This window comes from Mustelus asterias, unplaced genomic scaffold (assembly GCF_964213995.1).
Source record: "Mustelus asterias unplaced genomic scaffold, sMusAst1.hap1.1 HAP1_SCAFFOLD_948, whole genome shotgun sequence".
NCBI lineage: Eukaryota > Metazoa > Chordata > Chondrichthyes > Carcharhiniformes > Triakidae > Mustelus > Mustelus asterias.
Window position 1 is genome coordinate 9 of NW_027590894.1, and position 144179 is coordinate 144187.

General features: G+C 44.3%; 1 protein-coding gene across 2 annotated transcripts; it reads right to left on the reverse strand.

The window, feature by feature from the left end:
• Positions 1 to 4433: 4433 nt before the first annotated feature.
• LOC144487644 (uncharacterized) lies at positions 4434 to 69319 on the reverse strand. 2 transcript variants are annotated; one of them, XM_078205721.1, is made up of 7 exons: positions 69033 to 69209; positions 48349 to 48430; positions 42544 to 42693; positions 34688 to 35092; positions 20767 to 21208; positions 4670 to 4733; positions 4434 to 4557 (listed from the first exon to the last, which is right to left on the reverse strand). In XM_078205721.1, the coding sequence occupies exons 1-4, from the start codon at positions 69192 to 69194 to the stop codon at positions 35082 to 35084; spliced, it is 405 nt and encodes a 134-aa protein (XP_078061847.1). In that variant the 5' UTR covers positions 69195 to 69209; the 3' UTR covers positions 4434 to 4557; positions 4670 to 4733; positions 20767 to 21208; positions 34688 to 35081. The 2 variants fall into 2 exon arrangements, with proteins under 2 accessions (XP_078061847.1, XP_078061849.1); XM_078205723.1 differs by lacking the exons at positions 4434 to 4557; positions 4670 to 4733; positions 20767 to 21208 and adding an exon at positions 28595 to 28744 and having other exon boundaries at positions 34688 to 35158; positions 69033 to 69319.
• Positions 69320 to 144179: the final 74860 nt, after the last annotated feature.

The window sequence follows — 144179 nt, forward strand, 5'->3', positions numbered from 1 at the left end:
GCACGGATCGTACTACCTGCCTCACGCCCGACTTTACCAAGTTTTCACGCCCGGAAACGGGCGCAATGTGACGGTAAAATCGGGCTCCAACTCTCATTCTTCTAAACTCTAGAGTACAGGCCCAGTTTCCTCAATCTTTCCTCAAAACAATCCCACCATCTCAGGAATTTGCCTGGTCAGCCTTTGTTGCGCTCTCTCTATGTTAGGTATATCCTTCCTTGATAAGGAGACCAAAGCTATACATAATACTCCAGGTTTCGTCCCACCAAGGCTGTGGAGGAATTCAGGACTTTGTGGGAGGCTAGGGAGGAAATTGCGGGTCCCCGAGCAGAGATATTTGAATCATTGACAGCCACAGGTGAGGTGCCTGAAGATTGCAGGGTGGTAAATGTCGTGCCTTTGTTTAAAAAACGCTGCAGGGAAATGCCTGGGAACTACAGGCTGGTGAGCCTCACTTCTGTAGTGAGTAAGTTGTTAGAAGGTATTCTGAGAGACAGGATCTATAGGCATTGAGAGACTGGGACAGTCAGCATGGCTTTGTGAGTGGAAAATCATGTCTCACAAATTTGATTGAGTTTTTTGAAGAGGTAACCAAGGTGGATGAGGGGAGGGGAGGGGAGGGCAGTGCAGTTGATGTTGTCTACATGAACTTTAGCAAGGCCTTTGACAAGGTACCGCACGGTAGGTTGTTGCATAAGGTTAAACCTCATGGGATCCAGGGTGAGGTAGCTGTGATGACTTCAGCCAGGGTAATGAGGTTGGCTTGCTCGAGTATGAACTACCTGATGAGTCCTCGCCCCTTCGCTTTGGGAGAGGAGTACGGCAGGGCTGCCCCCTGTCCGGCCAACTTTATTCTGTGTGCGTGGAGCCATTCCTGCGCCTCTTGCGGAGGAGGTTGTCGGGTTTGACTCTGCGCGGCCCAGACATAGGGGTGGTCCTGTCGGCCTACGCCGATGACGTGCTCCTCATGTTCACGGACCCGGCTGACCTGCGGAGGATGCGAGAATGCCAGGTGGTGTACTCCGCCGCGTCCTCCGCCAGGATCAACTGGGCCAAGTGCTCCGGACTCCTGGTTGGTCCGTGGGAGACGGACCCCCTTCCGGAGGAGCTCAGGCCTTTCACCTGGAGCAGGACCAGCCTCCTCTACCTGGGGGTCCATCTCAGCCCAGCCGAGGAATCCTGGCCGGCGAACTGGCGGGAGCTGGAGGCCAAAGTCTCCGCCCGCCTGGGTCGCTGGACAGGACTGCTCCGAGTGCTGTCCTACAGGGCACGAGTTCTCGTCATAAACCAGCTGGTCGCCTCCATGCTGTGGTACTGGCTGGTCACTTTGACCCCGCCCCCTGGCTTTGTCACCGATATGCAGATAGCCCTCGTGCAGTTCTTCTGGGACAACCGACTGCACTGGGTCTCTGCCGAGCTTCTGCATCTCCCGCTTGAGGAGGGCAGACAAGGTCTGGTGTGCCTCCGCACATAGGTAGCGACCTTCCCCCTCCAGACCCTGCAGAGATACCTTTACGACGAGCCTCCTCCACGATGGTGTGCGATGGCGACGTATTTTTTCCGCCAGTTGCATGGCCTCAACTACGACGTGCAGCTCCTGCATATCAACCTGGGGCGGATTCCGACCTCCTTGCGGGAGTTGCCCGTCTTTTACCAGGACCTCCTTACGGTCTGGAACGCAGTCGCCTCGCGACGCAGCTCTCCCCCGTCAGGAGTAGCGGCTCTTGTGCGAGAGCCGTTGCTCAGGAATCCGCACCTCCAGCCTTACAACTTCAGGTGGCTGGCGGAGAGGAGGGCCGTGGACGGCGGGGTGACCAGGATCGGGGACGTGCTGGATGGCGGAGGAGCGGACTGGATGAGCCCCCACATGCTGGCTGAGCGCGCGGGGGTGGCCGTCTGGCGTGCGGCCAAAGCCATCCAAGACCTTAGGACGGTCGTGCTCGGCCCCGAGTGCGCACGCGGTCTGGAGGCGGCGCAGGCGTGCGGTGGGATCCCGTCCGAGCGTTCCCCTGCTCGGACGGAATTTCACATTGGCCCAAAGCCTAGACCCCCCCCCCGCCCCCGGGTCAGATGCCCCACTGCATGTGCTGCCTCGCGGAAATTTCCTCCGTGCCCTTTTCCACCGCGTGGAGGCGTTTCCTGTACGGGCTGCTGCTGCACACCTTTCATTACCGCGTCCTCGCCTGTCGCCCGGATACATCTTGGTGGGCCTTGTTGCCGCCGGGCGGCGGAGGTCCCCAGTGGAGGTCCCTCTACGGAGGGATCTCCCCCAATTATCTTGGGGACCTGGGGTGGAGGGTGCTGCACGCAGCAGTGCCGTACAACCGTAGGTTTTTCCGGTTCACGGGCTCCCAAGACTGCCCTTTCTGTGGCCTTGTGGAGACCGTGGACCATGTCTATGTTCTGTGTTTTAGGCTGCACACCCTTTTTGGTTTCCTCAAACACCTTTTACTGATGTTTTGTTTGCACTTCAGTCCCACGCTCCTGATCTACGGGCACCTGGTGCGGAGAGGGGCGGATCGGGATGCCGACCTCCTCGTGAACCTGCTCCTGGGCCTGGCGAGACGCGCCATCAATAGGTCCACGCAGCGAGCGATCAACGGGGCCGTCCATCCTGACTGCCTGCCCCTCGACCGCGGCTACATTCGCAGCCAGGTGTCTCTGGAGAGGGAGCATGCGGTGTCCACCGGCGCAGTTGACGCCTTCCGCGACCGCTGGGCACCGCAGGGGCTGGGGTGTATTATTGACCCTGATAATCACCTTTTGGTTTGATGTTTTAAGTTTCCTTGCGACTTTCTTTTTGGTTCGGGCTGTTCCCCCTTCCTTTTGGGGAGCTGCCCCTTTTAATTTGTCCCTAAGTTAGTTTGAGTTTGTTTATTTGGTTGGTATCGAAAGAAATACCTGATGAGTCCTCGCCCCTTCGCTTTGGGAGAGGAGTACGGCAGGGCTGCCCCTTGTCCGGCCAACTGTATTCGATTTGCGCCGAGCCATTCCTGCGCCTCTTGCGGAGGAGGTTGTCGGGTCTGACTCTGCGCGGCCCGGACGTAGGGGTGGTCCTGTCGGCTTACGCCGATGACGTGCTCCTCATGTTCACGCACCCGGCTGACCTGCGGAGGATGCGAGAATGCCAGGTGGTGTACTCCGCCGCATCCTCCGCCAGGATCAACTGGGCCAAGTGCTCCGGACTCCTGGTCGGTCCATGGGAGACGGACCCCCTTCCGGAGCTCAGGCCTTTCACCTGGAGCAGGACCCCGAGCGTTCCCCTAGTCTAAGTAATGGTGACCATGAAACGATAATTGATTGTTATAGAAATCCATCTGGTTCACTAACATCCTTTAGGGAAGGAAAGCTGCCTATAGGTGACTCCAGACCCACAGCATTGTTTTGGTCGCCGCACTACCAGAAGGACGTGGAGGCGTTAGAGAGAGTGCAGAGAAGGTTTACCAGGATGTTGCCTGGTATGGAGGGTCTTACCTACGAGGAGAGATTGGGTAAACTGGGGTTGTTCTCCCTGGAAAGATGGAGAATGAGGGGAGATCGAATAGAGGTGTACAAGATTATGAAGGGGATAGATAGGGTGAATGGTGGGAAGCTTTTTCCCAGATCAGAAGTGACGATCGCGAGGGGTCACGGGCTCAAGGTGAGAGGGGCGAAGTATAACTCCGATATTAGAGGGATGTTTTTTACACATAGGGTGGTGGGGGCCTGGAATGCGCTGCCAAGTAGGGTGGTGGAGGCAGACATGCTGACATAGTTTAAGACTTACCTGGATAGTCACATGAGCAGCCTGGGAATGGTGGGATACAAACGATTGGTCTAGTTGGACAAGGAGCGGCACAGGCTTGGAGGGCCGAAGGGCCTGTTTCCTGTGCTGTACTGTTCTTTGGAGGGATATGTCGCCATGTCACCTGCGCATTAGCCTGGGCCTCCGGATTACTACTATATCACCATCTTTGAGTAAGGTTTCCATTATCTTTCTTTAATGGCCAATTAAATGTGCCTTTAACAAACCATGCTAATTCCTGAACTAATAATACGTTCTAAATCCTCATTAATTTTCCCTTGAAGTAAGGAATCGAAAGGGAGAAAAGTTTGATAAATTTGTATCTTGTTTGCATATTGCTAATTTGGACAAAAACCTGGCTCCTGCCAGCAACAGAAACATTACACACAACGTGCACTTTATAATCATTTTTTCAACACTATTCCTTGAGGAAGGTATAATATATTTTTGATGCTCAACATATTGCTTTCCTGACAGCTACATATGCTTCATAGTGCTCTATGAAAGTTATTCATCATTGCTCTGCTACCATTATTACATGGACATCTGAGAGTGATTGTCCTTTGTCTGAAGTCACCAAAATAACTACTATAGTTTCATTGAGATGTCTGATTTTAGCAAATGAATAGGAAAAATGGCATGTACTTGTTGATGCTTTTCTGGAACATCTTTTGAAATTTAAAACTTACTTTTTCATGCGATGTAAACCTCGTTTATATTTACGTAAGGGCACGCATTTGTCAATTTCCAGCCTTGCTCTATTTCAGTTGACTCTAAGTCAAAGAGTAGAGAAATGTCAGAATTATCAATAACTACACAATTAATATGTTTTAATCTCCAAAATTGGTTGCAAACTTTACAAATTTTCATTAATTCCAACATTACCATTAATTGGATTTTTCCGCGTTTCAGCCTTCATTAATCTCTTCCGCTTTTTACGAAAATAACACTAAAAATAAACAAACATTTCATTTTTATTCTGACAGAATCGTAAACTAAATTCGTAATTCAGTAGTATTAATTGCCAAAGAGTGCAATTTTCATTTTGGAAAACATATTTATGAAAATATGATGATGTAGTATAAGTACACAATTTACATCTGCTGTAAAAATGCCACAATGTACCTGCAGCTGTCGATTACACATGGAAGAGCATGAGGGCTGTTATGTTAAAATGCCATGTAGAATTAGCTGATGTGGCTCTTATATGTTGCCTCGGTTAATAACTTATCGTTGCTATACCCAATGTTACGACGTGGATACAGATCAGCATTATTCCAATGACATAACAATGACATATATATGAAGAAGATCTTGAAACCTTTGATGATATAACAAGGCAATTTATTATACCAAATAATTTTGCATGGATATTTTTTTTAAAAATCAGCTTCTTGCGTCCCATCAGATCTGAGTGCGTGTATCTGAATTTGAAGAGCTCATTTGCCAAAAGATCATTCGGTGCAGCCTTTCTGGTCACTGAAGAGTAGCTCTCATTCTGCCATATGCTGTTCCTGGGCAGAATTTTCCCATTTCTTTTCCAGGTGTTGTCTCAGGCAGGAAAAACGGAGGATAGCCCACCAGCTGCCTCGCCAGGTTTTCCCACTGTATTTTCTAACAAATTAGGGGTTTTAAGAAAGTTAAGAGGCAGGATGTCATGCAAGGAGAGGTGAACCAGCAATCTCAGGTGCCGAGATCAGGGGGCCCTACACTGATCAAAAATTGGACGGTTCTCTAGCTTTCCCTTCCATCCCCTCCCTTGAAACCTTTGCCCCAGGCTTCCCTTCATATCCCTCTCTTCAGGCTTGCATTGAAGCACCGGCACCACAAAGCCGCCAAGAAGGCTGCCTGTGCCCCCACCACCCCAAAACGAAGATGTAGAGCCGATTCACAGGTGCCAGCTTGAATTCACTCAACTCCAAGTTGGCCTCGGAGGTCTGGTCTGCTTGTGTCTCTTGAAACCATTCTGAGTTTAATTTGACGTGGGGGCATGATTCCAACTTATGGGTCCGATAATGATATGCAAATATATTACATTGAGATTCCGATGTTGAACACAGGAAATGTGACCAGCCACCAATGGGAGGAGGGGCAATCGCGCCCTAAATCTATGTCATTTATCACACCTAAAGACTTCTCGCAACTCTCACCACCAAACCTGCCCAATGCAAAAGGGAGCAGAAAATCTCAGCCATCATCTTTAGTACAAGCCCCAAAGGTTTCTTGTTTATTCCTCTGTCCAGTGGTGCAACTATTGTTAGGAGGCCTATAAACTACTCCCACCAGTATTTACTCACCCTTGCTATTCCTAATTTCCACCCATACTGATTCTTCTTGATCTTCCGAGCCAAGATCCTTCCTCACAACTGTCCTTATATCATCCTTTACTGTCCAGGTTACTCCTCTTTATCCGTTCTGTCTGTCTTTTCGAAGGGTTCTGTTCTACTGGAATATTTATTTTCTCACTTAGCTCATCTTGACTCTGGGGTGAATTTTCCCGTTCCACCCGCCACGGGAATCGCGAGGGGCGGACCATGGAAAGATCTGTTGACCTCGGGCAGGATTTTCCAGTTTTGCGGAGTGTGTGGCCAGAAAATCTCACCCTCTGTCTCTGTAACGGTGATTAGATCAAAATCATTTATCTCTGTTATGCCACAACTTCACCTATAGCAACTAGGCTTCACAGAACTTGAGCACTGCTGAAAGAAGAAATTTTGTCCAAGTTTTTTGTCTTGCCAGAGTCCACTTGCTCACCAATCCGCACTCTCTTCTCAAAGTATAACTTTTGTTTCCCCTGACATTGGTATTCTTGTGATTATCGCCAAGCATTGTTTGTTTGAAAACTTAAACCAGGCAGCTTAACTTTGATTGATAATGGCATTGCTCCAAGGAATGAACCAGCAAACTTATTCTGTTTAGCTGCAACAAGCACAAATGTGTGCATATGTTTTTTCTCTCTGCAATGAACAGGGCCCCGTGTATTTCTATGTGTAACTTCCAGTGCATGCAAAGGTGCTACACTGCGAGCTTGACTGACACCATCAGTTTTACTTTTAGCATAATGAGGATTATTTAGCAAATGTTGTCAAATCGCAGAATCACATCAAATGCTGGACGCTGTTCTGAGGTTTTGCAAGCACCAGCTGGTTAAGTACAATCTATACCTTGCCTGTCACGAACAGCAGAAGCGACATGCTGTTTGATGCATTCTGCCAGTCCTTGGAACTATGGACTACTTCATTTATCTCACTGCAGATGTTTTGCACGTTCAGATAGAGCCTTTAATTTTTTTACTACCATTCTCTGCATAGATCTTACTACCCGATGCACTATTATAGTTAAACTCTGCAAACCTTCTTGTTCCACTCCATCTTTACTTATAATCTTTACACTGTTTTAAGTGAGCAAGCATGAAAACAGCAGCTGATCACTGATTGCAGCTCGTCACAGGGTGAGAACTTGGGAATTTGGTGAATGAGGGAATTGGGAGGAGGTGCTTTTTATGCAAGTAGCTACCTTAACTGAGCTTGAAAAAGCACGGAGAGTGGTAGACCAGTTTAAAATATCTAATGCTCGATGGATCAGTCACATTCCGAGAAAACAGGCAAGAGACTGGTTGTAGCATTTTGCTCACAACTTTCAAAACTCGGATACCTTAGCAGTCGTTGTGAGGTTTTATTAGTAGTATTAGGAACAGTACAGTTTAGGGTTTCTAATCTCCAAGTTTATAATCGGTAATCTGTAACGGTAAGGCAGACAGGATAATTTGGCGACATGGAATGTTCATCATTTAACATGTGGAAAGTTGTGGTTGCTTCCTGTGGCCTACATGCCTACAAGTTAAGGAAGTGTCACCAGAAACTTGAGCTCTGGATTTCAGAGCTTGTGAGACAACTGAAGTTAATATGACGCAGCTATGAGACCGAGAACTCATGGATCGCACATTTAAGGTGGTGATCGATCACACTACAGGTTAAAAGAGTACAGAGACGCAATAGTCAATCTAGAAGCATCAGGCAGATAGCCTAATGCAGGGTCCCCCGAGTCCATCCCATAAACAATTGAGTTCTCTGTTCTGGACATTGGTGAGGGTGATGGTTCCTCAAGAGGCTTGCAGCTAGAGTCAAGGCCAAGATCCTGGTTGAGGCCGTTCTCATGTGTGCGGAACTTGGCTATCAGTTTTTGCTCGGCAATTCTGCATTGTCGTGTGTCGTGAAGGCCACCTTGGAGAACGCTTACCCGAAGATCAGAGGCTGAATGCCCGTGACTGCTGAAGTGTTCCCCGACAGGAAGAGAACACTCCTGCCTGGTGATTGTCGAGCAGTCTTCATTCATCCATTGAGGATGGCCTCAACCGGGATCTTGGGTTCATATCACACTACCTGTAACCCCACAACTTGCCTGGGCTTGCAAAATATCACTGACTGTCCTGGCTGAGACAATTCGCACCTCTTTAATCTGTGCTTAACCCTCTCTCCACTCACATTGTCTGAACCTGTAAAGACTTGGTTACCTGTAAAGACTCGCATTCCAACCATTATCTTGTAAATTGAATCTGTGTCTATGCATGCCCTGTTTGTGAACACAACTCTTCACTCACCTGAAGAAGGAGCGACACTCCGAAAGCTTGTGCTACCAAATAAATCTGTTGGACTTTAACCTGATGTTGTAAGTGGGCCAATCCATGGCTTATAAAGGAAATTAGAGAGCATATCTGCTCTAAGGAAGAGGCATACAGATTGGCCAAGAAAAATAATAGGTCTGAGGATTGGGAGCAGTTTAGATTTCAGCAAAGAAGGACCAAGGGATTGATTAAGATGGGGAAAATACAGTACGGAAGTAAGTTTGCAGGGAACATAAAGACTGACACTAAGAGTTTCTATAGATATGTAAAGAGAAAGAGGTTGGTGAAGACAAATGTAGGTCCTCTGCAGACAAAAACGGGGAAATGTATAAGAGGGGACAAAGAAATGGCCGAGCAACTGAATATATACTTTGGTTCTGTCTTTACAAAAGAGGACACAAATCAGATACCAGAAATGTTGGCGTTTGCAAGATTTAGTGAGAGGGAAGAACTGAAGGAGATCAACATTAGTAGAGCAGTGGTACTGGGAAAGCTGATGAGATTGAAGGCAGATAAATCCCCAGGGCCTGATAATCTACATCCCAGAGTACGGAAGGAAGTGGCTCTAGAAATAGTAGATGCATTGGTGATCATCTTCCAGGATTCCATAGACTCTGGAACAGTCCCTGCAGATTGCAGTGTAGCGAATGTCACTCCAATATTCAAAAAGGGAGGTAGAGAGAAAACAGGGAATTATAGACCAGTAAGCTTAACACCGGTAGTGGGGAAAAGTCCCGATTCCACGATCAAGGATTTTATAGCAGAGCATTTAGAAAGCAGTGGCAGGATCAGACAGAGCCAGCGTGGATTTGACAAATCTGTTGGAATTCTTTGAAGATGGAACTAGCAGAGTTGACAAGGGGGAACTAGTAGATGTGGTATATTTGGACTTTCAGAAAGTGTTTGACAAAGTTCCACGCAAGAGATTATTGTGCAAGATTAAAGTGCATGGGATTGGAGGAAGTGTAGTGAGATGGATAGAAAACTGATCGGCAGAGAGGAAACAACGAATAGGAATTAATGGACGCTTTTCAAATTGGCAGGCAGTAACTAGTAGGGTGTCACAGGGATCAGTGCTGGGACCCCAGTTATTCACAATATATCTTCATGATTTGGATGAGGGAACAAAATGTAACATCTCAAAGTTTGCAGATGATACCAAGTTGGGTGGGAGGGTGAACTGCGACCAGGATGCAGAGATCCTTCAGAATGATCTGGACAGGTTGGGTGAGACAGCTAATCAATGGCAGATGCAGTATAATTAGGATAAGTGTGAGGTTATTCACTTTGGAAGCAAAAACAAGGCGGAGATTATTCCCTGAATGGCTGTAAATTGGGAGAGGGGAGTGTGCAGCGGGACCTGGGTGTCCTTGTGCACCAGTCACTTCAGGTAAGCATGCAGGTGTAGCAGGCGGTAAAGGCGGCAAATGGCATGATGGCCTTCATCGTGAGAGTTTTTGAGTACAGCAGCAGGGATGTGTTGTAGCAACTATACAGGGCCTCGGTGAGGCCACACCTAAAGTATTGTGTGCAGTTTTGGTCTCCTTTTCTGAGGACGGACGTTCTTGCTCTCGAGGGAGTGCAGCGAAGGTTAACCCGGCGGATTCCAGGGATGGCGGGATTGATGTATGAGGAGAGATTGACTCGGTTAGGATTGTTTTCGCTGGAGTTCAGATGAATGAGGGGGGATTTCATAGAGACTTATAAAATTCTAACAGGCCTAGACAGGATAGATGCAGGGTGGATGTTCCCGACGGTGGGGGAGTCCAGAACCAGGGATCACAGTCTGAGGATTCAAGATAGACCATTTAGGATGGAGATGAGGAGACATTTCTTCACCCAAAGAGTGGTAAACCTGTGAAATTCATTACCACAGGAAGTAGTTGATGCCAAAACATTGAATGCATTCAAGAGGCGGCTGGATATAGCACTTGGGGCTGAAGGAGGAAATTTTCCAGAAAACCATATTTGCATCATCAAACATATTTTTATTGGACTAATTGGCACCACTCATAACGGGCCAACAATGCAGAGGGGCACCCCCGGATGGATATTCGATCGGGTCTCCCCCTGCACAGCTGAGAGACTCACGAATTTCAGAAACTACGGAAGATCCCTAATCTGCCTAGCAACAGCGCATAGCTGCATTTTAAACTGGCCAAGGAAGATCAAGATCCCTATGAAACGAGACAGAGAGTGGGTTATCAAAACCAAGCTATCACTGAAATATTACCAATTCGGCCAAGGCAGACATAAAAATCTGATAAACTAAGAGATAAGGATAAAAGGTTAAGAATGAAATACCCCAGACACCCAACAGGACAGGATGACATTAACACTCAATCTCACAAGCAGGAAACACAGACACGGAACAATAGGACCAATTTAAATAAGAGGACACATAGAGATAGTAATGGGAAACGCATTTAGACACCGGGGCAGGACCAAGTAATCCCATTAACACGAACACACACCATACAAATGCTAATCCATGAAACTTCCTAGGGACTTTTGAAACTGACAGACCACTTTATACATTGTGTAAAAAAAGGCATAATCAAATGTTCCCGCGCGAATTTTGGATCCCTATAAAGATCCAGAGCTGATGTGATTTAATTGAGATCAACGTGGCCAAGCCACTGTTTCTGAGCTGGCTACGGGGGTCTCCCTGGGATCCCAGTAATTGTACAATAAAGACACGCTTTGAACCTTGATTTGCGACTCAACTTCTATTCTGCACTGGTAAGGGATATTTCCCTACAACAAAATGGCGTAGTCACGGCAGGATTTGATATCTGACTTCTGACTGATGGCCACAGTTTGAAAGTCGGGATCAAATTTAAACGAATCTGATACAAATCCAGAGCAGTCAAAGGCGAGTGCAGGTCTCCGTTCAAAGTGAGGTACCTTTAAGGGTTAGGGTTTGTCTGTTTTAAGTATTGTTGTCTTGTAGAACTGTATAATCTTGCCTAAGTTTTTAAATTGAAACAGAAGTCCGCACTAAAGAGGTACAGGTCAGAACGACCGCGTGGAAGAAGGTAAGTAACTTTTAACTTTAATAGGAGTAAAGGACCAGAGGTAAAGATAACAGGTTTTGGGCTATTTGATAACAGGAATTAAGACTAATATAAAGATAAGTACCGCATGCAGAACTAATTGGTGTAACTAACCCAGGATTGTAAATGAAACCGCTGTCTGTGCCAAGGCAATAGGACAAGGGAGTGCTTGACTCAAGGTGCCCTACCCTAAACTGGACGTTAAGAGGAGAAATCTCCCACGCTAAGGTTGGGTTTTGAAGCGGGCGCTAAGAGGCACAGGCACTCAGGGTGCAAGGCACGGACAGTGTAAATCGGGTAACAACACTGACTCTGAAGGGACGAACAACCTCAGAGTCGATACAGTTACTAACTATAACAGGGGCTTTGATAACAGAATACATGTGTGTAAGTGTTGAGGAAAAGGGGACCCGATCCATCCTGACCAAGAGACACGACGACGGAGGATCCATTAGGGACCCGGGCGGAGTTTGATAACCTTGTTCGTCTGTAGGGAACACCACAGCCCATAGCAGGATACCCGGTTTTGGGGTAACGGATCAACCCTGCTAGTGGGGGTGGTGGCCGAGCGGGAGGCGTTGTACTTAGAGGGGCTGGGAACAGGGGCGGACAAACCCACTAAACAACCAGCACACATCCCAATAAGACAACACAAAATAGTCCAAGCGTGAGGTGTCAGGAATAGTTGGGGGAGCCCAGGGGAAAGAGACCCACTGGAACCTCACTACGAGAACCTACAGCAATACAGACGGTGCTGGGGCAGTATCAGTGACAGGAGATAAGGGAGAGAGTTGAGGCACTTTTACTGTAGCAGCCAGCATACGGGGGTTGCAGGACTGCTAGACAGAAAAATGGCAGACCACGTTGTTAAGGGAGAAACTGCAGTAGCTCTCATTTTGAAGTATCTGTTAGCCAGAGAAGCGATTGTTGCAAAGATGAAACGGAACGGGTGGAACGCATCACAAACTTTAGAAGATCAAAGAAAGTGGGTAGACGGAGTTAAACGGGACAAAACAAAAGTAATGGGAGTAATATTAGTGACCCAGTTAGCTGGACTAATTGAGGAAGTAAATGCCTCAATGGAGGAGAGACACAAAGAGACAGAACAAATTAAAGTATTACAGGAGAGAGTGAGGGAATTAGAATACAGAAACCACACTGCGGAGATAACGCAGAGATCAGAGGAAACGGACCCTCGGCGCCCATACGAGTCAGTGCAGAAACATACAGCCACTCCAGCATCAAAAGAAAACATAGACAATTATAATCTAGCGCCAGTCACGAGAGGAGGGACGTTAGCACAACCAAAGGCAACCTATAAGCCTTTTACGCCAGGGGAAAGGCAGCAGATGGATAGGAGAGATCTTAGTTTTTGTATTTCAGTGTGTTTGTGAGATCTGGTAGCTTGTCGAATGTAGGTGGTTGTTGTTGTAATTAGATTGAGAGCAGGGAGCTCTTTGTTCCTGTGGAATGTTTGCTACAGGCAGTGGGTGCAGTGTATTGCACCTTGGTTTAGCCTCAGGGGGCTGGGAGAGTGTTAAAACTGTTAAAGATTAAAGTGATAGGATTTCTTGAATTTACTTCTGCTTTGAGTTAATTACAGTTTGGAAGAAAGAAGAATAAAAGCGATTGTCTTAATCAATGTTCTGTATTCTCTTTGAATGTTTTACACTCATCCCAGTCTGAAATGATAAGTTTGAATGAAAAAGGATGTACTGTGGAATGACTTTTGGAAGCTTCCATGTGTGTGTGTGTGTGTTTAAACAAAGTGGTTGCGTGGATGCTTTGTTGTTGTTTGTTTTAATGTTAAGAAAGGATTTAAACCTTGGAAGGAAGCATGTGCTCTTTCCTTTGTCTTGAAGTAGAAATTATAAGAGTTAGTTGAGGAGTTAAGAGAAGAAAATAAGTTATTTTGTGGAAAGGTAGAAAAGCAGGAACAAAAGACTGAGGTCTATGAATTAGTTTAAAGTGTATCAAGTCAGTGAAATACAGTATTAATCGCAGAATATCGCGATTTGCGAACGTCAGATAGTTTAGTATTCTGAACTAGTTAAAATTATGTACTGCCGTCAGAATTTCATGAGCCATCAAGGTTCAAGGTTTGCCAAATATAAAAGCACTGCAAAGCTTAAAACCTAGCCAGTTAAGAAACCAAAATGTTCCTAATCAAATAACTGGTATGTATTGTACCTGCTTTGATTTTGATTCGGCGCCTGTTACTTTTCCTAGAGTGCGGGGGTTTCGATCTGGAGCTCAGTTTAAAAATAGAAACGGCTTGAATTAAAAGGGTTTGGATATCACGGGTACGATGTGTAAAGTGGTATGATACAACTGCCGCTTGATTATTTTTATTATACAGTATAGCACTGCCATATAGACACAAGAATAACATCAAATCCTGAAAAGCCTTAACCAACTTTGTATGATATATTCATATACTATATTGGGCATTGATAAAGACATAATTATTTTGTGAAGTACTGTGGTGTAGCGCTTGCACGCAAACAAATGATCAAATTAGAGATAGTGTAAGAGTACTCATATAAAGATCGGAACTGTATGGCATGTGATTTTAATGGGGAAAGCGATGTCTTTTGATAAGACTACATACAAATGAATGGATGTATCCGACAATACATCCGAGACCTTAGCACCCAATTGAAGGGGATGCGCCGGTCCGTAATTTCTAATCAGGCACAGGTCGACGCAGAGGGGGACTCAGAAATATTACCAGAAGTCCCAAAAGCCGGGAGCCGGGTATTAACAAAAGTGCTTCCTGCAAAACCAGGATTTGCCCCAAGATGGCACGGACCTTACGAGGTCATTATTAGCGGAGATACCTGTGCCTGTATAGATATAAGGGGACAGGGGGTCTGGAAACACTGGACCCAATTAAAACTATATGAGGACAAATGAACTAAAAAAATACCGTTTTGCTCATTCAACTTCCACAGGAACCAGGACCAGATCTACTATCAAGACGTCGGAACCAACTACTTTTAATTTAATTGCCTGTTTATTTTCTGTATATACTGTAATTGTAAAATACTGTTGAAAAAAAAAGAGCGATATGGGAACAGGGACATATCTGATAATAACCCTGACCATTGTAAATACACTCCAACATATGGGGGTTAGGGGAGCAGAACCACCAATCATGGAAGGAAACCTATTCCTGAAAACACACATCCAGATCTATGGGAATAGGACCGCTTGTTACCCCTCAGCGCGATCAGTAAACTCCCTATTCATCGCAACACCAGGGTGGCTCCCACAAGAGTTATTCACTATTGACACATCGGGGGCACCCTGCAAAGAACATATTGGGTACTTTAAGCAAGGGATACAAGGAAGGTGTGTAGAGCTCACTGAGCCGGGAATTCTAAGGGGGACGGGACCCCAACCGGAGGAGACACTTGGGAACTACCCACAATGTTTTAAGGGAGAGGGATGGGGGTGCGTGCATGCCTTTGTCCCTAAAAATGATTCGTGCGCTGAGGCACATTGTGCTCTCCAGGAGTGCCGGGTCCGGGAAGGACACTTCACTTGTGACTGCAAGCAACAAAAATGCATTGCAGTCACCGCGGGTAGGCAGCTTATGTGTGGCAAGTGCAACAGCACCCACGTAAGCTCAGCCTCAGGGACATATCCATTTGATTCTCACCAAGAGGTACAATCAAGTGGACAGTCCAGGGGGAGGGAAGGTTCCACAAGATGGGGCCATGCGGTCAAACGACACCGGGGTAATGCATGTTATCGGGTTAAAGACGGGTACGTGTTTTTATTTAAAAATGTATATATGACGGCCACAGACAGGCCTCCAAGGTTCTTTTCTGTAGGGACAATCAGACCTCTCACGGTTCCATGCCCAAGTGAAGGGCATGTCCAGAAACGCATAGTGACCAGGGCCATCAGCGCAGAATTTTGCTCCGACTGGCAGGCCCCTGTCACACTAGGGTCTTCTTTAGGATATGGATTTCTGGGGACACTATCCCTGGGAGGCGCCGCAGGGGTGATCAGTGCCAGTAATAGGAACTTCTTCATATGTGGACTGACCATTTTAGGAAACAACACCCTACAAGCATTAGGCGCAATTGACCAAGAACTCGCAGAACTCAGACTATACACACAACAAACGAGATATGCGGTGGACTATCAGCTAGCCAGACAAGGGGGGGTATGCACCATCATCAAGGAAAAATGCATCACATACGTACACGACGAGACACTAAACATAACAGCAGCCATGTCCGGGATACAAAAGCAATTGGATAACTTTAAACAGGGGTTAACAGGGACTGATGGGTGGTTAGGATGGCTGTTTAACACAGTTTGGGGAGCATATATTATGAAGGGATTAATCCTAGTAGTAGCCATCCTGTTCACACTCTGCCTTGGCCTAACCTGTATTAAAGTGATATGTGCAAATATTACATCAAGAATGCTACCCACTGCCAGTATCCAGATGCAAGAACTTAACAACGACCCAGAAGAGGAGGAACAACGGCAAGGACAACAGCTGTACAAATCACTGTTCCTCTGAAGGTCGTCCATGGGGGGTCAGCCATGAATGGCACCCCCTGGACGAGAGGAGGGACTGAAGGAGGAAATTTTCCAGAAAACCATATTTGCATCATCAAACATATTTTTATTGGACTAATTGGCACCACTCATAACGGGCCAACAATGCAGAGGGGCACCCCCGGATGGATATTCGATCGGGTCTCCCCCTGCACAGCTGAGAGACTCACGAATTTCAGAAACTACGGAAGATCCCTAATCTGCCTAGCAACAGCGCATAGCTGCATTTTAAACTGGCCAAGGAAGATCAAGATCCCTATGAAACGAGACAGAGAGTGGGTTATCAAAACCAAGCTATCACTGAAATATTACCAATTCGGCCAAGGCAGACATAAAAATCTGATAAACTAAGAGATAAGGATAAAAGGTTAAGAATGAAATACCCCAGACACCCAACAGGACAGGATGACATTAACACTCAATCTCACAAGCAGGAAACACAGACACGGAACAATAGGACCAATTTAAATAAGAGGACACATAGAGATAGTAATGGGAAACGCATTTAGACACCGGGGCAGGACCAAGTAATCCCATTAACACGAACACACACCATACAAATGCTAATCCATGAAACTTCCTAGGGACTTTTGAAACTGACAGACCACTTTATACATTGTGTAAAAAAAGGCATAATCAAATGTTCCCGCGCGAATTTTGGATCCCTATAAAGATCCAGAGCTGATGTGATTTAATTGAGATCAACGTGGCCAAGCCACTGTTTCTGAGCTGGCTACGGGGGTCTCCCTGGGATCCCAGTAATTGTACAATAAAGACACGCTTTGAACCTTGATTTGCGACTCAACTTCTATTCTGCACTGGTAAGGGATATTTCCCTACAACAGGGCAAATAGGATCAAAGGCTATGGGGAAAAAGCAGGATTAAGCTATTGAGTTGGATGACCAGCCATGATCTTAGTGAATGGCGGAGCAGGCTCGAAGAGCCAAATGGCCTCCTCTTGCTCCAATCTTCTATGTTTCTATGTGGGCAGCATGGTGGCACAGTGGTTAGCACTGCTGCCTCACAGCACCAGGGACCTGGGTTTAATTCCAGCCTTGGGTAACTGTCTTTGTGGAGTTTGCGCATTCTTCCTGTGTCTGTGCAATTTCCTCCCACGGTCCAAAGATGTGCAGGTTACATGCACAATTGTCCCTTGAATGTCAAGGAATTTGGCAATGGGGCTGACAGGAATAGGGCCTGGGTGGGATGTTGCCAGTGCAAGCTCAATGGGCTGAATTACCTCTTTCTGCACTGTATGGATTCTATGATTCCATGAACCATGGGTATGCAACCATGTGTACTGGCTATAGTCTGGAATCTGCAGAATCTGTGCAGGAACTCAGGCTAAAATATATTGATTTTTAAAAAGAATACAAGAACTCAGAGCAGGAGTAGGCCATTTGGCCCTTCAACCCTGCTCCGCCATTCAATTAGATCATGGCTGATCTTTTCATGGACTCAGCTCCACTTACCCACCCGCTCACCACAGCCCTTAATTCCTTTACTGTTCAAAAATCCATCTATCTTTGCCTTAAAAACTCTCAATCAGGTAGTCCCAACTGCTTCACTGGACAGGGAATTCCACAAAGTCACAACCCTTTGGGTGAAGAAGTTCCTCCTCAACTCAATCCTGAATCTGCTCCCCCTTATTTTCAGGTTTCACCCCCCAGTGGAAACAACCTCCCTACTTCTATCTTATCTATTCCCTTCATAATTTTATATGTTTCCATAACACCCCCCTTCATTCTTCTAAATTCCAAAGAGTATAATCTCAGTCTACTCAGTCTCTTCTCATAAGCCAACCTTCTCAACTCGGACTCAACCGAGTGAATCTCCTCTGCACCTCCACCAGCGCCAGGACATCCTTTCTCAAGTAAGGAGACCAACACTGTACACAGTATTCCAGGTGTGGCCTCCCTAGCACCTTATATAGCTGCAACATAACCTCCCTGTTTTGAAACTCCATCCCACTAGCTTTCGAGGACAAAATTCCATTTGCCTTCTTAATTACCTGCTGCACCTGCAAACCAACTTTTTGTGATTCATGTACAAGGACACCCAGGTCCCTCTGCAAGCTGCAATTTTTTACCATTTAAATAATTGTCCACTTTGCTGTTATTCCTATCAAAATGGATGGCCTCACATTTACCAACATTGTATTCTATCTGCCAGACCCTTGCCTACTCACTTAAACTCTCTATATCTCTTTGCAGACTTTTATAGTGTCCTCTGCACACTTTGCTCTACCACTTATCTTAGTGTCATCTGCAAACTTTGACACACTACACTTTGTCCCCAATCATCTATGTAAATTGTAAACAATTGCGGTCCCAACACTGATCCCCGAGGCATACCACTAGTCACTGATCGCCAACCAGGAAAACACACACTTATTCCCACTCTTCGCTTTCTGTTAGTTAACCAATCCTCTATCCATGCTAATACATTACCCGTAATGCCGTGCATCTTTATCTGATGCAACAGCCTTTTGTGCGGCACTTCGTCAAATGCCTTCTGTGCGGCACCTCGTCAAATGCCTTCTGGAAATCCAGATACACCACATCTACCAGTTCCCCATTGTCCACTATGCTCGTAATGTCCTCAAAGAATTTCATTCAATTAGTTAAGTGTGACCTGCCTTTCATGAACCCATCGTGTGTTTTCCCAATGGGACAATTTCTATTCAGATGTCTCACTATTTCTTCCTTGATGATAGCTTCAAGCATTTTCCCCACTACAGAAGTTAAGCTAACTGGCCTATAGTTACCCACCATTTTTCTATCTCCTCTTTTAAACAGTGGCGTCACATTTGCTGCTTTCCAATCTGCTGGAACCGCCCCAGAGTCCAGCGAATTTTGATAAATTACCACGAGTGCATTTGCTATTTCCACCACCGTCACTTTTAGTATCCTGGGATGCATTCCTTCAAGGCCAGGAGACTTGTCTACTGTGATGCTAGTGTACCTTTAAGAAAGTTTTTTTTTAAAACATGACTTCTGCAGCTTTCACAGCTTCAGTGGTTTCTTAGCTCGCAGCTTCAGTGACGTCACTGTTGCCGGCTTGACTGGAAATGTCCTTTTATTGCTCAAGTGTCTTCATTGGGGTTGTTTGTGGTGTTTGCTTTGGAATTAGCTTTGCAATCCTGCATTGTTATGAGGATGGTCATGTGTTTTTGGACGGTTTTTTACTTTTCAGTTCAGAGCTGCAGGTTTGAGTTTTAGTTTTAGAAGAGACAGCAAGATAAAAGGAATTGTTTTCTCTCTCTCTCGGTTTTGTTTTCTTTGGAAATTCTCCTGTTTTCCTGAAGGGTGAATATCTGCTGTTGTTGGGGCTGGACCAGAGTCTCTCTGGTGCTTTGGGAAGCTGCCTTGTCTTCAAAGTGTGCAGAATAAATCCAGAGAGCTGCAGACTTCAACCAAAGGACTCAATCTCCCTTATCACGTGAGCAGTAGACTTTGCTGAACATGTTTAAAGGGTTTTCTCTATGGCAAGGGTTTTGGTTTGATTGGAACACATTAGATATCTTTGTTAAGGGTTTTATACATTATAGCGGTTGTTTTGTTTCTTGTTTGCAATTGAAAAAATTCTAGCTAATTTTCTTACTATACACGTTAACTATGTTCTAAAATAAACTTTGTTCCACAAAAGCTTCCTTGGATTTTTTGAATCACACCTGAAGTGGAATATATCATGTTTATCCTAGCCAAATTCAAGATACAACATTTATGATTCAGATGGGCTTCATAAAATACATTAGAGTTTCTAACCTCAACCATAACACTACCTTTAGCCCCATTAACTTACCTAACACTGCTTCTTGAGTGATAATGATCGTTTCTAGATTCTCACCTGTCATTGCCTTCTCATCATCAATTTGGGGCATGTTATTTGTGTTTTCCACTGTGAAGTCCGACACAAAATACCTGTTCAATGCCTCGGCCACTTCCTCATTTCCCATTATTAAATCCCCCTGCTTAGCCTCTATGTTTACCTTCGCCGCTCTTTTTCTTTTTATATATCTGTAGAAACTTTTGCTATCTGTTTTTGTATTCTGAACTAGTTTACTCTCATAGTCTATCACACTTTTCTTTATAGTTTTTTTGCAGATCTCTGTTGGCCTTTAAAGATTTCCCAACCCTCTCGTTTTCCACTAATCTTTGCAATTTTGTATGCAAGGCCAGAATTTATTACCCATGACAATTAAAGAATGGTGATATAGTGCGAAGGCGTGATTTTGCTTGACGAAGTTGAACTTGTAGATTGTGGTGTTCCCCTGCATCTTCTGCCCTTGTTATTCTCGGAGCTGGAGGTTGAGAATTTGGAAGGTGCTGACGAAGAAACCTTGATGAGTTCTGCAGTGCATTTTGTAGATGGTACACATTGTGCATGTAGTGGTGCGAATAAAGTTTAATGTGCTGAATGGGATATAGAAATTTACCAGGAGGATACAATCTGGTAGACTGAAAAATGTTCCAAATAATTACGTTGTTTGCCGCCTCCCTAAATCAAGAAAATTACGACCTGTTAAAAGGTAGAGGTAAATTTGGACAAATTGTACGTTGCAGTGATTAAGCACATGAACAAAATATTTTCCAACAGCAGATGATGGTGATAATGGGAGGTGGACAATACAAGACTCCCAAACACCCAATTAACTCCCTGTCACACACAAACACGGGGTATTCCAATACTCAGTAACAGGATAACACCGGGCACGTACCTTGCAGCGCGGATAGTGTGCAGTCGTCGATTTTACCGACTTCAGTAAGCTATTCTTCCTTCTTCTCCTTCTCCCGTTGGATGAACTTGCCCACGAATTTCATGATCAAGACCACGAGGCCCCAGACTATTAGCAAAATCGCGATCACCAAGATGACGATGCCCAGGTTCGTGGTCCACAGGAACGACAGCAAGTTGTACATGAAATCGTAGAGGAGTTTGTAGCCGCACCATATCGCCAAAGTTTCAATCACCGTTTTCAGCCCCGACCTCTCGTACAGAGTCTGCAACATGGCGGCTCGGCAGGTCGGCCAACGCGCCTGCGCGCGCCCGCACACACGCGAAGCTCCCAATTCAACCTCGATGTCACCGGGAAACTGGAGCCGAGAAACGGAGAGTCAGGATGAGGAACACGAACCGATTCCTCGAAACTGTTTTTCTTTCTTTTAAAAAAATACAGTGCAAAATATTGTTAAGCCACAACGTGTCAGGTCAGCGCCGACACTGAACTGGATGGTCCCGGCTCCCCGTCACCGCCTGCCCAGCGCCATTGCTCGGTCACAATGGCTCAGCCCATTACCCACACTTGGGGGGGGGGGGGGCGGTGTGGGAGGGAGACCAGAAAATATAACAGTATTCACACACAGGAGGAAATAAGTAAACATTTCAAATACAATTACTGTGACTTATTTTGTACTTCAGACGTGCTGGTGTTTCTGCTCCTACTTTTGCCCTTATTTTTAAAGAATGAAGTAAAATCTCCCCCCCCCGCTATCTATTGGATAGGCGACGCTATTGTGTGACGCTCGTTGCCAGGTGACACTTGCCGCGGGAAAGAGGCACGTGCCGGTAGGCTGGCTCCTGGGGACCAGCTGCTGCCTGTGAGCAGAGTGCACACACATTACCGTCAAACCTGGGCATTGCAGTGGTGTTTGCAATGGATAGCGGGTTTGCAGCTGAGGAAGATCGACCAAATGTTTGCTGGCAATTTATTTTTCCTTGTGGGTAACAAAAACTACAGACTTTGGCACAGAATTAGTGTCAGAACTTTAGAGCAGTGGTATCAAACAGAATTCACATTTTGATTTATTATTGGGATAGAGTGAAAAGCATTGTTTCCCGTGCGCAAAACAAACAATGGAGAATTGGAGGTGAGCAAGTATACATACATGACTAACAAGAGGCAAGTTGCACAAGCCTAAAGCAAATGCCTCACTGGAACCTTGCACTGACACCCTTTCTGAATCGTTCATGGAGTACATAGAGTAGAAGGAAAGGAGAGGCTGCAGAATATGGTGTTGCAGATTCCAGACAGGGTGAAGAGAAAGATCAGCAAAGAGAACACTATTGGACAATTTAAAGGTGTTAGAGTTAAGTTTTAAGAGCACAGAACGAGAGTAAAAGATTGAATTAGAGAGTATGCTGGGGACAGCTTGCACAAAGTCACCTCACTCAGCTGCCATCATTTTTTCACATTGTGGGCTTGGTGCAACATTCTGGTACTCGGCATGACCCACTTACAGTAAAAATATTCGCGAGAAGAGAAATTGGTCTGTGTCTTCCTCATTTTTGCACATAAAAGTATCATAATTTATCCCAATTTCTGGGTGCAGGCTATTACACCTAAACCGTGTCAACAGCATAGCCACCTTGTTAGTCCTTGCTGTTGGCCTTTTTCTGGCCACCAGAAATCAGCACTGGATCACTTTTAATGTGCCAAGGAAGACTCTGTGCCTGTTTAAAGACCCTTGCACAAAATGGGTACACAGGTTTAGCCTGTTCCGTGCAAGCCCTCACTCGATTCTTCAATCCTGCAGCAGAACCTCGAGGGATAGTGGATGCCACTGAAGAAGACATGTAGAATGCCAACATGACAGCATTACAGTAGGTCCTTTCCAGCTTTCCTCAACTCTCTTGTGTCTGTGATACTTCCTCAGCACATTTGGAAACCTCAGTCTCCATCCCCTTTTTTCCGATTGTTCACCAGTGGGACTCTGGGGATCTGTTTATGTATTTGAAGAAAATAGTTCTTACATTTTTGTTAGTGTGCAGTTAATAATCCCTTTGCATACCAGGATTCATGGAATTCTGGAATTCTCCCTTGCAAAAGACTGCAGGGGCAAGGTCAACTGAAAATGTCAGAACTGCAATTAGTACATTTTGTTGGGTCATGGAGGTGGATTTTTCTGTTCCGCCCATCACAGAAATCGTAGTGGGCAAGAGGCAGACCATGGAAAGATCCGTTGACCTCATGCAGGATTTTCCAGTTTCAGGGTGAGCGTGGCCAGAAAACCCTGTCCCAAGTATCAAAAAATATGGAGAAAAGGCAAGCAAATGGAGTTCAGGTTTGAGGTGCTGAATATCCTCTTCCTATCGCTATGTTCTGATGCATTTTAATTAACAAGACAACTGAGCAACCAGTCAGAAAGAATGGTGCTGAATTAGACATTAACTTGAAAAGCCTGCAAGCATTATTAATGAAACTCAGTTTATCAATGCACCTATGGTTCTAATTCTGAAGGGAGTAAGGGAACTTTTCTGTGCAATGTCCAACCTCACACTGTCAAAATCAGGAAAGTTGAGGCAGATCTGTAGGGTATGATATAATAGCAGCGTTGTTAAGTTTCTGGCAGGACATGCCACAGTTAATCAGAAAGAGGAAACCCAGGAGTTAATCTTAATTTAAGTGCCTGTAACTTTCAGACAGGACGTCAGTGCAAGATTCCAGGTGAGGCACATGCCTCAGGCTCCTCGCATCTTGTTAGTAATGTATGTATACTTGCCCAGCTCCAATTCTCCATTGTTCGTCACCTTTCTAAATACGTTTTAAAATCCCTCTTTATCTCCCTCCCTGGAGATGTACTCCTGCTCCTATTTCTTGTGTTCAAAAGTTCTCCACTATTCAATACACTCATGTTTTATTTTGGGCTTTAATTCAATTTTCCTGCTCGCTCCTCACTCTTGAAAACAAGAAAATTAATTTTGAAATAAAGGCATTACCAGACTGGGAGCTGATGCAGGTCAGTGTTCAAACGAGAAATAGATGTGACACTTAACATGCATTAGTAAACGGGCAGTAAAATTTTGGATGAATTCAAGTTCACAGAATTCAAATCGGCCATGGAGACAGCAGAGGCAGCAGTGCCACAGTGGTTAGCACTGCTGCCTCACAGCGCCATGGACCCGGGTTCGATTCCCACCTTGGGTGACCATGTGGAGTCTGCACATTCTCCTCGTGTCTCTGTGGGTTTCCTCCAGTTGCTCCAGTTTCCTCCCACAGTCCGAAAGACATGCTGGTTAGGTACATTGGCCATGCTAAATTCTCCCTCAGCGTACCTGAGTGTGGGTACGAGGGAATTTTCATAGTAACTTCATTGCAGTGTTAATGTAAGCCCACCTATGACACTAATAAATAAACTTTAACCTTTAGCATTTTAAGCAATAATCTCAAAAGATCTAAAAAGATCTGTGTGAAATGTATGCACTGCATGTTTCAAGCAAGCACTGAAGTTTATGATACACATGCCCAATCCTCAGGACTCTCCAACAGTGGTCTCCAACCTATTGAAGCACAAGATCACTTTCAGAATCTAAATGCAGCACAAGATCTGCTCTTAAAAATTCGACTTTACGAAAACCCCCTAAAATGTATGCCGTGCATAACACTCATCTTTTCTGACTTTCTGGGAGTGCTGTGATGTTTGTGTTGTAGATTGAAATGGCCAGTCTCATACAGCCTATCAGATGGCATCAGTGACATTTTCATCTGGGAAAAAGCCATCTCACAGGTGAACCAAAGTATGCCTTCACCTTGAGTGCACAGAATGTCAGAAAAGGGTACTTGTCTCTGTTTACAAATCCCCAAAAGTCTTTGCCCCTTGACCTAATTTTCAGTTCTATGTCATCTTGCATGGTGATGATTTCTACGTCAAGGCCACTGCTCTGTTCAAACACCTGCCAAAATTTTGCTGTCGGTTCTCCAATGTCCACTTGAAGAAAATGATGTGAGACAAGCATAGTGATTTGTTTAATCTTGTCTAACTCCTGACATTGTCTGTTGAATTTGTTTTCCAATTTGTTCAGGGGGACAAAGATGTTTGGATGGAACCTTGTCTCCAGATTTGGGAAGTGCTCAGTAATTCCCTCGTCACCACACTCCAGTGGCTGTGTCTTTATTTGGGAGGACCACAGGCCCAGTTTCAACTTGAACACATTCTCTGTACTGATCATGTGTGACAAGTCTCTGTCTCTCCTAACAGTCCGTGATTCAGTTCATTCAGTTTTGCACTTATATCCATAAGAAATATCAAGTCTAGCAACCCATGCATTATCTGACAGGTCGCTGTACACCTCAAATTTAAGAAAGGTGACAATTTCAGGGAGCAGATCCAAAACTCTCTGGAGGACCTTTCCTCAAATTAACCACTTTACCTCTGCATGAAGGATGAGCTCACCATTGGTGGCATGAAGCTCGAGTAACAATTTGAACAAACAAATTTGCAGATGTTTGGCATGAATTGAGTTGACAATCTTGACAACGACTGTCATTACATGAGAAAAGTCAATAACCCAGCTCGCTCCCACTTGTTGATAGATAACACAGTTCTAATTGACAAAGGAGAACTCAGGATCATATGTGCAAAGTGCCACAAAGCCTGCATTGCTACCTCGCTTTCACGGTGTGAAAGAAACCAATTTCTTGATCGAAATGTTTTTCTCAGTCATATGAGTTTTGAATTTGTTGTAAATATCCTCGCTTCTTGTCCTCCCTTTGAGTGGAGTGGCAAAAGAGTGAGAAAGTCCACTTTTGTTGTTGAGTCTTTGTTTTTGGTCACATTGTATTCAATCAGCTGGACCATATCTGTCATAACTCCTGATTCATCAAACTGCAGTGAGAAACATTCACAGCATGATAAGTCGACATTAATTTGCTGAGATGTCCTCAGACAACAATTCCACCCTTCGCTCTTGATAGCTGTCATAATTTCATCTTTATTTTTAAAGTCTTTGGCCAAGGTGTCAGCAGCAACTGTCGAAGCGTCCTTGATAACTTCACCATCGATGAATGGTTTATTATGTTTCACCATCTGCTGGCAAATGTGTAAAGTGTATTTTTGCCAGCCTTGTCTTCAGCCACAGGAGAAGTCATCAATGACTGCAATAAACAGTTGGAGAGATGGGCGGAACACTACCTTGAGTTGGTACTCTCAGGAGAACGTTGTTATACAGGAAGTTGCAGAATCTATAGAAAGCCTACCTGTCATGGGCAGAGCTGGATATTGAGCTATTGACTCGCTTGCCACGGATTAGGCTCCAAGTGCTGATGGCATACTCATCAAGCATGGGAAACCAGTACTCTGCAGCATCTGTATGAGATTCTGTGTCAGCTGAAGGGAGACTGCAGTGCCCCAGGGTATGTGTGATGCAAAGATTGTGACTCTGTACAAGAACAAGGGCAACCACAGCGAATTCATCAACTATTGAGACATTGTGGGAAAAGTATTTTCTCATTTTGTCCGTGTCAGCCTGCAGATCCTGGCTGAACACTATCCTAAATCCCAGTGTGGTTTCAGAACTAGAATGTCGACAATTGACATGACTTTCTCAGTGTGGCAGCTGCAGGACAATTGCCATGAACAAAGGAGACCACTATACCTTACCTTCATCAATCTCAGAAAGGCACTCGGCTATGTGAACAGAAGCAGTCTAATTTAAGCTGCTGGAGAAAATTGGCTGTTGAGTGAAGCTGCTCAAAGTGATCTCCTCTTTCCATGATCACATGTTCGGCAAGGTCAGCTCTGATGTTGAAACATCAGAACCTTTTGAGAGCCACAGTGGATTCAAACAAAGTTGCGTTCTGGAACCAATACTCTGGCATATTCTTCTCTTTGTTGCTGACATTTGTCTTCATGTCCTCTGCAGATAGTGTCTCCCCATATACCAGAACCGATGGAAAGCTGTTCAGCCTTATTCACCTGAGGTCCAGGTCAAAGGTGCATCAAGGTCTCATCAGAGAGTTGCTCCATGCTGATGATGCCGCAATAATATTCCGTACCAAGGAACATGTCAGCAGCAAATGAACAGACTCTCTGACATCTGAAAGGGATTTGGTTTGACCATTGGCATCAGGAAGACAAATGTCAGAGTCCAGGATGTTGCCATCCAAAGATCCTCCACTGTCGATTCAGTATGTAGCTCCACGACAAGTAGGCTTTCTATGGAATCTGCAACTTCCTATATAACAGCGTTCTCCCTAGAGGCAGTGTTCCACCCATCTCTCCAACTGTTTACTGTAGTCACCGATGACTTCTCCTGCCTTTTCAATTGAGCTGTTTTCTTTATTGATCCCTTCATACATGCTACCACTATGATCTGTGTCAAAAGATATCTGGTTATTGATTGCTTCATATTTCTAGACTCCACAACCACCTGGAGCATACCAATTCCATTAACATCTGCACATTGGTAAACTTGCAACAATTGCACTGGCTGTTTTATCAGATGGATGACAGTTGTATAGCCAAGGACCATTTGTACCATGAATTGGCCACTGGGTCACGGCCTGTTAGGTGTCCATACCTCCAGTACAAGGACACTCGCAAGGAAGATATGATGATGGTGGATATTGTCGCCGATAACTGGGAGACACTCGCTAACCTCCATGACCTCTGGAAGCTGATTGTTTGGAAGGGCATTGAAAAAGGTGAACAGAACCAAAAAGCTCAGCTGGATAAGAGGAGGATCCAGAGAAAACAGAGGCCAGTGAATCGTACAACTTCTCAACCTTCTCGGTCTTCCACTACAGCAATTGCAGCAGAGATTACCATGTCAAATGGGGTTTCTAAGCCACACCAGGAAATACTTAACACAGAGTTGACCACCACGGCTCAAACAATCATCTTACGAGACAGAAAGCTCCTGTAGAGACATTGTCAAAATATTTGAAGTCTCCACTTCGTTCTCTGTAATTCCCCATCGACCAAACCTGAAACCGACTCAACAAACTCTGTGAAGTTTGTCAAGCACAATCATTCCTTTTGAAATCAATCTTGGCCCATTCTATTTTCCCTTTATCTGCATTGCTAGTAATTTAATTCTTAATTAGACACTCTAAAAATGTCCCTCTCACAGATGTGATGCTAGCTGGGCTGTAATTACCTGAATTAGTTCTGTTTCCCCTTTAAAAATGAGCTCTGCATTGGCCAATCTTCAGTCCTGCAAGTACTTGAGGATTTCAGTTCCCTTTTTTTTCTCTCCTTGTCTCAATTAATAAGTGGGTAATGAAGACCTCCCAGAACAATAATTGTTTTTCCTCTTCATCTCTCTAATCTGACTTCTGATTTTCTCTTCCATTTCCCTCCCACAATTTGGTTGCCAGTGTTCTATCCTACTAATTTAACACGTTTTAAAAAATCTTTGAGCTCCAGCCACTCCAAGAACTGTCTGTGCCCCTTCTTTGTCCACATCACCCATCTCTAAACTCTCTTTTATAAATATTGCCAGTTCCATTCTTATAGGGTTGGATATTACCGGCTGGGTTGCAAAACTGATGTTGGAATAATTCCTGGGTCCCAACTTCACTCAAGGTTGTTGCATGGCATGGCATTCAGCAAAACTTTGCATGAGGCAACCAATTAGTGACTTGTCCTTGTTGATTGCCATCCAATTAGGGGGGGCAGGTATATTCGGGAGGTGGTAGCGAGACATGGCAAGGCTAATTTAAAGGGCATTTGTTAGCCATTAATGTGACTGTAGGCAGACTATCATTACCGAGTATGTAAGAGTAAAGAGCAGCAATACGGAATTCTGTTACGGAAGCGTGGACTCACAATTCATCAAAGCCTTGCTGGATCTTCTGGGGTGCGGTAAGAGTTTGCAGAAATAATTTGATTTCTTCGGAGTGGCAGGTGGCGTCCTGTCTGTCAGACTAAGTGGGACCAGAGTACAATTCAGGAAGGTCTTCAGTGATCTTCTGGGGCCTGGCAAGTTGAAACGGTTAAAATTATTCAATGCAACAAAGGCTGGGAGACTGCTAGAGCTGCAAGGTACAGCTGCAAAAACAATGAACAAAGGGCTCTGAGGGACAACAAAAAAGGCTGTAACTGCATATATCACTGCCTTCTTATAACAGCCCAGGACTGCAGTGTGTTTTCATATGAGTCATAAGTCACTACCCAGGGTGCCAGCCTGGTGCGGAGGGGGGCGGGTCGGGAGGATGACTTCCTCGTGAACCTGCTCCTGGGCCTGGCAAGGCGAGCTATCAATAGGTCCAGGCAGCGGGCAATTGATGGGGTCGTCCATCCCGACTCTCTGCCCCTCTAACGCGGCTATATTCATGGCCAGGTGTCCCTGGAGAGGGAACATGCAGTGTCTGCGGGTGCAGTTGACGCCTTCCGTGCCCGCTGGGCACCGCAGGGGCTGGGGTGTATAATAGACTCCGGCAATCACATTTTAAGTTGATGTTTTAAGTTTTCTTTCGACTTTGTTTTTTGTTCGAGCTGCTCCCCCTTCTTTTAGGGAGCTGCTCCTTTTAATTTTGTCCCTGAGTTACTTTGAGTTTGTTTATTTGGTTGGTACCAGAAAGAAGTACCCAGGTGCCAGACAGTCCAGGACCATAAGCATGTATTTATTGATAATATAGCTCTGTGTATGTGCCATGTTAATGATTGGATATTGTAATTAGGCAAGTGTAGAGTAGTTGTAATTGGTTAAACACACTGTGGGAAATGAAAGAAGTGATCAGAACTATTAGTTAGGATTGGATATTGATTACTTTTGAATGAGTGTGCAATCTTGATTTATGTATGTTAATTACTTGCAGCTGAGCCTAAAGATATAATTACCATTGTATTCCTTTGTTCTGGGGATCAGTAGACCACATTGTGGAAAGCTGTTTGCTGAGCTACAGCTTGAATAAAGGCCATTTTAAAATTCCAAAAAGCTTCATCTGGTGTCTTGAAGGGAGTGAAGAATGGAATAGCTGAATAGTTTGTTTCTCTCCCTAACGCAAGGTGAGCAAGATGCCCAAATGGCAAACATATAGTCATAATGACATAGAACTTGACCTCTTGAATTCATGATGGCTTTTGTAGTGTTCAATTGTTTTATTAATTTTCAGTGACCCCCAAGTTCTAGATTCCTGCATAAGAAGAAACATCCTTTCCACATCCACCCTGTCAAGATCCCTCAGAATCTTATATGCTTCAAATAAGCTGCCTCTTATTCTTCTAAACTCCTGCAGACACAAGCTGAGCTTGTCCAACCCTCCCACTTCAAGTATTACTTCATCAAACCTTCTCTGAACTGCTTCCAATACATTTACATCCTTCCTGAAATAAGGAGACCAATACTGCATATAGTGTTCTAGATGTGATCTTACCAATGCCCTGTACAGTTGAAGCATCACATCCCTACTTTTGTATTCGATTCACCTCACACTAAACAATAACATTCTATTTGCTGTCCTAATTACCTGCTGTACCTGCAAATTAATCTTTTGTGAACCATGACTAAGACACCAGATTCCTCTGTATCTCTGAGCTCTGCAATCTCATCATTTATGTACTATGTTTCTTTTTATTCGTCCAATCAAAATGAACAATTTTGTATTTTCCCATATTGTACTCCATGTCAGATCTTTGCCCACGCACAAACCATCTTTATCTCTTTGCAGCCATCTTATATCCTCCACACATCTCACTTTCCTACCTACCTTTGTATCATCAGCATATTTAGCAACCATACCTTTGGTCACTTCATCCAAGTAATTTATACAAATTTTAAATTGATTTGAAATTCCTGGGTCCTGATGGACTTGGGGGTCACTGAAAATTAATAAAACAATTGAACACTACAAAAGCCATCATGAATTCAAGAGGTCAAGTTCTATGTCATTATGACTATATGTTTGCCATTTGGGCAATTTAAAAGCTTGAGGCCCCAGTACTGATCCCAGTGGCACACCATTCTTTACATCTTACCAACCAGAAAATAACCCATTTATGCCTACCCTCTGTTTACTGTGAGCCAGCCAATTTTCTATCCAAGCCAATATTTAACATCACTTCCCTCCTTACCCCCACCATCACCTTTTATTTTCCGCATTAACTTTTAATGTGACACCTTATCAAATGCCTTCTGGAATTCTTAGGTCCAGTATCCACCGGTTCCCTTTTTCGATGGATCATATTCTGCATGGAGGTCGGTCACCAGTTGAGTGCCCCAGGGATCTGTTCTGGGAACCTTACTCTTTGTGATTTTTAAAAAAAATAAATGACCTGGATGAGTAAGTGGAGGGATGGGTCGGTAAGTTTGCTGATGACACAAAGGTTGGAGGTGTTGTGGATAGTGTGGAGGGATGTCAGAAGTTACAGCGAGACATTGATAGGATGCAAGACTGGGTGGAGAAGTGGCAGATGGAGTTCAACCCAGATAAGTGTGAGGTGGTTTATTTTGGCAGGTCAAATAGGATGGTGGAATATAATATTAATGCTAGGACTCTTGGAAGAGTGGAAGATCAGAAGGATCTTGGGTTCCGAGTTCATAGGACGCTCAAAGCAGCTGTGCAGGTTGAGGCTGTGGTTAAGAAGGCGTATGGTGTACTGGCCTTCATCAATCGAGGAATTGAGTTTTGGAGTCATGAGATAATGTTGCAGCTGTATAAGACCCTGGTGAGACCACACTTGGAGTACTGTGCTCAGTTCTGTTCGCCTCATGACAGGAAGGATGTGGAAGCCTTACAAAGGGAGCAGAGGAGATTTACATGGATGCTGCCTGGGTTGGGGAGCATGCCTTATGAGGATGGGTTGAGTGAGCTCGGCCTTTTCTCCTTGGAGAGACGAAGGATGAGGGGTGACCTGATAGAGGTGTATAAGATGTTGAGAGGTATTGATCGAGTGGATAGTCGGAGGCTTTTTCCCAGGCCAGAAATGGTTGCCACAAGAGGACACAGGTTTAAGGTGCTGGGGATTAGGTACAGAGGAGATGTCAGGGGTAAGTTTTTCACTGAGAGGGTGGTGGGTGCGTGGAATGGGCTGCCAGCAACGGTGGTGGAGGCGGATTCGATAGGGTCTTTTAAGAGACTTTTGGATAAGTACATGGAAGTTAGTAAGATAGAGGGTTATAGGTAAGCCTCGTAATCGCTAAGGTAAGGACATGTTCGGCACAACTTTGTGGACTGAAGGGCCTGTACTGTGCTGTAGTATTTCTATGTTCTATCCACAGCACATCTTACTTCATCAAAGAACTCTAATAAATTGATTAAACATGGTTTCCCTCTCTCAAAATGTTGACTCTGCCTGGCTACCTGGAATTAATCTAAACGCCCTGCTTTAATATCTTGAATAATAGCTTCTCACTTTTTCCCTGTGGCAGATGTTTGGCTAACCTGCCTGTAATTTCCTGCTTTCTGTCTCCCTCCCTTTTTGAATTCACTATTTTCCAAATGAATGGAACCTTCACTAAATGTCGGAAAATTAAAACCAATGCATCACTTATCTCACTAGACATTTCTCTTAAGATCCTCGGATGAAATCCATCAGGACCCAGGGACTTGTCAACCGCAGCTCCAGCAATTTGCTCAATGCCACTTCCCTGGTGAATGTAATTTTCCTGCATTTCGCTCTCCCTTCCATTTCCTGATTTACAGCGATATCTGGGATGTTATTATTTTATTCTCTATTATGAAGACTGGTGCAAAATGTCCATTCAACTCATCTGCCATCTCCTCATTTATCATTATTAATTTTCCAGACCCATTTTCTATAGGACCAATGCTCAAAGTTAACTCTAAATATTTACAGAGAATCTTCATGCTTTGATCTTATTTGCTCGCTTTTTCTCGTACTTTTTTCCCTCCTTTATTAATCTTAATCATTCTTTGCTGTGTTTTATATTCTGTCCAATCGTCTGACTTCCATCTTGTGCAATCATATGTTTTTTCTTTCAGGTTGATCCTATCTTTAACTTTTCCCCTTGGAATTTTTATTTCTCATTATAATTTGTCTATTCTGTGTATTCTGAGATATTCTTTTAAATGCCTGTCACTGCGTCACTATTGACCTATCCCTTAACCTTATTTACAAGTTCATTTTAGCTAGCTCTGTTTTCATGCCTTCATAATTGCTTTCACTTGAGTTTAAAATATTAATTTTAGACCCATTCTCTCCCTAAAACTCAAAGTAAAATTCAATCATTGGGCCCAATTCTCCCAAAAAAATACTAAGTGCTGAATTGGCGGGAACAATGATGTAAATAACGATTGTTTTTCGAGTGGGAGTTCAGACTCGAATCTCCCACACTCTGTGCACTGCAGAGGTCACAATCATGAATATCATTAAAAGCTCGGGGGGCGGGGCCAATTCACGTCAGAGTCGGACAGTTCCAGGCCTCTGTGCATGCGCAGGGACCCCGATCTGTCAGCCTCCCATTTGCTGGCCAGCTCGATCGCTGGCCAACCTGGGACCCTTGCAATGTTGCCCCCCAACACTCCACGGCCTGATTACAGCCTCCATGAACATTTCCAGGCCAGCTTCAACTTTCCCCAGTCCGGGAGCACCCCAATCTCCAGACCCCTCCCACCCTGGCAGACCACCCCCCACGGGAGGCAGACACCCCTGGGAGGCAAACGCCTCTGGCAAACCACCCCCCTCCAGCCCGCCCCAATCACTGACCTCCCTCCAGTCCCAACCAGATTCCAATCCAGAGTGACAGTGGGACCCTCGCCAACCCCTACCGATGGTCCCGCCCACAATAGGCCACAACCCGTTGGCACTGCCCCATGCCTGGTGGGTAGTGCCAAGGTTCCGCCTGGGCAGTGCCAGGGGGAAGAGGCTGGCGCTGCCAGGATGCCCATACCCAGGGAGCATCACCCCCTGTGGAAGTGGAATATATCATGTTTATCCTAGCCAAATTCAAGATACAACATTTATGATTCAGATGGGCTTCATAAAATACATTAGAGTTTCTAACCTCAACCATAACACTACCTTTAGCCCCATTAACTTACCTAACACTGCTTCTTTAGTGATAATGATCGTTTCTAGATTCTCACCTGTCATTGCCTTCTCATCATCAATTTTGGGCATGTTATTTGTGTTTTCCACTGTGAAGTCCGACACAAAATACCTGTTCAATGCCTCGGCCACTTCCTCATTTCCCATTATTAAATCCCCCTGCTTAGCCTCTATGTTTACCTTCGCCGCTCTTTTTCTTTTTATATATCTGTAGAAACTTTTGCTATCTGTTTTTGTATTCTGAGCTAGTTTACTCTCATAGTCTATCTCACTTTTCTTTATAGTTTTTTTGCAGCTCTCTGTTGGCCTTTAAAGATTTCCCAACCCTCTCGTTTTCCACTAATCTTTGCAATTTTGTATGCAAGGCCAGAATTTATTACCCATGACAATTAAAGAATGGTGATATAGTGCGAAGGCGTGATTTTGCTTGACGAAGTTGAACTTGTAGATTGTGGTGTTCCCCTGCATCTTCTGCCCTTGTTATTCTCGGAGCTGGAGGTTGAGAATTTGGAAGGTGCTGACTAAGAAACCTTGATGAGTTCTGCAGTGCATTTTGTAGATGGTACACATTGTGCATGTAGTGGTGCGAATAAAGTTTAATGTGCTGAATGGGATATAGAAATTTACCAGGAGGATACAATCTGGTAGACTGAAAAATGTTCCAAATAATTACGTTGTTTGCCGCCTCCCTAAATCAAGAAAATTACGACCTGTTAAAAGGTAGAGGTAAATTTGGACAAATTGTACGTTGCAGTGATTAAGCACATGAACAAAATATTTTCCAACAGCAGATGATGGTGATAATGGGAGGTGGACAATACAAGACTCCCAAACACCCAATTAACTCCCTGTCACACACAAACACGGGGTATTCCAATACTCAGTAACAGGATAACACCGGGCACGTACCTTGCAGCGCGGATAGTGTGCAGTCGTCGATTTTACCGACTTCAGTAAGCTATTCTTCCTTCTTCTCCTTCTCCCGTTGGATGAACTTGCCCACGAATTTCATGATCAAGACCACGAGGCCCCAGACTATTAGCAAAATCGCGATCACCAAGATGACGATGCCCAGGTTCGTGGTCCACGGGAACGACAGCAAGTTGTACATGAAATCGTAGAGGACAGCAAGTTGTACATGAAATCGTAGAGGAGTTTGTAGCCGCACCATATCGCCAAAGTTTCAATCACTGTTTTCAGCCCCGACCTCTCGTACAGAGTCTGCAACATGGCGGCTCGGCAGGTCGGCCAACGCGCCTGCGCGCGCCCGCACACACGCGAAGCTCCCAATTCAACCTCGATGTCACCGGGAAACTGGAGCCGAGAAACGGAGAGTCAGGATGAGGAACACGAACCGATTCCTCGAAACTGTTTTTCTTTCTTTTAAAAAAATACAGTGCAAAATATTGTTAAGCCACAACGTGTCAGGTCAGCGCCGACACTGAACTGGATGGTCCCGGCTCCCCGTCACCGCCTGCCCAGCGCCATTGCTCGGTCACAATGGCTCAGCCCATTACCCACACTTGGGGGGGGGGGGGGCGGTGTGGGAGGGAGACCAGAAAATATAACAGTATTCACACACAGGAGGAAATAAGTAAACATTTCAAATACAATTACTGTGACTTATTTTGTACTTTAGACGTGCTGGTGTTTCTGCTCCTACTTTTGCCCTTATTTTTAAAGAATGAAGTAAAATCTCCCCCCCCGCTATCTATTGGATAGGCGACGCTATTGTGTGACGCTCGTTGCCAGGTGACACTTGCCGCGGGAAAGAGGCACGTGCCGGTAGGCTGGCTCCTGGGGACCAGCTGCTGCCTGTGAGCAGAGTGCACACACATTACCGTCAAACCTGGGCATTGCAGTGGTGTTTGCAATGGATAGCGGGTTTGCAGCTGAGGAAGATCGACCAAATGTTTGCTGGCAATTTATTTTTCCTTGTGGGTAACAAAAACTACAGACTTTGGCACAGAATTAGTGTCAGAACTTTAGAGCAGTGGTATCAAACAGAATTCACATTTTGATTTATTATTGGGATAGAGTGAAAAGCATTGTTTCCCGTGCGCAAAACAAACAATGGAGAATTGGAGGTGAGCAAGTATACATACATGACTAACAAGAGGCAAGTTGCACAAGCCTAAAGCAAATGCCTCACTGGAACCTTGCACTGACACCCTTTCTGAATCGTTCATGGAGTACATAGAGTAGAAGGAAAGGAGAGGCTGCAGAATATGGTGTTGCAGATTCCAGACAGGGTGAAGAGAAAGATCAGCAAAGAGAACACTATTGGACAATTTAAAGGTGTTAGAGTTAAGTTTTAAGAGCACAGAACGAGAGTAAAAGATTGAATTAGAGAGTATGCTGGGGACAGCTTGCACAAAGTCACCTCACTCAGCTGCCATCATTTTTTCACATTGTGGGCTTGGTGCAACATTCTGGTACTCGGCATGACCCACTTACAGTAAAAATATTCGCGAGAAGAGAAATTGGTCTGTGTCTTCCTCATTTTTGCACATAAAAGTATCATAATTTATCCCAATTTCTGGGTGCAGGCTATTACACCTAAACCGTGTCAACAGCATAGCCACCTTGTTAGTCCTTGCTGTTGGCCTTTTTCTGGCCACCAGAAATCAGCACTGGATCACTTTTAATGTGCCAAGGAAGACTCTGTGCCTGTTTAAAGACCCTTGCACAAAATGGGTACACAGGTTTAGCCTGTTCCGTGCAAGCCCTCACTCGATTCTTCAATCCTGCAGCAGAACCTCGAGGGATAGTGGATGCCACTGAAGAAGACATGTAGAATGCCAACATGACAGCATTACAGTAGGTCCTTTCCAGCTTTCCTCAACTCTCTTGTGTCTGTGATACTTCCTCAGCACATTTGGAAACCTCAGTCTCCATCCCCTTTTTTCCGATTGTTCACCAGTGGGACTCTGGGGATCTGTTTATGTATTTGAAGAAAATAGTTCTTACATTTTTGTTAGTGTGCAGTTAATAATCCCTTTGCATACCAGGATTCATGGAATTCTGGAATTCTCCCTTGCAAAAGACTGCAGGGGCAAGGTCAACTGAAAATGTCAGAACTGCAATTAGTACATTTTGTTGGGTCATGGAGGTGGATTTTTCTGTTCCGCCCATCACAGAAATCGTAGTGGGCAAGAGGCAGACCATGGAAAGATCCGTTGACCTTATGCAGGATTTTCCAGTTTCAGGGTGAGCGTGGCCAGAAAACCCTGTCCCAAGTATCAAAAAATATGGAGAAAAGGCAAGCAAATGGAGTTCAGGTTTGAGGTGCTGAATATCCTCTTCCTATCGCTATGTTCTGATGCATTTTAATTAACAAGACAACTGAGCAACCAGTCAGAAAGAATGGTGCTGAATTAGACATTAACTTGAAAAGCCTGCAAGCATTATTAATGAAACTCAGTTTATCAATGCACCTATGGTTCTAATTCTGAAGGGAGTAAGGGAACTTTTCTGTGCAATGTCCAACCTCACACTGTCAAAATCAGGAAAGTTGAGGCAGATCTGTAGGGTATGATATAATAGCAGCGTTGTTAAGTTTCTGGCAGGACATGCCACAGTTAATCAGAAAGAGGAAACCCAGGAGTTAATCTTAATTTAAGTGCCTGTAACTTTCAGACAGGACGTCAGTGCAAGATTCCAGGTGAGGCGCATGCCTCAGGCTCCTCGCATCTTGTTAGTAATGTATGTATACTTGCCCAGCTCCAATTCTCCATTGTTCGTCACCTTTCTAAATACGTTTTAAAATCCCTCTTTATCTCCCTCCCTGGAGATGTACTCCTGCTCCTATTTCTTGTGTTCAAAAGTTCTCCACTATTCAATACACTCATGTTTTATTTTGGGCTTTAATTCAATTTTCCTGCTCGCTCCTCACTCTTGAAAACAAGAAAATTAATTTTGAAATAAAGGCATTACCAGACTGGGAGCTGATGCAGGTCAGTGTTCAAACGAGAAATAGATGTGACACTTAACTTGCATTAGTAAACGGGCAGTAAAATTTTGGATGAATTCAAGTTCACAGAATTCAAATCGGCCATGGAGACAGCAGAGGCAGCAGTGCCACAGTGGTTAGCACTGCTGCCTCACAGCGCCATGGACCCGGGTTCGATTCCCACCTTGGGTGACCATGTGGAGTCTGCACATTCTCCTCGTGTCTCTGTGGGTTTCCTCCAGTTGCTCCAGTTTCCTCCCACAGTCCGAAAGACATGCTGGTTAGGTACATTGGCCATGCTAAATTCTCCCTCAGCGTACCTGAGTGTGGGTACGAGGGAATTTTCATAGTAACTTCATTGCAGTGTTAATGTAAGCCCACCTATGACACTAATAAATAAACTTTAACCTTTAGCATTTTAAGCAATAATCTCAAAAGATCTAAAAAGATCTGTGTGAAATGTATGCACTGCATGTTTCAAGCAAGCACTGAAGTTTATGATACACATGCCCAATCCTCAGGACTCTCCAACAGTGGTCTCCAACCTATTGAAGCACAAGATCACTTTCAGAATCTAAATGCAGCACAAGATCTGCTCTTAAAAATTCGACTTTACGAAAACCCCCTAAAATGTATGCCGTGCATAACACTCATCTTTTCTGACTTTCTGGGAGTGCTGTGATGTTTGTGTTGTAGATTGAAATGGCCAGTCTCATACAGCCTATCAGATGGCATCAGTGACATTTTCATCTGGGAAAAAGCCATCTCACAGGTGAACCAAAGTATGCCTTCACCTTGAGTGCACAGAATGTCAGAAAAGGGTACTTGTCTCTGTTTACAAATCCCCAAAAGTCTTTGCCCCTTGACCTAATTTTCAGTTCTATGTCATCTTGCATGGTGATGATTTCTACGTCAAGGCCACTGCTCTGTTCAAACACCTGCCAAAATTTTGCTGTCGGTTCTCCAATGTCCACTTGAAGAAAATGATGTGAGACAAGCATAGTGATTTGTTTAATCTTGTCTAACTCCTGACATTGTCTGTTGAATTTGTTTTCCAATTTGTTCAGGGGGACAAAGATGTTTGGATGGAACCTTGTCTCCAGATTTGGGAAGTGCTCAGTAATTCCCTCGTCACCACACTCCAGTGGCTGTGTCTTTATTTGGGAGGACCACAGGCCCAGTTTCAACTTGAACACATTCTCTGTACTGATCATGTGTGACAAGTCTCTGTCTCTCCTAACAGTCCGTGATTCAGTTCATTCAGTTTTGCACTTATATCCATAAGAAATATCAAGTCTAGCAACCCATGCATTATCTGACAGGTCGCTGTACACCTCAAATTTAAGAAAGGTGACAATTTCAGGGAGCAGATCCAAAACTCTCTGGAGGACCTTTCCTCAAATTAACCACCTTACCTCTGCATGAAGGATGAGCTCACCATTGGTGGCATGAAGCTCGAGTAACAATTTGAACAAACAAATTTGCAGATGTTTGGCATGAATTGAGTTGACAATCTTGACAACGACTGTCATTACATGAGAAAAGTCAATAACCCAGCTCGCTCCCACTTGTTGATAGATAACACAGTTCTAATTGACAAAGGAGAACTCAGGATCATATGTGCAAAGTGCCACAAAGCCTGCATTGCTACCTCGCTTTCACGGTGTGAAAGAAACCAATTTCTTGATCGAAATGTTTTTCTCAGTCATATGAGTTTTGAATTTGTTGTAAATATCCTCGCTTCTTGTCCTCCCTTTGAGTGGAGTGGCAAAAGAGTGAGAAAGTCCACTTTTGTTGTTGAGTCTTTGTTTTTGGTCACATTGTATTCAATCAGCTGGACCATATCTGTCATAACTCCTGATTCATCAAACTGCAGTGAGAAACATTCACAGCATGATAAGTCGACATTAATTTGCTGAGATGTCCTCAGACAACAATTCCACCCTTCGCTCTTGATAGCTGTCATAATTTCATCTTTATTTTTAAAGTCTTTGGCCAAGGTGTCAGCAGCAACTGTCGAAGCGTCCTTGATAACTTCACCATCGATGAATGGTTTATTATGTTTCACCATCTGCTGGCAAATGTGTAAAGTGTATTTTTGCCAGCCTTGTCTTCAGCCACAGGAGAAGTCATCAATGACTGCAATAAACAGTTGGAGAGATGGGCGGAACACTACCTTGAGTTGGTACTCTCAGGAGAACGTTGTTATACAGGAAGTTGCAGAATCTATAGAAAGCCTACCTGTCATGGGCAGAGCTGGATATTGAGCTATTGACTCGCTTGCCACGGATTAGGCTCCAAGTGCTGATGGCATACTCATCAAGCATGGGAAACCAGTACTCTGCAGCATCTGTATGAGATTCTGTGTCAGCTGAAGGGAGACTGCAGTGCCCCAGGGTATGTGTGATGCAAAGATTGTGACTCTGTACAAGAACAAGGGCAACCACAGCGAATTCATCAACTATTGAGACATTGTGGGAAAAGTATTTTCTCATTTTGTCCGTGTCAGCCTGCAGATCCTGGCTGAACACTATCCTAAATCCCAGTGTGGTTTCAGAACTAGAATGTCGACAATTGACATGACTTTCTCAGTGTGGCAGCTGCAGGACAATTGCCATGAACAAAGGAGACCACTATACCTTACCTTCATCAATCTCAGAAAGGCACTCGGCTATGTGAACAGAAGCAGTCTAATTTAAGCTGCTGGAGAAAATTGGCTGTTGAGTGAAGCTGCTCAAAGTGATCTCCTCTTTCCATGATCACATGTTCGGCAAGGTCAGCTCTGATGTTGAAACATCAGAACCTTTTGAGAGCCACAGTGGATTCAAACAAAGTTGCGTTCTGGAACCAATACTCTGGCATATTCTTCTCTTTGTTGCTGACATTTGTCTTCATGTCCTCTGCAGATAGTGTCTCCCCATATACCAGAACCGATGGAAAGCTGTTCAGCCTTATTCACCTGAGGTCCAGGACAAAGGTGCATCAAGGTCTCATCAGAGAGTTGCTCCATGCTGATGATGCCGCAATAATATTCCATACCAAGGAACATGTCAGCAGCAAATGAACAGACTCTCTGACATCTGAAAGGGATTTGGTTTGACCATTGGCATCAGGAAGACAAATGTCAGAGTCCAGGATGTTGCCATCCAAAGATCCTCCACTGTAGATTCAGTATGTAGCTCCACGACAAGTAGGCTTTCTATGGAATCTGCAACTTCCTATATAACAGTGTTCTCCCTAGAGGCAGTGTTCCACCCATCTCTCCAACTGTTTACTGTAGTCACCGATGACTTCTCCTGCCTTTTCAATTGAGCTGTTTTCTTTATTGATCCCTTCATACATGCTACCACTATGATCTGTGTCAAAAGATATCTGGTTATTGATTCCTTCATATTTCTAGACTCCACAACCACCTGGAGCATACCAATTCCATTAACATCTGCACATTGGTAAACTAGCAACAATTGCACTGGCTGTTTTATCAGATGGATGACAGTTGTATAGCCAAGGACCATTTGTACCATGAATTGGCCACTGGGTCACGGCCTGTTAGGTGTCCATACCTCCAGTACAAGGACACTCGCAAGGAAGATATGATGATGGTGGATATTGTCGCCGATAACTGGGAGACACTCGCTAACCTCCATGACCTCTGGAAGCTGATTGTTTGGAAGGGCATTGAAAAAGGTGAACAGAACCAAAAAGCTCAGCTGGATAAGAGGAGGATCCAGAGAAAACAGAGGCCAGTGAATCGTACAACTTCTCAACCTTCTCGGTCTTCCACTACAGCAATTGCAGCAGAGATTACCATGTCAAATGGGGTTTCTAAGCCACACCAGGAAATACTTAACACAGAGTTGACCACCACGGCTCAAACAATCATCTTCCGAGACAGAAAGCTCCTGTAGAGACATTGTCAAAATATTTGAAGTCTACACTTCGTTCTCTGTAATTCCCCATCGACCAAACCTGAAACCGACTCAACAAACTCTGTGAAGTTTGTCAAGCACAATCATTCCTTTTGAAATCAATCTTGGCCCATTCTATTTTCCCTTTATCTGCATTGCTAGTAATTTAATTCTTAATTAGACACTCTAAAAATGTCCCTCTCACAGATGTGATGCTAGCTGGGCTGTAATTACCTGAATTAGTTCTGTTTCCCCTTTAAAAATGAGCTCTGCATTGGCCAATCTTCAGTCCTGCAAGTACTTGAGGATTTCAGTTCCCTTTTTTTTCTCTCCTTGTCTCAATTAATAAGTGGGTAATGAAGACCTCCCAGAACAATAATTGTTTTTCCTCTTCATCTCTCTAATCTGACTTCTGATTTTCTCTTCCATTTCCCTCCCACAATTTGGTTGCCAGTGTTCTATCCTACTAATTTAACACGTTTTAAAAAATCTTTGAGCTCCAGCCACTCCAAGAACTGTCTGTGCCCCTTCTTTGTCCACATCACCCATCTCTAAACTCTCTTTTATAAATATTGCCAGTTCCATTCTTATAGGGTTGGATATTACCGGCTGGGTTGCAAAACTGATGTTGGAATAATTCCTGGGTCCCAACTTCACTCAAGGTTGTTGCATGGCATGGCATTCAGCAAAACTTTGCATGAGGCAACCAATTAGTGACTTGTCCTTGTTGATTGCCATCCAATTAGGGGGGGCAGGTATATTCGGGAGGTGGTAGCGAGACATGGCAAGGCTAATTTAAAGGGCATTTGTTAGCCATTAATGTGACTGTAGGCAGACTATCATTACCGAGTATGTAAGAGTAAAGAGCAGCAATACGGAATTCTGTTACGGAAGCGTGGACTCACAATTCATCAAAGCCTTGCTGGATCTTCTGGGGTGCGGTAAGAGTTTGCAGAAATAATTTGATTTCTTCGGAGTGGCAGGTGGCGTCCTGTCTGTCAGACTAAGTGGGACCAGAGTACAATTCAGGAAGGTCTTCAGTGATCTTCTGGGGCCTGGCAAGTTGAAACGGTTAAAATTATTCAATGCAACAAAGGCTGGGAGACTGCTAGAGCTGCAAGGTACAGCTGCAAAAACAATGAACAAAGGGCTCTGAGGGACAACAAAAAAGGCTGTAACTGCATATATCACTGCCTTCTTATAACAGCCCAGGACTGCAGTGTGTTTTCATATGAGTCATAAGTCACTACCCAGGGTGCCAGCCTGGTGCGGAGGGGGGCGGGTCGGGAGGATGACTTCCTCGTGAACCTGCTCCTGGGCCTGGCAAGGCGAGCTATCAATAGGTCCAGGCAGCGGGCAATTGATGGGGTCGTCCATCCCGACTCTCTGCCCCTCTAACGCGGCTATATTCATGGCCAGGTGTCCCTGGAGAGGGAACATGCAGTGTCTGCGGGTGCAGTTGACGCCTTCCGTGCCCGCTGGGCACCGCAGGGGCTGGGGTGTATAATAGACTCCGGCAATCACATTTTAAGTTGATGTTTTAAGTTTTCTTTCGACTTTGTTTTTTGTTCGAGCTGCTCCCCCTTCTTTTAGGGAGCTGCTCCTTTTAATTTTGTCCCTGAGTTACTTTGAGTTTGTTTATTTGGTTGGTACCAGAAAGAAGTACCCAGGTGCCAGACAGTCCAGGACCATAAGCATGTATTTATTGATAATATAGCTCTGTGTATGTGCCATGTTAATGATTGGATATTGTAATTAGGCAAGTGTAGAGTAGTTGTAATTGGTTAAACACACTGTGGGAAATGAAAGAAGTGATCAGAACTATTAGTTAGGATTGGATATTGATTACTTTTGAATGAGTGTGCAATCTTGATTTATGCATGTTAATTACTTGCAGCTGAGCCTAAAGATATAATTACCATTGTATTCCTTTGTTCTGGGGATCAGTAGACCACATTGTGGAAAGCTGTTTGCTGAGCTACAGCTTGAATAAAGGCCATTTTAAAATTCCAAAAAGCTTCATCTGGTGTCTTGAAGGGAGTGAAGAATGGAATAGCTGAATAGTTTGTTTCTCTCCCTAACGCAAGGTGAGCAAGATGCCCAAATGGCAAACATATAGTCATAATGACATAGAACTTGACCTCTTGAATTCATGATGGCTTTTGTAGTGTTCAATTGTTTTATTAATTTTCAGTGACCCCCAAGTTCTAGATTCCTGCATAAGAAGAAACATCCTTTCCACATCCACCCTGTCAAGATCCCTCAGAATCTTATATGCTTCAAATAAGCTGCCTCTTATTCTTCTAAACTCCTGCAGACACAAGCTGAGCTTGTCCAACCCTCCCACTTCAAGTATTACTTCATCAAACCTTCTCTGAACTGCTTCCAATACATTTACATCCTTCCTGAAATAAGGAGACCAATACTGCATATAGTGTTCTAGATGTGATCTTACCAATGCCCTGTACAGTTGAAGCATCACATCCCTACTTTTGTATTCGATTCACCTCACACTAAACAATAACATTCTATTTGCTGTCCTAATTACCTGCTGTACCTGCAAATTAATCTTTTGTGAACCATGACTAAGAGACCAGATTCCTCTGTACCTCTGAGCTCTGCAATCTCATCATTTATGTACTATGTTTCTTTTTATTCGTCCAATCAAAATGAACAATTTTGTATTTTCCCATGTTGCACTCCATGTCAGATCTTTGCCCACACACAAACCATCTTTATCTCTTTGCAGCCATCTTATATCCTCCACACATCTCACTTTCCTACCTACCTTTATATCATCAGCAACCATACCTTTGGTCACTTCATCCAAGTAATTTATACAAATTTTAAAAGCTTGAGGCCCCAGTACTGATCCCAGTGGCACACCATTCTTTACATCTTACCAACCAGAAAATAACCCATTTATGCCTACCCTCTGTTTACTGTGAGCCAGCCAATTTTCTATCCAAGCCAATATTTAACATCACTTCCCTCCTTACCCCCACCATCACCTTTTATTTTCCGCATTAACTTTTAATGTGACACCTTATCAAATGCCTTCTGGAATTCTTAGGTCCAGTATCCACCGGTTCCCTTTAACGATGGATCATATTCTGCATGGAGGTCGGTCACCAGTTGAGTGCCCCAGGGATCTGTTCTGGGAACCTTACTCTTTGTGATTTTAAAAAAAAAAAATGACCTGGATGAGTAAGTGGAGGGATGGGTCGGTAAGTTTGCTGATGACACAAAGGTTGGAGGTGTTGTGGATAGTGTGGAGGGATGTCAGAAGTTGCAGCGAGACATTGATAGGATGCAAGACTGGGCGGAGAAGTGGCAGATGGAGTTCAACCCAGATAAGTGTGAGGTGGTTTATTTTGGCAGGTCAAATAGGATGGCGGAATATAATATTAATGCTAGGACTCTTGGAAGAGTGGAAGATCAGAAGGATCTTGGGTTCCGAGTTCATAGGACGCTCAAAGCAGCTGTGCCGGTTGAGGCTGTGGTTTCTAAGGCATATGGTGTACTGGCCTTCATCAATCGAGGAATTGAGTTTTGGAGTCATGAGATAATGTTGCAGCTGTATAAGACCCTGGTGAGACCACACTTGGAGTACTGTGCTCAGTTCTGTTCGCCTCATGACAGGAAGGATGTGGAAGCCTTAGAAAGGAAGCAGAGGAGCTTTCCAAGGATGTTGCCTGGGTTGGGGAGCATGCCTTATGAGCATAGGTTGAGTGAGCTCGGCCTTTTCTCCTTGGAGAGACGAAGGATGAGGGGTGACCTGATAGAGGTGTATAAGATGTTGAGAGGTATTGATCGAGTGGATAGTCGGAGGCTTTTTCCCAGGCCAGAAATGGTTGCCACAAGAGGACACAGGTTTAAGGTGCTGGGGATTAGGTACAGAGGAGATGTCAGGGGTAAGTTTTTCACTGAGAGGGTGGTGGGTGCGTGGAATGGGCTGCCAGCAACGGTGGTGGAGGTGGATTCGATAGGGTCTTTTAAGAGACTTTTAGCTAAGTGCATGGAACTTGGTAAGAAAGAGGGTTATAGGTAAGCCTAGTAATCGCGAAGGTAAGGACATGTTCGGCACAACTTTGTGGACTGAAGGGCCTGTACTGTGCTGTAGTATTTCTATGTTCTATCCACAGCACATCTTTCTTCATCAAAGAACTCTAATAAATTGATTAAACATGGTTTCCCTCTCTCAAAATGTTGACTCTGCCTGATTACCTGGAATTAATCTAAACGCCCTGCTTTAATGTCTTGAATAATAGCTTCTCACTTTTTCCCTGTGGCAGATGTTTGGCTAACCTGCCTGTAATTTCCTGCTTTCTGTCTCCCTCCCTTTTTGAATTCACTATTTTCCAAATGAATGGAACCTTCACTAAATGTCGGAAAATTAAAACCAATGCATCACTCATCTCACTAGAAATTTCTCTTAAGATCCTCGGATGAAATCCATCAGGACCCAGGGACTTGTCAACCGCAGCTCCAGCAATTTGCTCAATGCCATTTCCCTGGTGAATGTAATTTTCCTGCATTTCGCTCTCCCTTTATTTCCTGATTTACAGCGATATCTGGGATGTTATTATTTTATTCTCTATTGTGAAGACTGGTGCAAAATGCCCATTCAACTCATCTGCCATCTCCTTATTTATCATTATTAATTTTCCAGACCCATTTTCTATAGGACCAATGCTCAAAGTTAACTCTAAATATTTACAGAGAATCTTCATGCTTTGATCTTATTTGCTCGCTTTTTCTCGTACTTTTTTCCCTCCTTTATTAATCTTAATCATTCTTTGCTGTGTTTTATATTCTGTCCAATCTTCTGACTTCCATCTTGTGCAATCATATGTTCTTTCTTTCAGGTTGATCCTATCTTTAACTTTTCCCCTTGGAATTTTTATTTCTCATTATAATTTGTCTATTCTGTGTATTCTGAGATATTCTTTTAAATGCCTGTCACTGCGTCACTATTGACCTATCCCTTAACCTTATTTACAAGTTCATTTTAGCTAGCTCTGTTTTCATGCCTTCATAATTGCTTTCACTTGAGTTTAAAATATTAATTTTAGACCCATTCTCTCCCTAAAACTCAATGTAAAATTCAATCATTGGGCCCAATTCTCCCCAAAAAATACTAAGTGCTGAATTGGCGGGAACAATGATGTAAATAACGATTGTTTTTCGAGTGGGAGTTCAGACTCGAATCTCCCACACTCTGTGCACTGCAGAGGTCACAATCGTGAATATCATTAAAAGCTCGGGGGCGGAGCCAATTCACGTCAGAGTCGGACAGTTCCAGGCCTCTGTGCATGCGCAGGGACCCCGATCTGTCAGCCTCCCATTTGCTGGCCAGCTCGATCGCTGGCCAACCTGGGACCCTCGCAATGTTGCCCCCCAACACTCCACGGCCTGATTACAGCCTCCATGAACATTTCCAGGCCAGCTTCAACTTTCCCCAGTCCGGGAGCACCCCAATCTCCAGACCCCTCCCACCCTGGCAGACCACCCCCCACGGGAGGCAGACACCCCTGGGAGGCAAACACCTCTGGCAAACCACCCCCCTCCAGCCCGCCCCAATCACTGGCCTCCCTCCAGTCCCAACCAGATTCCAATCCAGAGTGACAGTGGGACCCTCGCCAACCCCTACCGATGGTCCCGCCCACAATAGGCCCCAACCCCTTGGCACTGCCCCATGCCTGGTGGGTAGTGCCAAGGTTCCCCCGGGCAGTGCCAGGGGGAAGAGGCTGGCGCTGCCAGGATGCCCATACCCAGGGAGCATCACCCCCTGCCACCAACCCCGAGGGGGCCCTGATTGCCTCCCCTTCACTCCAGCGGGATCTCTCGCAAGTTCCCCGAATGTGGGGAGCTACTCTAAACCCCGCCGAGTGAAATGTGGTGTGGCGGTGTGGGAGATGCTATTGGGCCCGGAGAATTCAGTCCCGGGCCCAATAATGACATTTAAATTACATTAAAAAGATTAAAATCACTTACTTGGTGTTCCTGCCGGTTTCCAGCGTGGTCTCAACTGCACCTGCTCTCTGGCGATGGGAGACGCACATGCGTTCCCATGAAATGACTGACGTGCGAAAAAACTAGCACGTTGCGATGGGAGAATCGGGCCCATTATGTTTGCTGCTATCTAGGGGGCCTTCACTATGAGGCCATTAATTAATCTTGTCTCATAACACAATATCCGGTCTCGTGTGGACTGCTTTCTGGTTGGCTCTTCAATTTCTGCTCGAAGAAACTCCCAAAAACATTTGCTGAACTCCTCATCTGGGCTACCTTTGTCCACATGATTTTTCCAGTCAGTGTGTAAATTAAAATCCTCCATGATTATTGTCATAACTCCCATTATTTCTTCCTTTATATGCCACTCAAGCATGTGATTACTGTTAAGGGACATGTACACATTTATTAGCTTTCCTAATTACTTGCTGTACCTGCATATTAATCTTTTGTGATTCATGCACTAAGACACCCAGATCCCTCAGCACCTCAGAGCTCTGAAATCTCTCACCATTCAGATAATGTGCTTTTTTATTGTTCCTTCCAAAATATGTAATTTTACATTTTACCACATTGTACTCCATATGCCAGATTTGTGCTCACTCCTTATGTTCTCTTCACAGCTTCCTTTCCTATCTATCTTTGTGTCATCTGCAAATTAAGGACAGTAGAAATACTCACGAGGTCTTACTTACCAATGCTGCCTGCTGTTCTTTTTGAGGAAAGGTAGAAAAGGAAAGGAGCACATCCTGTCATCTTCACCAAATTCCCTCCATCCTGTGAGAGAAAAACAACGAATCATCTCCATTTTAAATGAGAAATCTCTTAATTTTAAACTGTGTCCCAGTTCTAGGATATCCTTTTGAGGAACCATCTCAGTATCCGCCCTGTCAATTTCCCTTGGAAATTATTCATTTCAATAAAATCATCCCACATTCTTCTAAACTCTAATGCATACGGGCCCAACCTGTCTAATCTTTCCTCATAAAATTTTCTATTCTTCCTGCCAAAATGGACAGCCTCATATTTCCTACATTACACTCCATTTGTCATTTTTTGCCCACTCACTTAACCTATTGATATCCCTTTATAAACTCTTTGTATCCTCCTCACAACTGTTTTCCTACCTACCTTTGTATCATCAGCAAATTTGGCTACAATACAGTTGAACTTTCCTTTTAAGTCCTAAGTAGTTGAGTCCCAGGACTGACCCCTGCAACACTTCACTAGTCACAGTTTGCCAATCTGAAAATGGCACATTTATTCTGACTTTCTTGTTAATTAGCCAGTCCTCTATCGACACTATATCAGTTGGAACACCATATACTCTCGGCTTGTCACGTCATAACGTCATCAAACAGAAGCAGATGATAGAGGCAATGTCTGATCTGGCAGTGCCTATCAAAGGACAGAGGAATGCTCCAGCCAAGCTCAACCCCTGGCTGGAGATGCCGAGCCTCGAGGGCCACAAATAAACAGTGCTTGTGGACCAGCAAAGGAAATGTGTGACTGTGTGTCAGAGTTCCCTGAGGCAGTGCTGACCCTCGCATGGGAATGGACTGCCCATGGAATGCTGAGATGAATGTGGCACTCATTGCAGCTCAGAATGAACCCCACTATAAATCCCATTCCCTCCCTCTCTCAGCACTCCCAATCTGAGAGATCTGCTAAAAGTATGGTAGGTCATTGACCATGCTTGACTTCCTCTTTTCTGATTCCCTTTTTAATGTCTGTTGCTATAGACAATAGTTCATCAGCTTCTATGAGGTGCTGACCCTGTGTATGGCCCATGGGCTTCTGACAAATTGCAATAGATTTCTCTGTACCTGCTTAATCACCCTTATTGACTGCCCACCACTACTAGGTGGGTGGCTGTCATCCCTGAGAAGCCACCTTTGGAAAAGTTGTGCAGAGGTGGCAAATTTTCTCTCTCGTCTGCATGTATTGTATCTGATTCTTATCTAGTTTATAATCAGACTTTTTAAATGCTAGAGTCTAGAATTTCATGTAAAATTAATTCCCTTGGTTTATTGCTCACATTTTGCAATATACCTTGGAACTATTTTTTTGATTTTTGATCAGAGCTCCTTCTTTAATTATGAACCTTTTGTCTAAGTGTCCCCCTATCTTTTTCCCTTTATAAATGGTCCATTTTAGATTATCCCTCTGCTCTACACAGCTCCAGCATTTTTTGTGTAAATATTATCCAAATTCATCACTTCACTATTAGCTGATCCTGGTTGGCTTTATTTTCCTAATAAGGCTTCAGAATCCATTAGCAATTGCACTGGACATCAGTCTTGTACCTGTAATAAAAATTCTGGATCTGGCATTCATGTCCCCTTTGTCACGTTAATTTCTGGCAGATCTGGGTGCTATTTTCAACTAAGGTGTCATTATAGTTGCCTGTCACGAGATGGCGCTATTGCTTCTCTGAGCTTTGTCTATTTGCTCCATTATCTAATGTTGCGATTTATTTATTGGCTTTTTAACCTGAATTTATGCCAGCCAGTCTTCCTCCTCAGGGTTTTGTTTTAATTGTCACTTTCATTTCTCATTGCTACCATCTGAGTTTTATTGGACAGATCATTTTCTCTCCCCCTTCCTATCGGCTTCCCTTTCCCAAGGCCTGTCAAATCTCGCAGGGCTCACTCACTAGCTTGGGACTGTGGCCACTTTCTCCCCATTTCCCATGCTAGCCCATTGTGCCATTCTGGTCAAGCTATTTGCTACCAGTCCATGCCTGCGACAATCCTCACATCCTATCTTTCTTCCTCATATTCCCTGTCACCACACTCTGCCTCCAGCCAGCAATTTGTTTTTTAAAATATTTTTGGAACTGTGGGCCCGATTTTACCATTTTGATTCTTAGTGCTGAATCTGGGCATGATTCAGATCCGACTTGGAAACCTGTTCTCAGGCGCCTCCATCCGCACTCAGCCCGAAAAAAAAGTTGCGAGTCTGAATTGCACTGTGGGTGGGGCTTATCACACCTGTAACGCTGCTGCTCCAATGGGAGTCTTCAACTGCGCATGCGCAGTAAAATAAATTTGAAAAACGCTGCCCTGCCACATCACTCCCGGGCCACATAAAGCGGGAGATATGGCCCCCACAGACATTGTCCCACACCCACAACATAACTGTCCCCCTTATCCACCCACCCCTCCCCCTGCTACCCAGACCGAATGTGACCCCCTGCCTCCCTTCCCCGCCTCCCCCGTCCCCCCCACCGATCGCCCGCAGAGTGGCAGCGGACCCCCTCTTTGCAACCCCTCACCGATCACCCGCAGAGTGGCAGCGGACCCCCCCACCAGAGATCCATGTGGCCCTCCTCCTCACCCACCTCTCCCCCACCAGAGAACAATTTGGCCTCTATCCTCACCTCCCCCCTCCCTAATCTCGCCCACCAGAGAATGATCTGGCCTCCCTGCTCCACGACCCCCCCCACCACCGATCTGAGTAAGAGAGCAGCCAGAAGCTCTGAACTTACCTCTTCAAAAGCTGGAGCACCTTAAACAGACTTTTGCCAAGCAGGTCTTTTTCAGCCATATCTGGACGGGCGAACACGATGGTAAAGAGGGAAATGCTGGTATGTTTGGGCGTGCAGTGATTCGGAATCGCTGATATTTTTGCAGGCAGAGTGCGTACGGGGGCGCCTGAGAACAGGACTAAAAGTCGGATCTGAAACAGTCAGTTTCAAGTCTGCCCAGCTCTTGGAATCAAAACGGTAAAATAGGGCCCTAAATGTTAAAAGTAAGCATGTAAGTTCACAAAGAAAATTTATCTAAAATTTAAAAGATAATCAATAAGTAATTGGCCAGATAAATTATCACGTAGATTACCAATTAATTTGGAACATGGGAACATGACTAAGTTATTCAACCATTGAATTAATCTGGCCAGGGGATGTGTAGCCAGCAGAGGGAGAAAGGGGGATGTGGATTACAGGGTCAAAGGTAGGGTTCTGAAGAATGTGGAGGAACAGAGAGATCTTGGGGTTCATATCCATAGATCTCTGAAGGTTGCCACTCAAGTGGATAGAGCCGTGAAGAAGGCCTATAGTGTGTTGGCGTTCATTAACAGGGGGTTGGAGTTTAAGAGCCGTGGGATTATGCTGTAACTGTACAGGACCTTGCTGAGACCACATTTGGAATATTGTGTGCAGTTCTGGTCACCTCACTACAAGAAGGATGTGGAGACACTGGAAAGAGTGCAAAGGAGATTTACCAGGATGCTGCCTGGTTTGGAGGGTAGGTCTTATGAGGAAAGGTTGAGGGAACTTGGGCTTTTCTCTTTGGAGCGGAGGAGGTTGAGAGGAGACTTGATAGAGGTTTATAAGATGATGAGGGGGATAGATAGAGTGAACGTTCAAAGACTATTTCCTCGGGTGAATGGAGCGGTAACTAGGGGGCATAACTATAGGGTTCATGGTGGGAGATATAGGAAGGATGTCCGAGGTAGGTTTTTTACTCAGAGAGTGGTTGGGGTGTGGAATGGACTGCCTGCAGGGATAGTGGAGTCAGAAACTTTAGGAACATTTAAGAAGCTATTGGATAGGCACATGGAGTACTTCGGGATGATAGGGAGGAAATAGCTTGATCTGGGTTTCAGACAAAGCTCGGCACAACATCGTGGGCCGAAGGGCCTGTTCTGTGCTGTACTGTTCTATTCTATTCTAACTCCCCAACATTCATCTACCCTGCACCCCCAACAATGCTCACCTCTCTCAATTATTCCTGGCATTGCTCACTCCCCCCCAACCCTCCTGATAATGCTCACTCCCTGCACCGCACAACAATGCTCACCACTCTGCAACCCCCCACCCCCTTGTAAATAATCACCCACTGCGCAGCCCCCAACAATGTCCCTGCACAAACCTGACAATGTTCCTCACCCACATTGCATCTTCAACAAAGCGCCCCCCCCCCCCTCCCCCTCCCCCCACTAGCACACGACACTGGTCACACCCCTGCACCCTTAACCATGCTCATCCCTCCCTCATGTCAACAATGCTCACACCTCCAACACCCTCCCAACAATGCTCACTGTCCCTCACCTCCCTGACAATATTCACCGTCTCCCGTAGCCCCCAAAATGTTCACCCATCCGACCCTTTCAACAATACTTCCTCCTGTAACCGTGATAATACTCACCTCCCCTGAACACCCAAAAATGCTGGCTCTGTTTTGACATCAGCCAAACTAAGGAGCCAGCGATTCTGGTCTCCCTCCCTCCGCGCCGCCCCCGCCCCCCCCCCACACCAACCAGAGAATGATCTGGATCGTCTCCCTCCGCCTGCCCCTCCCCCCGACCACTTCCAACAATCGATCTGAGTTAGAGAGCCGCTGGAAGCTCTAAACTTACCTCTTCAGAGGTTGGAGCACCCGAAACAGACCTTTGCCAAGCATGTCTGTTTTGTGCCGAATCTGGATGGGCGAACGTGATGGTAAAGGGAGAAATGCTGGTGAAGTTGGCCGGGCAGCCCATTAATTCAAATGCATGCATTTGATAAAGTGGCCTTGGTAAAGTGGGCATCTGTGCAGACGCAGGCGCGGATCGTGCTAATTCCCTCACGCCTGACTTTACCAAGTTTTTGCACCCAAACATGGGCGCGATGCAATGGTAAAATCGGGCCCAGAGAGTAATAGATGGTTACAGCATGGAAACAGGCCCTTCAGCCCAACTTATCCATGCTGCCCCTTTTCTTTAAACCCCTAATTGCCAACTCCCAATTAATTCCTAATTGCCCGCATTTGGCCCATATTCCTCTATACCCATCTTACCCATGTAACTGTCTAAATGCTTTCTAAAAGACAAAATTGTACCCGCCTCTACTACTGCCTCTGGCAGCTTGTTCCAGACACTCACCATCCTCTGTGTGAAAAAAATTGCCCCTTTGGACCCTTTTGTATCTCTTCTCTCTCACCTTAAACTTATGCCCTCTAATTTTAGACTTCCCTTCCTTTGGGTTGATCTATGCCCCTCATTTTTTTATAGACCTTTACAAGATCACCCCTCAGCCTTCTACACTCCAGAGAAAAAAGTCCCAGTCTATCCAACCTCTCCTTATAACTCAAGCCATCAAGTCCCGGTAGCATGGTAGTAAATTTTTTCTGCATTCTTTCTAGTTTAATCATGTCCTTTCTATGATAGGGTGACCAGAACTATACACAGTATTCCAAGTGTGGCCTTGCCAGAGTCTTGTACAACTTCAACAAGACATCCCAACTCCTGTATTCAATGTTCTGACAAATGAAACCAAGCATGCCGAATGCCTTCTTCACCACTCTGTCCACCTGTGACTCCACTTTCAAGAAGCTATGAACATGTACCCTTAGATCTCTTTGTTCTGTAACTCTCCCCATCGCCCTACCATTAACTGAATAAGTCCTGCCCTGGTTCAATCTACCAAAATGCATCACCTCGCATTTATCTAAATTAAACTCCATCTGCCATTCGTCAGCCCACTAGCACAATTGATCAAGATCCCGTTGCAATCCTCGATAACCTTCTTCATTGTCTACTATGCCACCAATCTTGGTGTCATCTGCAAACTTACTAACCATGCCTCTTTTATTCTCATCCAAATCATTAATATAAATGACAAATAACAGCACTAATCCCTGAGGCACACCATTGGTCACAGGCCTCCAGTTGGAAAAACAACCCTCTGCAACCAGCCTCTGGCTTCTATCATCAAGCCAATTTTGTATCCATTTGGCTACCTTACCCTGGATCCCGTGAGATTTAATCTGATGCAACAAACTACGATGCGGTCCCTTGTCAAAGGCCTCGATAAAGTCCATGTAGACAACATCAACTGCACTACCCTTATCTACCTTCTTTTTGAAGGGGTAACCTTCTTGGTTACCCCTTCAAAAAACGCAATCAAATTTGTGAGACATGATTTTCCACTCACAAAGCCATGCTGACTATCCCTAATCAGTCCTTGCCTCTCTAAATGCCTGTAGATCCTGTCTCTCAAAATACTTTCTAACAACTTTACCTACTACAGATGTGAGGCTCACCAGCTTGTAGTTCCCAGGCTTTTCCCTGCAGGCCTTCTTAAACAAAGTTACCACACTTGCCACCCTCCAGTCTTTAGGCAACTCACCTGTGACTATCGATGATTCAAATATCTCTGCTAAGGGACCCGCAATTTCCTCCCTCGCCTCCCGCAATGTCCTGGGATACACTTCGTCAGGTCCCGGGGATTTATCTACCTTGTTGTACTTTAAGACTTCCAGTACCTCCTTCTCTGTAATATGTACACTCCTCAAGACATCACTATTTATTTCCCCAAGTTCCCTATCATCTATGCTTTTCTCAACAGTAAATACTGATGAGAAATGTTCCTTTAGGATCTCATAGTCATCTGCCACAACAATCTCGTGTCCCCTTGAGAGTTTATCAAAAAAGGTGAAACCAGTTAGAGTAAAAAGTGATCCCTTAACCAGTTCTGGGATTCTCCTAATTTTAGCGAGGAAGAATACCTCATGAATGGCAGGGCAATGTAGAAATATCAGATGAATCTGCTGCTTCTCCATTTTTAGCGCTGATCTGAAGGTTCTGATTCCTCCAAAAACAGAAAAAAGAGCATTAGCAAAAAGTAAGAAAAATGAGGCCTTGATGAAGAGCTTTTATACTTCATAGGTATTTTAATTCAGATCATTTAGTGACCCTGAATCTCATGTCAATGCACAGAATCAGCAGAAGTGTGCATGGTACTCGTGAAATTGGTTTAACGTTGATTCGAAGGGAAGTTCCAGGGATGGTCGAATTATTTAAGTTAGGTCTCAGTCTATATTGGGTCTGACAAGGGGAGTCATTGGAGGAGTGGGAAATTTCTCAAAGCATTGTTGACGGGAGTTAGATCATGGCTGATTTGTACCTGAACTCCATTCACCAATTTCCTTGCTGAATAAAAATCTATGGATCTTGGTCTTGGAAGTTTCAACTGTGCCAGCAACTACAGCCTCATGGGGCCGGGAGTTCCAGATATTCAATACCCTTTGTATTAAAAATTGTCTCCTGAGCTCATGACTGAATGGCTTAGTTTTAATTTTAGAGTTGTCCTCACATTCTGGATACACCTGCCAAAGGAAAGAGCAAATCTATTTTATCAAATTGTTTTATCATTTTAAACACTTCAATCACATCGCTCTTCAATATTTTAAACTCAATGGAGTAAAACCCAATTTTATGAACCCTGTCTTCATAATGTAAACCTTTGAACCTGATATGAATTGGGTGAAACTGCACTGCATCCTCTCCAAGGCCAGTATATCCTTTCTTTAGATGGACTCTGACCAAAGCTGAGGAAGGAAAAATAGATGCTACACATACTCAGTGAATAGTGTTTAAATAGCAAAGCTAAAACTGCAACAAAACCAGGAGTCTTAATAGACTTGATGCTAAACATGTCCAACATGAAACAGAGCAGCAATCAATAAAGCTAATACAATTCTTTCTATCTTACTTGACTCTGGGCTGAGCTTCTGACGCCACATCCTTTTAAGCATAAAGGCTGCTTACTTCAACCTGCATAACAATCACCCATCCACACGCCTGCCTACTCTTGAAACCCTGATACATGATCATCCAAATCTCTTCTGCTCTTACTCTAACTCACACCAAGTGCCATATTGTCCACTTCACAAAAAGCAGGACAAATCCAACCTGGCCAATTACCGCCCCATCAGTCTGCTCTCAATCATCAGTGAAGCGATGGAAGAGTCATCAACGGTGCTATCAAGCAGTCCTCGCTCAGTAATAACCTGCTCAGTACCCAGTTTAAATTTCACCAGGGTCACTCAGCTCCTGACCTCATTACAGCCTTGGTTCAAACACAGACAAAAGAGCTGATTTCCAGAGGTGAGAGTGACAGCCCTTGACATCAAGGCCACATTTGACCGTAGTGTACTAACTACAAGATGCACTACAGAAATTCACCAAAGATCAGCAGCTTCCAAACCCACGACCACTTCCACCTAGAAGGACAAGGGCAGCAGATACATGGGAACATCACCACCTGCAAGTTCCCCTCCAAGCCACTCACCATCTTGACTTGGAAATATATCACCGTTCCTTCGCAGTCGCTGGGTCAAAATCCTGGAATTCCCTCCCTAATGGCGTTGTGGGTCACCTCACAGCCAGTGGACTGCAGCGTTTCAAGAAGGCAGCTCACCACTACCTTCCCAAGGGTAATTACGATTTGCCTAGCATTTGGGCAACAAATGCTTGCCAGCCAGCAATGTGCATGTCCCATGAATGAATAAGAAAAAAAATCTAGTTCACGAATGTCCTTTAGGAAAGGAAATCTACTATCCTTCCCTAATGTGGCCTACATAACTTCCATCCACAGCAATATGGTTAACTACCTTCTGAAATGACATAGTAAGCCACTCAATTTAAGGGCAATTAGGGATGGATAACAAATTCTAGTCTTGTGAGTAATGCCCATATCCACCAAGTAAGCTAAAAAAGAATTAGTGGAAACATACCATGGTGTTAATTTGCTCTCTATGTAGGTCAGTTTTGTTGGCCAGGTTGGATTCCAGCACTATGTTTATAAACTAGTACAAAAAAATCATTGAAACTTGATTTGAAATTCCATTTTATACTGCTTTTGCCGATTCTGGGCAAATTGCACTGTCAAAGCGACCTCTGGAAACTACTGTGCCCACGCAAATAAATTCTTTATCTTATTCCCGAATGATTGATTTCCTGTTTAGTACCAGGGTCCAGGTACATGAAGTTTAAGGAATGACACAGTTATTAATTTGCTTTTAGATGCCTCAAGAGAGGTATAATTTCAAAGTAAAATTCACAAGATTGGAAAATCCATCTGAGGCACACTGGAACTTGAAAGTACTCCTGTGTTAATGAAATAAAAGTAAGAAATTGCACAACTAGTGAGGTAATGGATTTACGTTCTTTAAAAATGTGTAATGGCTGACTTACAACCTTTCAAACAGAAGGATTAATCTGGCTATTGGAATTACATCCATTAAGCAAAAATGTGGCCATTTTATGTTCCATATGCTCACAATATTAAATATGCTTTGAAAAGGCTGTTGGCTGCACTGAAAGAAATTAATCATGGAGATAACTGAGGTGTTGAAAAAATCTAATCTGCTTTGTTTTGTCTTTAACCATTTTGGAACATAAGTATCTCTGACAAGATCAGCCTTTATTGCCCTGAGAGTGATGCTAGGCCTTTCCCTTGAACCTCTGTAGCAATTTGATACAGCTGGCGAGCTTGTTTGATTTCATCTGAAGATTAATAATCTGGCAAATGTGAGTTCAAATCTCACTGTGGCATTTTGAGAATTTAATGGCCATTTTTAAGAAAATCTAGAAATTAAAAAAAATGATACAAGTGGAAGTGACCATGAAACTGGCAGATTGTCTTAAACACCTAACTGGTTCAGTTATGCTCTTGAGGAAAGCATACTTCCTATTCTCACCCATTCAGCTCAGTCCGTGACACCAGTTCCCCGCCACTGTGGTTCATGCTTAACTGCTGCTGAAGTGGCTGAGCAAGTCATTTAGTTTTATCTGACTGCTACGAATGATTAAAGAAGCAAGCCCACTGTCACCTTCACAGGGTAGGTACGGATGGCAATAAATCCCAGCCTTGTCTGTGACACATCTCAAAAATCAGAAAAAAGATGGCTATAACAAGGACAATGATACCATCTAATAATGAAGGTTAGCAACGTGTTAGACCTGACTTGTCCAATCTTTTCTCTTGTCAGGGGTGGGGAGGTGGTGGTGGCTGGGGGAGTGGGGGCGGGGGTGGTGACCGGGGTGGGGCGGGGGGGGGGGGGGGGGGGGGAGTGGTCGGCGTGGAGGTGGGGACAGGGTGGCCAGGCAGGGGGGGGTGCATTGGCCAGTGTGGGGGGTGTGGCTGGGGTGGTGATGGTGATGGGTGGGGGTGGCCAGGGTGGAGGGGGGGCTGGCCGGGGTGGGAGTGGCTGGGGTTGGAAGGGGGGAGGGTGCGGGGGTGGCTGGGATGGGGGGGGTGTAGCTCGGGTGTTTGGGGGTGGGGTGGCCGGGTGGGTCGGGGGGGGTGGGGGGGGTGGGGTGGCCGGGGTGGGTCGCGGGGGGGGGGGCGGTGTGTGGCTGGGATGGGAGATTTGCATATTTTTCTCACTCAGGGGGTTCAGGAACAAATTTCACACAGAAAAGCTCTGGCACAGCAATAAACTCAATTTCAAAAACATGTCGAGGTTTTAAGGGAAAAGAATTGGTGAGGAAAAGTACAGCAATGTCCTAACAATAAATTAAATTAAAAAAGAGTAAGTCATATCTCTCTCCCTCCCTCTCTCCCGCACTCGCTCACTCTCTCCCGCACTCACTCACTCGCTTACTCACTCGCTCGCTCACTCTCTCCTGCACTCACTCACCCGCTCACTCACTCTCTCCCACACTCACTCACTCGTTCACTCACTCGTTCACTCACTTTCTCCCGCACTCACTCACTCACTCTCCCGCACTCACTCACTCACTCTCCCGCACTCACTCACTCACTCTCCCGCACTCACTCACTCACTCTCCCGCACTCACTCACTCACTCTCCCGCACTCACTCACTCACTCTCCCGCACTCACTCACTCTCCCGCACTCACTCACTCACTCTCCCGCACTCACTCACTCACTCTCCCGCACTCACTCACTCACTCTCCCGCACTCACTCACTCACTCTCCCGCACTCACTCACTCACTCTCCCGCACTCACTCACTCACTCTCCCGCACTCACTCACTCACTCACTCTCCCGCACTCACTCACTCACTCTCCCGCACTCACTCACTCTCCCGCACTCATCCACACTCACTCACTAGCTCACTCACTGGGGGGGATTTTCTGGCTGCGCTCGCCCCGAAACTGGAAAATCCCGCCCGAGGTCAACGGACTTTTCCATGGTCAGCCTCTCGTCCGCTCCGGTTCTCATGGTGGGCGGAACAGGAAACTTCGCCCCACTCAGTATTTCACACTCACTCACACTGAGTATCTTGCGATCACTCACACTCATACTCCCTCTCTCTCACACTCAGCCTCACAATCACTCAGTCTCTTGCACACACTCGCACTCACTCACTCAGTCTCTCGCCTTCACCCTTCATATCAAGTTTAAGTTTATTCGTCACAAGTAGGCTTACATTAACACTGCAATGAAGTTACTGTCAAAATCCCCTGGTTGTCACACACAGGCGCCTGTTTGGGTACACAGAGAGAATTTAGCATGGTCAATGCACCAAACCAGCATGTCTTTCAGACTGTGGGAGGAAACCAGAGCAACCGAAGGAAAGCCATGCAGACAAGGGGAGAATGTTCAAACTCCGCACAGACAGTGACCTGAGACTGGAATTGAACCCCGGTCCCTGGCGCTGTGAGGCAGCAGTGTGAACCACTGTGCCACTGTGCTGCCACTCAGTCAGTATCTCACTCTCGCTCCCACACACAAACACACTTTGTTCGTTTCTCTCTCCCACATCCTCACCACGACATTGTCTCCTCCCAGCCCACCACGACCTCACCTTCCGTGGGCCTTCCAGGACCTCACCCTCCCCACCCCCCGGGCCCACCAGGATTTCACCCTCCCCGGGCCCTCGCCCTCCCCAGGCCTACTTGCTCTCCACAGTCTGTCAAATCCATGGTACTTTCTCGCTTCAAAGCCGAAGTCCCCCCAGCCCACCTGCTCACTCGCTCCATTTGCCCAGCCCGCTCATGTCTCAGCCCCTCCCCCACTTGCTCCCCCGCTTGCTCACTCATGTCGATGCTCCGCTCCCCTCTCCCAGCCCTGCCAGAATCTGCCATAGCAGTCTCCCTCTCACCCCATACTCCGATTTCATTGTCACCCCAATTCCCCAGTCTTCCTCTCCTCCCATTCCCTAGTCACTACCCGCACTCAAGACTCCACCTGATTTCTAAGGTTCCCCACTATTCCAGAGTCCCACATCAAGCTGCAGGCTTCTTTGAGAGCAATGGCAAAGTTTCCGCTCCAGTGGAACATTTAAATCACCGATCTCCCGGGTTGCTAGAGGCAGCACTTGGGGGAGAAATTCATCATTACAAGTAACTCCTGGTCATTCCTTGAGAGTTCAAAATACCATAAGGACTCCACATCGTTAATAAAAAATAGCCTTCTCAACCTGTCCTGCCACCTGCCCAGAAATTTGTATGTGAATGCCCAGGTCTGTATATTCCTGCATTCCATTTAAATTGATACCATTTATTTTTATACTGCCCTCTCATTCTTCATTCAAAAATGCATCGTCTCATACCTCTGCTAATTTTCATCTGCTATGTTCCTGCCTATTTTATCAGAATGACTGTGTTCCTCTGAAATATAAAAACAAAAATGCTAGACTCAGCCGGTCAGGCATCTGTGAAGTTAACAGTTTAGGTCAGTGACTTGATGAAACATAACAGTTCTGAAATGCCAACTCTGCTTCTTCCTCTACAGCCGCTGCCTGACTTGGCTAGCATCGTGTATTTGTATTTCAGGTTTCCAGCATGCACTGTTCTTTGGTTTTGCATGTCCCTCTTTAAGTCTGGTACTGCCCTCCTGTTTTCTACAGTTCCAAATTTTCTATCATGCACAAACTTTGAAATTATGCACAATATACTTGCAGGGAGGTTTGCTAGTGTTATTGGGGAGTGTTTAAACTAGATTTGCAGGGGGATGAGAACCAGAGCGCCAGAGCAGATAGTGGAGCAGGGGTAAAAAGACAGGTTAGTTCAAGCAAAATCACAAATGGAAGGGTTGAGTGTGGTGGAAATAACCTTTTGAGGTGTGTCTATTTCAATGCCAGGAGTATTGTGGGGAAGGCAGATGAGCTAAAGGCGTGGATAGACACATGGAATATGACATTACAGCCATTAGTAAAACTTGGCTACAGAAGGGGCAGAACTGGCAGCTCAATGTTCCAGGGTTCCAATGTTTCAGGCGGGATAGAGGCAGAGGGATAAAAGGTGGGGGGGGGCATTGTCGGTCTGGGAAAATGTTACAGCGGTACTCAGGCAGGATAGATTAGGGAACTTGTCTACAGAGGCCCTATGGGTGGAGCTGAGAAACAGGAATGGTATGACCACATTAATGGGGTTGTATTATAGACCACCCAATAGTCAGCGAGAATTGGAGGAGCAAATCAGCAGAGAGATAGCTGACAACTGCAAGAAACACAAAGTTGTGATAGTAGGGGATTTTAATTTTCCACATATAGATTGGGACTTGCATACTGTTAAAGGATTAGACGGGATAGAGTTTGTAAAATGTGTTCAGGAGAATTTTAATTGGTCCTCTTGAAGACCAGAATGGTAGACTGTGTATGGAACCAAAAGAGATGGGGGAGATACTAAATGGTTTTTTGCATCCGTAGTGACTGAGGAAACGGGCATGGAGTCTACAGAAATAGGGCAAACAGGTAGGGAGGTCACGGAACCTTTACAGATTAAAGGGGAGGAGGTGCTTGCTGTCTTGAGGCAAATCAGAGTGGATAAATCCCCAGGACCGGATAGGATATTCCCACGGACCTTGAGGGAAGGTAGTGTTTAACTTGCAGGGGCCGTGGCAGACATATTTAAAATGTCAGTATTCACGGGGGAGGTGCCGGATGATTGGAGGGTGGCTCATGTTGTTCCGTTGTTCCAAAAAAGTTCCAAAAGAAATCCGGGAAATTATAGAACAGTAAGTTTGACGTCGGTGGTGGGCAAGTTATTGGAAGGTGTGATAAGGGATAGGATCTACAAATATTTGGATAGACAGGGACTTATTAGGGAGAGTAAACATGGCTTTGTGTGTGGTAGGTCATGTTTGACCAATCTATTAAGAGTTTTTCGAGGAGGTTACCAGGAAAGTGGATGAAGGGAAGGCAGTGGATGTTGTCTACCTAGATTTCAGCAAGGCCTTTGACAAGGTCCCTCATGGGAGGTTAGTTAGGAAGGTTCAGTCGCTGGGTATACATGGGGAGGTAGTAAATTGGATTAGACACTGGCTCAATGGAAGAAGCCAGAGAGTGGTTGTGGAGGATTGCTTCTCTGAGTGGAGGCCTGTGACTAGTGGTGTGCCGCAGGGATCAGTGTTGGGTCCATTGTTGTTTGTCATCTATATCAATGATCTGGATGATAATGTGGTAAATTGGATCAGCAAATTTGCTGATGATACAAAGATTGGACGTGTAGTGGACAGTGAGGAAGGTTTTCAAAGCTTGTAGAGGGATTTGGACCATCTCGAAAAATGAGCTGAAAAATGGCAAATGCAATTTAACGCAGACAAGTGTGAGATATTGCACTTTGGAAGGACAAACCAAAGTAGAACGTACAGGGTAAATGGTAGGACTCTGAAGAGTGCAGTTGAACAGAGGGATCTGGGAATACAGGTACAGAATTCCCTAAAAGTGACGTCACAGGTGGATAGGGTCGTAAAGAGTGCCTTTGGTACATTGGCCTTTATAAATCGGAGTATCGAGTATAAAGGTTGGAGTGTTATGGTCAGGTTATCTAAGGCATTGGTGAGGCCGAATTTAGAATATTGTGTACAGTTTTGGTCACCTAGTTACAGGAAGGATGTAAATAAGGTTGAAAGAGTGCAGAGAAGGTTCACAAGGATGTTGCCGGGACTTGAGAAGCTGAGTTACAGAGAGAGATTGAATAGGTTGGGACTTTATTCCCTGGAGCGCAGAAGAATGAGGGGAAATTTGATAGAGGTGTATAAGATTTTGATGGGTATAGATAGAGTGAATGCAAGCAGGCTTTTTCCACTGAGGCGAGGGGAGAAAAAAGCCAGAGGGCATGGGTTAAGGGTGAAAGGAGAAAAGTTTAAAGGGAATATTAGGGGGGCTTCTTCACGCAGAGAGTGGTGGGAGTGTGAAATAAGCTGCCGGATAAAGTGGTAAATGCTTTTAACATTTAAGAAAAACTTGGACGGTTTCATGGATGAGAGGGGTGTGGAGGGATATGGTCCAAGTGCAGGTCAGTGGGACTAGGCAAAAAATGGTTCGGCACAGACAAGAAGGGCCAAAAGGCCTGTTTCTGAGCTGTAATTTTCAATGGTTCTATGGTCAGTAATAAACATGAAAAACAATGGCACTGGATGGAATCTAAATTATTTATAATAAGCAATAAAACTAAATGCTTTGGATGTAATTCTGATGCATGAAAAACATGTTGGGGAGACATATAATTCAAAAGTTTGGGTATGGTACACACTTCCAGGATTTTACATCAACATTTATAATGGGCAACTGGTTAAAAAATGCTCTGTAAATGATTGTCTCTGTCTATATACATACAAAAGTTATTTCATCAAAAAAGTTGATCTAAGTTTATGAAATATTATGTTTTTAAAATGTGCATATTGCTGCCCAGCTGATTATGTGCAGAAAGCTGAGGCAAGTGTTAGAAGGGAACAGTACAGTGTCTATGAGGAAGAGGACAGGAACGGAACTTGAACCTGGTCTACGTCTGACACGAGAGTTGCAATGCAAAGCTGAATAAGGCAGAAAAAAATTGGCCCATGACTTGAGGCTGCATCATGGATAGGAATTGTGAAGAATTTCAGACGGTGGCAAGGGAGAGAATAATAAAAGAAAATAATTTTTAAAAAATTTAAATGAGATAAGATTGATTAAAAATCAAAGTTACCTTCACATTGAGTGAAAATTGGTAGAATGCCTCTGCTCATCAATTTGCACCACAAAAGGCAGGAACTTGCATCTACACCCTGACAGGAAACCAATTACAGTGTTTTTTTAACCAACTGTTATTATAAATGTTGAGGTAAAATCCTAAAAGATTTGTGCACAGGAAATGTGTACCATACACAAGACTTTTTATTTACATATCCCCCGACACGTATTTTCATCTATCAAAATTACTTTAAAAGTATTAAGTTTTGTCGGTTGTTATAAAGCTTAGATTCCATCCAGCTCAGTTCACCTAAAATTAACTTAACCTTTTTGCATCATATAACAATTAAAAAATATAAAGGTACCTGACAACTGATACGATACACATAGAGACATATAAAATTGTTTGACATCAAATAATACCATCACCAATGGACCAGTCAAAATTTTCAATTTTTGCTTTGACTGCTAAAGCAAGGGAAGAAATAGCAGTGGTTCTGACCATCTTATTCCAATCCTCTCTTGCTGCAGGGGTATTACTGGAGGACTGCTAATGTTATACTGCTGTATTAAAAGGGACACAGGATAGTACAAGTAATTACAGACCAGTCAGCCAAACCTCAATGGTGGGCAAGTGAAAGAATTCTGAGAAACCGAATAAATTGTCATTTCGAGGTACTCATCAGCCAGGGGCAGTCAGCGTGGATTTGTTAAAGATAGGTCTCATTTCAGACTAATATGATTCAACTTGTTCAGGTAATAACAAGGAGTGTCAAATAGGGTAGAGTATTTGATGTAGTCCAAGAACAGGAAATTTTAGCTACAAGTGAAGATTAACATAGAAACAGGAATGGGCCATTCGGCCCTTCGAGCCTGCTCCACCATTCACTTTGATCATGGCTGGTCATCAAATTCAATATCCTGATCCCCACTTCTGGATCCTCTTCACAGCTCACTCTCCCACCCAACTTTGTATCATCTGCAAATTTGGGGATAATACACTCAGTTCCCTCTTCCAAATCATTAATATATGTGAACAGTTGGGGTCCTAGCACAGATCCCTGCAGAACCCCACGAGTCACTGACTGCCAATCGGAAAAAGACCCATTTATTACTCTTTGCTTCCTTGCGGCTAACCAGTTTTCTATCCATCTCAAGACATTACCTACAATCTCATGTGCTTTAACTTTACATGGTAGTCTGTTATGTGAGGCCTTGTCAAAAGCCTTCTGAAAGTCCAAATAAACCACATCCACTGCTTCTCCTTGGTCAACTCTACTAGTTATATCCTCAAAGAATTTTAATAGATTCGTCAAGCAGGATTTCCCTTTTGTAAATCCATGCTGACTTTGTCTGATTATACCACTGCCTTCTAAATGCCGAGTTATGAAATCCTTGATAATAGACTCTAGCAACTAGAGTTCGACTCACCGGTCTATAGTTCCCTGTTTTCTCTCTAACTCCCTTTTTGAATAGCAGGCTTACATCAGCTAATGTAATTAGCTCCTTTAGATAAGCTAGAGTTGTTTTCTTTGGAAAATAGGACCTAAGGGCAGATTTAACTCAATTGTATAAAAGTATGAAGAGCCTAGATGGCGTCGATAGGTGTTGTGGGAAAAGTCACCACTCGGAGATCAGACTTGAGATTCAACATGCAGTTTATTGAATCGAAGCTTTGGGAGGATCTCTGGGCAGAGTTCCTCAATCTGGCTTGGCAGCAAGTGCATTTATATCCGTTAAAACATCGCAAACATCAGCAGTTTTGCATCCAGCCGTAGGCGGTTACATACTTTGGCCAAGTGTGCCCCTTGACAATAGTTAGTTATCAATAACATTTCGTTGAAAATACCTCACTGTTCTAGGCCAATTTCAGGCCATCTGCCCCTGAGCGACCTAACTATTCTTGTCCTTTGCTGTCTGACTATTCCTGCTTGCTTTGCACTTTTACACTAAAAATGAGACATGGCTCACCCCAGCTTGTCACTAGTCAAGGCTCGAGTGTTTGTGCTTAACCACAGAGTGCAAAAGTTACATACACAACTTTTCTTGTCTTAAAAAGTTTTACATTCACAATGATGGCTTAAAAAGTTTTATAAGTCACAATAATGGCTTGAACAGTCTCAATTTTACTCCAACAATAGGAATGACCAATTTCTGTTTGCAGAAATAACCAGGGGGCATAAATTGGCAGAAGGATTAGAACAAAGAACAAAGAACAATACAGCACAGGAACAGGCCCTTCGGCCCTCCAAGCCCGCGCCGCTCCCCGGTCCAGGATTGAATCCTGAATCCAGGATCCCCGACCAATTTTCCAGCCTATCTACATACTAATATCCTATCCACCGAGCTGTCCCTCACAGCTACGATGCTTTGTTCATCACAACCTATTAACTCACCCCCAGCCCCCGATTCCAGACCATGTGATCTCCAGGGAGAGGTGAAAACCCCAGGGCCAATATGGGGAAAAGAAATCTGGGAAATTCCTCTCCGACCCCCTGAGGCGATCGAAACGAGTCCAGGAGATCACACTGGCCCTGATCGGAAAATGCTTCCCAACCCTATTCATTTCCACTTCCACGAACACCATATGAATTCCCTGCCCCCGAGACAGGTTCCCAACTATCCGCAGTCTCGCTCTGTACTGGCACCAGCAAGATGATCATAGAATGAAGCCTTGAAACGAGAAACAAAGAACAATTAGCCCGCGCCGCTCCCTGGTCCAAACTAGACCATTCTTTTGTATCCCTCCATTCCCACTCCGTTCATATAGCTATCTAGATAAGTCTTAAACGTTCCCAGTGTGTCCGCCTCCACCACCTTGCCCGGCAACACATTCCAGGCCCCCACGACCCTCTGTGTAAAATATGTCCTTCTGATATCTGTGTTAAACCTCCCCCCCTTCACCTTGAACCTATGACCCCTCGTGAACGTCACCACCCACCCGGGGAAAAGCTTCCCACCGTTCACCCTATCTATGCCTTTCATAATTTTATACACCTCTATTAAGTCTCCCCTCATCCTCCGTCTTTCCAAGGAGAACAACCCCAGTTTCCCCAATCTCTCCTCATAACCAAGCCCCTCCATACCAGGCAACATCCTGGTAAACCTCCTCTGTACTCTCTCCAAAGCCTCCACGTCCTTCTGGTAGTGTGGCGACCAGAACTGGACGCAGTATTCCAAATGCGGCCGAACCAACGTTCTATACATTCTATAGATTAGAGAAAGTGGCAATACAATTTTGCCAACCAGAGTGTGATGGGATTCTGGAACTAACCACCTGGAAGCATAGTAGAGGCAACATCACATTTAAGAAAAATCTGGATATGCACTTTAAACGTCTTAACTTACAGGGCTCGAGACCAAGAGCTGGAAGGAGAGATTGGACTGGGTGACAATTTTCCCAATTGGCATGGCCAAGATGACCAAATGAGCTCTTTCCGCAGCAAAAATGTTTCTAAGTTTTCACATCCATTATGTCCTGTGACAGTTACATGAAAGTAACTGGAATGATCAACCATAATTGTGTATGAGGCATTATTTCCAGTTCAATACATGTAAAAATATTTAAAAACAAGATTTTGGCCTTCTAATTTAATTACACTTTAAAATGTGCTTAAATGAGTGAAATGAAAAGGTCAAAAGTCTATGATGACCTCAACTTCACTTTAATAACTTACCAATCTAATTTTAGAAATTTAGGATCAAACTACATCCAGTTCTTCATTTTTCTGTATGTAGTACACCACTGGGTTCCTAATTAACACATTTAAAAGGTATCCTAATTTTTGGAAGCTGTCACTCTCCCTTCATTTTCTGACTTATCAGCAGGCAGGGAAGTTTGGTTTTTTTTGGAGAGGGGTGGAGGGGAGAGGGTGACATAATATTCTTTGGAACCTGAAAAAAAACTTTATTTTTCTTGAGGTCATATTGGAAACTGCATTGTCTGTTTATTCCAAAATGATATAATAGATCAATTGCTTCCACGGGCAATTATAAACAATTCGCAATGAAGGATGAAATAATTCATACAACTTTTTAACCGTACATTAAAGTGTAACCTTGGTACCTTGCTAAGAAATAAAAGGGTGACTGGAAAAATTATTTATATCGCAAAATTCCACTCCAGATCAAACATGAAATTCGGCTTGTGCATTGTCATAGCACTGTCAAGAGGAAAGCCTGTAGTTTCCGGTCACTGGAAATTGAGCACAAGTACTGTTATAATACACATCCCTTCCCCAAATGCCAGCTGACCAAGGGTGTGTGTGTGTATGTATATATATATGCATACACACATCTCTCCACAATCTTCTAACAGTCATAATAAACTTATACTATTCATGGCACAGAGGAAATTGGTCTCAAAGAGTGAACTCAATATCCAGTATACTTGGTCCAGCCAGTTATCTAATATACTATACTAATTAAGTGGGAATATCAAAATGAGTGAATAAATATGCACGAATTAATAACCTCACAGTGATGAGAGGAGCAAAGTGTTAAAACTGCACATTTGAAAGAGGCCAGTTAAGTCTTCATCACCACCATCCAATAATTTATTAACACATCCGGGTTGTAATCAAATGCTATTTTACATGTATTAAATGTGGTGTAAGATAATAATATCTTGTTTCCAAGGTGAATGGTGGTCGATTTAATGCTGCTTCTAAAAGTCTACGTGGCTGTGTTGTGTACGAGAGGCCGAGGCTTCACGAGGCCTAGCTTGCGGTCGCCTGCCTTTACCTGCAGTCCTTGTGCTCCCGGATCCACGCCCGTGTCCAAGACAGCGATCAGAACCCCCCTGCCGTCGTACTCCGGGTACCGGGCGAGGAAAGACGCGGCGCCCGTCGCCTTCTTCGGCAGCAGACTCTGGTAAGGGAAGGAGTCGTCCACATGAAGCGCCATTACCCCCGCCCGCTGAAGCCCAACGTGCAGCTTGATCTCAGCTGCTCGCCTTCCCGCGCTGATCCTTCCAGCGAGCAGCAATCGCCAGGGATCACACACACCAAGAGGGAGTGAGTGAGGCACAGCACTGTGCGCTGGCAAGGTCAGGGGTAAACAGTATGTCAGGGTCAGAGGAACAGGACACCTACAGGACTTGCACCATATTCTGAGAGACACGTTTAGGGTTCAAATTTCTTTCAAGAGGAAATTATTTCAATAAAATAGGAACCTGAAAACATGTTATGCGACAAACTGATTTAAGAAATACAGAGTCAAACATCAATGGAAGTGTACTTTTAACCTATTTGCTTCACAATTTCTGAAACAAATACACTAACAGGAGCGAGATAATATTTGGCTTGTATTGTCTGGGAATAGTTGCATAGAAAATTGGTCATTCTGTATTTGTAAATTCCTCAAATCAATGTAGTTCCCGATGAGAATTTTAATACAAAGAGTTCCAGGGATCAATTCACACTCATGCCAACTGTACTGTTATATTGTTATATTACTCTAAAATGATTTAGGAACTATATTGTCAAATACCACATCACTCACTCTGCACTACAATCTGCACCATGGCAACAATAACATTGATTTGCAACACATTGGATGAAAGCTACTGCATTTGTCTAAAATAGCATGGTCATTTCGGACTTCTGGGCACCACAAGGCAGAACATTAATTTCAAATCGAGATAAACCCTTTAATCCAAGCAATTTGTTATAAAAATCATGTGTTGCTATTCTTAAAACCTGAACTAATATGGATGGACGGTTGATTTATAAACCTGATGAGTGATTATTTAATCTCCAATAGATCAGTTCCTTTTACAAAGCTATGAGTGAAATTTAATAGCAGGGACATGGAAACCACCCAATGGAGAACCAATGGGAGCTCCACATTACCTCTACACAGGAGGCTTGATACTATTCCGAAACCATCAGGGCTCCCACTGAAGTAAGGCCCACGTCGGGCAGAAATCCCATTCTTGAGGCTGGCAGCTTTGTAGTTCGGCAGCACCACGAGGAGAGCTGCCCACTCCCAGTAATGCACTGGGAATCAACAATTAATCCTCTGGAATCAGGTAAGTGGGGTTCCCTGGAAGGGGAATGCTGGTCATTGGAGATGGGGGGAGGGAGGTGTGGGATCACCAGCAAGGATGGCTCACTCTGAGGCCCCACCTTCCTGATTCCAGGTACCTCAGTAGGGCACATAGTGCCTTTGAACGAGGGACCACCTCTCCACTTCAGAGAGCCGCAGGCAAACCCAACAAGATTTGGAGCTTTTAGGTGGGAAGGTAGCCTACAAGCATTCTGACTCAGGACTTAATAGAAGGGGGATGGGAATTCAGTGCATTTTCAACCTGACCTGAGAGCAAACATTCAGGCCATAATTTTTGGAAACTATGCAGAGGCTGCTGGGTGTGGATGTGGGCTGGGTGGATGGCTTGCCTCAGTGTTCCAGCACTGCATTGACATTTTAAATGAAAACAATAACATCCCTCCAACCTTCACACTCCCCATGTCATTTACCCACCTCCCATGGCTCCTTAGAGCATCTATGGAAAGCTATTTCCTCCATCCACTCTACATGGCCCTTTATAGCCCCTTTATGCCAACTCATAGCATTCCATTCCCCACCCACCATCCTTTTTCTTTACACTATGCCAATCCATCCAGTATCTGTCATAGAAAGACCTCAGGATTTGTGTTAAGATGAGATCAAATAAAGTTCTTATGGGTCTACTGAAGAATTCACTATTTGAAAAGAAAATGCTGATTTTAAAAAACATTTAATTTCCTTTAATTACTTATAAAATCAAGTATTCCTGGTCCCACTTCAAAGAGGTGATAACTACTCAGGACTGTCAAATGACTGAAATGGCAGACACTCCACTGTGATAATGGAAGTTTATTAAATCATTCATGCAGCACTAATCCAGTAATGATAATCCTCAAGCTTAAGTCAAGATAGTGATATAGCAAGCATTGATTTTTTTTAACACTCCAGTTTTATTCACAAATAAAGGATGGGAGTTTTAAATACCTCAACAGCTCCTTTAGACAGTTGGTTTTGACAGTTCAAATCTGCTTGAGAGTTCCAATGAGTTTGTTTTTTGCATATATTCATACCTACTTTTAACAACACAAAAGGATACCTGACCACCAAGGTGTCCTGTGACCATAACCAAAAGAATGTCCTACCTATTCAAGCAACTCGACAAAGCTTAGACCGGCTCCTATCAGATCTGCCTGCTATTTTTCTCTCTTGGCTAACAAAAATCAGACATGACTGGAGACAGCTGTTGTTTAATATGGGCAGCAACCTCCGTGAGCCACAGATGTGCAACTTGGAATCCACCCCCAAAACTGCCCCCCCCGCCTGCCGCCCCCCCGCCCCCCCCGCCTTCCACCTTGCGAAAATGGTGGGTGCTGTGCTTGGGGATGGGGCTACTTTAATTGTATCACAGTCCTTTTCCATGATTTCTATACCCGCAATGTCCCTTTCACTCATGAATACTGACACAAAGTATTTATTTAGAACCTTACCTACATCCTCCGGCTCCACACACAAATTACCACTGTGGTCTTTAATGGGCCCTGTTCTTTCCATAGTTATCCTTTTACTATGAATGTACTTGTAAAACAACTTATGATTTTCCTTTATTTTATCTGCCAGTATCCTTTCATGTCCCCTTTTTGTTCTCCCAACTTCCTTTTTAAGTTCCCTCTTCCACATTCTATACCCGAGGGCTTCTGCTGTTTTGAGACCTTGATATCTACCAAAAGCCTCTCTTTTTCTCATTATCCAATGCTGTATTATGTCCCTCGATATCCAGGACTCACTGGATTTATTGGTCCCACTGTTTTTCTTTCTAAGAACATATTGGCCCTATATGCTCCCTGTTTCCTTCTTGAATGCGTCCCACCTTTCTGTCACAGATTTACTTAAAAGTGTCTGCTACTACTCCACTATGCTCAAATCATATCTGATCTTATTAAAATTGGCCTTTCTCCAGTTTAGAACTTAGATTTCAGGCCCATCTTTGTCCTTTTCCATAACAATCTTGAATCTAACAGAATTATTATCGATGTCTGCAAAATATCCTCCTACTGATACTTCAACCACTTACATAAATTGAAGTCCAGCATCGTCCCCTCTCTTGTAGGATCTTCTACATACTGGCTTAAAAGGTTTTCCTGGGTGCACTTTAAAAATTCCGCTCCCTCTAAATCTTTCACACTATGACTACCCCAGTTAACGTTGGTGAAGTTGAAATCCCTCACTATCACTCCCTATTATTTGTACACTTCTCTGAAATTTGCCTACATATCTGCTTTCTATTTCTCTCAGACTATTAGGGGGCCTATGGAACATTCCCAGCAATCTGATTGCTTCTTATTGATTTTTAAGTTCTACCCATATGGCTTCATTTGAAGACACTAACTCTTTACTGCTGTAACTGATTTCCTTATCAAAATTGTGACACCCCCTCCTTTTTCACCTCCTTCACTGCTCGCCTGAAGATCCGATATAGAATATTGAGTTGTCAATCCTACCTCTGTTTTAGTGACATCATACCCCCATGTTTAATTTATATGCCCTTAACTCATCTGCCTTGTTGTCAGACTTCTTGCATTAAGATACCATCAAATCTTGCCAAACTCCCTTGTTCCTTAAGTGGTCCATAACTTCTATGCCTTCCTGATTCACTTGCTGTCTCTTCTAATTTTGGAGGTACACCTCCAAAAGGCTGAACCTTCTCTCTCGATCGTACCCCCTTGCCAAATTAGTTTAAACCCTCCCCAATGGTATTAGCAAATCTCCCTGCGAGGACGCTGGTCCCATTTTGGTTCAGGTTCCCCTACCCTTAACCCACCCCACTCCTTGCACAACCCTCTTTCCACATAGTCCCTTAGTGTTTGCCCTTCCCCCACCCCTTGCATAATCCTCCTTCCACATTGCTCCCTGGTGTAAAATGCTTTTTGACCAAAGTGAACAATATTCCTTAAAATCAATAATATTTAAATTATCAGCATTAAATATTTTACAATCATAATCACTTATTTGAATCAATCACTGCATCCCATAAGTGGAAATTGTTTCTTGCCAGCTTATTTTCAAGTCATTTAACTGAATGTTGCTAATTCTGTCAGTGCCTTAATGTGTACTGATTTTAAAAAATCTCACTACTCTTATTATCCCACATCAGGCAGCAACTTCACAGCTGACAGAAGACTTTTATCCCAATACTTAGGCTGCAATCAATGACTGAAGAAGAAACAAACAGCAATGATCGGCTTACTTATATTACTTAAAACAAAATGTGCTGCAAACATAGTGACAAAGAAAAAGCATGTAATAATTGAAAATTGTTGGGCCACTCAGAAGAGGAAAAATGTTGTGTGAATAATTTTAAACATAAGAACAGTAGCCCATTCAGTTTCTTGAGCCTGCTCTGTCATTCCAGTAGGTCTTGGTTCTTCCATTTCTTCATTCCATCTTCTCACCTTGGTTCTGTAACTTTTATAATTTTGCCTAACAGAGATCTACAAATCACAGTTTCAGAATTTTAATTGACCTAGTCTCAACAGCTTTTTGTGGAAAAAATTAACGCTTTCTGATACCATGTTTGAATGATCTCGCTCTGATTTTAAGATTATGCAGCATTGTTCTGGATTCCCCCATCAGAGGAGTTGATGGGGGAATCCAGAACAGGGAATCCTACCGATTTATTTGATTATTTAAATATACTTGGTCCTCTTAAACACCCAAATTGGATCAGCCCTTAATCTTCTATAGTCAAGAACATACAATCTTAATTTTTGCAATCTATGTTCATATTTTAATCCTTTTAGATCCTAAATAATTTTGGTGAATCTGCATTGCATTCCATCCAAGGCCAATATTTCCTTCTTGAGGGCCTTTCAGCCCAGGTCTTAAAACAGTGCCTGATTGTGACAAATTGTGTCTGACCAGAGCTCTGCCATCCATTTGTATTGCAGTCCTCTTAAAAGTAAGGGCCGACATTTTATCAGGCCTTTGAATTCTTTTGTACCCGTGCTCCAGGTTTTCATTGTTTCTTAAGTTGGGCATCTAAACATTTCTGCTCATCTACAGTTTCTAGTTTTTTGCCTCTTAGCAAGTACAACAATATTTCTTAGGTCGAGGGTAGAAGCGCCACCAACCACAATTTTTTTCACTAAATGTATCAATATATTCTTGCAATTTTCTGCTCCTATTTACATAATCTAATGTTTCATCTAATTCAGTACTGCCAGAAAATCTACATTTTCAGTTCCCATTGAAAATCTGAGGCCCCAGCACAAATCCCCCACCATGGACTGGATTTTACAGTGGGGGGAGGGTGTTTAGTTCATCACTCTGGAAGTTGTTCCCTGCAAATCTACCAACTTTAAACCAGGCTTGTTCCACAGCCACAACTCACTCTGAGCATCCTCAACAAGATGAGAGTCGGACTTCCGCTCCTCAGTAGAAACAAGTTGCCTCCATGAGAGCTTCCGCTGCAGTCCAATCTTGGCCGACAGCTCTAGTGCTGAGTGCTCAGTAGTGAGTGCTGCTGGGACTGCAAAATAGGGTGATGTGTGTAACTCTTTATTCAGAGTGTGTGATGGATGAGCATATTATTGGCGGGGTCGTAAAATCCAGCCCCTCTGATCACATCTTCCCAATCAGAATACATAGCCGTTATCCCTATCCCTGTCTCCTACTCCCAACAAACTCCCTATTCAAGCCAATAAATTGTTGCCAATCCATGCTTTCTCAGTTTTGTTAATGATCTTTTTATGAGGATCTTGTTGCAAACTTTTTGAAATAAATAAAATCCACTGGTATTCCATTCTTACATTTGTTACTGTCTTGTTTTTATGACGCAGGATGACTGATACCAATTTTATTAATAACATTTTCAGAACATGAACACACAATGACAAGGCATTTACAGCCTTGTTGCAACCTTCCCTCACATATGTTACCTGATCTGTAGAGTGTACCATATTGTACCTAATACTTGAGTCCACAACCATAATCCACATATTATCATAATATTTCCTTTTTATAAACCAGAAGCACTTCTGGCGAGTCTCTGTTAAAACAAAATAGATTGTGAATACTGCCGACTCGTGTACACAGAATCTCTTATTTACTCTTTCACACTGTTTTGATCAGTCTGTTTGATCTTTTATTCATCTCAATATCTCTGTGGTTTTTACACAGTTCTTTCACTGGATGTTCTGAGGTATTATTCAGGAGTCTCAGGCTTTGTCTGGTTATCTATTGCTTCACCGGTGGAATCTGCTTCTTGATCTTTCGCTACATGTACTGGTTCAGAGCAGGGTCACATTTCTTTTGTTGTCCATAGGAATTTCCAGTTTCTCCTATACTGCTGTCCATTTGGAGTCTCCGCTATGCAAGACCTTGGTCTGTGATTCCTGTGACAACGGCAGGATTCCAGATCCCTTCCTGCAGAATCCTCAGTGTCTCTCCCATGTTCAATTCAATAGGTAGAGGTCTCTTTTGTCTACCTTTGCCTTCTTCAACAGATGTTTTAAGGTCTGCATGATATGTTCCACCATTTCATTGGATTGTAGATATTTGGGACTTGATGTATTGTGCCAAAACTCTGAATCCTGTGCAAATTTGCAAAATTCAGTGCCTGAGAATTGTGCACTGTTACATGAGATGAGCACCTCAGGTATGCCATGGTGAGCAAAAAAAAAGTGATGCTCTTACTATCCTCTTAACAACATAAATTAAAAACTCAGTAATACTCAACGGCTAGTAGGGACTCAACTGTTGTCTAATGTGAACAGGTCCATTCCAATTTTCAGCCATGGTCTTTCTCGAACAGTGTTTGGTTGAAGTGGTTCTTTTTGTTGTCATTTAGCGTACTTTTGGCACACGGCACAAGGGTTCACCATTTCCCCAATTTGTGTTCCCATTCCAGGCCAATACATTACATGTTGAGTTCTTTTCTTGCATGTTTCTATGCTGAGGTAACTTTCATGTATGTGTTGCACCATTTCTTTCCTCAGTGTGACAGGAATTACTATCTTTTCTGCTACATGAAGTTCCTCGCAAAAGTTCTTGTACAGAAGAAGAGGTTCTTCTCTGGCTTGTGAGTCAGCCAATTTGTACAAGTCACTGCCATCTTCAAAGGGTGACGTAATTCTTGGTCGCTTCCCTGATCTCATCCAGTTTGGTTATAGTCGCAGGTAAGTGTTTTGTCAGCTTGTGAACATGCGCTTCCGTTTCTTTGTCCTTTTCTTCCGTGATGGATAGATATACATGTGACAGGTTGTCTGCGATGTACATTTCTTTGCCTGGTTTGTATTTAAATCAGACCTGGTGCTTCTGCAGATGCAGCATTTACCTTTGGATTCTTGCTTCAGTTCAGGAGCTTTTAAGTATAGTTTTCAAAGGCCTATGATCAGACTCTACCTCCAGGTCTTTGTCATGGATAAACTGGTGGAAACGTTCCGAGCCAAACACAATTGCTCGTATTTATTTCTCTATTTGGGCATAATGTTGTTGTTTCAGTCATTGCCTTTGAAGCATACCACCACTTCTGTCTTATTTTGCAAGAGGGCAGCTCCCAGAACATTTTCAATCAGCCTGTCAAGATATCCTCTGATATCTTGACTGGTTGATTGACATTGTAATATTTTAACACTGGTATCTGGGTCAGTGTTTTCTTTAGACTGATCAAAGCTTCTTGGTGACATTGTTCCCCATGCCACTCCACATAATTTTGTGGAAACTCTGTGAGGTGCTGTCAGGTCTGACATTTATGGAGTGTATTTCCCAAGACAGATCAACATGTCTAAAAACCTCTCCAAGTCTTTCTTACATGTTGTGGGTGGGAACTTCACGACTGCTTCAATTTTGCTCTGGTTTCAGTTCCTAACTTGTTAGCACATGTCCCAAGGGAGCTATTTCACACTTTTGCTTCTTCCACTTGAAGTTCCTTTCTCTTGCTCTTCTCAGTTCCACCTCATTCTGTGGTTATGTTCTTCTTGTATAGCTCCCCAGACCAGCACATTTGTCAGTGTAGGTTTCTACACACTCTAACCCTTCAAACAGCTGCTTCACTGTCCCATGGAACACCTCAGGAGCTGAATTAACACCAAAAGGTAAACATAAAAATCTGTAGCCTGTATGGGTGTATTGAACATACAGAGAAAGGAACTGCGTTCATCCAGCCAGAACCCTGAACTTGCATCCAAGACTGAACAGTATTTAGCATCAGCAAGCTTAAACATGATCTCTTCTACTGTGGGCAACTGATAATGCTCTCTTTCTACTGCCCAATTTAGGTCTCTGGGATCCAGACAGACCTGCTGAATCCCAACAAGTGGGTTACCCGCTTCGTTGGTTCTTCAATTTTCTTTACGATGGGAAGCTTCTCCATTCTGTCCAACTCTCAGCATTACTGGTACTTTCCTGAGGGGATGTATTTTGGGTATCACGGTTTAATCAACCGTGATGGTGTGTTCTCCCTTTAGGCAACCAATCGCCTTGAACACACTTTGAACTTACTCAGGGGTGTCAGCAGACGTGGCAGTCATTATTCTCTTGATTGGCTTCAGATTTTCACCAGCTTTGATTCGAAGAATAATTTTTTACTACGATAAATGGAAGTGCTTGTGACTATTTTGTGTAGTTCACTTGAAGTGTGCATTCGCCTTCTGCAGCAACTTTTGCACCTGTGTAGGTAGACAACTTCACTTTTGTTTTAGTTAGCTGTTTTTTTTACTTATCTTACAATGAAAGCTTATGGTAATGGTATTTGCTTGTGCACCTGTGTCAAGCTTGAAATTCACCATCCTGTTGGGAGTCATGCAGTATAGAAGGGGCCCTTCAGCCCATCAACTTTGCACCAACGAAACTACACTAAATCTACACTAATCCCACTTTCCAGGGCTTGGCCCATAGCCTTGAATGTTATGACGTTTCAAGTGCTCATCCACATACTTTTTAAAGGTTATGAAGTTTCCCACCTCTCCTACCCTCCTACGCTGTGCATTCCAAACTCCCACCACCCTCTGAGTGAAAAAGCTTTTCGCAAATTTCCTCTAAATCTCCTGCCCACATATTAAAATTATGCCCCTTTGTTATTGACCCTTCAACTATGAGGAGCAGCTGCTTCTATGTTAAATTTTTGACAATTTTTAAACCAACCTTCCATTTGTCTATAGAATTTGCTGTTACTGAACCAAAGGTTCAGTTTCAGTGTCTGTGACATCAGTTGCACTCGAGTGCACTTTCTTTGAGTTACACATCTTCGCAGAGTGATTTCGTTTATCACAGTTCTTGCACTGCTTTCCGGAGGCTGGACAACTATGTACATAATGGTCTGTTCCACATCAACTCCATTTAAATGTTTTAATCTCAGACGAGTGATTGTTCAAGCTCTCCAAATTCACAGGATTTAGCTAGTCTTCTCAACTCCGTTACGTACTGCCGTGCATGCACACAAAAAAATTGTATCTTTCACATCTGATGTTTTTCTTAGGACTGCAGTAAGCTTTAAATTTTTCCATTCCTTCTTTCAAGTAATTTCATTTTCTATTACTTTCAAATGTGAATGTGTTATAAACTTCTAGGGCTTCTTCCCTACTACATGAAGAAAGGAAAAAACTGTACCTGCGAGTGTTTCATATTACTGCCTGTCGCTGTGAGGTACAGGTCGAAGCACTGCTCGAATCTCCTCCAGTTGTCGGCAAGATTACCCTCCAAACTGAGCTCTGTCTGTCTTTTCAGAGCGTCCATTTTGTCTTTAGTTCACTTCCAACACCATGGGGCGATTTTCCCAAAAAAGAAAACTACATGCCCGACGGGCGTAAAAACGGGAGATTTTCCCATCTGTTTTTTGGGCAAAGTTAGTTGTTTGAATTTCCAGCACTCCATGCTTCACAGAGCCTGCCTGGGGCGGGGGATTGCGGCCCGGTAGGGAGATTGGCACATGCGCACTGCCCCCCAAACTGCCAGCCTCCCAATAGCTTCCAGAACACCCCCAATAGCCGGCCCCGACACCTCCTCCCCAATGACCAGCCCTGATCGCAACCCCCCCCCGCTCCGCCCACCATGGCCAGCCCTGATCATCCCCCTCTCACCCCACTGATCACAGAGCAGCGGTTCTCCCCACCTCCCCCGCCACTGCCCCCGCCTCCTGCCCCCGCCCCCGCCCCCGATCGGTCTGCCTGCAGACTGGATCCGCCCCGAGCTTTAATCCCCACTGATGGGAACATCCCCCGGCAGAGTCAGAAACATGAGCAAGCCCAGACAATGCCGTCACGGGCTCACTAATGCGATTCAAATGTCAATTTCAATCGGGTAATCAGCTTCGCACCGTATCCTGGCGCGAGACTGATTGTGCCATACAAAACAGTCTTGGAAAGTCGTGACCGGCATCTTCTCGCCGGTTTTTCCCATCACACTGCGCTACTCGAGCAGCATAGCGGGCCGGGTAAATTACACCCCCCGTCTTGTTTTTATGATGCAGGATGACCGACATCATTGCTGTAAACTAACTAATTTTCAAGACATGAACACACAACTGCAAAGCATCTGAAGCCTTGTTGCAACTTTTCTTACCTGTACTTTCTGACTTTCAAACCCCAGGTCAGGGAACCCTGTGAAGCAGAGTGTACCATATTGTACCTAATATTAGAGTCCACGACAACAATCACTCAATTATCATGACAGTTACCTTCTCAAAAATTTGCGAGGTTTGTTCAACATTTGCAGTTCCATGCTGGCCCTTCCTGATCAGATCGATATTTGTCCAGATGTTCTGTCATCTTACCCCATTAACAGATGGGGATGGCACAGCGGTTAGCATTGTTGCTTCACAGAGCCAAGGACCCGGGTTCAATTCCGGCCTCCACACTCTGTGTGGAGTTTGCACATTCTCCTCGTGTCTGTGTGGGTTTCCTCCGGGTGCTCCAGTTTCCTCCCACAGTCCAAAGATGTGCAGATTAGGTGGATTGGCCATGCTAAATTGACACTTAGTGTCAGGGGGACTAGCAGGGTAAATACGTGGGGTTACGGGAACAGGTCCTGGGTGGGATTGTGGTCGGTGCAGACTCGACTGTCGGGATTCTGTTCATTCTATTTTAGTAGCTTCTCTAAAACAGCGTTAGGCTGATGACCTATAATTTCCTAGTTTAACTCTCCTAAATAATGGAGTGAAATTGGAAGTTTTCCAATCTAAGGGGTCAGTTCGTGAATCAAGATGGTTTTGGACTATCGTGAATCATGACTAATGTATCAACAATTATGCCACCTCTTCAAATCTTAATAGCAATCAATGGTTGGGAGACAGATTCACCGATATATAGACTTGACCACAGTAAAAAATCTTTCAATTCCTTTTTGAACAATTGGAGCATACAATAGCTTGTATATTAATTGTATGTCACTGTATACATTAACTGGGGAATTCATTTGTGCCTCCATAGAAAGAAAGACGGAAACTGCGGTTTTTGGCTGAGGAGGTAACTGTATAACGTATATCTCTGTAAATTAATGCTTATAAAAGATTGGCTTCAGTTCTATCCTTCACCTGGTCTTCTGGATTATAACTTGTTCTATTGGTCAATAAGTGGGAAAAATACCTCTTGATATCTAAACTACTTCTTCCCCAAATAATATTTATGTGATCTGGTCCTCCAAAGTCTACCAACCTCAAATTATTGTTCATATGGGCCAAGACTAATGCTGTCATTATTTTAAAGATCTCCTCAAAGTTCATGCTTTCTAAAATTAAAAGCTCTCTACCTTTACTCTGATAAGGTCCTTTAAATTACATGTTAATCTCGCTATATCTTTTATAATGTTATTTTACCTACCATTTGAAAATATGAATTACCGTTCTTTCATTGTCACTAGATCCAAATCCTCGAAACTTCCTGTTCCTACTTAATAGCACCGAGGAGTCCCTTTACTACAGGGACTGCAACAGTTCAGGAAGAAAACCCATCACCACTTTCTCAGAACGAGGGATGGCAGTAAATGTCACCTTTGCTATCGGCCATGCCATATTCTAAAGTTGGGCCAAATAGCCTGTTTCGGTGTTGTAATTTATATGTGATTACATTAAGTCTTTGTGATTATGCAACAGTGTGATTACCAAGAATTAGAAATAGAAGTTATCTTCCTGTGGTCAATTTATAAGTTAATTTAAAACTGCTTCTTAATCAGCACATAATTGTAAATGTTTACCAGGCTAGTGCTTTGCTGTTAAAAAACAACGTTAAGAGTAACAACTGTAATATTCATAGAAGTTCACTCTAAAAGTGCATATTTCTAGCAAAGTATAAAAGCAGACCTTTACAGATTTTTCTACAATACATTTTTCTGAGAAATTAAATTCAAGCATAAAATAATTCAACTTTCATGCCTTACAAGTGGATTTTATACAGATGTATCAGACAGTGGACACTTTCATTAAAAGCAATATTTCATTGAAAGTACATTTGTTTTTAATAATATGCTTCAGCATCTCCTTCACATTATGGGGGCAATCACTGCTCCTTTCTCCGGAATGCAATTTTTAAGCTACCTGTAAATGGGAAAACAGCATGCCCAATAATTTGAAGTCGGAGTATGTTCAAATATGAAAATAGGAATGGTGCGCTGCTGCAAGACTCTGGTTGCAAATTTTAACTTAAGTTGGAGTATGCTCTGACAATGCTCTCCCTATTTACATCATGCAGTGCAGACTAACCAAAAACGTATTGGTAACACCTACACAAAAGGGACCAAATATTATTTTTATTTTACTACTGTGGAGCCAGGAACATCAGGACCCAGCCTGAAACGAACGGGATAGCTTTCAAAGATCCCAGTAATTCCGCACATGAGTGTCGTTTGAACAAATGTTGCACACCATGTGCCACCGACCGTTCCAGCTCTGAAAGGAGACAGTGCAACACCTGTGCCACTTGTTGCAGGATCTGGTACCTTGGGGCAGGGTGGACATCCACTCTCGGTGGCTGTCAAATTGACAGCCGCTTTAAACTGTTGTGCCACGGGCTCCTTCCAGACTCCCAGCGGAGTTGTATGTAGCATTTCACCATCAGCTCTCCATACCTGTGTCAATGAGGTCATGAATGCCCTTATGCCCGGGTTGGCCAATATGTCAAATTTCACCTGGATCAGGCTCAGCGGGAACCCTGGGCTGCAGGATTCGTGGCCATTGCAGGTATGCCCAATATGCAGGGGGCTATAGACTGCACCCACGTTGCCCTCAAGGCCCTGGTCAGGAATCCACGACGATTCATCAACAGAAAGGGGTTCCACTCCCTAAGTTGGTTTGTGACAAGATGAAATCACGCACGTCTGCACAAAAAACCCCGGCAGCGTGCATGACAGTTTTATTCTGAGGAGCTCAGACATACTGGAGGCCTTTGAGAAGGAGCCCAGGGTGCAGGGATGGCTCATGGGTGACATTGGTAACCCGCTTTGGACTTGACTGATGACTGGTGCGGAGGCCTGAGACTGAGGTGGACACCTGCTGTAATGAGGCCCATGTTGTCACCCGCTCTATAATAGAGGTGCATCGCGCTCCTGAAAATGCGGTTCCAGTGCCTGGACCACTCTGGCGGGGCCCTACAATACAGCGCCCCCCTGATTTCTTCCACCATCGTGGTGGTGTGCTGTGTCCTTCACAACCTGGCGCAGCAGAGAGTTGACTTATTGGAAGAAGAAGACGTGGAGGCTGACCCGCCGGGCGTCGCTGGGGAGGAGGCTGCCCAGCAGGAAGAGGAGGAGGAAGAGGAGGAGGACCACACCGAGTAACACCACCCAGACGCTGGAGGGCTGGCAGCAAGATTCAGACATGCGAGGGCGATGAGGGAGGACCTGATCACCAGGTGCTTCGCTTACAAGGGGCCTGTGTTTCTGCTCGTGGGTTCCATTCTGCCCCCACCCCCAAATCCTGCTGTTTCCTGAAACATTGTAACACCAGAGTGGTGAGCCTGGGTATGCTGTGTTAGCAAGTTTCTTTGGCAGGCAGGAGGTTGACATCAACTCGCTCAGCACCATGATGATGATGCCCTGGTGCAAATTAGTCTGACTCCTACCTGAGCTCCATATGCATGCTGGCACCTGGGCCCACGTCTGTGTAGTGAGTAAGGGATCAGTGAACCCCCATACAGGAGTCTCGGGGCGGGTGGAGTGGGGGAGGGGAGGGAATCGCTCGTGGGTTCTGGGGAACCAATGGCTTCATTTTCTCAATGACACAGCATTGAGGGGCCTCCCCAGTTGACATCAACATGAAGGATCCCACCGGCGACTGTCAGGGTAACTGCATCCCCATTCAAAGCAAATCTGAGACAAATTAGTCACAGGTGGGTGGTGAAAAAACATTTATTGTTTACAATAAGTGTCTAAATAAAAAGTGCCAACAGAAAAACGTGTGAACAGAAAACTGTAAGGTGCTTAAAAATCTATGTAACCAGTGCAGCTCTTCACCTGTGCCATCTCAGTGCAACTACAACTTCCTAACCTTACGTGGCTTACCACGATGTATTTGTGTCTCCCCAGAATGTACATCCGAAGTGGAGGGGGCCAGCTGCCTACCTTGCCCCATGGCCTGTGATGTGCTTGGTGGGCATCCTCTGGAGGGCCTGGACCTTGAAGGCCTGGCCGGCTTCCAGGTGTCTGGGATGTACCCGTGACACCCTCTTCATCCCGCTGCCCCTGAGATGCCCCGGTGTCAGGAAGGGGGGAGTCAGAAGGTGCAGCCACAGCCTCGTGGCTGGAAGGCTCCGGAATAGGCTCCAGCCCTTCCTCCTCCCTTGGGGTTCCTGTGGGCCCCTGGGTCACTCCATGGGATAATGGTGCTTCGGCAGTGAGCTCCAGAAGCTCTGGCGTCACTTGGCCCTACCAGACCTGGAGTCCACCTACGTTCTGCCCATGGTGGTCGAGCTCTCTGTGATGGCCACCTGAGTCGAGGGCCCACCTGTCAATGGCTGCAGCAAGTGCCCTCTGAGAGTGGGCCATGCTCTGCAGTCCCTCAGCCATGACCCTCTGTGACTGGGCCACATTCTCAAGGGCTGCTGCCATTGCCCTCTGTGTCTCAGTGCTGTCCCGCTGGGTCTTGTGCAAGCTCTCGAACCTCTCAGCCATGGGCCGCAGAACCTCGAGAAGCCTATTGAATCCCTCAGCTGTGGCCCTCTGGGAATCTGTTGTGACTCGGCCATCACTTGGAGCCTGCCACTCATTGTGAGGAATCCCTGCCCTTGGCTTTCCACCGCGGATGCCACCCTTGCAGCGTTGGCCTGGGAACCACGCAAGACAGGCAATAGCTGGTCCGTCTGAAAGCTTTGAGATTCCTCCCAACAGCCTCGCAGTCCATCCAGTGTGGCTGTCAGCGCCTCCTGCATTCCCTGGCTCTGTTGCTGCATCTCCAGCAGCTGAGAGAGAAGCCTGGGGCCAGCTGAGTCCTCACTTCCAGCAGGCCCCCACATGCCAGAGGTCTTGAACGTTCCCTCTTTCACCCGATTTACCTTATCAGATGTGTCGTGCTCACCAGAGAGTGACCCGGAAACTTCAACACTAACTGGACCCACCGATGTGAGAGTATCTGGAATCGTGAGTTGTGAAGTGGAAGCTACACCAAAAAGGTGCCACCCTCGGAGGTCCCTTCACCCGCTTCCTCCAAGGAGTCTCTGGAGCTGTCAGTCTCAGGATGGGCTGGAGCTGTAGTAGGGGCCTCAATTCCAGATGGCTCTGCAGCATCCGGATCTGCTCCTGCAATACTGTACACAAGGTAAGTGCAAGGGAAGGAGAGGAATCTGGGATTCAAAAAACTTGATTCACATTTCTCCATTGAACGGAGAACAAAGCATAAAGAAAATTACAGCATAGAAACAAGCCCTTTGGCCCTCCAAGCCTGCAGCGACCATGTTGCCATCTGAATTGTAACTCCCAACCCTTCCGGGGACCATATGCCTCTATACCCATCCCATTCAAGTATTTGTCAAACTTTTTTCAAAACTTCTTAAAGGTCACGATCATATCTGCTTCCACGACCTCTCCCGGCAGCGAGTCCCAGGCACCCACCTCCCTCTGTGTAAAGAAAAATACTTCATGCAGCTCCTTTAAATCTTGCCCCTTGCACCCAAAACCTATGCCCCTTATAATTGACTTAAATTGAATGGAAGATTGACAGGTGTTCACTTCTCGACTCCAGCCCGTCCATGCTGACACTGGCAACTCGGATGTCCTCCTCTCTGGATAGCTCCAGCACGCACTCCTCGAAGGAGGTGAGGACCCGGAGATCAGGATCACCACTCCCTGTCCGCCCTTTCACGAGTGTTATGGGCATTCTTCTCCTGTGGAGATAGGAGCCATGAAATAAATGATGGTGTGACTCCTGCAGAGTATCAAGTGGTGGTCCTCAGAGGGCAAGCGCAGTGGTACTCTTAGGAGTGGGGGGAGGGAGGAGATGCTTTGGGGTCAGGGGCTGGAAGCATGCAGGGTGCTGGGGATAGGAGGATCTGGGGGCGATTTAGGGAAAGATGTTAGATGGGGTTAACCACTCACCCTTGCTGCCCGGATGAGGTCATTGACCTTTTTGTGACACTGCTTCGCAGTTCTGGGGGCCAGTGCCATGGCACTGAGGCAGAAACTGCCTCCCAGGCTGCTTTGCCGTCAGCTCCCCTGGGTTTGCGTCCTGCTGGGGGGAAGAGTGCGCCCTGCCTTGCCACTGCAGCATTCAGCAACCTGCTGAGGTCACCCTCAGTGAATCTGGGCGCTGACTTTGCCACTTGTTCCTGCACTGTCTGCCTGCCTGTCCATCCTTGGGGTTTTTTGGAGCCTTGTTAGGGCAGATCAGCTGCAGACAGTTTGGGAGAGTATTCCAGCAAGTTAAATTCAGTTTGCTTGTTAGCTTGATGGGAAAGCAAGTGAGCACTTGCAGGTGTGCTGATGTGCGTGTTGGTCTGTGCCTCTATGATGAGAGGGAGGTGGCATACAGTGATCGGAGTCATGGGGATCATGGGGAGATGGGGGCCTTGTGCAGGAGGGTCCAAGGTCGGAGGGGGGGTGGGGGGGGCGGGGGGGTGGAGTCGCTGTCACTCTGCCTGTGATCGGTGGGGGGATGAGAGGGTCCACTGCCACTCTGTCTGCGATCACTGGGGGGATGGGCGTGATCTGTCTGGGTGGCGGGCAGTAAGGGGGTCAGTAATGTTGGGGGTGGTTCCAATGTCCGTGTGGGCCAGGGGAGGCATTATCCAGCCCGGGAGGGATCTGGCAGGGGAGCAGCATTATTTGTTTTTTGTGCGTGCGCAGTTGGAGACTCTGATTGAAGCTGCAGGGTTTTGGGCATGTTAATCCCTGCCCACAGGCTTCTGCAGCGAGGATCGGACGCGAACAACGAGCTCAAAAGACAGATCTGAAATTCTCCATGTTTCAAGTCCGCCCAGCACTTGCACAAAAAATGGTAAAATACCGCCCAATATTTATCAGACTCTACTATTGTACTTAATTAAATTATAAAACTATCACTCTTTTTACAGGACTCTTCAGTAAATAGTCTTAAATCTCTGAGTAAACAGTGTGCTGCACCCTATCCAAAGATCCCTATTACTACATTTAAACTATTTGTCTGAAAAGACTGGTAATACCTGTTCAATAAGGCTGTTCCTCGGTCTTTTTGGCTGATGTTTCAGGATCTGCAGTTTGTCCATTTGGGCTTCCCCTCTCGTCAAGGGCTGGTTCTGGACTTCGGGTCATCTCACGGGGTGATCTGGTGGGTCTGGTCAGTCCGATGGTACGTGTCACGAGATACAAGGAGCTGGAGATGCTGTGCTGCTTGGCTGTCAGTCGAAGGTGCTCTCTGGAGATGCTGTTGAAGAAAGTGCAAAAGGTGGAGGGAGAACTGGGGCTCCAGGTTGTTCCTGACGGGGTGATTTTACCCGTTGTGCCCGTTTTTGGACGCGGTACAGTGGGGGGTAAAGTGATTAGTGCGATTGCCACCAGTTTGCGCGCCCGGTGCCATTTTACGAGCGCCGGATTTCCGGCGCGGTCAACCTCTCGCCAGAAATGGAGGAGAAGCAAGTTAATGTATTTAAATTTATTTAAATGCTGTTCAACATCTGCTTATCGAGTCCAGTGCTCAATCGTCCGGGTTCTACTGCCATTATGACCTCGCCAGGAAAGGTTCGTGTCGGCGAGGAATAGACATGCTCCCCATGAAAGGGGAGCAGTCAACTTCGCCTCGCCATTGGAACTGGAGGCCACAGAGCTCCCCAGGGAGGCCAAGGGCAAGGGGATGTGCCCCTTGAGCAGTGCCACCCTGGCCCTGGGCAATGCCAATCTGGCAAAGTGAATAAGAATAAGGAACCTTGGTTCTCGAGGGATATTGGAACTCTGATAAAGAAGAGAGAGATGTATGACATGTAAAGGCAATAGGGAGCAAATAAGATGCTTGAGGAGTATAAAAAGGGCAAGAAACTACTTAAAAAAGAAATCAGGAGGACTAAAAGAAGACATGAGGTTGTTTTGGCAGATAAGGTGAAGGATAATCCTGAGAGCTTCTACAGGTATTTTAAGAGCAAAAGGATAGTAAGGGATAAAATTGGTGCTCTTGAAGATCAGAGTGGTCGGCTATGTATGGAACCAAAAGAAATGGGGGAGATATTAAATGGGTTTTTTGCATCTGTATTTACTAAGGAAGCTGGCATGGAATCTACGGAAATAAGGCAAACAAGTCATGGAACCTATACAGATTAAAGGGGAGGAGTTCGACAGGAGCAAAGAAGAGAGGAGCGATTTGTGTGTTCAGCTAAAGGGGTAAGAAATTGATTATTTTTACTTACTTTTTCGCGGGGTTTGTCGTTTTAGGAGTTTAGATTTGAAAAGCGGAAGTAGGCTGCCCGCGGGGCGACCTGGGAAGGAATTTAGTTTTTTTTTAAGCGTGCAGGAGGTTTAAAAAGCAAGCTGCAGTATACAGTGGGCAACGTTGAGAGCGGGCAGTGGAGTGAGAAGGGAGCAGAGTGAGAGCTGAAAGGCTTTGGCTCAGCGGGCTTCAGCGTAAACAGGCAGAGGCAGGGTAGGTCCCCCCCCTGCAACGTTTAACTCTTATTTCTTCCCCTGCGGATTCTGAGGAAAAAGGGAAATATGAATGTGAAGCCAGCTTGCTGTGCTCAGTGCCGGATGTGGGAGGTCGTGGAGTCGCCTAACCTCCCAGAGGTACATATCTGCGCGAGGTGTATTGAGCTGTGGCTCCTAAGGGACCGAGTTAGGGAACTGGAGCTGCAGCTCGAGGACATTCATCTGGTCATGGAAAACAAGGAGGTGATTGATAGGAGTTATATACAGGTGGTAACACCGGGGCCACAAGGATCAGGCGAGTGGGTCACAGTTAGGAAAGAGAAGAGTCAGGTGGATCAGAGTACCCCAGTGGTTGTGCCCCTTAAGAATAAGTACTCTTGTTTGAGTACTGTTGGGGGCGACAGCCCACTTGGGAGAAGCAGCAGTGGTCGTGCCTCCTGTGCGGAGTCCAGCCCTGTAGCAAAAAAAGGAAAGGAAAGGAGTCGGAAGGCGAGTGGGGACTCCACAGTGAGGGGGTCAGACAGGCGTTTCTGTGGAAGAAGTCGAGAAACGCAGATGATGGTTTGCCTCCCTGGAGCCGGGATCAAGGATGTTTCCGACAGGGTTCAAGAAATCCTTAAGTGGGAGGGAGAGGAGCCAGAGGTTGTGGTGCATACTGGTACTGCCGACGTAGGCAGGAAAGGGGAAGGGGTTATGAAAAGAGAATATCGGGAGTTAGGTGGGAAGTTAAGTAAAAGGAACACGAAGGTCGTAATCTCAGGATTGCTACCTGTGCCACGAGACAGTGAGGGAAGGAACGGAATAAGGTGGAGGATGAATGAGTGGCTGAGGGATTGGAGCAGGGGGCAGGGATTCAGGTTCCTGGATCATTGGGACCTCTTTAGGGGCAGGTGCGACCTGTACAAAAAGGACGGGTTTCACTTCAATCCCAGGAGGACCAATATTCTGGCGGGAAGGTTTGCTAAGGTTACTGGGGACGGTTTAAACTAGAATGGTTGGGGGGTGGGAATCAAAATGTGGTGACTGGGAGAGAGGAGGTTAGAGTAAAAGTAAGAGGGGCTGGTCGGCAGTGTGAGAGGGAGGATAGGCAGGTGAAGGGGAAGGGGAGCTCTCAGACCGAAGGGTTGACGTGTGTTTATTTTAACACAAGGAGTATAGTGAACAAAATGGATGAACTCAGAGCGTGGATCGCTGCTTGGAAGTGTGATGTGGTGGCCATTACAGAGACTTGGTTATCTCAGGGTCAGGACTGGGTACTTCAAGTGCCGGGTTTCAGATGTTTCAGGAGGGACAGGGAAGGATGCAAAAAAGGTGGGGGAGTGGCAATGTTGATCAGGGATAGTGTCACAGCTGTAGAAAAGATGGATGCCACGGAAGGACTGTCTACGGAATCTCTGTGGGTGGAGGTTAGGAACAGGAAGGGGTCGGTAACTTTACTGGGTGTTTTCTATAGGCCGCCCAATAGTAGCAGAGATGTGGAGGAGCAGATTGGGAAGCAGATTCTGGAGAGATGTGATAATAACAGAGTGGTTGTGATGGGAGATTTTAATTTCCCAAATATCGATTGGAATATCCCTAGGGTAAGGGGTTTAGATGGAGAGGAGTTTGTTAGGTGTGTTCAGGAGAGCTTCCTGACACTGTAAGTGGATAAGCCTACAAGAGGAGAGGCTGTGCTTGATTTGATATTAGGGAATGAACCTGGGCAGGTGTCAGATCTATCAATGGGAGAGCATTTTGGGGATAGTGATCATAACTCTATCTCCTTTACACTCGCATTGGAGGGAGATAGGATCAGCCGAGCTAGGAAAGTGTTTATCTGGAGTAAGGGCAACTATGATGCGATTAGGCAGGAAATTAGAGGCATAAATTGGAAGGAGGTTTTCTCAGGGAAATGTACGGAAGAAATGTGGCAAATTTTCAAGGAAAATTTGTCTGGAGCTCTGCACGGCAATGTTCCAGTGCGACAGGGGAGTTATGGGAGGTTACAGGAACCGCGGTGCACGAAAGCTGTAACGGATTTAGCCAGGAAGAAAAGAAAAGCCTACAAAAGGTTCAGGGAGCTAGGTAATGTTCGAAATCTAGAAGAGTATACGACGAGTAGGAAGGAACTAAAGAGGGAAATTAGAAGAGCCAGGAGGGGACATGAGAAGGCCTTGGCAGACAGGATAAAGGAAAACCCCAAGGCATTCTGCAAGTATGTGAAGAGTAAGAGGATAAGATGTGAAGGAGTAGGACATATCAAATGTGACGGTGGGAAAGTCTGTATTGAACCGGTTGAAATAGCAGAGGTACTCAATGAATACTTTGCTTCAGTATTCACAGTGGAAAAGGATCTTGGTAGTTGCAGCGCAGACTTGCAGTGGACTGAGAAGATTGAGCATGTGGGCATTAGGAAAGAGGATGTGTTGGAGCTGTTGAAAAGCATCAAGTTAGATAAATCGCCAGGACCGGATGGGATGTACCCCAGGTTACTGTGGGAGGCGAGGGAAGAGATTGCTGATCCTCAGGCGATGATCTTTGCATCGTCAATGGAGACGGGAGAGGTTCCAGAGGATTGGAGGATGGCGGATGTGGTTCCGTTATTCAAGAAAGGGAGAAGAGATAGCCCAGGAAATTATAGACCGGTGAGTCTAACCTCAGTGGCAGGTAAGTTGATGGAGAAGATCCTGAGAGGCAGGATTTATGAACATTTGGAAAGAAATAGTATGATCAGAAGTAGCCAGCACGGCTTTGTCCGAGGCAGATCATGCCTTACGAGTCTGATTTGAGCTTTTTGAAGATGTGACTGGACACTTAGACGGGGGAAGAGCGGTAGAAGTGGTTTATATGGATTTCAGTAAGGCGTTTGATAAGGTGCCTCATGCAAGGCTTATGGAGAAAGTGAAGGGGCATGGGATACAAGGGGACGTTGCTTTGTGGGTTCAGAACTGGCTTGCCCACAGAAGGCAAAGCGTGGTTGTAGATGGGTCTTTTTCAGAGTGGAGATCGATCACCAGTGGGGTGCCCCAGGGATCTGTTAAGGGACCCTTGCTCTTTGTGATTTTTATAAATGGCTTGGATGAGGAAGTGGAAGTGGGTTGGCAAGTTTGCTGATGACACAAAGGTTGGAGGTGTTGTGGATAGTGCAGAGAGATGCCAGCAGTTGCAACGACACATAGATAAGATGCAAGACTGGGCGGAGAAGTGGCAGATGGACTTCAACCCAGATAAGTGTGTGGTGGTTCACTTTGGCAGGTCGAATAGGATGGAAGAATATATTAAGGGTAAGACGCTTGGCAGTGTGGAAGAACAGGGGGATCTTGGGGTCTGGGTTCATAGGACGCTCAAAGCGGCGTCGCAGGTAGAGGCTGTGGTTAAGAAGGCGTATGGAATACTGGCCTTCATCAAGAGGAATTGAGTTTAGAAATCGGGAGATAATGCTGCAGCTGTATAGGATCCTGGTCAGACCCCACCTGGAGTACTGTGCCCAGTTCTGGTCGCCTCATTACAGAGAGGATGTGGAAGCCATAGAACGGGTGCAGAGGAGATTTACGAGGATGTTGCCGGGATTAAGTGGTATGCCTTATGAGGATAGGTTGAGAGAGCTAGGTCTATTCTCCTTGGAGAGGCAAAGGATGAGAGGTGACCTGATAGAGGTGTATAAGATGTTGAGAGGTATTGATAGAGTGGATTCTCACAGGCTTTTACCCAGTGCTGAAATGGTTGTCACGAGAGGCCACAGGTTTAGGGTGCTGGGGAGTAGGTATAGAGGAGATGTTAGGGGTAAGTTTTTCACTCAGAGGGTGGTGGGTGCGTGGAATCGGCTGCCGGTAGTGGTGGTGAAAGCGGATTCGATTGAGTCTTTTAAGAGACTTTTGGATAGGTTCATGGAGGTTAGTAAGATAGAGGGATATAGATGAGCCTCGAAGGTAAGGAAATTGTTCGGCGCAACTTGTGGGCTGAAGGGCCTGTTTGTGCTGTAGCTTTTCTATGTTCTATAAATCCCCAGGACCGCACAGGGTATTCCCTCGGACCTTCAACGAGACTAGTGTTGAAATTGCAGTGGCCCTGGCAGATATATTTAAAATGTCGGTATCCACGGGTGAGGTGCCGGATGATTGGAGAATAGCTCATGTTGTTCCGTTCTTTAAAAAAGGATCAAAAAGTAATGCGGGAAATTATAGGCCGGTAAGTTTGACGTCAGTAGTAGGTAAATTATTGGAAGGAGTATTAAGAGATAGGATCTACAAATATTTGGATAGACAGGGACTTATTAGGGAGAGTCAACATGGCTTTGTGCGCGGTAGGTCATGTTTAACCAATCTATTAGAGTTTTTCAAGGAGACTACGAGGAAAGTAGATGAAGGGAAGGCAGTGGATGTCGTCGACATGGACTTCAGTAAGGCCTTTGACAAGGCCCCGCATGGGAGTTTAGTCAGGAAGGTTCAGTCGCTCGGGATACATGGAGAGGTAGTAAATTGGATTAGACATTGGCTCAATGGAAGAACACAGTAAGGAGTCTAACATCACCAGGTTAAAGTCCAACAGGTTTATTTGGTAGCAAACGCCACTAGCTTTCGGAGCGCTGCTCCTTCGTCAGGTGAGTGGGAGTGAGTGGAACAGTTTATGACAATAATCTTCATCGTAGCACATTCTGCCTAGGCAAGCACCATCCAGGGTGGAGCTTGAGTTCCAGGTCACCTGACCCATTCTCTTAAAGGGGCATGATCCAGCATATATATCAACCCCCACTCTCCTCACATAATTATGATTACGAGGGACCATGTAGGCAGACTACAAGTTGGATTTAACAACCCCCATCATCAACGTCCCCTTCCAAATTTGTCAGCAAGAGTGTAAAATTCCACCCTATGTGAAAATTTAAGTTGCTGGTATGTGAATGTTTCAAGACTGACTGTCACTATTTCGCATTCACAATCTCTTTTCAAATTATTTTTGCAATGATCTACAAGGCGATCAGGAATGATTCACTTTGCCATTTTGATGTTTATTGAAGCAAGTGAAATGTTACACGTGATGATATGAAATCATATCAGCAGGCAAAAAGATATTCATTTACTTCATCGATGTCCTGTCTTGTGAAATCCTGCTGATGAACCTGCAATTCAAGAAAACAATTTTCCATGTTATTAGGATTTCACTCTGGCAAGTAATAAATGGCTATTAAAAACTGAATATTACACATACATTACCCGTTTCACGTTTTCTTGTTTTATTCTTCCTCGTGTACTGTGTGAAATACCACTGGACTCTCACATCGGTAATAGACTAAAACAGAAAAATATAAATTAAGTATGAACTCAAATCTATGATGCAATCTGTATCTGTTATCAAGTTCTGTGCCATTCAAAATAATGTACAGTCTGCATGACTTGGTTTCTAAAGGTGCTATAGTTTTCATTCATGTTATTGATGCCATCAAATTAATTCTGTTCGACATTACATTCAATGGCTTAAAGTGAGCAATGCCTGCTCCAGTAAATTAACATATGTGGCGTGATAGACTTGCATAGATTCACTCGGACATTGAGTGCTGTAAGAAGTGATGTAACACAAACAAATGTCTCTCCAGAGAGCTAGTGTACCAATAGAGAATAGAATATCTTAGAATGTGAAAATTAGCACTGAAATTCGATGGTAAAAGGAGACAATATGGAAATCATCGGAACTGTGGTTTCCCAAGGCAGAGAATGGTAACATGATCAGTGCCTTTGAGAGAGACCCAGAAGGAGACCCACTGGTACAGGAGACCTAAAGGTTATAATGAAGAGACAGCAACTAAATACCAAAGAGGGTGGTGTGTGATAAGAAATCTGATACGCATGCCAACTATGAAAGTCATCCTCATCACTTAAGTACTGGTAAGATCAATGTCTACCTATTAGTTGAAGTTATACAGACATTTATTTAGTTCTTCCTTATTAGTGTAATCATGCATTGATTGTGTATGACCTGGAAGTTTAACAGGAGAGATTTTAAACAACTTCAGTGAGTAACCCATACCCCTTAACTCTTTGGTATCCAAGATCTCTCACTTGAATTTACTCAACCAACAATCATCCACAGCCTTCTCAGGTGGAGTTTCTAAAGATACAAACTCTTTGAGTAAATATTTTTCATCTTTGTCCAAAATTGCCATTCCCTTATTCTAAGACTGTGACCTCTTGTTCTATGCTCTCCAGCCAGAGAAACATCTTCCCAGCAATGACCTTTCAAGCCCTTTAAGAATTTTACATGTTTCAATGAGATCATCTCTCACTTTTCTAAACTGTAAGGGAATATAGGCTACTTAATCTTTCCTATAGGACAATCCTGATTCCCAGGAATCAGCCGATCGAATCATCACTGCAATCCCTCTGGGGCAGTATTCCCTTTCTTTGGTAAGGAGACCAAAAGTGTACACAGGACTCCAGGAGAAGGGGTGGGCAATTCTCCCAGCCCGCTGCGCTGCCGAGAGACTCACGTGGAGGCCATTTAGCAGGTTCCCCGCTGGGTGCCATGGCCTCTACGAGTGTCCGGCCGCCAGATTTCCGGACCTCTCAGCTCCACACCAGAAATCGGTGCAAGCTGTTTTAACTATTCTAATGAAGATAGAATAAGACATAGGAGCAGAATTAGGCCACTCGGCCCATCGAGTCTGCTCCGCCATTCAATCATGGCCGATTTTTTTCTCATCCCCATTCTCCTGCCTTTTCCCCATAACCCCGATCCCCTTATTAATCAAGAACCTATCTATCGCTGTCTTAAAGACACTCAATGACCTGACCTCCACAGCCCTCTGCGGCAAAGAGTTCCACAGATTCACCACTCTCTGGCTGAAGAAATTCCTCCTCATCTCTGTTTTTAAAGGGTGTGGCTGTGAACAGTAACTGCTGCCTTTCTCCAGTTATTGTGTTATGGATGTGTCATTCTTACCCTCTGACAGTGCCAATTCCCTTATCTTTCCACTGTGAAGTCACCTCTTCTACACCCCATTGTTTCCCCCAGTCACATAGTTGATGCTAATTTCCCCATCAAAACATCCCTTCAAACAGGTGCCTTTATCAATTCCCTTTTATTATATTCCAATTTCATCTGTTAATCTTAATTTTCCCCAATTCTTAACACTTACAACATAAAGCTATCCATATCATAGTTCCAAATTAGGACAACATAAAATGTCTACCAATTTTAGTTAATTTAGGATGCTCACAACTAAATATCTTAAATTACATTTTACTTATACAAACTTTGAAAGTAAAAAAAATAAGTCAATTGTACATGTTTATATCATTCAACTGTCTGACAAAAACATCATCTTACACTGTACCTTCACAGTCTTCATTTGTTGCAAATGGAGAATCCTCATGCGACAATACTTGCTGACATCCTGGATTATGAGATGTGGAACTTTGTGGGGACCTTTCATCATGTCTACAACTGTGAGAAATTTCTCTTGTTGACATTGGACTTTCTGGTTGGTCACAATATGAGGAGTAAGAGGAACATTTCTCCTTTTGGTCTGTGTCTGACCAACACAGTTCTTCAGTTGGGCTAACAAAAAGAGTGCTTTCGTTACATAACTCAGGTTTTCTCCCTTCTTCATGTTTAAATATTCTTGATCTCTGACAGTCTGGCTTGGAAAATTTACTCTTTGAATTCACCAAAGTTTTATCTAGCTTTGTTTGATTTGAATACCGACTTTGAAAAGTTTTCTTGGACTTTTTCTTCGCAACATGGGTTCTGGAAGTATGGTATGATTTATTGAAGTTTTCATAATAATCATCATAGACTTCCTCATCAGAAACACACAAGTAGTTTCCATCATCAGGATCTTGAGATGTAATCATTATTCTCTCTTGCAAGGTGTCACAAGGTCTTGTAGGTGATCGCTGTGCACAAATTATTTCCGATAGATCAACTTGCACCTTTTCTTCTTCATTCTGATTTTTAACAATAGCTCCTGCAATTATTTTAACATATCCATGTTCTTCACCTTGTTGAATATGACTTTTTGCTTCCTCAGTCAATTGTTCTGAACAGGACACATCATTCCCAATCTCTCTTGCACTTTTTGATGAGGTTTCTTCACAATCAGCAGAAGGAATGAGACGTGGCAATAAAACGGAACCCATGTTTTGTTTCAGATAAATGTTGAAATCCTCCTGCACAGTCATGGGGGATAAAGGTGCATTTGCTCCCATCATTGTTGGACCTAAAGACAGTCCCACAATAGTCACTGGTTTATACGTCAAATCAGCCAATTTTGGATCTGTTGTCCAAGTTGAAGAGCCTACAGTTTTCATGCATTTTGGCCTATAACTGGGTGAGGCTATGGAACACTCTAATTCAAGACAATCATCACTCCATTTACTCTTTCGGTTTTGTTTTTTGAATCTTCTATAAGGGGTATTTAGCTTCAGCAAACATTTACTTGTGTAAGAACATCTGTGCACTGATTGCAGTTCCAAAGATTGCTTTGTCATATCTGTATCCACTTCATCTTTAGGTTCCAAGTTTGGATTGACTGGAAATGTTTCCATGCTACTTACACTGCCTTTACCATCTTTACAATTTGGTGAAGAAACTGTGCTTGCACATAACCTCTGTTTAGCAGATACATCTGTATCAATTTTGCTCAGTTCAGATCTATTCAGTGCTGTTGTACTTCCTTCTCCAGTCTGTACCAGTGGCATGAAATCCTTTACTGATGGAAAAGGAGTTATAAAGCTCTTAAATGAGGCCTGGATAATATTGGGAAGACCCTGTGTGTGATTTATGATCCGGTTGTTTGTATTTATTTCCAATGCTTCCTTAAATTCCTCACTTAGGAATATTAGCTCATTTACAGAAACAGCAATATCAATATCAAGATACTGGCTAAATTGGGACAGAACCAGTTTTGGAGGTGATGGAATGAACTTGTCTATTGATCTTTGGATATGCAATGGTATGCCCCAATGGGATTGAAATCTTTTTGCTGTGATGTGCCATTCCAGGATTTCAATGGTTTCAGTAGACTGAAAGGCTAATTCCATACCTATGTGCTCTATTTTAGCTTCACTTGGTTTGATTGCTGGAAGCAAAGATGGTGCTTTAGGAATCATCATTTCTACTGACTTGTCAAATGTAGTTGCAATGCCCCAAAGGTTATTAATCTGTTTGTGCTTTAAGTTTGTACCTAAGTGATGAATGATATCCTGTTCAGCAAACAGAATATATGGTAATCTTGTTCTTTTAAATCCTTCAACATGTGTTCTCAGCTTTGGTAATGATTTCTTCAATGCTGGAGGATAACTTTGTTTGTACAATTCCTTCACCAGTTCAGGAAGACAATCCAGTTTAATAGATAGACTTTGTTTTATCACACACATATTTAACTTATTACTACATTCTGGTACAAGTTCAGTAAGAGTAGACTTCCTCCTTTCTCTCTTTTTCATTTGGACACTTCCCTTCAAACTTCCATAGTATGAAGTATTATTTTGTTCTTTGTTCAGAAGAGATGTGCACGAAGAAGAAACTGTTTTATCAGCATTTGATAAGCCTTTCTTTCTGGACTTCATTCTATGCTGTTTTTTAATTTTAAATTGTTCTACAAAATCCCTTATAGGTGGAGGAGGTGCCATAAATTCATTTAAAGATGCCTCAACAAGCCTGGGAATGCCCCATACGTGATTTACAATCCTTTTCTTTATATTAACTTCTAGTGCCTTTTTCAGCTGATCATTCATGAATTCTAACTCGATTGGAACAATAACTATTTCAACATTAAACCCTGGATTGAGCCGGGCTAAAATCAGCTTCGGAGCTGGTGGAATAAATGCTTCTGCTGATCTTTGAACATGTGATGGGAAACCCCAAGGACACTGAAGCTTTTTCTGCAAAATATGCCATTCTAGAAAGTTGCTGGTTTCATCAGAAAAAGAAGTTTGTCCAGGTACAGATTTAATTTGAAATCTACTAGCCTTAATTGATGGAGGAATGGGTGGTCCCTTGGGAATCATCATTTCTACTGACTTTTCATACTGTGTTTCAAGTCCCCAGAGATATAAAAGTTGCCTGTGCTTCAAGTTCATTTCTATCTGATCAATATCATCTTGTTCAGTAAAAGGTATATACCTGATTCTTGATTTTTTAATTCCCTTCCCAGGTGCAATAAGCTTTGGTAAAGATTTCTTTGACACTGAAGGATAGGTACATTTGTAGAACTCTTCTACCAGTTTAGGCAAGCATTCAGTTTTAATTTCCAGACACTGCCTTAGCACACTCATATCAAGGTTTTTGTCAGACTTCAATCTAAGGATAACATTGGCAGCTATCTCTTTCACTTTATTTATGTGCATTTCGTCTGTTCCAAATTGTGAACCTAATTTTCCTCCTTTCAGTCGCAAGGTTGTGCCCCGAGAAAATATTTCATAACTTCTACCCAAATTGGCACTATTGAATACTGTGCTGCTTTCTTTAACATTTTCTGATTGTTGGACGAAGCTTTCATCATATGGAGTAGGACCCATAAACTGCTTTAAAGATGAGTTAATAACTTTTGGAAGACCCCAATTTTGATTTATGATCCTTTTCTTTATATTTTGATTCAGGGTTTGCCTATGTTCGTCAGTAACAAATGCCGGTTCAAAAGGAGCAACAGCTATTGCACTATCAAGCTGGGAATTTAACTGGGTTAGAATAAGTTTTGGAGCAGGTGGAATTAAGACTTCTAGCGATCTTTGAATGTGCAAAGGTAAGCCCCAATTGTACTGAAGTTTCTTCTGTGTTATGTGCAGTTCGAGCTTGTCTCTTATTTTCTTGTAAAGGAAGTTGTTTTCCATACCCACAGGCTCTATTTGAGCTCCACTGGCTTTGATTATTGGAGGCAATGCTGGTACCACTGGAATCATCATTTCCAATGATCCTTTATAGGGAGTTGGAAATCCCCACTGATGTGTAATCTGTTTGTGCATTAAATTCAATTCCAAACGATCAATTGCTTTTTGTTCAATAAAAGGCATATATGTTGATCTTTGTTTTTTAAAACCTATGCCAGGTAAAATAGCTTTAGGCAAAATCTTCTTTGATGTCTGAGCATTGAGAGCACTGTAGGTATTCATTACCAGTTCAGGTAGGTGCTCTGTTTTAATTTCTAAACACTGCTTTATTAAGCAGAAATCTATAGAACCTCTACATGTAACGCCGTGATTATCAGAAGAAAATACCTCGATATTTTTTTCCACTTCTGTGCTTTTTTGATACTTTGATAAAGGCAATTTTCTTAATTGGATAATACTGTCTGAAGTAGGCACAATGAAAATGGGCATTGCCGCATCTTGTGGCTGTAGAATTAAATCTTCTGTTTTTGGGACAACAGGTATAAAATTCTTTACAGATAACTGAATGATCTTCGGAATGTCGCATGTGCAACTTATAATTCTTTTTCTTGTATTCCTTTCTAGTATTTTCCGGTGTCCATTACTAAGGAAGGGCAGTTCAACCGGCACACAGATCTTCACCAAAAAAACCTCTTGTTTTAACTGTGATGGAATTAATTTTGGGGCAGGTGGAATAAAGTTTTCTTGTGATCTTCGAACATGGAGTGGAAAATCCCAGTTGTGCTGAAGTTTCTTCTGTGTTATGTGCCATTCTATTAAGTCCTTAGTTTTATTGTCAATGAAGGTTGTTTCCTGACCCACAAATTCTATTTGGACTCCATTTGCTTTGATCACTGGAGGCTCCGGTGGTACTTTTGGAATCATAATTGCCATTGATTGTTCATATTGGGTTGTATATCCCCAGAGATGGGTAAGCAATTTGTGCTTTAAGTTCAGTTCTAAATGATTAACAGCATCCTGTTCAATAAAAGATATGTATGACAATCTTGGCTTTCTAAATCTTTTGCCAGGGGCAACTGGTTTTGAAAAAGGCTTTTTTGACAGTGAAGGGTAGGTGGCTTTATACATCTCATTCACTATTTCTGGAAGACCACTATTTTTAATTTCAAGGCACTGTTTTATCAAACATATTTCTACCTTGTTCTTACTTTCTTGGTTGAGTATAGGGGAAAGCTGTATCTCTTCTACATTGCAAGGTTTCAGATTACTGCTATATTTCTGACTCTGTTTTGAAGACTGTTTTATTTTCTTCGTCTGTAAAAATGTGTTAATTGAGGCATCGACTTGTACATCTTCCATTTGACTACTGCTGGAAGATATTTTGCTTTTTTCCAACACTTCAGATTGCAGCATAGGAGAAGCTAGGAAATTACTTAAAGACGATTGAATAGCACTGGGGAGGCCCCACTTGTAATTTAGGATTCTTTTTCTTGTATTCAGCTCAAGTCTTTTTCTATGTTCTGAGATTAAGAAAACCATTTCAGGTGAAACAAAAACCAAAGGAAAACCAGGCGGTGGTTTTAGCTCCGAAGGAATTAGCTTTGGAGCAGGTGGAATAAATGTTTCTTGTGATTTCTGAATAAGTAATGGTAATCCCCAATTACCATTTTGAAGTTTCTTCTGTGTAATGTGCCATTCCAGTCTGTCTCTAACTTTATCATCAACGAACCTTGTTTCTTTACCAACAGGGTATACTAGAGCTGTACTTCTCTTGATGATTAGAGGTTCAGATGGACCTTTAGACATCATTATTTCAATTGATTCTTGATAAAGATTTGGAAATTTACATAGATGGGTAATCAGTTTGTGCTTTAAATTCATCTCCAAGTGATTAACAGCATTCTGTTCAATAAATGGTAAACAATGCGGTCTTGGCTTTTTTAGTCCTTTACCAAGTGCTATGAGCTTTGGCAAAGATTGCCTCGATTGCGAAGGATAGCTATTTTTATAAAATTCCTTTAACATTTTAGGTAAGCACCCGGTCTTAATCTCTAGAGACAGCTTTGTTAAACAAATTTCAAGTTTGTCTTTCAATTCTGGTTTGAAGTTCGCAAGTGAAAATTTCTCATCCATTTTTTTAGTTTTCTTGCTTTTGTTATTCTTTTCATATTGTAGCGCTGATGATTTCCCCCTTCTGATTGCTGTCAATGTGTTGTGAAGAAACATTTTGTTTTCTTTATTGCCCACATTAATGTTGCAGCATGCATCTGGAACAGTAGTTATAAACTTATTCAAAGAGGATTGGATAAGATTAGGAAGACCCCATCTGTAATTGATCATCTTTTTCTTTGTATTCATCTCCAATATTTTCTTATGCTCATTACGAAGAAATGGCAGCTCGGGTGAAATAACTACGACTGAAAAAGCAGGCTCTTGTTTTAACTGGGATGGGATTAGCTTTGGAGCAAGTGGAATAAATGCTTCTTCTGACATCTGAACATCTAATGGTAATCCCCAGGTTTTCTGGAGTTTTTTCTGCATAACATATCTTTCAAAGTTGTCTCTCACTTTGCGATCAATGAATGTTGTTTCCCTACCCACTTGTTCTATTTTAGCTCCACTTGACTCGATTGCTGGAGGCATAGGTGGCACTTCAGCGATCATCATTTCCAATGATTTATCATTTAGGGTTACAAGTCCCCAGAGATAGCAAATGCGTTTATGCTTTAGGTTCAGCTCCAAACGATCAACTGCACTCTGCTCAATAAACGCTATATATAATGAACGTGGCTTTTTATATACATCACCAGGTGCAATAATCTTCCTTAATAGCTTCTTTGACATGGAAGGATAATTTTTTTTATAAGATTCTTTTACTATTTCTGGTAAACAATGCATGTTAATTTCTAGACACATTTTTCCGAAGCACATATTAAGTTTATCTGTATACTCTTGTTTGAAGTTGAACAAAATGGCCACTTCAGCTGTTTTGCTCGGTGTTGTGTCTTTGCTACCATCTTTACTTTTGTGCATTTGCGAAGGAATTCTCATCCTACTTCTTCTATCAATATTGCTGGGTTGTGTTTCGTTGGCTTCGACTATTCCTGACTGTAACACTAAATCTTTTCTTGATGTAGAAAGGGCTATGAACTTTCTTAATGAAGACTGAATAAGTATTGGAAGACCCCATTTGTGATTTATTATCTTCTTCTTTGTATTAAGTTCTAATAATTTCCTAAGTCCTTTACTTAGAAATGTCATTTCAGTTGGAGCAACAATTACTTCAAAGCTAAACTGTAGATATAGATGGGATGGAATCAGTTTTGGAGCAGGTGGAATAAAGGTTTCTGCTGACAATTGAATATGCAACGGTAAGCCCCAGTTCTGTTGAAGTTTCTGCTGTGTAATGTGCCATTCTATTCTGCTCCTAACATCATATTCAATGAAAGTGCTTTCCATACCCACAGGTTCTACTTTAGTTTCACTTGCTTTGATTGCAGGAGGCATAGGTGGTCCTTTCGGAATCATCATTTTGATTGATTTATCATATACAGTTTCAAGTCTCCAAAGGTGGATAATCTGCTTGTGCTTTAAGTTCAGCTCTAAATGATCAATAACATCTTGTTCAATAAATGGTAGGCACCATGGTCTTTGTTTTTTGCAACCTTCATTGGAAACAATAAGTTTTGGTAATTCTTTTTTTGCTGCTGTAGGGTAAGTACGTTCATAAAATCCCTGTACAATGTCAGGTAAATTATGTGTTTTAATATCAAGAGTTTGCTTTAATAAACACATATTTAGTTTATCTTTACATTCTGATTTGAGATTGGAAGAATCTGGGAATGCACTTATCTTCTTAAAGTTTGCTCTTTTATAAACTTTCTGGCAAAGCAGTGAAGGGAACTTTTCCTTCTTGTGCCCTGCAGTAATTTTTGAATTAAGATCTATGACATTGTGAGTGAATGTTTTACTTCCTTTTATGCTTCCTGACTGTAATGTGTCACTTTGTAGTGATGGCGTTGGAGTAATTAAGTCCTTCAAGGATGTCTGAATAAGATTTGGGAGACCCCATTTTTGATTTATGATCTTTTTCTTTGTATTCATTTCCAATCTATTTCCATCTTCAGCACTTATAATAAGTGGTTCAGTTGATGTCACAATTATATCATGAATACAATGTGGCTTTAGCTCAGAGGAAACCAATTTCGGAGCCGATGGAATAAATGTATCCATTGATTTCTGAATATGGAATGGAAAGCCCCAATTATTCTCTAGTTTTTTTCTCGTAATATGCCATTCCATTTTGTCTCTAACATCATTGTTAATGAAAGATGTTTCCATACCTACAGTTACAATTTGAACTCCATTTGATTTACGTATTGGCGACACATTTGGTCCTTTAGGAACCAGCATTTTGACTGACTTTTCATACAGTGTGTCCTGTGCCCAGAGATGAATAATCTGTTTGTGCTTGAAGTTGAATTCTAAACGATCAACAGACTCCTGTTCGATAAAAGATATATACAACGATCTTGGCTTTTTGAATCCTTCACCAGGTGTAATTAGCCTTGGAAGACATTTCTTTAATTGCACAGGATAGGTATCTTTATACAAACGTTTTACGAGTTCTGGAACACTGTGCATTTTGATTTGTAGGCTTTGCTTTGTTAAGCATATACATAGTTTATCTTTCTGTGCTGATTTCAGACCAGCAAAATCATCTATTTTGTTTGATGTCTTGTTATTACTGCTTCTTTTAGATTGTGGCAACAAAATCTTTCTTCGAATGCGCAGTGGAAATATGCCTCGAGGAAACAGATCACTCTTTACCTTTTCAATGGGAGTGTTGCTCAATTTTTTCTTGTCTTTAATTATTTCAGTTTGTAGCATGAAGTCCTTCACTGATGGAGCAGGAGCCATAAAATTACTTAAAGATGACATAATGAGCTTGGGTAGGCCTAATTTCTGATTTACAGCTCTCTTCATTAGACTGAACTCCAGTCTTTTTTTATGTTCATTGTGAAGGAATGTTGGCTCAGGCGGGGCAAAGACAGTCACAAAATTAGGCTGGGGATTTAACTCAGATAATATTAGTTTTGGAGCAGGTGGAATTAAAGCTTCTTGTGATCTCTGAATATGTAGTGGTAAACCCCACTTTTGCTGAAGCTTTTTCTGTGTAATATGCCTTTCAAGGTCTTTTCGAACTTCATCATTGGAGAAATTAATTTCCACGCCCACAGGCTCTATTTGAGCTCCATTCATCTTGAAAGGTGGTGGCATAGGTGGTGCTTTAGGAATCATCATTTCCACTGATTCCTCATACAGAGTTGCAAGTCCCAAAGAATTGGTCATCTGTTTGTGTTTTAAATTAAGTTCTAAGTGATCGATAACATCCTGTTCCATAAAAGATATATACATTGCTCTTGGCTTTTTGAATCCATTTCTGGGTACAATTAGCTGTGGTAATGATGTCTTTGAGGTCGGATAATAGGTGACTTTATAAAACTGCTTCACTCTTTCTGGCAAGCAGTCCATGCGCATTTCTAGACATTGCTTCATCAAGCATACATCCAGTTTATTTTTAACTTTTTGTTTCAGATGAGCAAAGACAAACTGCTCACCTAATTTAGCTGTTTTTGAATTCCTTTTACCTGTTCTGTATTGTACTGAGAACGTCTTTTCTCTTTGTGGTTGTACAAACATTTTCTGTTGAAAGCTCATTTCATTATTCTCTATTTCAATGTTATTGGCTTTTGGTTTCTTTCTTGCCATGTTTTTTGACTCCATAATATCATTCATTGATGGTGCAGAAGCAACAAATTTTCTTAAAGATGACTGAAAAAAATTAGGGAGACCCCGCCTTTGATTGATGGTTTTTTTTCTGGTGTTCAGCTCCAACATTTTATTAATTTCAACATCTACAAATGGCAACTCACATAGAGTAATGACCAAAACAGAATCAGCTTTTGGGCTCAGCCGAGATGGAACCAACTTTGGAGCAACTGGAATGAATGCTTCTACTGACTTCTGATAATATGATGGCTTGCCCCAATTGTGTTGAAGTTTCTTTCGAGTAACATGCCATTCAAATTTATCTCTGACTTCTTTGCTAATAAAAGTGGTTCCCATGGACACAGGCAGTACTTGGCCTCGATTTGCTTTGAGTGCTGGAAGTGCAGATGGAGCTTCGGGAATCATCATTTCTATTGACTCTTCATGTGGAGTTTGAAATCCCCATAGGTAGGAAATGTGTTTGATCTTCAAATTCATTTCCAAGTGATCAACAGCATTCTGTTCAAAAAATGGTATATACCACGGCCTTGTTTTCTTACAACCTTCACCAGGTGGAAAAGATTTTGTTAAAGTTTTTTTTGGTGTTGGGGGGTATGTATTTTTGTAGCATTCTTGTACAATTGCTGGTAAATTGTCCAGTTTTATTTCGAGACATTGTTTTATTAAACACATATCTAACTGATCTTTATGCTGCGATTCCAGGGTAGCAATCACAGATAACATTGGTTTTCTCTTCACTTTCATTAATTTGATAGCTTGGTCACAGAATGGTGCAGACGTTTTTTCTCTCTTGAGTTGTATCAACTTGCTTTGCAAACAACTTGTTTTAAACTTACTCTTTAACAAAACCTCACTTTCGTCTGATATTTCTGACTGTGACTTGATACCCTTTACTGATGGTGCATGAGACATAAAACTCTCTAAAGACAAATGAACAAGCTTCGGGAGACCCCAATGATGATTTATGATCCGTTTTTTTACATTCAGTTCCATTCGTTTCTTATTTCCAACGTCGAGAAATGCAGGATCAATTGTAACAACATTCACATCAAAATTAGGACATGGGTTGATCTGTGAATTAATTAGTTTTGGAGCAGGTGGAATGAATGCTTCTTGTGATCTTTGAATATGTAACGGAAAACTCCCGTTACTTCCAAGTTTTTTTTGTGTAACGTGCCACTCTAAAATCAACCTGGCTTTATTAGTAATAAAAGAAGTCTTTACAGCCGTAGGTAGTATTGTAGCGTCAGTTGCCTTGATTACTGGAGGAACAGGTAGTACCTTAGAAATCATCATCCGTAATGACTTTGCATGTAATGTCTCAAGCCCCCAGAGATGGCAAATCCGTTTGTGCTTTAGGTTCAGCTCCAAGCGATCGACTGCCTCCTGCTCAAAAAAAGCTATATAACATGGCCGTAGTTTCTTATTACCTTTGCCAAATGTAATTAATTTTGGTAAATCTTTTCTTGATTCTAAAGGATATGTGACTTTGTACATCTCTTTTACTATATTAGGAAGATAATCCATTTTAATGGCTAAACATTGTTTTGCTATGCACATGAACACTTCTTTAAGTTCTATCTTCTTGAGATCTATGTTTTTCCTCCTACTTTTATTCTTTAGAAATGGCAATTGTGGGGTGTATTGCAGTATCTCCTTACGATGTTCACTGCTGACAGACATTGCTTTTCTTTTTATAATGGCTGAATGGGCAATGAGATCTTTTATTAAACTAAAATCAAAGAAATTAATTGACGATCTCTGCACAACATTGGGAAGGAGACCCCGTCTATTATTAATGATCTTTTTCTTCATATTGCAGTCCAACATTTTCTTATGATTATCACTTATAACTGTCAGTTCAGTTAGGACAACAGCTAACTGTGAACAAGGCAGTGGATTTAGCTGGGAAGAAATCAACTTTGGTGCAGGTGGAATGAGTGCATCTCTTGATCTCTGAATTTCTGTTGGTAGACCCCAATTAAACTGAAGTTTTATCTGTATAACGTGCCTTTCCAGATAGTTTCTGACCTTATCTTCAAGGAAAGTAGTTTCTGTACTGGTGGGTTCTATTTTAGTCGCACGTGTCTTAAGTTGTGGAGGTAATGGTGGTGCTTTAGGGATCATTATTTCCAAGGACTTTTCATATGAAGTTGGGAATCCCAACAAACTTGAAATAAGCTTTTGGCTTAAGTTTACCTCCAATCGAGCAACGGCATCATGTTCCATAAAAGATATATACAATGGCCTTGACTTTTTATATCCTTTTCCAACTCTAATCAATACTGGTAAACGTTTCTTTGACGTTAGAAAATAGGAATCATTATACGATTCCAATACCGGATTTGGTAAACAATTTAGCTTCATTTCAACCTTTTGTTTTGTTAAGCACATAATTAATTTATTTTCATATTCTGGCCTGAAGCTGGTAACAGCAAATCCCTCTTTTAAGTTTTTTGTTTCTCCATTCCTACGATTACGTTCAAGTGACAGAAGCATGCTTTTGCTTTCATTCTGAAGCATGTTTTCCTGATAGGGAATGATTTTAGAAGAATATGATATATCAGTGTTATTGAACACTGAATTATTTCTATCAGTGCTTTTTGATTGTAGCGGTGCAGGAACGTTATAACCATTTAAGGTTTGCTGGACAAACCTGGAGGAACTCCACCTATTACTTGTAATTCTTCTATTCACATTTCTTTCAATTTTTTTATGTTCTGGAGTTACGAATGGTAATTCGGTGGTAGTAACCGTATCAATTAGACTTAGCGGTGAAGAAATCAAATTAACTGAAGAAAGGGATGCTTCTGCTGGCTTCTGGAAATCTGTGGATAAATCCCAGTTGTGTTCGAGCTGTCCCTGTGTAACATGCCATTCAAGACTGTCCCTTGTTTTGTCATCAATGAAAACTGATTCCACATGAACTGGCTTTATTTGGGCATCATTTGCCTTGGTTGTGAATGTTTCTTTAGGAGTCACCTTTCTCACTGAATTTTCAAAGGAAATTGGAGATTGCCAGAGATGGGAAATAAGTCTTTGCTTTAATTTCATCTCCAAGCAATCAACAGCATCTTGCTCAATAAATGATACACATCGCGGCCTTGGCCTCTGACTTCTTCTATCAAGAGGAGTAAAGTTAATTAAAGGTATTTCATTTGGGTGAACACTGCTGACTGATTCTTGAATATCAGATGGAATTTCAAACTGTTCCTCAGCAACGTACATTTCAGATTCATTTGTAATGTTCTGAACCTTCTCTATCGGCATGGCTATGTCAGTGCTGCAAGATTTACTAAACTGAAATGATGAATGGCTGTTACTTGCTTTTTGTTGTGTTCTAAATTCAGCTCTGTCTGTTTTGATCTCATCAAAACAATTAATTTGTTTAGAATCCATTGCTTGGGTCACAGATGGTGGAGCCTGTTTCTTATCAAGATATTGAGGTTTTAAATTAACCAATGTCTGAGTGCTAAAAATGGAGACTGGTGGAATAATCAATACATGGCTTTCATTGAATGGTTCTGGAAGTGACTTCATTATGTTCACATTAACAGAATCTATGAGGTTAACCCCCTTGATTAATATTGGTCTCCACTGATGAATTCCAATCCTCCTTTGCAAATTAAATTCCAAGTCATAAATGTCAGGTTCCAGAAGGGCTGGCATTTTCAAATCCTTTCCGATGAGTTCAATACATGATTTCTTAGGTAAGGATAACAGTGGAAGCAGTATCAGTGAAAGTGACTTCTTATGCATAAATGGCAATCCCCACTGACCTTCTAATGCCATCTGAGCAACATTCAGCTCAAGAGTACCAACCCGGTTATTAGGGAAGCTTGGAGGAACTGAAGGTATTGGTTGATCATTCGCATTTTCCATTTGCTGAACTTCTCCATTCACTCCCTGAATTTTTTTGTCAATTTCCAACTCTTCAGTAACTGGTGTTGAAACAGAATGAAGTTTTCTTCTGAGCTGAAGTAACTCAAATTTTTCAACATTTTCTTTGGTCAGCAAAGCAACTTTCTGAATGCGTGGATAAACATGAAAATTAGTATTGCTTGCCAATGCATATTTTTCATGTTCTCCCAAATGGTAAATTTCAGGCAAAGGTAGCTGGTTCTTTAAGTTAGAAACTTCTAATGATTCCATCTGTTTTGTCTCTGAGTCTGGGAAGACTGTTACATGAAGACCATTAGTGTAATTATTGTTTATAAAATCATTCTGTACTGGCACGCTTTTTATTTTGTCAATTATTGCTGTGGAGGCAAGCAAGGTCTGGCCTGGTGGGGATGTTAGACAGGAGGATGGCATGCATCCTGATGTTTCTATTTCACTCAAGGTTTCATACACAGTATTACTCGTAACTGTGCACTGCTCATCAGTACTTCGCCATGTAATGCTCAGAGTCATCCTCCATATTTCTTCAGAAGAGAACTGGTCAGATGTGTTTGTTCCAATCGAGGTGTAGTTTTCGAACAAATTCTGTTCTGAGCATTTTTGTTTCAAGTCTGATGAGGCGATACAGCTCTTTCCACCACCGTTTAAAGCATTGTTAAGAGAAGAGGTATCAGAAACTGAGCTGGACTTTTTGTAATTTAATTTTTCAGATGTAACTGAGCCAAATGAATGAAGGGATGTATCCTTGCCGCAATGGCGATGATGATCACGTAAAGGTATCTCATTGGAGCTTTGATGTAATGCTTTTTCATTTAGTGCTCCTTCACCTTCTTCAAACTTTGACTTGTCAAATTCTTCTCTTGCATTACGTTGTTTTCTGTTTAGTTGCAATACATACAAGTCAACACATTAAAAATAATTCAAATTATCTCATCAATATATATTAACAGAACAATGTTATACAGGCAACTTCTCACAAATGTACATTTTAAAGAACAAGTACAAGATTTAGTAGATTGTCACTCTGTTTCATAGGGCTGAATTTTCTGGTCCTGCCTGTGGCGGGTTTCATGTTGGGCAGGAGCAGAAAATACAGAGAGAAGCCGAAAATCAGATTTCTGGCAGGAAATTAATTTGGAATTTTCCCCTCACCACATTCATGGTAGACAAATGGCGAGTTGGGTTTCCCACTGATCCATGACAGGAATGCCATTTGGGTACATTACCATGTCATGAATACTCAATATAAGTCTATTTGCTGGTTCCACCTTCTAATCTTGCATCACCTTAGTGAGAAATTAGATTGGTCGATACAAGGTTTGCTGCGGCTGGTGAGATAGATCGCACAGTGACAAATGGAGGTGGGGGCTGGGAGAGTATAAAGAGGAAGTGGAGAGCTCCTTGAAAGAAAGTCATAATCACTAGTCAGGGCGAGGGGATCAAGGTGAGAAATGAAAAACAGTTGTTGGGCTGAGTCGACCTCACATTCGGTGAGATGTTAAAGACAGTCTTGAGGCTTCCAGGACCAGGCTACAGCACTATGCAAGACATGTACATTACTGTACTATCCCAGGGAGGGACAAAGTTTAAGTGCTCAATTTGGATAAGGTACGGCTTAGTATGCAGGGCATGAACATGGTCTTACCATCAGTGGCCATAGGCTTGTCTGGCTCAGTACTGAGTTGCAGATGGTACGGTTAGGGGAGCTTGTAAATCAGGAAAACATGATAAAGAGGAATAGTCAAACTTTGTGTGTGTGTGTGTGTGGCGCGTTGTCCTCGGTATATGATAGTGTACAGATCCTCAAGATTGGGAGGGGTGAGGTCTACATGGGACATGACCTATGGTATTGATGAGTTCAGGTGGCTGAAATGTTCATTACAATTACAATGGGATCTCGGGTTACTCGGAAGCTGGAGAATAAAGAACAGTACAGCACAGGAACTGGCCCTTTGGCTCTCAAAGCCTGGGCTGATCACGTTGTTCTATCTTGACCAACCGTCTGTATCCCTCTATTCCCCAGCTGTTCATATGTTTATCCAGATAAGTCTTAAATGTCGCTAACATGTCTGCCTCAACCATCTCACTTGGCAGTGCATTCCAGACCCCCACCACTCTGTGTAAAACATTTCCCCCGCACATCTCTACCGAACCTTTCCTTATAAGAATAACCAGAAGGACATTTTCCTACAATTGTGGAGTTGCAGGAAATTTGGAGGAACCCGAAAAGTGACAAGGAGAGGTTTGCAGCTCGTCTTTAAACAAAAAGGTTGCAGCACCATAGCCTGAAGTTGTTACAGTTTGAAATCAAAGCCTGCACAGCATGGGTCTGAGAAGTGTGGAAGGAGCCCAGGACTGGGTTGCTTTCAGGGGGCACCCTCGAACTGCATTGGTACTCAACATTGAAATGATGCTCGAGCTGGGAGAAAGATTTCCTTGAGAACCTGCAATTGGAGCCGTCCCCTTTTGATGTGTGTCAGAAAGAGACTGCAGGAGTCATCGAGTTCTTCAGGGTAATGTCCAAGACCCAACTATTAACAACTGCTTCATTAATGACCTTCCTTCATCATAAACTCTGAACTGGAGAGGTCTGGTGACGTTTACACAATGTTCAGCACCATTCATGATTCCTCAGATGAGAAAGCAATCCATGTCCATATGAACACCGCTCGACAATCACCAGGCAAGACTGTTCTCTTCCTGTTGGGGAGCATTTCAGCGGTCACGGGCATTCGGCCTCTGATATTCGGGTAAGCGTTCTTCAAGGCAGCCTTCACGACACACGACGGCGCAGAGTCGCTGAGCAGAAACTGATAGCCAAGTTCTGCACACATGAGGACGGCCTCAACCGGGATATTGCGTTCATATCACACGATTTGTAATCCCCACAGCTTGACTGGACCTGCAGAGTCTCACTGGCTGTCCTGTCTGGAGACAATACACATCTCTTTAGCCTCTCTTGATGCTCTCTCCACTCACATTGTTTGTATCTCAAAGACTTGATTAGCTGTAAGCATTCGCATTCCAACCATTATTCATGTAAATTGAGTTTGTGTCTTTATATGCCCTGTTTGTGAACAGAATTCCCACTCACCTGAAGAAGGGGCTTAAGGCTCCGAAAGTTTGTGTGGCTTTTGCTACCAAATAAACCTGTTGGACTTTAACCTGATGTTGTTAAACTTCTTACTGTGTTTACCCCAGTCCAACGCCGGCATCTCCACATCATGACTACCATCGACACCGCAAACTGCCACCTCCAAGTGGAGAGGATCTCCAAGAAGATCGCGCATATCGACACAGACATCAAGTTTCTACAAAGATGCAAGAAAGCAGACAAGATACCAAAAGGACTACAGATCACGAACCCACTCACGTCAAACTATAACAGACTACGCTGAGAGACTTTGCCGTCGCACCTCTCTCACACTCTTCAAACACCTCGTACACCAGCTCAACAGCAAACGCCGCAGCCTGGAAACCAAGATAGAGTCCACATTCTCAACTTGCGCTCAGGATGCAGCCCAGCTGCGAAACTCTGCCAAGCAGACTAGACAAAGGAACTACACCATCTACATGCACACCAAGAACAGGAAACTTGAGAAACTCGGCATCACCACCAGCAGCAACCAAGCCTTCCCCGGTACCACAGTCGAAAACAGTACCACTGCAGGGAAGTCCATTGTCAACTTGTCTGACTGCACACTTCAACCAGATGAAATCGAAGTTCTCAGCCGAAGGCTTAATTTTTGCCCCACCACCAAAATAGACCACATCAGTCTCGCAGCAGACACAGGAATTCATCAGGCGAATGAGGCTGCGGGAGTTCTTCCACAAACCCCAAGAGGACAACAGCAAACACAATGAGACAGACAATGAACCGGAACAGCCGACAGAGAGATCCGCAGTGCATCCGAAGAGGAAAGAGTCGAATTGGACTCCTCCGGAAGGCCGCTGCCCTCGACTTGACATGTATGCCCAAGCCATCAGGAGGTGCGGCAACACCAAATTCATCAGCCGCACTCACAAGACAGCCCCGAACATCACCCAAGTACAACGCAACGCCATCCACGCTCTCAAGACCAACCGCAACATTATCAAACCAGCAAAGGAGGGGCCATCATCATACTGAACAGAACGGATGACTGCAAAGAAGTGTACCGACAACTAAACAACGAGGAACACTACAGACAGTTACCCGCCGATCCGACCAAAGAACACACCCGTCAACTCAACACTCTGATCAAGACCTTTGATCCGGACCTTCAGAGCACCCTCCGTGCTCTCATCCCACGTACTCCCTGCATTGGAGATCTCTACTGCCTCCCGAACATACACAAGGCAAACACACCCGGCCGTCCCATCGTATCGGGCAATGGGATCCTGTGCGAGAACCTCTCCCGCTATGTCGAGGGCATCCCGAAACCCATTGTACAAAGAACCCCCAGCTTTTGTCGCGACACGACGGACTTCCTACAGAAACTCGGCACACATGGAGCAGTTGAACCAGGAGCGCTCCTCGTCACAATGGATGTCTCGGCACTCTACAACAGCATCCCCCATGACGATGGCATTGCTGCAACGGCCTCAGTGCTCAGCGCCGACAACTGCCAGTTTCCAGATGCAATTTTACAACTCATCCGCTTCATCCTGGACCACAATATCTTCACCTTCAACAACCAGTTCGTCATCCAGACACACGGAACAGCCATGGGGACCAAATTCGCACCTCAATATGCCAACATCTTCATGCACAGGTTCAAACAAGACTTCTTCACCGCACAGGACCTTCAACCGATGCCATACACTAGATACATCGATGACATTTTCTTCCTTGGGACTCGTGGTGAACAATCACCGAAACAACGATATAATGAAATTCCATCCCACCATCAGACTCACCATGGACTACTCTCCGGAATCTGTTGCATTCTTGGACACACGCATCTCCATTAAGGATGGTCACCTCAGCACCTCACTATACCGCAAGCCCACGGATAACCTCACGATGCTCCACTTCTCCAACTTCCACCCTAAACACGTTAAAGAAGCCATCCGTATACACAGGATCTGCTCGGATGAGGAGGATCGCAACAGACACCTCCAGACGCTGAAAGATGCCCTCATAAGAACAGGATATGGAGCTCGACTCATCATTCGACAGTTCCGACGCGCCACAGCGAAAAACCGCACAGACCTCCTCAGAAAACAAACACGGGACACGGTGGACAGAGTACCCTTCGCCTTCCAGTACTTCCCCGGAGCAGAGAAGCTACGGCATCTCCTCCGGAGCCTTCAACATGTCATTGATGAAGACGAACATCTCGCCAAGGCCATCCCCACACCCCCACTTCTTGCCTTCAAACAACCGCACAACCTCAAACAGACCATTGTCCGCAGCAAACTACCCAGCCTTCAGGAGAACAGTGACCACGACACCACACAACCCTGCCACAGCAACCTCTGCAAGACGTGCCGGATCATCGACACAGGTGCCATCATCTCACGTGAGAACACCATCCACCAGGTACACGGTACATAGTCTTGCAACTCGGCCAACGTTGTCTACCTGATACGCTGCAGGAAAGGATGTCCCGAGGCATGGTACATTGGGGAAACCATGCAGACGCTGCGACAACGGATGAATGAACACCGCTCGACAATCACCAGGCAAGACTGTTCTCTTCCTGTTGGGGAGCACTTCAGCGGTCATGGGCATTCGGCCTCTGATATTCAGGTAAGCGTTCTCTAAGGCGGCCTTCACGACACACGATGGCGCAGAGTCGCTGAACAGAAACTGATAGCCAAGTTCCACACACATGAGGACGGCCTCAACCGGGATATTGGGTTCATGTCACACTATTTGTAACCCCCACAGCTTGCCTGGACCTACAGAGTCTCACTGGCTGTCCTGTCTGGAGGCAATACACATCTCCTTAGCCTCTCTTGATGCTCTCTCCACTCACATTGTTTGTATCTCAAAGACTTGATTAGCTGTAAGTATTTGCATTCCAACCATTATTCATGTAAATTGAGTTTGTGTCTTTATATGCCCTGTTTGTGAACAGAATTCCCACTCACCTGAAGAAGGGGCTTAAGGCTCCGAAAGCTTGTGTGGCTTTTGCTACCATATAAAACTGTTAGACTTTAACCTGCTGTTGTTAAACTTCTTACATATGCAGCAAGACAATGGACAATATCCAGGCTTGGGCCGACAAGTGGCAAGTAACATTCATGCCAATAACCATCTCCCCATGACATTCAATGGCACTACCATCGCTGAATCCCCCACCATCGACATCCAGGGATTTAACAATGATCAAAGCCTGAACTGGATTAGCCATATAAACATAATGACTATAAGAACAGGTCAGGAGCTGGGAATACTGTGGCAATTCACCTTTTGACTTCCTTCCCCAAGGCCTGTCCACAATCTACAAGGCATAAGTCAGGAGCGTTATAGAATATTCTCCCCTTATTTGGACTGCCAATACCTTCTTCAAGAAGCTCAACACCATCCAGGGCAAAACAGCCCTCTTCATTGACACTTCTTCCACAAACATTAATACCTTCATCAGTGAGGCACAACGGCAACAGTACATACCATATGAAAGATGCATTGCTGGAACTCACCAAGGCTCCATTGACAGCACCTACCTAACCCACAACCACTATCATCTATAAAAAAAAAGGGCAGCAGATACATAAGAACACTAATGTTTATCTCAAACTACCTCCACATCCTGACTTGAAAGTATACTTTGTTCATTCACATCTAACAGTCCCAGGGTGAAGGAGTATTGAATAATGGAACCTGGTGCTCATTGCTGCCTTCTTGATGGCAGTGATTCAATTGAGGGGAGAAGGGCCCCGCACCGTCTAGCCCATCTTCCAGAGGAGGCCTCGCCTGAGGTCCATGGTTCAGGGGAGCCCCAGTGCCACCCAGAGGATGAGGAGTTTAGACCCATCTAATGGAGGCCACCTGCACAACCAAGGGTATATCGAAAAGTCTCTCCTTTCTGGAGATGAGCAAAGACAATGTCACATATATCTGCATCTGTCAAGGTATGGAGTGGATCAGAATTGCCACATAGTGTGGGAGGATCAAACACCCCATGATCTGGGAGGACATCTCCTGCCAATCAAACTGAAGATCACTGGTGCACTCAATTTCTTTGTCTGAGGATCATTGCAAGCATCCAGAGGGAACCTATGCAGCATCTCAGTCCTTGGCACATAAATGTGTCGAGCAGGTGACATATGCCCTCTACTGAAATTCACATGTGATGAAGCTATTCAGGCTGTTCGATTTCTGGGGTTTGCAGCGATCTCAGGATATGCTCGAGTTCAAGGTGCAGATTGCACACATATAGCTTTGAGAGCTCCATGGCAGCAGCTCTTGATGTTCATCAACAGGAAAAGGTTTCACTCACTGACCATTGGTGTGCAATCATCGGAAGGACATAGAACATGTTTGTAACAGGTACCCTGGGAGTTCCCATGATTCACATACATCCTGAGTCACTCCCAGATACTTTGCATCGAAGGGACTCAGTAATTACAGGGCTGGCTGCTTGGGGATAAGTGGTAACGAATCAAACAATGTCTCTAGACACCCACGTGTCGACCTCAGAGTTCTTCAGTTGAGAAGTGTATCTGGCGCATAGATTGACACAATCCATCATCGAGCAGACCATTAGCACCTGAATCCAAAAACATCACTTTGAATGTTTGGACCGCTCAGGTGGGGATGGGGCTCTGCAAGAACCTGTAGAAGGTACCCCACATAATCATAGTCTACTGTGCTCTTCAAAACCTGGCGCTTCAAAGGGGGTCCCTGGCACTCCCATACACATACTGCCCGAAAAAATATCAACGATTCCAAATCACGCTGCACAAGCCTGTGAGCAGGGCTCACAACCCTGCAGCTCCGATCGGCGCCTCCAACTACTGACAGAATGTAGCCTTTTAGCCACATCCCTCCAGGCCCCCCCCACCACCCCACAGACAATGTCCCACCACCTCCCCAACATTACTGACCCCCTTATCCCCCAACCCCCTGCCACCCAGACCAATCGTGGGCCCCTCCTCTCCCACTCTCCCCCCCATCGATCTCAAGCAGAAGGGCAGCGAACCTCCACTTCCCCCCGACCAATCTCAGGCAGTGATCCACCCTCCCCCTTCGATCTCGGGCGGAGTGACAGCGGACCCCTCCTTACCCCCCGCCACTGATCTCAGGCAGAGTGGCAGCAGACCAACCCCCCCCCCCGCACTACACCACCGATCTCAAGCAGATTGGCAGTGGACCTCCTCCCCCCCTCGCCTCGGATCTCAGGCAGAGTGGCAGCGGACCCCCCCGTTCCCCGTCACCACCGATCTCAAGCAGAGTGGCAGTGGACCCACCATCCCCCCGCCCCATCAATCTCAAGCAGAGAGCTGTCAGACGCCAAGCACTTATCTCCTCACGAACCCTCACTGATGGAGCGTCCAAATCGGACTTCCATAGAGCATGTCTATTTCACGCCAATTCCAGATGGACGAACGTAGTGGTAAAGGGAGAAATGCTGGTAAAGTTAGGCATGCAGCCCATTAAGTCAACTTAAATGCATGCAAACGCATTTAAATGGCCGTCGCGCCCGGTCCCAATCGTGGCCATTTTTGGGCCTTGGTAAAGGGGGAGGCGGGGCACGGATCATACTACCTGCCTCATGCCCGACTTTACCAGGTTTTCACACCCGGAAACGGGCGCAATGTGATGGTAAAATCAGGCTCCAACTCTCATTCTTCTAAACTCTAGAGTACAGGCCCAGTTTCCTCAATCTTTCCTCAAAACAATCCCACCATCTCAGGAATTTGCCTGGTCAGCCTTTGTTGCACTCTCTCTATGTTAGGTATATCCTTCCTTGATAAGGAGACCAAAGCTATACATAATACTCCAGGTTTCGTCCCACCAAGGCTGTGGAAGAATTCAGGCTCCAGGCTCATCTTGGTGCCTTCCTGTTCCTGTGCTATTCTCACTACCAGGATCTGCTGTAGGATGTATAGGTGCTATATTGGTCCCAGTTACATGGCAATGATGTGGATATTGCAACTATACCACCCACCATCAACACTGAGCAGAAATTTAATTAGGTCAGCCATATAAATGCCATGGCTACTAAACCAATTCAGAGGCTGAGTATTTTGCAGTGAACCACTGACTTCCTGACTCCCCAAAGCCTAAAAAGACACAAGTCACAAGTGTAATGAAAAATATTTGACTTGCCTGGATGGGTGCAGGGACAACAAGATTCAAATCTCAATACCATCCAAGACAAAGTAGTCCATGTGACAAATAGTCTCATCCATCACTCTAAATATCCATTCCACTATTGATACCGCCAGTCCAAAGATGCGCAGGTTAAAAGGATTGGCTGAGCTAAATTGCCCCTTAGTGTCCCAAGATGTGTAGGTAAGGGGGATTAGCAGGGTAAATGTGTGGGGGTTACAGGGATAGGGTGGGGGGTGGGCCTTGATAAGATATTCTGTCAGAGTCAGTGCAGACTTGATGGGCCAAATGGCTTTTCTACACTGCAGGGATTTTATTATTCTATGAATAGGCTTCACTAAACAACTTTCCAAAATTTATTCGACAGCTCCTCTCAAACTCCCAGAAGAACAAGAGCACATGGGACCACCATCTTTGAACTACACACCAATCTGACTTGCAGCTATATTACCGATCCTTCATTCTTGCTACATCAAAAACTTTGGCCCTACCTAACAATACTGTGAAAGTATACGTTCATTGCATAGACTAGTCATTTAAGGCAAGGTGAGGAAAGGGCTGGGACCTGAATATTCAAGGGTGACCTTTCTTTTGGGCAGCAAGTTAAGAAAATGTGGAGGAGTAGCTCTTAAGTATGACATGAGTACAATGTCATAGAGGGAAAGATGAGCTCAGATCAAGATGGAGAATCAGTCTGGCTACAGGTAAGAAATAGTAAAAGGCAGAAATGAAGCTTGAGGGAGTAGTTTACAGGCCTCCTCTATGCCCTAAAAGTGAAAGGGAGAATTAATGGGGGCTTGAAAGAAGGCTGCAGCAATAGTCATGGATGATTTTAATCTACATATAGGTTGGGCGCATCAGATGGGCAGAGGTAGCAGAAGATGAGTCCATGAAGGTTTTTTTGAGAGAGTTTCTGAGAACCAACCAGGCAGCAGGCTATCTAGATCTGGTAATATGAAATAATGATGTGGAGATGCCGGCGTTGGACTGGGGTAAACACAGTAAGAAGTTTAACAACACCAGGGATCAAGTGGATCACTTGAAGAGCATAGAGGGTATACAAGTAGAGTTAAGAAAGAAATCAGGAGGGCAAAAAGGGGACATGATTGCTTTGGCAGATAAGGCAAAGGAGAATCCAAATAGAGATTTTACAGATACATGAAGGGCAAAAGAGTAATAAGGGAGAGAGTAGGGCCTCTTAAGGATCAACAAGGTCATCTATGTGCGGATCTACAAGAGATGGGTGAGATCCGAAATGAATATTTCTCATCAGTATTTACTGTTGAGAAAGGCGTGGATGCTCGGGAACTTGGGGAAATAATGATGTCTTGAGGACTGTACATATAAAGAGAAGGAAGCGCTGGAAGTCTTAAAGAGCATCAAGGTAGATAAATCCCCGGGATCTGATGAAGTGTATTCCAGGACGTTGTGGGAGGCTCGGGAGGAAATTGCGGGTCCCCGAGCAGAGATATTTGAATCATTGACAGCCACAGGTGAGGTGCCTGAAGATTGCAGGGTGGTAAATGTCGTGCCTTTGTTTAAAAAGCGCTGCAGGGAAATGCCTGGGAACTACAGGCTGGTGAGCCTCACATCTGTAGTGAGTAAGTTGTTGGAAGGTATTCTGAGAGACAGGATCTATAGGCATTGAGAGATTAGGGACAGTCAGCATGGCTTTGTGAGTGGAAAATCATGTCTCACAAATTTGATTGAGTTTTTTGAAGAGGTAACCAAGGTGGATGAGGGGAGGGCAGTGCAGTTGATGTTGTCTACATGAACTTTAGCAAGGCCTTTGACAAGGTACCGCACGGTAGGTTGTTGCATAAGGTTAAACCTCATGGGATCCAGGGTGAGGTAGCTGTGATGGCTTCAGCCAGGGTAATGAGGTTGGCTTGCTCGAGTATGAACTACCTGATGAGTCCTCGCCCCTTCGCTTTGGGAGAGGAGTACGGCAGGGCTGCCCCCTGTCCGACCAACTTTATTCTGTGTGCGTGGTGCCATTCCTGCGCCTCTTGCGGAGGAGGTTGTTGGGTTTGACTCTGCGCGGCCCGGATGTAGGGGTGGTCCTGTCGGCCTACGCCGATGACGTGCTCCTCACGTTCACGGACCCGGCTGACCTGCGGAGGATGCGAGAATGCCAGGTGGTGTACTCCGCCGCGTCCTCTGCCAGGATCAACTGGGCCAAGTGCTCCGGACTCCTGGTTGGTCCGTGGGAGACGGACCCCCTTCCGGAGGAGCTCAGGCCTTTCACCTGGAGCAGGACCAACCTCCTCTACCTGGGGGTCCATCTCTGCCCAGCCGAGGAATCCTGGCCGGCAAACTGGCAGGAGCTGGAGGCCAAAGTCTCCGCCCGCCTGGGTCGCTGGACAGGACTGCTCCGAGTGCTGTCCTACAGGGCACGAGTTCTCATCATAAACCAGCTGGTCGCCTCCATGCTGTGGCACTGGCTGGTCACTTTGACCCCTCCCCCTGGCTTTGTCACCGAAATGCAGTAAGCCGTCGTGCGGTTCTTCTGGGACAACCGACTGCACTGGGTCTCTGCCGAGCTTCTGCATCTCCCGCTTGAGGAGGGCGGACAAGGTCTGGTGTGCCTCCGCACATAGGTAGCGACCTTCCCCCTCCAGACCCTGCAGAGATACCTTTACGTCGAGCCTCCTCCACGATGGCGACGTATTTTTTCCGCCAGTTGCATGGCCTCAACTACGACGTGCAGCTCCTGCATATCAACCTGGGGCGTATTCCGACCTCCTTGCGGGAGTTGCCCGTCTTTTACCAGGACCTCCTTACGGTCTGGAACGCAGTCGCCTCGCGACGCAGCTCTCCCCCGTCAGGAGTAGCAGCTCTTGTGCGAGAGCCGTTGCTCAGGAATCCGCACCTCCAGCCTTACAACTTCAGGTGGCTGGCGGAGAGGAGGGCCGCGGACGGCGGGGTGACCAGGATCGGGGACGTGCTGGATGGCGGAGGAGCGGGCTGGATGAGCCCCCACATGCTGGCTGAGCGCGCGGGGGTGGCCGTCTGGCGCGCGGCCAAAGCCATCCAAGACCTTAAGACGGTCGTGCTCGGCCCTGAGTGCGCACGCGGTCTGGAGGCATGCGGTGGGATCCTGCCCAAGCGTTTCCCTGCTCGGACGGAATTTCACATTGGTCCAAAGCCTAAACCTCCCCCCCCCCCGGGTCAGGTGCCCCACTGCATGTGCTGCCTCGCGGAAATGTCCTCCGTGCCCTTTTCCACCACGCAGAGGCGTTTCCTGTACGGGCTGCTGCTGCACACCTTTCATTACCGCGTCCTCGCCTGTCGCCCGGATACATCTTGGCGGGCCTTGTTGCCGCCAGGCGGCGGAGGTCCCCAGTGGAGGTCCCTCTACGGAGGGATCTCCCCCAATTATCTTGGGGACCTGGGGTGGAGGGTGCTGCACGCAGCAGTGCCGTACAACCGTAGGTTTTTCCGGTTCACGGGCTCCCAAGACTGCCCTTTTTGTGGCCTTGTGGAGTCCGTGGACCATGTCTATGTTCTGTGTTTGAGACTGCACACCCTTTTTGGTTTCCTCAAACACCTTTTACTGATGTTTTGTTTACACTTCAGTCCCACGCTCCTGATCTACGGGCACCTGGTGCAGAGAGGGGCGGATCGGGATGCCGACCTCCTCGTGAACCTACTCCTGGGCCTGGCGAGATGCGCCATCAATAGGTCCACGCAGCGAGCGATCAACGGGCCCGTCCATCCTGACTGTCTGCCCCTCTACCGCGGCTCATTCGCGGCCAGGTGTCTCTGGAGAGGGAGCATACGGTGTCCACCGGCGCAGTTGACGCCTTCCGCGACCGCTGGGCACCGCAGGGGCTGGGGTGTATTATCGACCCTGATAATCACCTTTTGGGTTGATGTTTTAAGTTTCCTTTCGACTTTGTTTTTGGTTCGGGCTGTTCCCCCTTCTTTTTGGGGAGCTGCCCCTTTTAATTTGTCCCTAAGTTAGTTTGAGTTTGTTTACTTGGTTGGTATCGAAAGAAATACCTGATGAGTCCTCGCCCCTTCGTTTTGGGAGAGGAGTACGGCAGGGCTGCCCCTTGTCCGGCCAACTGTATTCGATTTGCACCGAGCCATTCCTGCGCCTCTTGCGGAGGAGGTTGTCGGGTCTGACTCTGCGCGGCCCGGACGTAGGGGTGGTCCTGTCGGCTTACGCCAATGACGTGCTCCTCATGTTCACGGACCCGGCTGACCTGCGGAGGATGCGAGAATGCCAGGCGGTGTACTCCGCCGCATCCTCCGCCAGGATCAACTGGGCCAAGTGCTCCGGACTCCTGGTTGGTCCATGGGAGACGGACACCCTTCCAGAGGAGCTCAGGCCTTTCACCTGGAGCAGGACCCCGAGCGTTCCCCTAGTCTAAGTAATGGTGACCATGAAACGATAATTGATTGTTACAGAAATCCATCTGGTTCACTAACATCCTTTAGGGAAGGAAAGCTGCCTATAGGTGACTCCAGACCCACAGCATTGTTTTGGTCGCCGCACTACCAGAAGGACGTGGAGGCGTTAGAGAGAGTGCAGAGAAGGTTTACCAGGATGTTGCCTGGTATGGAGGGTCTTAGCTACGAGGAGAGATTGGGTAAACTGGGGTTGTTCTCCCTGGAAAGATGGAGAATATGGGGAGATCGAATAGAGGTGTACAAGATTATGAAGGGGATGGATAGGGTGAATGGTGGGAAGCTTTTTCCCAGATCAGAAGTGACGATCACGAGGGGTCACGGGCTCAAGGTGAGAGGGGCGAAGTATAACTCCGATATTAGAGGGATGTTTTTTACACATAGGGTGGTGGGGGCCTGGAATGCGCTGCCAAGTAGGGTGGTGGAGGCAGACATGCTAACATCGTTTAAGACTTACCTGGATAGTCACATGAGCAGCCTGGGAATGGAGGGATACAAACGATTGGTCTAGTTGGACCAATGAGCAGCTCAGGCTTTGGGGGCCAAAGGGCCTGTTTCCTGTGCTGTACTGTTCTTTGGAGGGATATGTCGCCATGTCACCAGCGCATTAGCCTGGGCCTCCGGATTACTACTATATCACCATCTTTGATAAGGTTTCCATTATCTTTCTTACTGCTGAAGTTAACCTATTTGGCCTATTGTTCCCTGAACTTGTTCTTAAACAAGTTTTCAAATCTAGGCATCACGTTAACTGTTAAACTTATGGCACTATTCCATCTTCTAATGATATTTAATAGTGCTTCTGCTAGCTCTTCCTTAACTCTGCCCCAACTTCTCTTAATGTGTGGGGATAGAATCCATCGGCCCAGGGGTTTTATCCTGTCTTGTGTCTGGTTCATCCATTATCGCACCAATTCCTATTTAACAGAGATCAGAGTGGCTGAAAACAAGTAGCTAAATTGCTGTCATTCTGAAATCTATATAGTTCCTCTTGCGATTTGTTACATCCTTTGTTTTTGTATCAACAAATTTCAAAATTATGTCCTTTTTGACCAAATCAAAATCATTTATCTACAACAAAAATACAAGTAGAGCCAGCACTGTTCCCTGTAACATCAATTCCAAATGTTCTCTCATCAAAGCAATATTCATTTGCCTTAAATTACTTGTCCGTGAACTAACTTTCTCATTATTGGAGGACTTCAAATTATTCTGGGATTTAAAACACCAATAAAGACTATTAGAACAGAGTGGATTAACTTAAGATAAGAATCACAGACTGCTTCATATATATGTTACAGAGGTACTGTCTGCATAGTAACACATATAACCACAGTTAGATAATTCAAACATGTATTTTTGAAAGTATTATTGAACAGGCATGGATCTTGGCTAAAGGCACAGGGTTCGAAGGCATTGTGGGAAATAGGCCAGTAAAGTGAACCACATTCCTGATAACAATACACCCATAGAAGCATAGCCCTTATCAGCATGGGTACCAGACAGCTCAGTGAATGAGATATTCATTGAACAAGGACAGACTACTGATTCCAGACAGCTAATGAATAAGCCAGAGAAGAATCCAGGAAGGTGGCCATGGGAAAGTCAGGCAGAAACCGCTAGAACCTATTGTTTCCATGCTATCAGAGAATAACTGTGATTGGCCAAGGTATATGGCATTTACTAATCATGACTGATCTGTATTAATGATGATGAGCCAGAAGGCGAGTAAAATGTCTTTTGGAAGTTGTATAATTGTACTGCCGCTGTGATGTAACTTCAGAGAAGAGTTGGACTGCCCAACCCTTCTTTTCCCAGCTTGCGTTGGTCAATAAAGAAACTTCCTTCGCCAGGATACTGTGTTGCGAGTCTTTGTATTAGCTAAAGTTAAGCTCAATACTTAGCCTCTGAAAAACCCCCGAAACTAATCACTTATTTTCTCTTGTATATAACATACTTATATTTTTCTGACAAGCTTCTTTTGAGATACTTGACTGAATACCTCTGAAAATCCATACACACTTCGTTTTTCAAAAAACTAGTAAAATTTGCCAATACAATGTGCCTTTAACAAACCATGCTAATTCCTGAACTAATAATACGTTCTAAATCCTCATTAATTTTCCCTTGAAGTAAGGAATCGAAAGGGAGAAAAGTTTGATAAATTTGCTTTCTTGTTTACATATTGCTAGTTTGGACAAAAACCTGGCTCCTGCCAGCAACAGAAACATTACACACAACGTGCACTTTATAATCATTTTTTCAACACTATTCCTTGAGGAAGGTACAATATATTTTTGATGCTCAACATATTGCTTTCCTGACAGCTACATATGCTTCATAGTGCTCTATGAAAGTTATTCATCATTGCTCTGCTACCATTATTACATGGACATCTGAAAGTGATTGTCCTTTGTCTGAAGTCACCAAAATAACTACTATCGTTTCATTGAGATGTCTGATTTTCGCAAATGAATAGGAAAAATGGCATGTACTTGTTGATGCTTTTCTGGAACATCTTTTGAAATTTAAAACTTACTTTTTCATGCGATGTAAACCTCGTTTATATTTACGTAAGGGCACACATTTGTCAATTTCCAGCTCTTGCTCTGTTTCAGTTGACTCTAAGTCAAAGAGTAGAGAAATGTCAGAATTATCAATAACTATACAATTAATATGTTTTAATCTCCAAAATTGGTTGCAAACTTTACAAATTTTCATTAATTCCAACATTACCATTAATTGGATTTTTCCACGTTTCAGCCTTCTTTAATCTCTTCCGCATTTTACGAAAATAACGCTAAAAATAAACAAACATTTCATTTTTATTCTGACAGAATTGTAAACTAAATTCGTAATTCAGTAGTATTAATTGCCAAAGAGTGCAATTTTCATTTTGGAAAACATATTTATGAAAATATGATGATGTAGTATAAGTACACAATTTACATCTGCTGTAAAAATGCCACAATGTACCTGCAGCTGTCGATTACACATGGAAGAGCATGAGGGCTGTTATGTTAAAATGCCATGTAGAATTAGGGGATGTGGCTCTTATATGTTGCCTCGGTTAATAACTTATCGTTGCTATACCCAATGTTACGACGTGGATACAGATCAGCATTATTCCAATGACATAACAATGACATATATATGAAGAAGATCTTGAAACCTTTGATGATATAACAAGGCAATTTATTATACCAAATAATTTTGCATGGATTTTTAAAAAAAAATTAGCTTCTTGCGTCCCATCAGATCTGAGTGCGTGTATCTGAATTTGAAGAGCTCATTTGCCAAAAGATCATTCGGTGCAGCCTTTCTGGTCACTGAAAAGTAACTCTCATTCTGCCATATGCTGTTCCTGGGCAGAATTTTCCCATTTCTTTTCCAGGTGTTGTCTCAGGCAGGAAAAACGGAGGATAGCCCACCAGCTGCCTCGCCAGGTTTTCCCACTGTATTTTCCAATAAATTAAGGGTTTTAAGAAAGTTAAGAGGCAGGATGTCATGCAAGGAGAGGTGAACCAGCAATCTCAGGTGCCGAGATCAGGGGGCCCTACACTGATCAAAAATTGGACGGTTCTCTGGCTTTCCCTTCCATCCCCTCCCTGGAAACCTTTGCCCCAGGCTTCCCTTCATATCCCTCTCTTCAGGCTTGCATTGAAGCACCGGCACCACAAAGCCGCCAAGAAAGCTGCCTGTGCCCCCACCACCCCAAAACGAAGATGTAGAGCCGATTCACAGGTGCCAGCTTGAATTCACTCAACTCCAAGTTGGCCTCGGAGGTCTGGTCTGCTTGTGTCTCTTGAAACCATTCTGAGTTTAATTTGACGTGGGGGCATGATTCCAACTTATGGGCCCGATAATGATATGCAAATATATTACATTGAGATTCCGATGTTGAACACAGGAAATGTGACCAGCCACCAATGGGAGGAGGGGCAATCGCGCCCTAAATCTATGTCATTTATCACGCCTAAAGACTTCTCGCAACTCTCACCACCAAACCTGCCCAATGCAAAAGGGAGCAGAAAATCTCAGCCATCATCTTTACTACAAGCCCCAAGGGTTTCTTGTTTATTCCTCTGTCCAGTGGTGCAACTATTGTTAGGAGGCCTATAAACTACTCCCACCAGTATTTACTCACCCTTGCTATTCCTAATTTCCACCCATACTGATTCAGATAGAGCCTTTAATTTTTTTACTACCATTCTCTGCATAGATCTTACTGCCCGATGTACTATTACAGTTAAACTCTGCAAACCTTCGTGTTCCACTCCATCTTTACATATAATCATTACACTGTTTTAAGTGAGCAAGCATGAAAACAGCAGCTGATCACTGATTGCAGCTCGTCACAGGGTGAGAACTTGGGAATTTGGTGAATGAGGGAATTGGGAGGAGGTGCTTTTTATGCAAGTAGCTACCTTAACTGAGCTTGAAAAAGCACGGAGAGTGGTAGACCAGTTTAAAATATCTAATGCTCGATGGATCAGTCACATTCCGAGAAAACAGGCAAGAGACTGGTTGTAGCATTTTGCTCACAACTTTCAAAACTTGGATACTTTAGCAGTCGTTGTGAGGTTTTATTAGTAGTATTAGGAACAGTACAGTCTAGGGTTTCTAATCTCCAAGTTTATAATGGGTAATCTGTAACGGTAAGGCAGACAGGATAATTTGGCGACATGGAATGTTCATCATTTAACATGTGGAAAGTTGTGGTTGCTTCCTGTGGCCTACATGCCTACAAGTTAAGGAAGTGTCACCAGAAACTTGAGCTCTGGATTTCAGAGCTTGTGAGACAACTGAAGTTAATATGACGCAGCTATGAGACCGAGTCATGGATAGCACATTTAAGGTGGTGATCGATCACACTACAAGTTAAAAGAGTACAGAGACGCAATAGTCAATCTAGAAGCATCAGGCAGATAGCCTAATGCAGGAGTCCCCCGAGTCCATCCCATAAACAATTGAGTTCTCTGTTCTGGACATTGGTGAGGGTGATGGTTCCTCAAGAGGCTTGCAGCTAGAGTCAAGGCCAAGATCCTGGTTGAGGCCGTTCTCGTGTGTGCGGAACTTGGCTATCAGTTTTTGCTCGGCAATTCTGCATTGTCGTGTATCGTGAAGGCCACCTTGGAGAACGCTTACCCGAAGATCAGAGGCTGAATGCCCGTGACTGCTGAAGTGTTCCCCAACAGGAAGAGAACACTCCTGCCTGGCGATTGTCGAGCAGTCTTCACTCATCCATTGAGGATGGCCTCAACCGGGATCTTGGGTTCATATCACACTACCTGTAACCCCCACAACTTGCCTGGGCTTGCAAAATATCACTGACTGTCCTGGCTGAGACAGTTCGCACCTCTTTAACCTGTGCTTAACCCTCTCTCCACTCACATCGTCTGTACCTGTAAAGACTTGATTACCTGTAAAGACTCGCATTCCAACCATTATCTTGTAAATTGAATCTGTGTCTATGCATGCCCTGTTTGTGAACACAACTCTTCACTCACCTGAAGAAGGAGCGACACTCTGAAAGCTTGTGCTACCAAATAAATCTGTTGGACTTTAACCTGATGTTGTAAGTGGGCCAATCCATGGCTTATAAAGGAAATTAGAGAGCATATCTGCTCTAAGGAAGAAGCATACAGATTGGCCAAGAAAAATAATAGGTCTGAGGATTGGGAGCAGTTTAGATTTCAGCAAAGAAGGACCAAGGGATTGATTAAGATGGGGAAAATACAGTACGGAAGTAAGTTTGCAGGGAACATAAAGATAGACACTAAGAGTTTCTATAGATATGTAAAGAGAAAGAGGTTGGTGAAGACAAATGTAGGTCCTCTGCAGACAAAAACGGGGAAATGTATAAGAGGGGACAAAGAAATGGCCGAACAACTGAATATATACTTTGGTTCTGTCTTTACAAAAGAGGACACAAATCAGATACCAGAAATGTTGGCGTATGCAAGATTGAGTGAGAGGGAAGAACTGAGGGAGATCAATATTAGTAGAGCAGTGGTACTGGGAAAGCTGATGAGATTGAAGGCAGATAAATCCCCAGGGCCTGATAATCTACATCCCAGAGTACGGAAGGAAGTGGCTCTAGAAATAGTAGATGCATTGGTGATCATCTTCCAGGATTCTATAGACTCTGGAACAGTCCCTGCAGATTGGAGGGTAGCGAATGTCACTCCAATATTCAAAAAGGGAGGTAGAGAGAAAACAGGGAATAATAGACCAGTAAGCTTAACACTGGTAGTGGGGAAAAGTCTCGAATCCACGATCAAGGATTTTATAGCATTTAGAAAGCAGTGGCAGGATCAGACAGTCAGCGTGGATTTGACAAATCTGTTGGAATTCTTTGAAGATGTAACTAGTAGAGTTGACAAGGGGGAACCAGTAGATGTGGTATATTTGGACTTTCAGAAAGCGTTTGACAAACTTCCGCGCAAGAGATTATTGTGCAAGATTAAAGTGCATGGGATTGGAGGAAGTGTATTGAGATGGATAGAAAACTGATCGGCAGAGAGGAAACAACAAATAGGAATTAATGGGTGCTTTTCAAATTGGCAGGCAGTAACTAGTAGGGTGCCACAGGGATCAGTGCTGGGACCCCAGTTATTCACAATATATATTCATGATTTGGATGAGGGAACAAAATGTAACATCTCAAAGTTTGCAGACGAAGCCAAGTTGGGTGGGAGGGTGAACTGCGACCAGGATGCAGAGATCCTTCAGAATGATCTGGACAGGTTGGGTGAGTGGGCTAATCAATGGCAGATGCAGTATAATTAGGATAAGTGTGAGGTTATTCACTTTGGAAGCAAAAACAAGGCGGAGATTACTACCTGAATGGCTGTAAATTGGGAGAGGGGAGTGTGCAGCGGGACCTGGGTTTCCTTGTGCACCAGTCACTTCAGGTAAGCATGCAGGTGTAGCAGGCGGTAAAGGCGGCAAATGGCATGATGGCCTTCATCGCGAGAGTTTTTGAGTACAGCAGCAGGGATGTGTTGTAGCAACTATACAGGGCCTCGGTGAGGCCACACCTAAAGTATTGTGTGCAGTTTTGGTCTCCTTTTCTGAGGAAGGACGTTCTTGCTCTCGAGGGAATGCAGCGAAGGTTAACTCGGCGGATTCCAGGGATGGCGGGATTGATGTATGAGGAGAGATTGACTCGGTTAGGATTGTTTTCGCTGGAGTTCAGATGAATGAGGGACGATTTCATAGAGACTTATAAAATTCTAACAGGCCTAGATAGGATAGATGCAGGGCGGATGTTCCCGATGGTGGGGGAGTCCAGAACCAGGGATCACAGTCTGAGGATTCAAGATAGACCATTTAGGACGGAGATGAGGAGACATTTCTTCACCCAAAGAGTGGTAAACCTGTGAAATTCATTACCACAGGAAGTAGTTGATGCCAAAACATTGAATGCATTCAAGAGGCGGCTGGATATAGCACTTGGGGCAAATAGGATCAAAGGTTATGGGCAAAAAGCAGGATTAAGCTATTGAGTTGGATGACCAGCCATGATCTCAGTGAATGGTGGAGCAGGCTCGAATAGCCAAATGGCCTCCCTCCTCTTGCTCCGATCTTCTATGTTTCTATGTGGGCAGCATGGTGGCACAGTGGTTAGCACTGCCGCCTCACAGCACCAGGGACCTGGGTTTAATTCCAGCCTTGGGTAACTGTCTTTGTGGAGTTTGCGCATTCTTCCCGTGTCTGTGCAATTTCCTCCCACAGTCCAAAGATGTGCAGGTTACATGCGCAATTGTTCCTTGAGTGTCAGGGAATTTGGCAATGGGGCTGACAGGAATAGGGCCTGGGTGGGATGTTGCCAGTGCAAGCTCAATGGGCTGAATGACCTCTTTCTGCACTGTATGGATTCTATGATTCCATGAACCATGGGTATGCAACCATGTGTACTGGCTATAGTCTGGAATCTGCAGAATCTGTGCAGGAACTCAGGCTAAAATATATTGATTTTTAAAAAGAACACAAGAACTCAGAGCAGGAGTAGGCCATTTGGCCCTTCAACCCTGCTCCGCCATTCAATTAGATCATGGCTGATCTTTTCATGGACTCAGCTCCACTTACCCACCCGCTCACCACAGCCCTTAATTCCTTTACTGTTCAAAAATCCATCTACCTTTGCCTTAAAACTCTCAATCAGGTAGTCCCAACTGCTTCACTGGACAGGGAATTCCACAAAGTCACAACCCTTTGGGTGAAGAAGTTCCTCCTCAACTCAATCCTGAATCTGCTCCCCCTTATTTTCAGGTTTCACCCCCCAGTGGAAACAACCTCCCTACTTCTATCTTATCTATTCCCTTCATAATTTTATATGTTTCCATAACACCCCCCTCATTCTTCTCAATTCCAAAGAGTATAATCTCAGTCTACTCAGTCTCTTCTCATAAGCCAACCTTCTCAACTCGGAATCAACCGAGTGAATCTCCTCTGCACCCCCTCCAGCACCAGGACATCCTTTCTCAAGTAAGGAGACCAAAACTGTACACAGTACTCCAGGTGTGGCCTCCCCAGCACCTTATATAGCTGCAACATAACCTCCCTGTTTTTAAACTCCATCCCACTAGCTTTCGAGGACAAACTTCCATTTGCCTTCTTAATTACCTGCTGCACCTGCAAACCAACTTTTTGTGATTCATGTACAAGGACACCCAGGTCCCTCTGCAAGCTGCAATTTTTTACCATTTAAATAATTGTCCACTTTGCTGTTATTCCTATCAAAATGGATGGCCTCACATTTACCAACATTGTATTCTATCTGCCAGACCCTTGCCTACTCACTTAAACTCTCTATATCTCTTTGCAGACTTTTATAGTGTCCTCTGCACACTTTGCTCTACCACTTATCTTAGTGTCATCTGCGAACTTTGACACACTACACTTTGTCCCCAATCATCTATGTAAATTGTAAATAATTGCGGTCCCAACACTGATCCCCGAGGCATACCACTAGTCACTGATCGCCAACCAGGAAAACACACACTTATTCCCACTCTTCGCTTTCTGTTAGTTAACCAATCCTCTATCCATGCTAATACATTACCCGTAATGCCGTGCATCTTTATCTGATGCAACAGCCTTTTGTGCGGCACTTCGTCAAATGCCTTCTGTGCGGCACCTCGTCAAATGCCTTCTGGAAATCCAGATACACCACATCTACCAGTTCCCCATTGTCCACTATGCTCGTAATGTCCTCAAAGAATTTCATTCAATTAGTTAAGTGTGACCTGCCTTTCATGAACCCATCGTGTGTTTTCCCAATGGGACAATTTCTATTCAGATGTCTCACTATTTCTTCCTTGATGATAGCTTCAAGCATTTTCCCCACTACAGAAGTTAAGCTAACTGGCCTATAGTTACCCACCATTTTTCTATCTCCTCTTTTAAACAGTGGCGTCACATTTGCTGCCTTCCAATCTGCTGGAACCGCCCCAGAGTCCAGCGAATTTTGATAAATTACCACGAGTGCATTTGCTATTTCCCCCACCGTCTCTTTTAGTATCCTGGGATGCATTCCTTCAAGGCCAGGAGACTTGTCTACTGTGATGCTAGTGTACCTTTAAGAAAGTTTTTTTTTAAAAACATGACTTCTGCAGCTTTCACAGCTTCAGTGGTTTCTGAGCTCACAGCTTCAGTGACGTCACTGTTGCCGGCTTGACTGGAAATGTCCTTTTATTGCTCAAGTGTCTTAAATGGGGTTGTTTGTGGTGTTTGCTTTGGAATTAGCTTTGCAATCCTGCATTGTTATGAGGATGGTCATGTGTTTTTGGACGGTTTTTTACTTTTCAGTTCAGAGCTGCAGGTTTGAGTTTTAGAAGACAGCAAGATAAAAGGAATTGTTTTCTCTCTCTCCCGGTTTTGTTTTCTTTGGAAATTCTCCTGTATTCCTGAAGGGTGAATATCTGCTGTTGATGGGGCTGGACCAGAGTCTCTCTGGTGCGTTGGGAAGCTGCCTTGTCTTCAAAGTGTGCAGAATAAATCCAGAGAGCTGCAGACTTCAACCAAAGGACTCAATCTCCCTTATCACGTGAGCAGTAGACTTTGCTGAACATGTTTAAAGGGTTTTCTCTATGGCAAGGGTTTTGGTTTGATTGGAACACAGTAGATATCTTTGTTAAGGGTTTTATACATTATAGCGGTTGTTTTGTTTCTTGTTTGCATTTGAAAAAATTCTTGCTAATTTTCTTACTATATATGTTAACTATGTTCTTAAATAAACTTTGTTCCACAAAAGCTTCCTTGGGTCTTTTGAATCACACCTGAAGTGGAATATATCATGTTTATCCTAGCCAAATTCAAGATACAAAATTTATGATTCAGATGGGCTTCATAAAATACGTTACGAGTTTCTAACCTCAACCATAACACTACCTTTAGCCCCATTAACTTACCTAACACTGCTTCTTTAGTGATAATGATCGTTTCTAGATTCTCACCTGTCATTGCCTTCTCGTCATCAATTTGGGGCATGTTATTTGTGTTTTCCACTGTGAAGTCCGACACAAAATACCTGTTCAATGCCTCGGCCACTTCCTCATTTCCCATTATTCAATCCCCCTGCTTAGCTTCTATGTTTACCTTCACCGCTCTTTTTCTTTTTATATATCTGTAGAAACTTTTGCTATCTGTTTTTGTATTCTGAACTAGTTTACTCTCATAGTCTATCTCACTTTTCTTTATAGTTTTTTTGCAGATCTCTGTTGGCCTTTAAAGATTTCCCAACCCTCTCGTTTTCCACTAATCTTTGCGATTTTGTATGCAAGGCCAGAATTTATTACCCATTACAATTAAAGAATGGTGATATAGTGCGAAGGTGTGATTTTGCTTGACAAAGTTGAACTTGTAGATTGTAGTGTTCCCCTGCATCTTCTGCCCTTGTTATTCTAGGTGCTGGAGGTTGAGAATTTGGAAGGTGCTGACTAAGAAACCTTGATGAGTTCTGCAGTGCATTTTGTAGATGGTACACATTGTGCATGTAGTGGTGCGAATAAAGTTTAATGTGCTGAATGGGATATAGAAATTTACCAGGAGGATACAAGCTGGTAGACTGAAAAATGTTCCAAATAATTACGTTGTTTGCCACCTCCCTAAATCAAGAAAATTACGACCTGTTAAAAGGTAGAGGTAAATTTGGACAAATTGTACGTTGCAGTGATTAAGCACATGAACAAAATATTTTCCAACAGCAGATGATGGTGATAATGGGAGGTGGACAATACAAGACTCCCAAACACCCAATTAACTCCCTGTCACACACAAACACGGGGTATTCCAATACTCAGTAACAGGATAACACCGGGCACGTACCTTGCGGCGCGGATAGTATGTAGTCGTCGATTTTACCAACTTCAGTAAGCTCTTCTTCTTCTTCTCCTCCTTCTTCCGTTGGATGAACTTGCCCACGAATTTCATGATCAAGACCACGAGGCCCCAGACTATTAGCAAAATCGCGATCAGCAAGATGATGTTGCCCAGGTTCGTGGTCCACAGGAACGACAGCAAGTTGTAGATGAAATCGTAGACGATGGCGAACCGAGACCGGGGGGGCGGTTTGTAGCCGCACCATATCGCCAAAGTTTCAGTCACCGTTTTCAGCCCCGACCTCTCGTACAGAGTCTGCAACATGGCGGCTCAGCAGGTCGGCCAATGCGCCTGCGCGCGCCCGCACACACGCGAAGCTCCCGATTTAACTTCGATGTCACCAAGAAACGGAGAGTCAGGATGAGGAACACGAACCGATTCCTCAAAACTGTTTTTCTTTCTTTTAAAAAAATACAGTGCAAAAAATTAATCAGCCACAACGTGTCAGGTCAGCGCCGACACTGAACTGGATGGTCCCGGCTCCCCGTCACCGCCTGCCCAACGCTATTGCTCGTCACAATGGCTCAGCTCATTACCCACACTTGGGGGGGGGGGGCGGTGTGGGAGGGAGACCAGAAAATATAACAGTATTCACACACAGGAGGAAATAAGTAAACATTTCAAATACAATTACTATTACTTATTTTGTACTTCAGACGTGCTGGTGTTTCTGCTTCTACTTTTGCCCTCATTTTTAAAGAATAAAGTAAAATCTCCCCCCCCCCCCCCCCCCGCTATCTATTGCACAGGCGACGCTATTGTGTGACGCTCGTTGCCAGGTGACACGCCGCGGGAAAGAGGCACGTGCCGGTAGGCTGGCTCCTGGGGACCAGCTGCTGCCTGTGAGCAGAGTGCACACACATTCCCGTCAAACCTGGGCATTGCAGTGGTGTTTGCAATGGATAGCGGGTTTGCAGCTGAGGAAGGTCGACCAAATGTTTGCTGGCAATTTATTTTTCCTTGTGGGTAACAAAAACTACAGACTTTGGCACAGAATTAGTGTCAGAACTTTAGAGCAGTGGTATCAAACAGAATTCACATTTTGATTTATTATTGGGATAGAGTGAAAAGCATTGTTTCCCGTGCGCAAAACAAACAATGGAGAATTGGAGGTGAGCAAGTATACATACATGACTAACAAGAGGCAAGTTGCACAAGCCTAAAGCAAATGCCTCACTGGAACCTTGCACTGACACCCTTTCTGAATCGTGCATGGAGTACATAGAGTAGAAGGAAAGGAGAGGCTGCAGAATATGGTGTTGCAGATTCCAGACAGGGTGAAGAGAAAGATCAGCAAAGAGAACACTCTTCGACAATTTAAAGGTGTTAGAGTTAAGTTTTAAGAGCATAGAACGAGAGTAAAAGATTGAATTAGAGAGTATGCTGGGGACAGCTTGTACAAAGTCACCTCACTCAGCTGCCATCATTTTTTCACATTGTGGGCTTGGTGCAACATTCTGGTACTCGGCATGACCCACTTACAGTAAAAATATTTGCGAGAAGAGAAATTGGTATGTGTCTTCCCCATTTTTGCACATACAAGTATCGTAATTTATCCCAGTTTCTGGGTGCAAGGTATTACACCTAAACCGTGTCAACAGCATTTCCACCTTGTTAGTCCTTGCTGTTGTCCTTTTTCAGGCCACCAGAAATCAGCACTGGATCACTTTTAATGTGCCAAGGAAGACTCTGTGCCTGTTTAAAGACCCTTGCACAAAATGGGTACACAGGTTTAGCCTGTTCCGTGCAAGCTCTGACTAGATTCTTCAATCCTGCAGCAGAACCTCGAGGATAGTGGATGCCACTGAAGAAGACATGTAGAATGGCAACACGACAGCATTACAGTAGGTCCTTTCCAGCTTTCCTCAACTCTCTTGTGTCTGTGATACTTCCTCAGCACATTTGGAAACCTCAGTCTCCATCGCCTTGTTTCCTATTGCTCACCAGTGGGACTCTGGGGATCTGTTTATGTGTTTGAAGAAAATAGTTCTTACATTTTTGTTAGTGTGCAGTTAATAATCCCTTTGCATACCAGGATTCATGGAATTCTGGAATTCTCCCTTGCAAAAGACTGCAGGGGCAAGGTCAACTGAAAATGTCAGAACTGCAATTAGTACATTTTGTTGGGTCATGGAGGTGGATTTTTCTGTTCCGCCCATCACAGAAATCGTAGCGGGCAAGAGGCAGACCATGGAAAGATCCGTTGACCTCATGCAGGATTTTCCAGTTTCAGGGTGAGCGTGGCCAGAAAACCCTGTCCCAAGTATCAAAAAATATGGAGAAAAGGCAAGCAAATGGAGTTCAGGTTTGAGGTGCTGAATATCCTCTTCCTATCGCTATGTTCTGATGCATTTTAATTGACAAGACAACTGAGCAACCAGTCAGAAAGAATGGTGCTGAATTAGACATTAACTTGAAAAGCCTGCAAGCATTATTAATGAAACTCAGTTCATCAAAGCACCTATGGTTCTAATTCTGAAGGGAGTAAGGGAACTTTTCTGTGCAATGTCCAACCTCACACTGTCAAAATCAGGAAAGTTGAGGCAGATCTGTCGGGTATGATATATTAGCAGCATTGTTAAGTTTCTGGCAGGACATGCCACAGTTAATCAGAAAGAGGAAACCCAGGAGTTAATCTTAATTTAAGTGCCTGTAACTTTCAGACAGGACGTCAGTGCAAGATTCCAGGTGAGGCACATGCCTCAGACTCCTCGCATCTTGTTAGTAATGTATGTATACTTGCCCAGCTCCAATTCTCCATTGTTCGTCACCTTTCTAAATACGTTTTAAAATCCCTCTTTATCTCCCTCCCGAGCTCTGTAAATTCTTTTACCCTAACAATAACCTGCATCTATATAGCACCTTTAACTGAGTAAAATCCCCAAAACATTTCACAGTCGTGCTTATCAAACAAAATTTGAGACCTGACCACATAAGGAGGAGGCATTACCACTACTGCTGAAAGTTTGCTCAAGGAGGTAGGTTTTTAAAAGTATCTTAAAGAGAGAGAGAGGCAGAAAGATTTAGGAATTAATTCGAGAGTTTAGGATCCTGGCAGCTGAATGATCAACTACCAATCATGCAGAGAAGAAAATCAGGATTGTGCAAGAGATCAGAATTAGCTGAACACACACATCTCAGCACTGGAGAGAAGAAAAGCTTATAGAAATAGGGAGGGGTAAACCTATAGACAGATTTGAACACCAGAAATAGGAGCAGGAGTACATCTCCACTGGGTTGCTAGCAACGAAGGGAACTTTTCTGTGCAATGTCCAACCTCACACTGTCAAAATCAGGAAAGAAAGTTGAGACAGATCTGTAGGGTATGATATAATAGCAGCGTTGTTAAGTTTCTGGCAGGACATGCCACAGTTAATCAGAAAGAGGAAACCCAGGAGTTAATCTTAATTTAACTGCCTGTAACTTTCAGACAGGACGTCAGTACAACATTCCAGGTGAAGCACATGCCTCAGACTCCTCGCATCTTGTTAGTAATGTATGTATACTTGCCCAGTTCCAATTCTCCATTGTTCGTTACCTTTCTAAATATGTTTTAAAATCCCTCTTTATCTCCCTCCCTGGAGATGTACTCCTGCTCCTATTTCTTGTGTTCAAAAGTTCTCCACTATTCAATACACTCATGTCTTATTTTGGGCTTTAATTCAATTTTCCTGCTCGCTCCTCACTCTTGAAAACAAGAAAATTAATTTTGAAATAAAGGCATTACCAGACTGGGAGCTGATGCAGGTCAGTGCATTAGTAAACGGGCAGTAAAATTTTGGATGAATTCAAGTTCACAGAATTCAAATCGGCCATGGAGACAGCAGAGGCAGCAGTGCCACAGTGGTTAGCACTGCTGCCTCACAGCGCCATGGACCCGGGTTCGATTCCCACCTTGGGTGACCATGTGGAGTCTGCACATTCTCCTCGTGTCTCTGTGGGTTTCCTCCAGTTGCTCCAGTTTCCTCCCACAGTCCGAAAGACATGCTGGTTAGGTACATTGGCCATGCTAAATTCTCCCTCAGCGTACCTGAGTGTGGGTACGAGGGAATTTTCATAGTAACTTCATTGCAGTGTTAATGTAAGCCCACCTGTGACACTAATAAATAAACTTTAACCTTTAGCATTTTAAGCAATAATCTCAAAAGATCTAAAAAGATCTGTGTGAAATGTATGCACTGCATGTTTCAAGCAAGCACTGAAGTTTATGATACACATGCCCAATCCTCAGGACTCTCCAACAGTGGTCTCCAACCTATTGAAGCACAAGATCACTTTCAGAATCTAAATGCAGCACAAGATCTGCTCTTAAAAATTCGACTTTACGAAAACCCCCTAAAATGTGTGCCGTGCATAACACTCACCTTTTCTGACTTTCTGGGAGTGCTGTGATGTTTGTGTTGTAGATTGAAATGGCCAGTCTCATACAGCCTATCAGATGGCATCAGTGACATTTTCATCTGGGAAAAAGCCATCTCACAGGTGAACCAAAGTATGCCTTCACCTTGAGTGCACAGAATGTCAGAAAAGGGTACTTGTCTCTGTTCACAAATCCCCAAAAGTGTTTGCCCCTTGACCTAATTTTCAGTTCTATGTCATCTTGCATGGTGATGATTTCTACGTCAAGGCCACTGCTCTGTTCAAACACCTGCCGAAATGTTGCTGTCGGTTCTCCAATGTCCACTTGAAGAAAATGATGTGAGACAAGCATAGTGATTTGTTTAATCTTGTCTAACTCCTGACATTGTCTATTGAATTTGTTTTCCAATTTGTTCAGGGGGACAAAGATGTTTGGATGGAACCTTGTCTCCAGATTTGGGAAGTGCTCAGTAATTCCCTCGTCACCACACTCCAGTGGCTGTGTCTTTATTTGGGAGGACCACAGGCCCAGTTTCAACTTGAACACATTCTCTGTACTGATCATGTGTGACAAGTCTCTGTCTCTCCTAACAGTCCGTGATTCAGTTAGTTCAGTTTTGCATTTATATCCGTAAGAAATATCAAGTCTAGCAACCCATGCATTATCTGACAGCTCGCTGTACACCTCAAATTTAAGAAAGGTGACAATTTCAGGGAGCAGATCCAAAACTCTCTGGAGGACTTTTCCTCAAATTAACCACCTTACCTCTGCATGAAGGATGAGCTCACCATTGGTGGCATGAAGCTCGAGTAACAATTTGAACAAACAAATTTGCAGATGTTTGGCATGAATTGAGTTGACAATCTTGACAACAACTGTCATTACATGAGAAAAGTCAATAACCCAGCTCGCTCCCACTTGTTGATAGATAACACAGTTCTAATTGACAAAGGAGAACTCAGGATCATATGTGCAAAGTGCCACAAAGCCTGCATTGCTACCTCGCTTTCACGGTGTGAAAGAAACCAATTTCTTGATCGGAATGTTTTTCTCAGTCATATGAGTTTTGAATTTGTTGTAAATATCCTCGCTTCTTGTCCTCCCTTTGAGTGGAGTGGCAAAAGAGTGAGAAAGTCCTCTTTTGTTGTTGAGTCTTTGTTTTTGGTCACATTGCATTCAATCAGCTGGACCATATCTGTCATAACGACTGATTCATCAAACTGCAGTGAGAAACATTCACAGCATGATAAGTCGACATTAATTTGCTGAGATGTCCTCAGACAACAATTCCACCCTTCGCTCTTGATAGCTGTCATAATTTCATCTTTATTTTTAAAGTCTTTGGCCAAGGTGTCAGCAGCAACTGTCGAAGTGTCCTTGATAACTTCACCATCGATGAATGATTTATTATGTTTCACCATCTGCTGGCAAATGTGTAAAGTGTATTTTTGCCAGCCTTGTCTTCAGCCACAGGAGAAGTCATCAGTGACTGCAATAAACAGTTGGAGAGCTGGGCGGAACACTACCTTGAGTTGGTACTCTCAGGAGAACATTGTTACATAGGAAGTTGCAGAATCTATAGAAAGCCTACCTGTCATGGGCAGAGCTGGATATTGAGCTATTGACTCGCTTGCCACGGATTAGGCTCCAAGTGCTAATGGCATACTCATCAAGCATGGGAAACCAGTACTCTGCAGCACCTGTATGAGATTCTGTGTCAGCTGAAGGGAGACTGCAGTGCCCCAGGGTATGTGTGATGCAAAGATTGTGACTCTGTACAAGAACAAGGGCAACCACAGCGAATTCATCAACTATTGAGACATTGTGGGAAAAGTATTTTCTCATTTTGTCCGTGTCAGCCTGCAGATCCTGGCTGAACACTATCCTAAATCCCAGTGTGGTTTCAGAACTAGAATGTCGACAATTGACATGATTTTCTCAGTGTGGCAGCTGCAGGATAATTGCCATGAACAAAGGAGACCACTAGGCAGTTGACGCCTTCCGTGCAATAGTATTCCATACCAAGGAACATGTCAGCAGCAAATGAACAGACTCTCTGACATCTGAAAGGGGTTTGGTTTGACCATTGGCATCAGGAAGACAAATGTCAGAGTCCAGGATGTTGCCATCCAAAGATCCTCCACTGTAGATTCAGTATGTAGCTCTCTCCACGACAAGTAGGCTTTCTATGGATTCTGCAACTTCCTATATAACAGCGTTCTCCCGAGAGGCAGTGTTCCACACCTCTCTCCAACTGTTTACTGTAGTCACTGATGACTTCTCCTGCCTTTTCAATTGAGCTGTTTTCTTTATTGATATGCCTTTTTTTAATCCCTTCATACATGCCGCCACTATGACCTGTGTCAAAAGATATCTGGTTATTGATAGTTTCATATTTCAAGGCTCCACAACCACCTGGAGCATACCAATTCCATTAACATCTGCACATTGGTAAACTAGCAACAATTGCACTGGCTGTTTTATCAGATGGATGACAGTTGTATAGCCAAGGACCATTTGTACCATGAATTGGCCACTGGGTCACGGCCTGTTAGGTGTCCATACCTCCAGTACAAGGACACTCGCACGGAAGATATGATGATGGTGGATATTGTCGCCGATAACTGGGAGACAGTCGCTGACCGCCATGACCTCTGGAAGCTGATTGTTTGGAAGGGCATTGAAAAAGATGAACAGAACCAAAAAGCTCAGCTGGATAAGAGGAGGATCCAGAGAAAACAGAGGCCAGTGAATCGTACAACTTCTCAACCTTCTCGGTCTTCCACTACAGCAATTGCAGCAGAGATTACCATGTCAAATGGGGTTTCGAAGCCACACCAGGAAATACTTAACACAGAGTTGACCACCACGGCTCAAACAATCATCTTACGAGACAGAAAGCTCCTGTAGAGACATTGTCAAAATATTTGAAGTCTACACTTCGTTCTCTGTAATTCCCCATCTACCAAACCTGGAACCGACTCAACAAACTCTGTGAAGTTTGTCAAGCACAATCATTCCTTTTGAAATCAATCCTGGCCCATTCTATTTTCCCTTTATCTGCATTGCTAGTAATTTAATTCTTAATTAGACACTCTAAAAATGTCCCTCTCACAGATGTGATGCTAGCTGGGCTGTAATTACCTGAATTAGTTCTGTTTCCCCTTTAAAAATGAGCTCTCCATTAGCCAATCTTCAGTCCTGCAAGTACTTGAGGATTTCAGTTCCCTTTTCTTTATCTCCTTGTCTCAATTAATAAGTGGGTAATGAAGATCTCCCAGAACAATAATTGTTTTTCCTCTTCATCTCTCTAATCTGACTTCTGATTTTCTCTTCCATTTCCCTCCCACAATTTGGTTGCCAGTGTTCTATCCTACTAATTTAACACGGTTTTTTAAATCTTTGAGCTCCAGCCACTCCAAGAACTGTCTGTGCCCCTTCTTTATCCACATCACCCATCTCTAAACTCTCTTTTATAAATATTGCCAGTTCCATTCTTATAGGGTTGGATATTACCGGCTGTGTTGCAAAACTGATATTGGAATAATTCCTGGGTCCCAACTTCACTCAAGGTTGTTGCATGGCATTCAGCAAAACGTTGCATGAGGCAACCAATTAGTGACTTGTCCTTGTTGATTGCCATCCAATTAGGGGGGGCAGGTATATTCGGGAGGTGGTAGCGAGACATGGCAAGGCTAATTTAAAGGGCATTTGTTAGCCATTAATGTGACTGTAGGCAGACTATCATTACCGAGTATGTAAGAGTAAAGAGCAGCAATACGGAATTCTGTTACGGAAGCGTGGACTCACAATTCATCAAAGACTTGCTGGATCTTCTGGGGTGTGGTAAGAGTTTGCAGAAATAATTTGATTTCTTCGGAGTGGCAGGTGGCGTCCTGTCTGTCAGACTAAGTGGGACCAGAGTACAATTCAGGAAGGTCTTCAGTGATCTTCTGGGGCCTGGCAAGTTGAAAGGGTTAAAATTATTCAATGCAACAAAGGCTGGGAGACTGCTAGAGCTGCAAGGTACAGCTGCAAAAATAATGAACACAGGGCTCTGAGGGACAACAAAAAAGGCTGTAACTGCATATATCACTGCCTTCTTATAACAGTCATGATGTGGAGATGCCGGCGTTGGACTGGGGTAAGCACAGTAAGAAGTCTCACAACACCAGGTTAAAGTCCAACAGGTTTATTTGGTCGCAAATACCATAAGCTTTCGGAGCACAGCTCCTTCGTCAGATGGAGTGGATATCTGTTCTCAAACAGTGCAAACAGACACAGAAATCAAATTACAGAATACTGATTAGAATGCAAATCTCTACAGCCAGCCAGGTCTTAAATGTACAGACAATGTGGGTGGAGGGAGCATTCAACACAGGTTAAAGAGATGTGTATTGTCTCCAGACAGAACAGCTAGTGGAATTCTGCAAGTCCAGGAGGCACGCTGTGGGGGTTACTGATAATGTGACATAAATCCAACATCCCGGTTTAGGCCGTCCTCATGTGTGCGGAACTTGGCTATCAGTTTCTGCTCAGCGACTCTGCGCTGTCATGTGTCGTGAAGGCCGCCTTGGAGAACGCTTACCTGAAGATCCAAGGCTGAATGCCCGTGACTGCTGAAGTGCTCCCCCACAGGAAGAGAACAGTCTTGCCTGGTGATTGTCGAGCGGTGTTCATTCATCCGTTGTCGTAGCATCTGCATGGTTTCCCCAATGTACCATGCCTCGGGACATCCTTTCCTGCAGCGTATCAGGTAGACAACGTTGGCCGAGTTGCAAGAGTAGGTTACGTGTACCTGGTAGGTGGTGTTCTCACGTGAGATGATGGCATCCGTGTCCATGATCCGGCACGTCTTGCAGAGGTTGCTGTGGCAGGGTTGTGTGGAGTTGTGGTCACTGTTCTCCTGAAGGCTGGGTAGTTTGCTGCGGACAATGGTCTGTTTGAGGTTGCGTGGTTGTTTGAAGGCAAGAAGTGGGGGTGTGGGGATGGCCTTGGCGAGATGTTCGTCTTCATCAATGACATGTTGAAGGCTCCGGAGGAGATGCCGTAGCTTCTCCGCTCTGGGGAAGTACTGGACGACGAAGGGTACTCTGTCCACCGTGCCCGTGTTTGTCTTCTGAGGAGGTCGGTGCGGTTTTTCGCTGTGGCGCGTCGGAACTGTTGATCGATGAGTCGAGCGCCATATCCTGTTCTTATGAGGGCATCTTTCAGCGTCTGGAGGTGCCTGTTGCGATCCTCCTCATCCGAGCAGATCCTGTGTATTCGGAGGACTTGTCCGTAGGGGTTGGCTTCTTTTACGTGTTTAGGGTGGAAGCTGGAGAAGTGGAGCATCATGAGGTTATCCGTGGGCTTGCGGTACAGTGAGGTGCTGAGGTGACCGTCCTTAATGGAGATGCGTGTGTCCAAGAATGCAACCGATTCCGGAGAGTAGTCCATGGTGAGTCTGATGGTGGGATGGAACTTGTTGATGTCATCATATAGTTGTTTCAGTGACCCACACCCCCACCTCTTGCCTTCAAACAACCACGCAACCTCAAACAGACCATTGTCCGCAGCAAACTACCCAGCCTTCAGGAGAACAGTGACCACGGCACCACACAACCCTGCCACAGCAACCTCTGCAAGACGTGCCGGATCATCGACACGGATGCCATCATCTCACGTGAGAACACCATCTACCAGGTACACGGTACCTACTCTTGCAACTCGGCCAACGTTGTCTACCTGATACGCTGCAGGAAAGGATGTCCCGAGGCATGGTACATTGGGGAAACCATGCAGACGAGACGACAACGGATGAATGAACACCGCTCGACAATCACCAGGCAAGACTGTTCTCTTCCTGTGGGGGAGCACTTCAGCAGTCACGGGCATTCAGCCTTGGATCTTCAGGTAAGCGTTCTCCAAGGCGGCCTTCACGACACACG

What these genes read in the sequence shown, in the direction of transcription:
- LOC144487644 (XM_078205721.1), bottom strand. Translation starts at nt 69,194, where the DNA reads ATGGCGCTTCATGTGGACGACTCCTTCCCTTACCAGAGTCTGCTGCCG. An exon ending in CGGGAGCACAAGGACTGCAG is followed by an intron (nt 48,431 to 69,032) that starts GTAAAGGCAGGC and finishes TTTCTCTCACAG; the next exon opens with GATGGAGGGAATTTGGTGAA. An exon ending in AAGAACAGCAGGCAGCATTG is followed by an intron (nt 42,694 to 48,348) that starts GTAAGTAAGACC and finishes TCAACTTGCCAG; the next exon opens with GCCCCAGAAGATCACTGAAG.